Raw genomic sequence first — 144179 nt, 5'->3', positions numbered from 1 at the left:
ACTTAAACCCAAGATTAAAAAAAAAAAGAAAAAAAAAAAAAACCTCCTAAATACATAAATGAACAACCTGACCCACAAAATCCCCATGTTGCCCATAAATGTATAAACTTTTAAGGCCACTCAAGTTTTCTTTCTAAGCCCTGGTCTTTATTTCAGGGTTGCTTTTTTTCCTGCAAAAGAGGAATGTGAAGTTCACTTGGAGAAAATCTCTCTCCTGGGGGTACTCTATAATGAATGACTTGGCTTCTCTCTGCAAGTGCCTGTACTATTTTGAGAAATGGAGATGTATTGGGGTGGTTACCAGCAGTTCCTTTTGTTGCAATTTCTGAAATGAAGCTTCTCATGTTTCAGGGAATAATTGATTTTTTTAAAATAGCTTTCCTGTAGCTGTACAACTAGTTTTATTCTGGCTTTTTTTTTCTTTAGTTCCTTTTTTCCTCCTCTCAGATGCTTAATTATCTTTTGTAATAGTACACAAAATCAAATTACCCAGCTCCTACAGAGGTGGTTTCCTGGTGTCTATCAGCATTCACAAGAGAAAAGAATATTTTCATAATTTTGTCAAAGACACTCCAGTCATCTTGTTTTTCTCCATTATCTTATTATTAAAATTGTGCTTTCAACTGCAATGCAAAATCTTAGTTTTATACAATATAAAATATTTGTTTTATCAGGATTAAAACTTTGTCTGCATTACCTCCCTTTGTGACCAGGTTCTTCCCAGGCCTCAGTGCTGTAATGTAGATTAATTATTAATTAATAAAATAATATTATTTCTATTCCTCTGAAGCACAGAAAGCTTCAGAGTGACTTGATAAAACCTCCAGACATCAAATCCATAATTTTGTGTCTTCGCTTCAGATCTTCAGGCTGATGTTGTTGGATGTTGTTGCACACACCAATGAGCTTTTAGTCTCTAATATACATTTAATAGCAATGCAAAGAATGCATTCACAGCATTCAGCACCTCCCAGAGCTCTTCCCTTTCAATAAAAAATGCAAAAACCCCCAAACAGAACTTTAAAGAAACACAGGCCTTGTTTTTGCAGGTGTTTTGAGCAGGACATAGGAGTGGTTAAAGAAACCTGCCCACCCTCCTCTCTGCTCGTTCTTCTCCTTGTCCAGGGTTTTTATCAGCATCATCTGCTGGGGAATGACCACTGGTTTAAAATGCGACAAATCGTGCAGGGAGCTGTCCCTGGACGTCACCAACGGGATCACAGCATGGTGCTGAGGCTCCCTAAACACCACAAACCCAGAAAGAACCATTCTAGAGGAAACTGGGATTTACACAATAAGCATGGAGTCATTAAGGCTGGAAAAGGGCTCTGAGGCCAGCCTGAACATCTGTCCCAGACTTCAAGGCAAGATGTATTCCATTTACCAGCTGTGTGGCAATTGTTTTCTGTTAAGTGGGAAGTTTTTCCTTATCTCTTCCACAACCAATCCTCTCTCGGGGGAGACATCTGCTGATAATGGGCTATTGATTGTCACTGAGTGACTGATAAGAACTGTAACATGCCATTGTGAGATGCACCGCCCAGAGGGAGGAGCCAAGCATTCCTACCTGGATATAATCTGGGTTATGGGACACCACTCAGCTTTTCCACTGGATTTCCAGGAGGACTGCAGCCATTCCAATTTGGACAGCTACCAACACCCTGACCAAAAAGGGTGTCAGGTTGTATTCTGACTCTCTCAGTGGTTTTTCTTTTCTATTATTGCATGTATTTTGTTTTCTTTTTCACTTTTCCTAATAAATTGTATTTCTGACTTGGAGTCTCTCACTGGTTTTGTTTTCAAACCAGAGCCATGTCCCCAAGTGCCACATCCTCGTGGCTCAGACTCCTTCAGAGGTGGTGACTCCACCAGTACCCTGTCACTTCCTTTCCGTGAAGGCATTTCCCCTGATATCCACTCTGAACCTCCCCTGCTACACATCCAGGTTTTCCTTCCCAGCAGTCCCCACATGTGGATAACAAACACACAGGGAAATCTCCACCACAGCGCTTTCAAACCAAACCCTGGAGAAGAACCTCCCCTGCTGAGCCAAATCTCAAACATGAGGATGCATGTTGACACAGCCATGCCCTAAACTCTCCAAATGAAAGCACAGTTGATGACTTAAATCCCCCTGGACTACCAGAGGCAGATTTTGGGCAATATTCCTGACATCAGTTCTATTGTTTCTCCCTATAATGCACTGACCTAGATCTGTTGGTGTAATTTTTCAGCACCTAATACTGCTGATATTGCTTTTAGACAGTGGTTTCGGGGCCCTTTGGAGATGAGTTCTTCATAGCTGGAGTTTAATCCATTCTTTATTAGCTTCTGTAAAGTGATTACTTCTTCAGGGCTGGATGGCAGCACTTAAAGAAAACAAGCATGCTGCTCCCAAACATCTCTACTCCACTTCCAAGGCGTTTGCTGGAATTCTGACGCTTTAGGCTTGACTGATGGGGACATAAAACAAGAGGAGACACGAACAGAGAAGTCTCACATGGTAAATGTGTTGACATTGTGACATTTTCTCAGCGCAGTCCCAGGATGTGACAGGTGCTCAGGGACTGATGGGCCATGACGGGCGAGCTGGAGGTCACTGCAGCTGCGGCTGAGATGTCATTTTATTGTTTGGTTCCAAATGAAAAATCACTCTCTGAATGCACTTTATGGCACCCGGTGCAAGGAGGGGCTGGGCAAAAGCCACATCCCAGTTTACCTCCCAATACTCCTTCCACAGCACAGAGAAAAGAGGGATATCCGAATCTGTCAGGCTGCAATTAATGGAGAATTTTTTGGGTGTCCACATGAATTCGTTCTGCTAATTCCATGAAAATTACGCTTATTAACATCAGACTAGGATGGTTTCAAGAAATAATTCTTTAAATAGCTACAGGAAACAAGAACTCTCTGTTGTCATGGAGAAGTCGCTGCTCCCAGGGCAAAACCTGGCTGCCAACCTGACCACAGCTCTGTCATTTCACACAGCAGATCCAGAATAATAAAGCAAACAGGGGAAAAAAAAAAAAAGGAAAAATATCTAATTAACTTCAGAGGTGTAGAAAGCAAAAAATGTGAATAAAACAATGAAATAACTCCTGGATATTAAATGTTATAAATATCTGTGTATCAGTCCAAAGCAATGGAAAATCATGGGATTATTTGGGTTGGAAGGGACCTTAAAGATCATCCAGTCATTCAAGGACACCTTCCACTGTCCCAGCTGCTCCAAACCCTGTCCAACCTGGCCTTGGACACTTCCAGGGATCCAGGGACAGCCACAGCTTATCTGGGAATCTGTGCCAGGGCCTCAGAACAGCAGAAAGCTGAGATTTATAAAAACAGTTTTAAAGCTGAACAAACTTTTGAACCCATTTATCAAAGTTCCTGTAGTTCCCGCCCCAAGGTGAGACAATAATAAATAGATAAAAAGTTAATTGCCTTCCCAAGCCTTTTTAAGGAAAAAAAAGCAAAATTACAGAGAATTTTTTAAAAGAAAAGCTGGCACTGGGCAATCACTCTTGCAAAACCTTTCTAATGAATCATTCCAGCCTCCCATTCTTCACAGGAACAGGGAATTTCCACTTCAGAGCCAAGATATTCATTTTGATAAAAGAAAATACCACATGTACAGGAATGCAGGGAGCTAGATCTCTAAATCCTTTTATTTTAGGATAAAAACAGGGGACAAACCTGTTGGGGAGCTGACAACAGATTTGTGGGGATAGGGAAGTGGGCAGGGTGGCTGGAGCTCACCCCACGTGGAAGGCAGAGCTCACCTGAGCTCTGAAAAATTGAAAAGAATTAAAAAATTAAAGAATTAAATAAATTTATTTTAAAATTATTATTTAAAAATTAAAATGCATTTAAAAATTAAAAATTTTATTTTAAAATTAAAATTTAAAAAATAATTTAAAAATTAAAGAAAAAAAAAATTTCCTCTGGGATTTTTTCTTTCAATTTCAAAGATATTGAAATAAAAAATCCCAGAGGAAACTTGCCCAGTTCAGCAAACTCTCTGCTCTTGCCCTCTGTGGCTCCAGTTTTGGTTGGCTCTACCTCTAAAATAATAATTTTAATCCCTCACAGAAGTACTGCCTAATCTGGCAATTACAAAACATAACCCAAACATTTTCCACTTCCAGTTTGACTAGAAATAATTTAATGTTCTGTGAGAAATTCATTTCACTTCCACAGGCCTCAGTTTGGGACAGCATCACATTTATCCCTAAAATGTCATATTCCCTCTCCATATCTTCTACTGAGTATAAGAAAAAACCGCCAAGGAGGAGGAAATCCTAATTGAAAATCCAGAACTGTTGGTAATTTTTTAATGAATTTCCTCTATTTCGTATTTTGGCAGCAAAGACAAATAACGCATAATTCAATTTTAAATTACCCACTTCATTGTGGGGTAATCTGGGGTAGTTTTACCAGCAGGGAAAACACCACATTCTCTAGGACAATGACAACATGAAGGAGGAAGAGAAGGATTTTGCTCCTGTTGAATCCCTCGGGATGGATGGGGAGCTTCCATCTCAATTAAACAGCATTCCCACCTCCTTCTGTCTCAGCAGGGAGTTTCACCGTGGAAAACTCGGGAGTTTTCCCCACAAGACACTGAGGGACAGCAGTGATGGATGGGTTGGATGAGCCCTAGATTTATTTCCTTTTGGAAGGAAGGAGCACTTGTCGCTGCTCCAGCTTTCTCTCCAAAACATTTTGTTTCTCACCAAAGCCCATGGGGTAACTGGAAGCAACATCAATCAAAGCCAGACAATCCTACAACATCCAAACCCTGGTCAAAATTGATGGAGAAGGGCAGCTTTTGTCTTTGCTAATGTGACAAACGCTGCAGTGGTGCAGTGCAAAGCCCTTCACCCACAGAGCTGTGTTGCCCTGATTTTTAAAAGTGTTAAGTTTTCCTTTATAGTTCTTTTGAAAGTTTTGAAGTTCTCATAAAACTTCTTCAGCCTTCTGATCTGTTTACATATTTCTACTGGAGTTCTCACACACCATTCATGTAAATAATGATTGTTTTGCATTCTTCTTTGTGAGAAGAGAGAAATGATGGACTGTTGGTTTGACCAGTGTGGTTGGAGAGGTGATAATTCCATCCTCCAATCCACAGTCACCTCTAGAATTCTATAAATACTAAATGCATGAATAAAACTCTCTCTTTTTTCTCCTTTAAAATTATCAAGCATCTGTGTACTTTCTTCGTGTCCAACAGCAACAGAGCTGTGTCTGCCTTGAGTGCTCAGTCGCTGCCCTGGCTCCTGAACATCCACTTGGGGTTGAAATCTGAGCACTGGAAACCTGAACAGTTCCACACTGCTGCCAGAAGATGAGGTTGGCTCCACAGAGAGCTTCCATGCTGGGAGCAAATCTGGTGGAAATAAAACAAGCTCTAAGCAGAGAAGACTTTGTGCTAACAGCAACTTCTTAATCTAAAACAGAAGTAAAAATCAGTGATATTTACCCAGGATTTGCCATGCTGTGCCTGCACGCTCCTTTCCATCTCTCCCAGCTGGATGTGGCTTCCTTGTGCCTCGTGCCAATCCTAACCCCACAAAACCACATATCACAGAGAATCTAAAACAGCATTACAGAAACTGTGACTTCTCTGAGCCCTGTCACAAATTCTGTGCCACCAGAAAAAGGCAAAGTGCTCACAACATGAGGCAATCCATCAAGGATATATTACCTGATTAATAAATGCATGGATGTTCTGTTAATATCTACATTTGACAACGAAGTTAAGCCTAAAGGATAACATTTTATATGTTTTTGGTTCACAGGGCTGAAGCCCTTCCCATGCCACATCATAAACCCCAAAGTGCAATATTTATTTTATAATGTATCAACCCCTTAACAAAAGCTAAAACCCATTGCCAGCAAATATCCATGCACAGCAAATCCAACGCCTTGTCTGGGAAAAGGCTGAGCCAGAAAATGGGGATCAGAGAGTGCTCTAAATGAGACAACACACTGATGAAAAGAGATGGTGTTTCCCCTGAAGTATTCCTATTCAATTTAAAATGGATTAGAGAGCACTCTGGGTGTAAGTGCTGCACTTTGGGTGGCAATGATATTTCAGCTTTGTATACAAAATATTCCATTCCATCTCCTCGTGTTTATAAAGGCTCCAGCACAGCCTCTGCTATCCACACTGTTATTAAAGCTGCTTCTCGTAATACATTAAAGAGTGGAAATGCTCTTTTAGGATAATCCTCCGTGTGCTCTTTGCCCCGTCAGGATGCACACAGAAGCAGAGACAGAGCTCCAGGAAACACAAAGGATATGGCTGCAATGGGTATCTACCAAAAATTAGTGCAAGAATTGCACTCAACAATTTATTTGGCACCTCAACGAAGCCAAACTGCTCCTGCACAGATTCCTGATAATTTGTGAGGCTGTAATTTTGTTTTCCTTCACATAATCATGTGTATCCATATATCCAGACATTTCTTACAAGTATCTTTGATTGAACATGGAGAAAAGAGATATCCCAATGGGCATCCCAATGGAGATCCCAATTTCCTCAGTCCCCAACACAGCAGGCTCTGTCCCAGAGGAAATCTTGTCAACCCTCCCAAAGAGAGCACTACTGGCTTTGCCACCCGATGCATGTGATCCTTAATTCGTGGAATCCTGGAATGGTTTGGGTTGGAAAGAACCTTAAAGCTCATCCCATTCCACCCTGCCATGGGCAGGGACACCTTCCACTGTCCCGGGACCCTGTCCAACCTGGCCTTGGACACTTCCAGGGATGGAGCAGCCACAGCTTCCCTGGGAATTCTATTCCAGGGCCTCACCAACCTCACAGGGAACTATTCCTTCCCAAATTCATTATCTTTTTCCTCACCCTATTAATTAGAAAATGTAGAAACTGAGCTTAAACCAAGTTTTGGTCCATCACCCATGAGTCTTGATTTATGTTTACTGACTATTAGAAAGCACCATCTCTTCAGCAGGTCTCCATCAACTAAAATCAAATTCCTAATATTTTATTGCAGGCTAACTGTCTAAAAAAGGAATCAAAATTTAAAAAAGCAAGTCAGGAAGATATATGTAAAACTAAATGATATGCTAAAAATAAGACAGTGAGGTTTAGTTTTATTTTAAATTATCAAACTGGGATTGAGAAGATGGAGTGCACATATTTTAATGGTTTTTGACTGACAGTTTCCAGGTGGGGAAGCTCCAAGCACCTTAAGAAATAATTCAATGATTCAGTCACTGACTGCTGCAGTCAAGACATCCCTTTAGTGGAGAAAATTTTATGTTAAGTTCTAAAAAAATCACCGAGCAAAAGGAAACGCATCATTCTTCCAGGAGATTTCTTTCAAGCATCCTTCATATTTTCTACCCTGGGGCAAACTCATTTTTCTCCTGAGATGCTGCAGTGCTCAAGTCCGAAGAACTTCCCAGGAATGCTCAGATGTTGGGAATTTTTGTGGTTTGGTTGGAAAAGGCTTGGTGCATGGTGGTAATTGGGCCTCTATAGAGTGTTTTGGTGGGTGTTTGTGGGGATTTTTATTTTATAAAATGAAAAATCAAACACCAGAAGTGCTGCCTTTGATTGCTCCTTTCCCCCTTTTTAATTTTTATAACTGAAATTAAGAACACTTTTAGCTCCTCCATTGAACAGTTTAAACATGGTCACTCATCCATTTCCCTTTTGCGTTTTCACAGAATCTGCTGGGTTGGAAAGGACCTTGTAAAGTATTTTATTATATCTAGAGAATTAACAGTGACTGAAACAATTTTTTCCAAGGAAAGAGGGAACAGGGATGTCATAAATACTAAAATACAGGTACGAAAGATTTTTAAAAGTAGATTTGTTGATAAAAAAATCACTCCTTCCAAGCACAAATAGCACCCTTAGCATGAAAACCACAACCACCAGCATTAAATAATGTCCCTACTCAATATATTTTACATCCCTTGTCTCTTCCACACAACAATCTAAAGTCCTGACAGCTCCAATCTTTAATTTAATTTGTTCCCGACCTTTCTGATAACGCTGCCTGTTATCTCCTGTATTCCTTCCATGACTATAATGACAACATTGTCCTGAAAAAACTGTGTTTGGCCCTCTTGGAGGTGTGAATATTGAATTGTGACACAACTCCTAGGGGATTTCCTAGCAATGATGAGGCCACATTTTCTAGTTGCATATTTCTGCATTCAGCTCCAAAATGGGATTTTCATTGAAAAAAACAAAGCATCTAACAGGTGTATCCCTGCAATCCCAAATCCTTCCTCTGGTGGCACAATGAGCATGGCCATTCTCACCCCAATCCCAGCCCTTCCCCTCAGAGGTAATGATGCCTCAGGTTTTAGCTTTTCTATTTTCCACATTCTGTGCTGCTTTAGTGTGCAGTCCTGAGCTTCACCTTATGGGATGGTGAGCTCTCCTCACAGAGCAGGGAGACAAAACAATTCCTTCTCCAGCTGGGCACCAAGGACAAATGATCCAAACCTCAGGCCCAGGAGCACAAACAACGTGGGCTGGAGAGAGGAAAACAAGCAGGATGGGACTGCATGGGCTAAAGCTGGAATGGGACAATGAACTCCAATGTGCCAATGGAGCAGAGCTGATCCCAGTGAGAGCCCCCGGGAGCGCTCGTGCATTTTGGGACCATTTGGGTTCATCTTGGGTGCAGCCCTGGCTGGGCTCTGGTGCTGCCCAAGGTGGATCCTTGGGCTCTGCCCAGCCTCTGCTCTAGCTCAGCCTGCACAAGGCATCAGGAACACAACTCAGACTTCCCACAGGTCTGAGAGTTTTCAACGATATTTCATTTTCATGCTCAAGTCCTCACTAATCTTCTAATCCCATCTCCTGTAATTCCATTTCCCAGTCTCTAAAATTTGCTGTTGTCTCAAACTCCAGCATTTGCAATCGCTCCAAACTTCAGCTTCACTTCCATGTCATTTTTAAGCTCACAATTTTATCTTTGGAAGGATGCCAAACTTCAGCCAGTACATGCATTTCTTACCACTCCTCAGTGGTAAGAAACTTCCCCAACTTTTCCCAACCACACTTTTTAAATTTGACTTTTTTTTTTAAATCACTTTTCATTTCAAACACAGCATGGAAAGAGAACTGAGGGGACATAAATGACCCTGTCCACATCTGAAGGGGTGAACCACTTTACATAACAAAAAAGATTTTTAAATGCAAACACTCCTCTCTCTTAATGACATATTTGGGGCTGATTCTATTAGAATGGTAGAACTTTAAGAGCAGAGACAGCAGAGGTAGACCAGGAAAAAAAAAATCTTTCAACCCTGTGTCATATTTTAACATCTATATGCTTATATTAAATATAATAATTCTTATAAGACAAGTCATGGCTCAGCCCTCATCCAAAGGGATGCTGCCCTTCCTATTTGCATCAGTCTTGTTCAGAGAACAAAAGGTTTGGTTCCAGAAAACCCTCGCTGGCTGCTCCTCTCTTCAATAATGGTCTTTTGCCTGGTCAGCTTTAATTAAAGTCTTCTATGGATACAAAAGAAGGGTCAGGATTGACTTAAGAAAGCAGAAATATTCACCTGAAAGGGACTTGAGAATGAAAATGCATTAAAAAGTTGGGTACGAAACATGAAACGGGCTTTGTCACTCCTTTCATTCCTTCTCAAAGTATTTTATCGAAGTTGATTTTTCACAGCCTTCTTCAGAAGAGGATTTCACTGAAGGGTCTGACCACAGACGTTTCTAATGGAAAACTAAACTATTTTCACTTTCTTGATTTCTGCAGCTGGGCTTTATAACTTTTTTATAAAGACATTTCAGGAATAAAAAAAAAAAAAAAAAAAAACCCAAAAAAAAAAAAACAACATAACACAAGTAAAAGTTTTCAGAAGTATTTTCTACTGAACTTGTTCAAATAATAAATAAATAAATGACATAGAGATCTGGATTTTTTTTCAACTTTTTCTGATCCCCCATAACATATTTAGGGTTTTTTGACTGATTTTTTACTATGAACAGTGGGATGAAATGGTTCAGCTTTTATTTTCTCTTTAAACCATCTTCTCCCCATACCAGATCTATGTTTGCTCCACCAAGACATCCAGAGATCTCCAGGATATTGGTTGGCATTAATGGGATCTCCATGAAAGAAACTTTCTTGAGGATAAGGATGCAGAGCAACGAATCCATGGATTTAGGAAAAAAATTTAAACAAATTGGAAAGGATTACCACAATGGACCAGCTGATGAAAAGCCCAGCACAGCTCTGATAAGTAAAAACGTGCCTGATTTACATTTATATTGTGCTTTTTCTTTGCAATTGTTTTTGTATTCCTCCTCATCCATTCCAGGGCTGTGTTTTATTACTCTCTATAAGGAAATAATAAAATATGGTTACTACTTTATATTAAAAAAATAAAAGAAAGAAATACATAGGGTCTGGCAAGAAAATCTGTTTGCATAAAGTGGTGAGGAAATAAATAAATCTTAGAACTAAATCTCAGGTAGCTTCAAAATCTTGCCAAGTCCTCGCCCAGACTGGGATTGTCGGAAAACAGCAATGAATTCCAACAGAGTGGGACAAAAGTGGGGTTTAGATTTAAGGAAATATCCTGGTTCCTTGGGATGGAGATGTGCTGGATCCTACAATCCAAGGGACCCACTGGAGGCACTGCCCAGGCAGGAATAACTTAATGCAATTTAATTTAATATTAATATATAAAAATACAAAGTATTTTAATATATTAATATTAAAATATTTAATATTGTATGTAAAGTATGTAAAAGTATATTGTATATATGCATATATATGTATAGTATATATACACACATATATTGTATATTTATACTATATAAAATATATTATATATACACATATATATACTGTAGAATTATATAATATATATGCAATATATTGTGTATATACAGCATATAATGTATATATTTATTAATATTTATATATTTATATATAACAAAGACATTTCTCAATTTTGGAACTATGAAATATTCCCAAAATCTCTCCTTCTCCCTGTTATCCCTCAGCACCTGGCAGCTCCTGCCTGTCTGGGACACCCTGGATGCCCAGGTGCCTGCAATGGGATATTTTATTTATTTTATTCCTGCTGGAATTAAACATGAATGGGATTAAATCTGCCATCATTAAATCTTAGGAAAAGCTCTCTCACAGGACACCAACTCAGGTCCCCCAGTTTTATGGATAATTTTAAATCCAGCCCCCTTTAAAACCTCCCCTTACCACAGCAACATCTGTATTAACACCACAACTATTCCTGAGCAAAGGATGACTGGAAGGAAACCTTCCATGTTTAAATTTAATATTTCACGGCTTGTTTTCAAGGTGGAAGGCATCATGTACAAGATGGAGCAAAAATCAGCTTTTCAGGCTTGATTTCTTCTGTCACACTTAAGGGCTTTGCTGGTGTTAAGTATCACAAGGGCTTAAAAAAAAAAAGGCCAAGCTCCTGCTGCCAACACCACATTAAGTGTTCAACCAAGCTGGAATTTACTGCTTTGGAACATATGGCTATAAAAACAGGAGTGTGAAAAGGGCTTCTAATGTTTAGGAAAAGCAGTTTTATGTCATAACTGAGGAAATATATACAGGCCAAAATTCCTGGAGGAAAAAAAAATCCCAAATATTTACAGGAGCTCTGTGACTTAGGTAGTTACAGATGCAAAATATCTTTTGTTTCTTAAAGAAAACTAAAATTAAGCCTTCAAACCTGTGGTAAGGCTACTGATTTCTGTTATTTTATCACTAAAAGAACTGAGAAAATGGTACACAAAGGAGTTGGGGCCAAAGCAAAGTCACCCATCCTTTATGACATATTTACAAATATTTTTATAAATATATAAGAAAAAGTGAGATATTTTAGCAGAACTAAGTAGTGCCAAGGCTCAGCCAGACCTTCTGTGGGACAAATCAGATATTTCAGGGGAGTTCATACTTATTGACTCCAGTTTATTTCAGAATGTTGCCCTGGCAAGTTTTGCCTGCATTTTATTCTTTCCATGCCAAAACTTGTCACGTGTTTAAAACCCATCCCTGTTTGGAGAGGATGCTCCTCTTCCCTCTAAAGCAGTAGAGGTGGCAGCCAGGCCCAAGGTGTCATCAGGTCACATCGCCTATGTGGGTGATGACACTGAACTCTGCAGGAAATGAGCTCAAAGAGCAAAAATACCCAGGCGGAATGAAAGGTGAAATAATCTGTCTGAAACCCAACTGGTTTCATTTCCCAGCACTGAGTGGAGGAATGGGAGGAGCTCTCTGGTTCCTTCCCTTGCTCCAGACTGGAGGATTCTGCTTGGCAGAGCTGAAAATCACTGAGTGAATTCCTGGATCTGGAAATCATCGTTTGGTTCCCACACACTCAGAATTCCAGTAGAGGAGGGAAAGAATTATTATTTGTAAAATGGATTATTGAGGGGCTGGAACTTATCCAGGGAAGGGAACAGAGCTGGGGAAGGGTTTGGAGCCCCAGGAGAGGCTGAGGGAGCTGGGAAGGGGCTCAGCCTGGAGAAAAAGGGGATCAGGGGGGCCCTTGTGGCTCTGCACAACTCCTGACAGGAGGGGACAGTCGGGGGGGTCGGACTCTGCTCCAGGAAACAGGGACAGGAGGAGAGGGAACGGCCTCAGGCTGGACCAAGTGAGGTTTAGTCTGGATATTAGCAAAAAATTCTAATTAGGGCGGTCAGGCATTGAAAGGTGTTGCCCATGGAGGTTTGGAGTCCCCATCCCTGGAGGGATTTAACAGCCACGTGGATGTGGCACCTGGGGACACGGGGCAGTGGTGGTCTTTGGGAATGGCTGGGGAAAGGTTGGACTCAGTCTCAGAGGGTTTTTCCATCCTAAACAATTCTGTGTTTCTATTGCAAACCATCAGACAGGTAAGAGTCACAACCTGATGTTTGAAGTTACCCTTGTGGCACTTCCTGACTTTCTGGACCTGAAAACAACGTAATTTTTGCAATGTTTATAAAAAAACAGTTCTACTCTGGGTCAGGATTTTTTATTCACAATTTTCTATACCAATCTGACTAAAAAATAAAAGACCAGTGTTCCAGGCAGGGTTGGACAGGACTTGGAGCAGCCTGGGATAGTGGAAGGTGTCCCTGCCATGGCAGAAGCTGGGAGTGGGACGAGCTTTAAGGTCCTGTCCAACCCAAGCCTTCTGTGATTCAAAGCCGGGCCAAAGCTCAGCCTTACTAAGGGAATCTTACAGGAGAGACAGATTTCCTTGGGAAATTCCAGTACAACAGAGCTCAGCTCACAAAATTCCAGGTGAATCCAAGCAAAGCTCGACCTGTCAGGGATTGATTTCAGCATCACATCAGTGGGTTGATATGAGGCTCCCAATTATTAATCTCTGATAACGACAGCTTGGTATTTATGTAGCTGAAGGATTTGAGGGAGGGCTTTGCCAGGGGCTGCACGGACAGGCTGGGAAATGCAAATGGATCTTGGAATTGCAGTTGGAGCCCCTCACACTCTGCATTGTTCACAAATTAGCTGCAGTGCAACAACTTTTAATGACCTCTTCACTTGCGTGGGAATAATTTCTGCAGCAGCCCTTTTTAGTTGCTGTAATTAAAGTAATTTAAAAGTTTTAACTAGAAAGTGCACTCAAGGCACAGGAACTGATAAAGGGAAATTTGGCTTCAAGAGCTCTTTTTTCCCCACCCCGTGCAGAGCTCCCACTGTGTCAGAAAATTACAGAATGTCCATCTTTCTGTTTGGCTCCACAACAAAGGATTTCCACCTACTCGCTGCATGCTTTTCTTATTTTTATTTTTGAATCCAGATGCTTTAATGGGGGAAGAAATGAAATCTGTTGCTATGACCGTGTGCCAGTATTAAATGGGAACAGAGGACTGGAAGAAAGTTGGGAGCACAAGGAAGCCAAGAAACCATAGAGGGCCCTTCCCCTGCTTCAAAACCTGCAGCATTTGTGGGTTCCAGTGGTATTTTTCCCTTTTGAGCCTTATGCATGTCTAATTGCTTTTTAATGCCGTGTTTGTTAACAGCCCATTCCTGCTGTTAATTTGGATATTGATTGTTTTCCATATAAAGATTACTCCAAGATTCCACAGACAAGCTTTACTCTAATATTTGTTTGATTGGGCCACGGAAAACATGAAAAGGAAAACATGAAAAGATACTGAAGCAAAGCGAAAGACAAGAGTCAGGAATGATTCTCAAAGTCTAATTCTTTACACACAATATGGGAATTGGATATTCCTGGATCCTGGCATTGGTACAGAAAAGATACAGCCTGAATATCCTGACAGAACTGCCCCAAAGAGCTAAATTTTGTTTTTGTGATGCTCCCTGTGGTCACTGACCACCCTCCAAATGATGTTGATCAATTCCAACCACAAACCACTCTGAAATACTTTAAAGACACAAATTTTACTTAATAAACAAGCAAAACACCAATATTCAAAAGGAGTTCTAGCACTAGGTATGACTAATAAAAAATATAAATTCAAACTCTTAATAAAATATTTACCAGCATAAATCACAATGAAATAATAAATTCATGACATTCTACTGCAGCCTACCTAAAATCCACGGACAGTTATCATTCCCAAGGAGAGCAGCAGGTGAGGCTGGGGTGACTTTTTGGCTTTTCAATGTGTATCTATGAATAATCCCTCCGGTTTCAGTATTCTGCAGGTGCAGAGACACCGCCAGTGTCGTTTTTAATAAAACATTCCATTGTAAATCAAGAAACACTCATACACACGCCATAAACAGGGTGGGGGGGAAAGAATAACATTTCCAAAGCCAAAGAGGCCATAAAAACTGGGTTTTACTGCAGGTGGTTGACCCTGGTTCAAGTTTAATTCACTCCAGAACGGAACTTCTTTGGGAAGCAGCATTTCACCCTTTTCTGTCTGGGCCTTGGCAATTCTGCACTTTAAATAACAATTCCACAGCCTCTCCATATAGACAATTAAAGTGCATTCATTAAGAGATTACTGCCCTATTAAAGCCATCAACCACTGGCTGATAAATAATCAGTCTAACTAGTGCACTCGCCTCGTGGTTATAATTAAATCAGTTTGCAGTTGGTGGCAACCATTAAATAAAGTTAATGATGATATTCTTTTATTGGCTTGAGGCAATAATATATAATAAACATCAGGCAAGAGGGTATTTGGCCCTGCAATCAGAATTTGGGTAATTTACTTTTGATTTTAAAAATTTCAGTACTAAGACTTAGCCTAGGTTGGCAGAGATAGAGCAGGCAGAGACTCCTACAATTTTTTGGGTTTAAAGGGAGCTTAAGGATCACCTCATGCCACCCCCTGCCAGGGTCAGGGACACCTTCCACTATCCACTTTTTAAATTTGGAAATATCAGACAATTTATCAACCAACAAAAAATGCTGTGCCAACAAAAATCTGCTGTATTGATCCACAGTCTGTCCTCGAAATCACCTCAACAAAATCATGTAATGGGGAGAGAGGAGAGAGAGCTCCTTGTTTCCATGCTGATTTGAATTTTAAATTTTTGTGCTAAAAATAAATTTAAAAATTCAAGTTAACCTCATGGCTGGGGTTCCATTCCAGCTGGACTACAGCCCCACATCCCATATTAACTTGGTGTTTTACTCCACTTGTTGTCTGCGGGATTTTTGCCACATCCAGTGACACAAATCCTGTGCACCTGCCACATTAACAATTCCATTTTCCCCTTAAACACCTGTTAAATAAAACCTGTCAAAAGAAAGCATCTGCATGCAGAAATATGGATTGGTTTGCCAAAAAACCAGCCGCAAAATCCTGTTTCTTTTGGATTAAATGGTTTTTTCAAGCTGAACAAAAGTATATCTTTTTTTTGAGCGATATTTCTGTGTTGGGTTATTCTGCCTTTTGATTTTCAATAATATTGATTGAGCCATGGCACAGAAGAAGGTTCTGAAAGCTCTTCATTGCTCCCATTCCCATTCCATGGATTAAACTGCCATACCAGACTCAAATATCTTCTGTACTTCAGAGTACAGGTTATGAGATTTCTCATATTTATTGCTGCAATTATCTCGGGCAGTAAACAGAGATGTTGCAGAATTCTGAAACTCAAAACCTAGGGAGTCATGGAATTATTTAGGCTGGAAAAGACCTTTAAGAACAAGAAGTCCCAGCACAAACTGTGTCCCCAAGGACCACATCCAAATATTTTTAAAATTCCTCCAGGGATGGTGACCCCACCACTGCCCTGAATAGTCTGTTCCAAGCCTTCACAACATATTCAGGGAAAAAGTTTTTCCCAGTAAGTCCCCAGTATCAGCAATTTCACCTCTTTCCAAGGCTGTAATCTCTATTTTTAAAGCTGTTCCTCTGTCATCACCTACTGAGATATTTTAGGGGGAAGAACCACACAAGTTTTGGTAAGAGCCATCACATGAATCAACATCCAAGGAAAAGAAAACCCAGACTATCAATATTTACAGTTCTTGAAAGGCCACTGTCAGGTTTTTATTTGGGAATTTGATGCATGTTGGAGGAAATAATAAGCAAGAGAGACCAGCAATAAAGAAAAGGAGAAGTTAAAGTCCTTGGAGAGATTAATTCTCAAAGCAAGACAATGAAGTAGCTGCAACCTGAAATTAAAGTGGTAGCAAATCTCTCTGAGATTAGAAAGGAGCCTGGTGGACAGATAGATTGGGTAATCATTTGATAGGAATCAGTTTAGAACAAGATAAAACAGAAAAGAAGAAAAGGAAGGGGATGTTTCGTGTCTGACAGGAGCAGGTTTGGGGACAAGGAAATACCAGCTGACTTTGGTGTCAATTTGGTGGCAGTTGTTTCACCAGAGTGACACAGGCACAGAAGAGAGATGAAATAAGAACTTGAAAAGGCAGAAAAAGAGGTGAAATTCAAAAGATGCAGGAGAAATCAATGCCCTGCTCCATGAAGAGCCATTTAAAAGGCAAACAGAAAAATTAAACGGTGGAAGAGTTGATGCAGAGAAAGGGGAACAGAAAAATGGGAAGCAAAGGAAGTGTGAAACTTTTTCCCTTGACAAGCCAAACCAAATAAAACTCACCTGCAATTAACAAATAATTAATTGATCTTGTGTGTTCCATCCAGCTCTGGCAGATGTGAAATTCCCTAGGGATGCAGCCACAGTTCATACAAACCACCACCACCTGGCTCATTTAGGATCAGCTGAGAATCTGGGACTGGGAAATTTGCAGGCAGTGCCTTGCTTCAGGTTTGGGGTTGGGTATTTTAGTACCAAGTGCTGACATTTCCAAAAGCAAGGAGATCAGGATAATATTCAGTTTGCATTTACAAACTGGGGGGTGTGTTTTCCCAGTTTCAACCCCACAGCTCCTCCCAGTGAACAGAATATTCCAGGGGCAAATCAGTGTTCCAATTTTATTCCTTTATCAACATACACAGCATCAAGCAGTAATTGATGCACTATCAATTTTGATGCACTTTTTTGCAGTAATTGATGCACTAACCCATAATGACCTGACTTTCTTCCCTTGGAGACAAAATACCAAAGCCACGTCTCCACTTTCACTGCTCTTAATTTCAAAGCAAAACTCTTTTCAATATCACCTAAATATATCCATCATTTCTCTGCAAGCCTCCATAATCCCTTGCCAATAACACCTCCAATTTCATTTAATACATCCTTCCCAGAAACTCCTGATGTTTTAAATCCCCAATCACTTTTCTCATTCAACCATGTCTCCCTTATTCCAATAATTTCATACTTATGCTAAAACATCTGTAAGTCCCATTCAGCAAACTCGTTATATAAGATAGGCAGCTTTTCCCTCTTAGCTCTGCTTTGATTTTCATCCTTTCCACAGGTATTTTCCTCTGAACATTGTTAACCACTGGATAAATTACCTTGGGATTTAGGCAGCGACATCCAAATGTCTCTCCACCCTCATTATTCCAGCTAACAGAAGATGGGGAGTAATTAATCAGTTTAGAACACAGCTGATTTTTCCCCTGAGCTTGTGAAAGGCAGGCCCTTCATAAATATTATTCTGATTTTTCAATTTGGTTCTTTGCCTGGATTTTTTCCCCTGAAAACATGCCATGTCCATGGCTGGAGGAACATCTACAGCATCTCCTTGGTGCTTCCATGCAGGAGCATAGTTGATAAAAATATCACAGGGAACCCCAGGGAAAATCTCTCTGGTGCTGACCTGAAATTGGAGAAAGCTCCCAGGAACCTGAGGGTATTTTCCAGCTCTGCTTTTCCTGTGCATCCACTGCTCCATGTAGGAATCACACTCTGATTCTGGAATTTCTGAGAGGAATTTCCAGCTGCATTCCCTAAAAGCACTGCTGAACACATCTTGTTTTCACAAATCTGTCACCCAATGATGTGAGGTTTTACAGATTTAATAAACATCTTAATTTAAATCTGGCTACTTTGCAACATTAGAACAAATTCAATTAAAAATAAAAGCTTTCAAACATGTTTAAGGACATAATTAGTAAATAAGCTTACCTAGAGCAGGGTTTCAGCTGAAAAACGTGGCGAGATATCTTGGATGTATATTCTTGCTTGATTTGTTTCCACTGGATTTATTTCCCTTTTCTCTATGGCTGTGAAAGGGCTGGAAATGAACCTCAAATACTCAGCCACTGGAAAAAAAAAAAAAAAAAAAAAATGTCTCAAGCTTAACACAGTTATCCACCTAAAAATAGAAAGCCCAGGCTAAGAGGAGCCCTTTTTATGCCTTCCTGGGTCACTCCCTCCTAAACTTTTGGTGATGCTCAAGTCCCTTTTCCCCAGGTGAACCAGCCTAGAGGGATTTTCTTTATTGCAGATTGGTGCCAGCCTCAGAGCCAGGCTCTTACTCACAGGAGCAGTGAGTTATGTTAGAGTAAGCCAAGAGCCCTGCGGGTAACAGAGCAATTTTGGAGAACTCACCTCCTGTTGGGTTCACAGGACCTCTTACCTTCCCAACAGCATATTTAACATCCATGGAGAAGATACAAAAAACTGTGTAATGGGCAAATTCCCCCAGAATCACCAAAACTTTCAGAAATTTCAATTCTGATTTTAATTTCAAGTGTGGAGAAGGTCAAGTCACTAATTTGGAAGTTACAGTGGGATTTGAATAAGGAAACTATGGCAGGTAACCTGCCAGGATTGGGAGTTCACACATAATGGGTTACATATTAAATTGAATTTTAAAATAGAATCAAGGATGATTAAACTGAATTTTAAAATAATATCAAGGATACTGTCATCCAATGTGTCACTGTAGAATCGAGGTTAAAAATAACATTGGTTTAAAGAAATGCAGTAATTCTTTAATACTCCCAGTAATAATTAAGTCATCATAAAAGTTATCAATTTTCTCCTGCTGGATTAAAACTCTCACTGTGCTTTTGAAGATGATGATGTCAGAAGCACCAAAAATTGATGTAAGTGCACACAAGCAAAACACTTTGGGCAGCAGGAATTTGAAACACTCTGATCAAAATTAGGTACCAAAAAACATTCCCATTTCTGAAGAAGGACTCTGCTCCAACGTGGAAAATGTAACACTCCAATCCTGCTTTAAAGCATGGATTGAAAATAGTGTACTAGGATTTCTCTGGCCTTGCTGAATTTTCTCAAATCATTTGGACTCCTAAAAATTTCCTCCTGCTGCTGCGTTGTGACATGGCCACGATGTGGTTGCTCTCCTCTGAGCGTCTCCTGTGGGTTTTGGACTTCTGTCCCACACAAAGAGTAGAGCTTTTGGAGAACATTTTCTGGCCTGGATGATCTTTAACCATAAATAGAGGAGATTCTGTAGACTTTACAGGGGCTCAGTGAACATTCCCCAGTTGCTGCAAATATCGAGTGCGTCACAACTCGATGTGCAAGCTGGTCCTGAATCCTTTTTCCCTGTTAGGAATCCCACAGAGCTGGGATGGCACCACAGGAAAACCAGCTGAAAAGAGGCACAATGATGTCCAATGATTGTTTCAACACCCCGGGAAAGCAGAACCCTTCAAAGGAATGCTGGAGGATTTCAAATGAGTGGTCAAAATGCTGGAAGCGTTTGAAGAGAGAACTGAGCAAACATTGACTCTTCTGTGAGCTAACACCGAAATCCTGCTGGGGTTTGGAGCTGCCTGTTTAGAGCCAGGCAAAAACAATTCCTCTAACACATAAGACACGTGGGCTTTTCCTTAATTTGGGCTTCTCCTTCTCACCTAATTTTTGACACAATAATAAAATACAGATGCCAACAGAGACTGTGCTTTCTGACTTAGAGTAGATGGAAATGGTTCAAAAGTCTTGTTTGCTCGTGGCTTTTGCAGAAAAATGAAGTGCTCACAGCAAAAATAAACCTCAGTAGATTTTGTGACTATTACAGTAGGTTTTTTCTTTGCTGATCCTACAGCTAATCAAAGTGTTCTCATACTACCAGAAACTTCTTATTTTCCATGATGTGATTGAGTGAATTCATTGCTCAATTTTTTATAGACAAATCCCACAGAGATTTTTCCATCCTGAGCACTTGAGTGGATGGAGAGTTCTTGTCTTGGGAGAAGCACGGAGCCCATAAGGTCACCCCTGTCCACTGTAAGGACCATCACCAAATGACCACATTTGAGCTCTACATTTCCCAAAAGACTTCCACAGAACTCCTCAGGACCACAATAGAGCTTTGTGGGATTAAGTTAGGATCAGTTAGGATCGTCCCTCAGGAAGCAGCACTCCATTCCAGTCATGACACAGAGTTCTGTTTTCCAAGGCCACCCCACATCCAGTCCCAACTCATCCCTCTGAGAGCACTGTAGGACACAGTGGGGACAGGCATTTCAGGAAGTAAATATGGAAGCTGAACAAGATGCCAGTGGCTGTTCTGAGTCTCAGTGCTTCATGTTGCACCCTCACAGCTCCTGTTGGCCACATCTGTCAGTTGGTTTATGCAAATCCTATGGAAAATCTGGATGAGGGAGGACAAAACCAAAAGTGCTGACTCAGCAAGCAGACTTGTCGAAGACACCCAGCACCTAAAAACTGAAATTTAATTGTTGGAGTGCTCTTTTTGTGCCCATGATTTTAAACACGTGGGATTTTGTCAGTACGTGCCCCGACTGGGTTCTTGGAAGGCTTCAGAAAATTCAATTTTATTGCCACGTATTTGAAAAAGATTAAACAGTCTTGAACACCCTGCTATAAAACAAAGAGCTCCGGATATTTCCCGAGGCTATTTTGAATGGCTTAGTTAAGAACCATAATGCAGAGATTTTGTTCTTTGCTCAAACATCATCCATCTAGCTGGAAAAAGGAAGGGAACTTGGCATTTCTTGCCTCGTGGTCATTGAAATTGGCTCTCAGGATACCTGTGCCATTGGCTTTACTGTCATGGAGCTGCTGACATGGCAGGAAAACCCCATTATGCAGGATTTAGCAAGGGAACATTGGCAATTGTCAGGGGGAGGTGTATTTTCTGCTCCTAGGGTTATGTAAGGCTTTTTATCTCTCTCTATGTAAATGTACATCCCAAGACACTCTTACCCCATCAGATGTGTTGCTGATAAGATCTGTTTGAAGAGAGGAATGGAGATGATCCAGTTAATGAACTGCTGCCAGGAGGTAAGTGGGTTATTTTTGGTGACCACTCTGGAAAGGAAGTCTTAATCTGCCTCTTACCCACATAGTCAATATATTCAGGAAAACTTTGCCTGGACAGCTCTTGCTTTGCTTGAACTTTCTGTTTGGCAATCATAAAATGATCCTGACTCTTTGTAAAGTGCTTGAGCTCCAGGTAAAACCAAGAGTGAAACCTAAACCAAGAGTGAAACCCAAACCACCAGTGAAACTCAAAGAAAGAGTGAAACCCAAACCACCAGTGAAACTCAAAGAAAGAGTGAAACCCAAACCAAGAGTGAAACCCAAAGAAAGACTGAAACCCAAACCAAGAGTAAAAGCTAAACCGAGTGAAACCTAAACCAAGAGTGAAAGCCAAACCAAGAATGAAGCCCAAAGCAGGAAAGAAACCAAAACCAAGAGTGAAGCCCAAACCAGGAGTGAAAGCCAAATCAAGTCCCTTCCTTTCTCATGGCCTTGTTGAGCACTACAAGGTTCAATTCAATGTTGTCCAGTGATGACAAGGGGGAATGGCTTTGAGCTGGATGGTGGATTTAGATGGGATTTTGGGAAGGAATTCTTCCCTGTAAAAGTGGGGAGGCCCTGGCACAGAGTGCCCAGAGAAGGTCTAGCTGCCCCTGGATCCCTGGAAGTGCCCAAGGCCAGGTTGAACAGGACTTGGAACAACCTGGGGCAGTGGAAGGTATCCTTGCCCATGGCAGGGGCTTGGAATTAGATGACCCAAAACATTCTATAATTCTCTATTGGGGATAATGACATTTCTCCAGTTATTTTAAATTATGATTTTCTTCCTGCTTTACCCTAAACATAAAAGTGCTGTCTGTAGTGTCAGTTCATCCTTTCTGACACTGCCTCTCTCACAGCACCTTTACCCCACAGCAGATGCCAAAGTGGCTGTGGCACTAAAATGATTGATGAACAGTATCACCACTCACTGGGTAATATTTAACATATTTCAGAACATCTGTCCAGTTAATGTGGTTTGCAAGAGAGCTTTCTGTCTTCTCCACAATGCAGTGACTCCCCAATTAATAAAAGGGAACTAATTTTGGAATGCTTGAAATGAACAATTAGAAGCTCCATAAAGGTGTTTCTCTGTATGGCATTAAATATAGCAAAAATTAATTTGCTGGAGTGGTTAAAATGTACGTGGCAGGATTTTTGTGGGAAAAAACATTCACATAATGCAAATAAAAATCTAATCAGAAGAGTGGGAATAAAGCAGAATTTATGGTTGGGGACTGTGCTCACCACACACAAACTGTGTACTTGCAAAAGGGGTCTCAATTAAATACACTATATAAAATTAGACCAGCAGGGGGCTTGCTGTAAGGCACGTAAAGCACGTTTAAATGAATCAAAACTCATTAAATGAATCAAAACTCATTAAAAAGCTGCAAAATTACAGTTAACTAGCAGGGGAAAAATTTAAAAAGAGAGTCTGGACAGAAAGAATAGAAAGCTAAAACAAGAAGATGAAGTGGCCATGACTGGACAGAAAGGAAAAAATAGGCCATGAGAGCAGAAAAATGAGCCCATAGAGGATCAGCAGGATGGAAAATACCTGCAGGAAGGCACTGCTGAGTGTCTCAGTAGTGGGAAGCATGCCTGAATGGGACAGTGATGACATGTCTGGGATTTTTCTCAAGGTGTCACTGCATTATTCTGCTCTCCCTCAGTGTTTTATTGATCTTGCTGGGCACATAACAGTGATGAGAGCAGCCCCACCAACAGCAGTGAGAGCTCATGGCACCGGGCAGGAGCTGTGCCCAGGGACCTCCTGAGCTCCCTTCCACCCTCAGTTATTTCATGGTCCTGCACATCCCAGCAGGATCCTTCCCCAGCTGGTTCATCTCAGCTGAGCTGGGGGAGCACCCTCCAGAGGAGCTCAGCCACCTGGGGGGACACAGGACAGCCTTGGTTAGGGATGTGGCCATGGCTCCCGTGGACGGAGGATGAGTTCTTCAGTTTAAGACCAAAAGCACAAGAGCTTTAGGACAACCACCGGCCATGACATAGCAGTAACTCACCCATCTATTGGTTCAGAGACCCTAAAACTGTCACCACTGGCTTTATCACCACTGACCAAGGTCCCATCACAGAATCACAACATCACTGAGGTTGGAAAAGCCCTCCCAGACCATCAAACCCAGCCTATGACTGACCCCTGCCTTGTCACCAGTCCAGAGCACTGAGTGCCATGTCCAGGCATTCCTTGCACACCTCCAGGGATGGGAACTCCAAAGCTCCTTGGGTTGCCCCTTCCAATGTTTAACAACATTTTCAGTGAAGAAATGCTTCTTGATGGCCAGGAATAATCCCTCTGTTTGTAAAAAAAACATCTTGAATCGAGGCTGTCACCTGCTAATCTACATCTGTTCTGCACCACAAAGAGACTGAGGCTACTTCAGATGTAAAACCACCCTGGCCTCAGGAGCCTGATTTCCCTGCCAGTTCCTTGGTTTCTCAGCAGGCTGAGTTATAGACTTAACACAGATTGCCACACACGGTCCATGGCAGCTCTGTGTTAAATGCACCAAAATAAAAATCAGGGCTGCCTTTGCGAAGGGCTCTCTCGTGCCGCCGTAGGGCTCGCACGTGCACAGCACTCACAGCAGCTCTCAAGGTCACTCCAGCTTCCTGCCTCACTGGCAAAGATGGATTTGAGTTCTGTTCCTGCTCCAAACTCATTTTTCCCTTAGTTAACTCCACGCTTTTATTTAGTTCTATCTTTCTGGTCCAGCAGCCGATTCCAAATTTAATCAAACCTCTCATGTAGATCTCATTTTCTTCTATTTATCTACATTACTGGATTTCTCTCCCTTTTCTTCCCTTTTTCACAAGACCCAGCACCACATCTCGAGATTCTTAGTGCACAATTTGAAATTCCCACCTTCAGGCAAAATGCTTCTCAATGATGTAAAAAAGTATTCCAGAGAGCGTTCCCAAGGCAAACTGTCATGTTTCCTCTGATCGGCGGCGCAGAATCAAACACCTTCAAAGACACCCGATTTTCCTGGAGATTCCAACAGGCAGTGGCAATTCCTGGGTTAAAAGAATCTTCTAGTTCTGCCTCCAAGGCTCTCATCCTGCAGTCTATGGATATCTCCATCAATAATTCCTCAGTGCTGCTTGGGATCTAATGAGAAGAGCTGTGCAGGACAACTCATCTTCCCGATTGGATCGCAGGGAGGGCAGGACTTTGCCATTCATTGTTGGGGATTTCAGGCCTGAGCTGTGAGCAGTTCTCTCTGCCTGCAGTGATTTTTCCCTCCTTGCTGCCTGCATTATTAAATAACCCAGTGCAATCCATGCGTTTTCCCCGGTGGATGGACTTGGAGTCGCGTGGCACTTCAGGAGAGGACATCAATTAAGGGAGATGCACCAGGACTTATTCTGAATTTATGAAACTGAGAGTCTATTCCTCATTACAGCTCTCAGTAAATCATCCTCCTCTTGCCTTTCCTTGGAAACTGCTTCAGCTGCTGCCTGTATTTCCATTCTTTTATGTATATAAAACCTTTTAGAAGGCGCTGTACCAGTAAAAACAAAATAAACCAAAAGGAGTTGTGCCTTAAAAAAACATAAAATATAAAAGATTGCGAGAGACTCTGAGATCTTTGCATGTGGACCACAAGATGCAGTTTCCCCACGCGATTTTCCTAAATAATTTCAAATTTATTTATTTTTCTTTAGGAAGATGATTTGGAAGAATTGGTGACTCTGATGGTTTATTACATAAGAAGATATTTTCACACTTGAGGAAGAAAGACCTCTCTGGCCTAGCAGAGTTTCTAATCACATTTCACAGTTAGCAGAGCTGGTCTGAAACTGGCTCCTTGAGAGGGAAACTGAGGTAATGGGGACATCAGATTCCCTCCTGTTATCACAGTGAATAGAAAGGAACACAGCTGTTCTGCAGGACAAACTGATTTTTAACAGTTTTACACAACCTGGAAGCAGAAACCAGTGTAATTTAAAAAAATCAAAATATCTTTGAATTACAATTGTTGCTTTAATTCCCTTTCACAAAGGGGAAACTTGGGTGGGGATGTGTCCAGGCAGATCTTGCTCACTCCTCTTTACCTGCTGTGCCTTCCTCAGCACTGCCAGGCTGAAAATCTGTAATTCCCCGGGTTTTACTGCTGCGCCAAGTTGGTTTCTTTCCTTCCTGTGTGTTTTCCTGAAGTCAGAGCAGTTTGTACCAGTCCATGCACTCCTCTCCTTTTGGGCTGGAGCAAACACACGTGGAAAAGGGAAAAAGGCAGCTGAGCACTCATTATTCCATGGATGTGCTGGTCCTACAGGAACACCTCTGCACTTGGATGGAAGCTGCCACTCAGAGCTGTGCACAGGTTTAACCTTATTTTACATGCACAACTGCCCTCAGAAACGATTCCCAGAGCATCCCTTTGCACAGGGGTCTTGCTCTCGACTTCTAAACCTTGTTTGTTCTAAAAGATGAGGGAAGCACCTGCTTACCTCAGACTTCCTTCCTCTCCAGCAGCTGGCACACCACTCTCCACCTGGATTTGGAACAGGGCTTTTAATAGCTCTCCATCTTCAGCCTTGCTCGCACTTTGGATGGGGAAAAGCAGGCTGGCTATGAAAGTTCCAGTAGCACCAGCATGAGCCTTTGTAGAAACAGTGCTAAGAGAAAACTGGAAAAGTAAAGCTGGAGAGTACAATCCTATTTGAAAAGTATTTTAGAATCTCTGGGTAAAAAAAAAAAAAAAAAAAAAAAAAAAAAAAAAAAAAAAAAAAAAAAAGAAAAAGAAGGAGGAAAAGAGAAAGAAAATCTTCGCAGATTCTTTCTACTTTATCTGAAAAAAAAGACATACTAGTTTTCATTTCAGTTCTGTGTCTTTTAAGCACATTAAGAAGTAATAATTTGCTCATATCCTAAAGACATTTTGACAGTTCCTTGGCTTCCTCCTCACAGTTATCTCCCACTGTCTGTCCTTTTTTTCTTCTCTGTGCAATGGAGAGTGACCTCTTGGCCAAAGAAGGGTCACCCTCACAAAGGACTCCAGCTTCAGCAGAGACTGTTTCAGCAGGGCTGGTGTTATTTAAAACCTCAGCCCTGGTCAGCAAACGTCTCACCTGTCCTTGCTCTGTGAAGGCTGCACATGGCCAAGGTCTGACAGGCTCAGATTGCCACCAGGTCACAAAACGTTGTCCTTCACATCTCACTGGGCTGGAGGAGCTGTTGGGAAGTTTTCCAAATTCAACTGAGATGCAGCATGAATAATAAAGGGAAAAGGACTTAAAGTAAATGATAATAGAGACATACCCAGAACAGAAAAGGAAAAAATCCCCATCCTGACCAGCACTGAAAATCCTTTCCCCATCCCTCTGCATAAAGACTGGAGCTGTGGATCCAGAAGGATGTTGGGGGAGCATGACACCAAATAAAGGAAAGTTTTCTTATAAATTAACTTTGAGTGTTTCCTGCATCAATTTTGAAGTTTTAGCATTATTAGAACTGGACTAGTAGTTGTGTCTTGAAACATAAAATGGACATAATATCATTGGTAAAGTCAACACTGCCCTCCAGCCACCTCTGCAAATAACAACACAGAGATGAAAAGCACCTTTTGAGTTTAATTATTTACCCCTTGGCAATAAATATCTACTACACCAAATCACCTCCACGGTGGTGTAAGTAAGGGGAAATGTTAATGTGAGACAATGACAGGATGAAAATCATATTGGACACAAACCAAATAAATTATTCAGGCTATCCTACAGAAAATGAGGATGGCAGGTTAGCCACGGGATATCGACCACCCTTGGCAGGTGATATCTTTTATTGGATGTGATAAAGGAGAGGCTACGGGTGAGGAGCGACACGACGAGCGATTCCCTGATCGTCCTGAAAATTGACAGAAAGATTCCTCATGCCTCAATTGCAGAATGGGATACTTAACATTTGGAGTGCCATTTGATGACATTCATGAGATGATAACGACTCTCTGTCAGTAATGACCTAGACTGGGTATGGAGTGCTGACCTAGAGGTAAAAAACTTTCTAAGGTATTACTGTCACCTAAGCCATTGCCACCAAACTTCAGTGCCACTTAAACTCCTTCCATTGATTTCCACACGAGGAGGATCCTGCTCCCCACAGAGTGTTTGCTAAAATCGGCCAGAATTAATCTTGCTGTGTTAAAACTTTGATTTAAAGAGGAGCAGATCTAAGCCAAGATGAGAATATCCATCATTCCCTCCTCCTGTGTGCTGCCCGTTTTCCATAACCTTGCTCCGTGCCCTGTGGGGCAGAGCTGATGGACCCCCCACCCCCTCCCCACGTTGACATATTTTATGATCTGCTCTCCTTGCACCTTTTGTTGCTGACAGGATGGGAAGTAAAATAAAATATGTGGTCTAATTAAATCTCAGTGTTATTATATTAATAAAGAGGGACAATCTCTGGCAAGAGCAAATCAAGAACAATCTCCAGTGATCTATTGGATAGAATGAAAGAGAGATAAAATGAGATGAGGCCTCTTGCTCCAGAAAAACGTCATTTTACCCAGATTTTTGAGACTCAGCAACACTCCTTTGTACAATGAAATTAAAGCTGGCAATTTGGAAGGAAATTACTTTATGGGACACCCTAAACAATCCTAATAATATGAAATCACTTGGATCTACTCCTTTTTGGGATATCATTAATCCTAATTTCAGTTCCAGGGACTGCCTGGACAGTTATGAACTGGTTTGCATTACTGGCCTAACTGGTTTAACTGGAGCTGGGGCTGCTTTGCTGATGGCAGCGTTTGAGAACAACTTCTAAAGCAAAAAGTCTGGAAAGCCCCATGTCCACAGAGCTTTTCCTGCACATTTGCCACAGGACAGAACTGCCAAGCACAGACCACACCCCTTCAACCCAACATAAAAAGCCAATACTAAAATACTCATTACTAAAGCATTGAATAATTAATAATATTTATGTTTCTATATTATACAGATACTTCCCTCTACCACACAAAACATCAATTTCCATGTTCCTTCCATTGAAAACCACTAATGCAATTTTAAGAAATACCCAAAGCACAGCTTTTGGCAGAAGACTCTTTTTTCCTATCTTTTGAAAATGGTTGTGGAATTATTGTCAGAGCCTGTATTTGGTTTTGGATAAGTATTTTGATCAGACTGCTGATTTAATTTACATGCTACACATTATTTGGCCATCTGGCCTCTTCCAGAATAACTTCAGAACAGATTTTTAAATCATTAGGAATATTAAAATCATAAAAGCAATAAAAAATATTTATTATTGTCAAGGACAAGTTTTGAGTCATTCTTATTACCCTTCTTGGGTTTTTTTTGCAACATATTAAAATTAAATGAGGGGATTTTAATTGTTATTAGATGTTTATAATATATAAATTAATTGCTATTTATTATAATATATAATTAAATTGTTAGATGTTATTGAATCTACAATTTTAAGTAAATGTAAGAATTTTGACATAGTAATCTAAGAAAAATTAATTAAAGAAATAACTAAAAAAATGCCACCTTATCATATTTTAGGATTTTAAAAGTCACATAATAATCACATCATGCTTTACATGACCTGCTGTGTTAACCATGAGCTGAAAGTGCAGCTGTGAGGGCATTTTTGGGGGTACTAATGCCCTGTAGATCCCTGGATTGCACAGAACTGCTGCCACAAACTCCTTCAGGGCAGGTGTGACTCCAGACATGCCATTGTGAGAAACATTTCAACAGCAAAATCGCTTGTGAAAGAAGAAAATATCCATATTTTTTTGAAGTGAACCAAAAATTCAAAAAAGGGAGAAGGGAGGGAGATTTTCCTCATTTCTCACACAATTGCTGTGGCAGCAGAATTATTTCTACTTTAATAGACTGTGTAGGTCTTGCTTTATTTATTATAAATATTTAAATATTGTGTTTAAATGAGAAGTGCACCCTAATATTTTACAAATTGTGATTTTTCTGAAAAGACAGTTTATAAAAAATGGATGGGGATGTTTCATTTGCTGAAGAAAATCAATCCATGAGTTCATCTGAATAGTAAAAAATTCATATTTACCCTCTCCTCTTGACAAAAAGTGGCTTTTCCCACTTGCGTTTTAGCAGGAGCAGTTCTGTTCCAAGCACAAAATCCTCCCAGCCACAGCTTGATAAGTGAGGCATTATTTCTGTGAGGATGGTGGGGTTAAATCCATCTGAAAATTCCACTGAGGGAGGGGAAAATCAGGACTCTGGGCACTGCTCAGTGATTGCTCAGTCAGCTGGAGAAGTCGAGCTCATCAAGCCATGACTTTCCATCCTTCACTTATTCCCCCTCTGAGCCATGGCTGGGACACATTTTCCTCTCCTTCCTTATCAGGACTGGGTTTCATATCAGTTTTCTTTGCAGTGTCACAGCAAGCAGGAGGGCTCCTTTCAGTGAGGCCAAAAAAGGAGTTTTCTGAGATGCATTTTGGGTTATTTTTAATGCTTCCAATTCTAGCGGCAATTTACAGGAGGAGGGATGTTTGCTGAGGAGAGACAGATTTTGAAGGAGGCATTGAAAATTCCAGATTGCTGTCAAATCTTTTTTTTTTTTTTTTTAACAAAAAGTAGTTTTTCAGGTGGAAAAATTTAGAAAAGTCTTATTGAATGCAAAGTTGGTTGACGGCCATCACCAATACGCCATCCTTGCATGCAGAGTAATTTTTAGTTAATTTAAGATAATGATGAAAACATTCTTTTGCAAGACAGTGATGAACGCTGCCTCATCATAGATTACCAGCAAAAGTTGTGGCTGGCCCTGGATCCCTAGAAGTGTCCAAGCCCAGGCTGGGCAGGGCTTGGAGCAACCTGGGATAGAGGAAAATGTGGAATGGGATGAGCTTTGAACTCTTCCAACCCAAACCGTCCTGTGATGACTCTATTTTAACAAGAATCACAAGTTAAACAAGTGGGTGGATAAACTAATCCCGATTCACTTTAGAAAGACATTAAATTAGGGAAAAGCTGACTTCTGATTTAATCTGGTTCCTCATTACTAACCCTTCCAGTTCTGTAAAGTCTTTCAATGCCAAGAGCTTCTTTTCAATTAAAACCCAGGCAGTGGTGGGACAACACACTGCCAGGTACACAGAATTCACTATCAGAATTATCTAATTAGTTATTTTGTTACTAATTTAATTCAGGTTTTAATTTTTAACACTAAACCAGAATGTTCAGTACCTCCAGTCTAAAAGTACATAAATAATATGAACCATGCTTTGTATTAGAGTCATTTTTTAAAGATGCCATCGGATTTTTCTCTAGAGCAACTCATTTTTTTCTGTCACTTGTTGGTTGAAACAGGTTTTCTGCATTAAGCAGTGCTAAACAGCTACTAAATAACTATTAGTTATATTAAATTAGACTATTAATTTTATTAAATTAATGGTAGTTTAATCTGAGTCACTCAGTAAAGAAGAAATTCTTATGAGGAGTGAACTGAACAGTGAAGGACAAAGCTGCAGGAATGGCACATCCATAGAAAGAACCATAAAATTCTTTGTCAATTAGAAGCAACATGTCAATTAACAAAACTACTCCAACACATGGCAATGAGTAGTTGGAAATAAAAATATTGCATCACATTTCACCTGGGCACAACTTCCAATACATCCTCAACAAACATGCAAAGTTCTGTGAGTCTCATTCTTTCCATATCATCAGCCCCAAGCCAAGACACGCTTGAAAGGGGGTGATTTTAGAGTCACAGTGCAGAAAGAAATCAAGAAAAACCCTCTGCAATCCACTTTGCTCGGACTCCTCCTGCCCTGGAGGGAACCTGTGTGGCTGAAGAGGTTTATTCCCTAATCCCCTGGCCCTGCTGAGCCACACCAGGGCTGACACTGATGCCCTCCTAGATCCTGGGGAGATCAGCAGCTTAATCCCAGCTCCCAGCTGCCCCCAGGCTGGCTGCTCACAGCCCTGGAGCTGTCAGCCTTGCTCTGGCGAGGAGCAGAACTGGCATTCCTGGCAGCAGAGCTCTACCAATCTCCTTTGTGTCCCTCTGGCATCTCTGGCTGGCTGTCAGTGCTGTCTGGACCCAATCCTGACTGATGACAGACAGCTGGAACCACACAGTCACCAAGGAGGGGTTCTGGAGGATGGATGTTGCCTCAAAAGCTTGTGACAATGTCTGCAGAGACCCAGGTGACAAGCATATTCTCACTTTCCCCCTCTATCACTGCATCATTATTAATTTTCAATCATTAACCTCCTGCCCACCTCCAGACCACTAATTTTAAAGAAGGATTAGAACAGAGATCCCAACTTCTAACACTTTTTTGCTGCTGCAAAGGCTGTAACCACAGCTCCGGGTAATTTTTAGAGAAACCAATTTCAGCTCTCAGCTGGCACAGGCATAACCCTGTTGCACTGGTCAGTGGTTTGCTGCATTCCAGCAGCTCAGCCCCTCTCCCAGACACCAAACTCCAAGATATTACCTGGAAAACAACATGCTTGTAATGTTTTTGAGCACTTTAGAGCAGGGTGGAGTGACCCTGCTGGGATGGGAACTCAAAGCCACGTTGCCAAAGGCAAATGGAGCATGAAACCGTGTGTAAGAGGGGCTGGTAGGAAAGTTCCTGCAGGGGAACAGTGATCCTGAGGAGCCTTTTAACCTTTTTAAAGCTGTGATCCCTTCACAAGGATCTGTCCAGAGCAGTCATTCAGCCTTGGCACACTGCAGGATGTGGAACAGTCGAGTCATGACTCAGATGGGAAAAGCAGCAGGAACTATCAGGGGCATGTTCAGGTGTCATTTTTGGCTTCAGAGGATTCCTTTGGGCTCCTCCACATGGATGATCCCCTCCATGACCTGCAGATCCCCCACAGAACAGAGCCCAAACAGCTTTTTCATGAAGTTAACCCTCCTGGCTGCAGCAACCCGAGGCTCTCACCCCTCCCTCTTTCACCCACAGCTCTCCAGCTAAACACACGTGAAAAAACAACACAAAGCTTAGAAACAACAAAGCAAAGAGACAAAATGCTGTGTTCTGTGCTTTAGAGATACAAACGACATTCCAAAACCTGAAATATTTATTCAAATCTTTAGGAGCAACACCTTGCTCTGGAGTTTTAATTTGACTTATTGCTGGCTATTCCAAACTAGGGGCATCCAGCATGACCACGGCAATTTCAGCTTCCATTTCCTGGGGAAGAATTTCAGCCCTGGAGTTGGATAAACAACCTCATCTTCCTTCATTACAGATTGATCTTGGCCCTCTGTTATTGATGCAGCTGACAAGGCAAAGGCATTACGGAGCTGACACAATGGAGCCTCCACATCTAAATTCACAAGTGTCCTGCCTCGTCAGTTGTCCCATTACAAATCTTCTTTGGCAGGGGATAAGGGGAAAGGACTATGTATAATTTAGCCATGAAATTTTAATTATGGGCTGAAATCAGCTGGGGTTAGAAATCAGGTTTGGTCATGGAGCTGCGTGTGAGAGAGAGGCTGAACGCAGAAGGTGCTTGACATTGAAGATGCATTGGTTTAGCTCGTTAATAAATCAGGTAATTATTGGATTTTAAAATAAGCACTGCTTTGTGGGGACAAGCTTCGTTTAAAGAACATCTGAGATAGGTCAACGAGGTTTCACCTTTTCCACACCCATAAAAATTACAGGCATTTGCTTTATGGTTAATCAAAAATAAATCAGCTGGAAATCATTCCACACCTCAGTTTTACATTGTCAATTGTGCAAAGGTCATACAAATCCTGCTGAAATCAAGGAAAATATTTACTCCACTTGCCCACTCTCCACTGGGCACATACAACTCCACACAAGGAGCCTCCCTTGCAGTGCAGGTGCCTGAATAGAACCCCTTCCCTTAGTCCTTCAGGACTTTAATCTCAACTGTACATTCTCAAGACCTGCACATGAATTTCAATATGAATTTCAAACTACTTGAAGACAGACCCCTCAAACCAGCAGGCAGCTCTGTGTAACTGTGTTAGACATAAATAGGTTCTTTTAAGCAGAGGATATAGGAGCATTTTGTGTTATAGATCCTGAGCAATTTGAAGGCAGGATTAAAGCAATAATACAGGCCACAGATCGTTAATGCAAATGCCCAAGTTTGCAATTCTGGACAGAGCCCCGGGCTCACACATCAGTATTCACGAAAAGGACTTCACAAACAGAGCAGCATGCTAATAAATTAAAAAAAAAAAAAATCACTCTGCAGAACCACAGCTGCTCAGTATAGATCATCTTTCCATTTGAATTTGTATCATCATCTTTCCAAGTCAAATTGACTAATACCAGGGTGCCTTATCCAAGGGCCATGTGGTCCAATCAAAGATCAATTTAAAGTGTGTTGGAAGAGATTGATTCATTTAATTCATGGACATCAGAAGCTTTAAGCTCTTCTCACCTTGCCAAGGCATGACTGCAGCCTCATCCCAGTCACAAAGACACACAGACAATACCCAGAGGATGCAGATTAACTAAAATGAGCTTTTATTAACTCACCTGGAAAGAGAAGCCAGCGAAAAATCACCCAGAGCTCATCCTTCCTTCAAGTATCTCACTGTGCCAGCCAGGCTGAAACCTCCCCGAGCCACTGGGGCCTTCCAACCTTCTCCAACCTTTCTTTGGAGCCTTCCAAACTTTCTTCCAACCTCTGCTGATAAATTCACCTGCAGTTCTGGTTTCTCAGCACTTGGTGGGAGCTCACACCCAGCACAAAGCACCAAAAAGAGTTTTGGTTGTTCATGTCCCAAGGAATTGGATCCACCAAGGCCCAAACCAGACCCTCTGATCAGGAGAACAAACTAAGGCACAAAATATACCACAAGAGCTTCCAACCAGTTGTATGCAAATTGAATCATCTCCAGATGATTAAATCAGGTGAATTTTCTGGCCCTGATGGCCTGCCAGCATCCTGGATTGTCATGAATCCCTCAGGAAAGGTTATGGATCTCCATCCTACAAAGGCAAGGAGCTCTTGCATTTGGGCAGGCCAGTTTCTCTCTTGTTTATGGACTGCAAAAAAAGATAGAAAAGTGTGTCTGAAAATACATTTGTTGGTGATTTATAGTACATCAGAAATACTCTCAGCTGAGACCTGAAAAAAGAGAGGTGCAGCAGCACCATCAGCAAACACCTCTGCCAATGCCAAGTGCTTGGGTCAGGTTAGAGAACCATAAAAACACCTCTGTCCCATGAAACTCATAAAAACCCAGAGGTTTTAACAAATAAATATGTTAAAAGACACAGAGGCACATCCTTCACTTTCATAACCCACAGGTATCTGTGCTCACAGGGCCTGAGGAAGAGTTTCTCTCCTTCTTTCCCCTCTGGTGTCTCTTGTTCAGCTCCTCCACAGAAAGAAAACCCAAACCAACCAAGGACCAAATTCAACATCAGGAGAGAGAGGAATTTCCAGTGAGCTTTGATTGAAAGTTCCAGTGGAGCCAAACCAGAGCACAGATTGCATTTGGGTCCCTGAGCCATCCAGTGGCCTCAGGTACCCCTTATATAATGACTTTCACTCCCCCTTGCTAGATTTTATGCTGAAATTTACATCTTCTGCAAATGGATCTCTTCCTGATTTTATGGGTTTTTTTTTTCAGAGTTTGTATTTTTCTAGTGCTACATGCAGAAATTTTACTCTGATCTCAACCCCAGAGCTCCTCTGGGCCAAGTTGGTCTTTCCCTTTCTGGCTCCTCTCTTTCAGAACAATTAAAACTCTTACAAATGTACTTTCAAAATCTTAAAACAGAATTTAAGATTATTTTTATCCACCTTCATAATGCAAAAATTCCTTCCAGAGGAAAATCTAATAAGATTGGAAAACAAAACATTAGGATTACTCAATACTCACAGAGCAACGCTTTGGCTGAAAAGCGGACTTAAAAAATTAGTTAATGTTTGATAATGAAATCAATAATATAATTATATCTTTCCGGCACTGCATTAAGCTGAAATTTTTCTTATTACTTTGTTTATTTTTCCACTCCAATACCTTTTGCAAATTAGTTATAATTAAGATAAAGCAGTGATGGCAGAAACACCACAGAACGTGGTGATTCCACTAATTTGGGCAGCACAAATCAGATTGTGGAGAAACTCATCTGAACAAGCTGCAAAATCCCCAAACTCTTAAATTATCCTTTTCAGGAGTGTTTGCAGGGCAATGCATTCTCATTTAATGAAATTTAGTATTTCTACACCTTCTATTCAGACACCTGAACACACTGTGCACAGTTCCTATTTTTTTTTTTTTATAGGAAATTCAGACTTCTTCACATATAAATATATTTACAGTGATTGAATAGAACAGCTTAAGTGCCTAAATTCCCCTGAGATTTCACTTCTTGTCATAATAAAGTGAGGACAGACAAATCCAGACTCTGAAGGTGTGCCAGGATATAAAAAAACCAGATTTTCTCAATGTAGGGAGCACAATTCTGGGTTGGTAATGAGTGGGAGATGTAACAGTCCCTACAAAACACCTTTCTTAGCAGTTTTCCCAGCTTATTTTACTCTCTGATTTACCTTTTGGCCAGAATTTCAACCTCACCCCTCCAGTTTCCTGAGCTGGAGGTGGGTTTCCAACAAAAATATCATCTTACCTTGATTGTGTGGGACTAAATGTCCCACTTGGGACTAGAGTGAGGATTTTCATCTTGGATTTATGGCCAAGCCAGGCTTAGGTGGGCTCAGGCTTTTGAACAAACAAAGAGCTTTTTGTAATCTGAAGAGAGAGGGAAAAAATAACCAAGAATTGAGCAGTGACTGCACTGTTTTCAGTGGGGTTTGTGCTGTGAAGCTTTTATTTAGACAACAGATATCAAAAATGCTTCAAAGAAATCCCCAGCAATGGGAGCAGAAATTGGCTTTCTAATGGCTGATTTTCTCCACCCTGAGAAGGTAAAATATCACCCAGCAAAACAAACAAGACAAGCATTTTATGAAACAGAGAAGAGGTTTCCCCTAATGCAGGAATCAGGGATTAAATTTCCTGCCTGGCAATACACAGGAGGTCAGGAAAGATGTTTATAATGGCATTTTCTTGCTTAAAAATCTATGAGAACAACAGATTGGTGTGTCAGGTTCAGGCTCTACTCTGCTCTGTTTCTTTCCAGTTTGACCTCTTAATCCCATCCATCTCAGCACTGAGTTAATATCTTCCTAAATCCACTGGAGTTCTCCTTCAAGTGTGCTGAAATCAGGGAGAATTTTTGCTTTAGGTACAAGTTGGACCTAAGCCTTTCATTAAAAAAAAAAAATCATAGATTTTTTTTTTTAGAATACATATGTTTAAATAATAATGTTTAATAATATTTAAGCAAGTACTTCAGTTTGACTCCCCTAATTCCCAGTGAATAAGATGATTTACCTTGCTATTAATCTTTATTTTGGTCTTGTAATACTGACTGTAAACATAACCAATAATCAAAACCCAATCAATTTCCAAAATGAAGCAAATTAATTAATGCACACAGGACCTAATATCATGAATAAACCTCAACACTAGAGGGATTGGATGCAGAATTTAGTAGGACAAGATGCTCCACTCATCGGGATCTCTCCTTTATTTTGAGGTTTTTTAGCTTCATTCAGTCCCCAAAGCTAAATTTCATTGGTGTTTTTGGAGAAGGGAAAGATTTTGCTGTCTCCATGTCCCAATAAAAGATATTTCTCTTCAAGCAAAAGGTCTCCGAGCTGGTTTGGTTTAACTGAGCCCCACACCTGGACCAGGAGGACACAAACAAACAAAGAATACCCCACTGGAAAGATGAAGCTGCTGCAAGAGAAAATACCAAAAGTGTTTTTGTATCACACTTTGCAGTGGGATAGGAACTGTCAGAAAACATTGCTGACTATCCCAAGTCCTGTATTTGAAACACAAAAGTAAATATCGCCCTACTTACATTTTAAAATATTTATCTCAATTATTATTTGCAGAAAAGAAAAAAGATCAAAAATGAAAGCCCAGCTCAGCAGCACGAGCAGCAGTGGATCTGAAACCTAATCATTAGTGAGTTGTAAGCAGGTGACATTAATTGTGGATCCTCTTTGTGAATTCCTAATCACCTTGTGTGGCAGGCACATTCTTCTCTCTCTCGAGATTTTTTCACAGAGGAGCACAGAGAGAAGAATGTGCCCACCACAACCTTGCAGCATTTTTCCTAATGCTGGGAAGCACTTTAGGATGGGTTAGGCTTTCTAATAATCCACATTATTTATTGATGCTCTATTTATGCTCCTAAATACCTGGAGACGTTTCAAGCCAGACAGAATATTTACAAAGCCTGATCAACTGACACAAGCCCTGGTTCAGGGAAGCTTTCAAGCATTTAATTATCTTTGAGGCTGGAAGAGACCTCCAAGATCACTAAATCCAGCCTTTGACTGAATATCCCCGTTCCCACTAAACCATATCCCAGACAGCTACAATGCCTTTTTTGAACACTTCCAGGAATGATGATTCCAGCACTGCTCCAGACAGCCTCTTCCAGTGCTTAACCACTCCTCCAGGGAAGATATTTTCCCTAAAATCCAACTTGAACCTCCCCAGCCCAACTTGAGGCTATTTGTTTTTGTTTTTTCAAAAGGGACTACAATGCATTAAAAAAAAACAAAAAAAAAAAACAAAAAAAAACAAAAAAAAAACAAAAAAAAAAAAAAAAAAAAAAAAACAAAAAAAAACCAAACAAAAAACCCAAACAAATCCCATATTTTTTATCCAGGTATGTGATATATATTCAGAATTCTGTATTTTAGACTCTGTTAAAAGAAGTAAAAATAGCCACCTTGACAGAATTTAGAAGAATAAAGAGATAAAGAATTAAAGGCAAATGTGAATATTATTCAATTACACTGATAAGATACTGGGCAGTTCTATTATTGCACTTAGAAAATTAGAAGCCCATAAAATGTTTATTTAGCATAAATTCTGTCCTGTAGACTCTGATGGAGGTGAAATTCTATTAGCAGTTAATAGCCTTAAATTAATGCTAGTGAGTGAGGATTTGGGAATTTTTAGTGGTCAACACTCAAAAGGTCTGAAACAACCACAGAGGAATTGTTACATTTTAAGAGGAGGATGAAGGCCCAAATTTAAAGGTTAGGTTCAATTTCCTGCCCAGTGAGAGGTTTCCTTGCAAGGCCCAGAATTTTGGGGTTGGACACCTAATGCCTCATAAAATCAGAAGCTTCCCTGTCCTCTTCATCTCTAGAAATGAAGGATGAACTAAAAGTGGAACCTGTTGACAAGGAAGCTGAACAGAAATATTTTGTATGTTATGAATAACCCAAATTCTCCATCAATGATAATCATTGCTAGAAATGTGACTTCCACCAGCCTGAAACATCCCAAATTTTGACAAAAAGCACAAGATTTGCAAGACAACAGCTGCTGGTTCACAATTTACTGTTTTAGAGCCAGACTCAAATCTTGGTAAATGCATTCCCTGTTTCTCTCTGCTAGGATTCATTAATTTTGGGGGGAAATATCAGGGCTTGTAATATTATTATAAATCACACATTTTACTCTCCCAGTCATGCTCAGCAACAGCACTGAGACAGAAGCAGAACTTGCTAATTATGTGCCACAACAAAGATTATAATGAATGCTCTCATTAACTATTCCTCTATGTTTGATGAACTAATAAATAATTTCTTCCTCAGCCATTATAAAATCATTTAGCACAAAGACCCTTTATGCACTTACAAGCCCCTCCAGGTAAGTTTTTATTCTGTATTTTTAATTATTTCTGGGTCATGATGAACTTTACCCCACTCAGACATGTTTGCTCCTTTTTTCATTGCCAGGGACATTCTGCACCAAGAGCTGGAGCTGCAACTGGATTATTTGGATTTTGCTGGGAGTCCTGGGGCATTGTCACTGCCCAGAGCGAGCCAGCCCTCACTGCTCATCCGCTTTTCCCCTCAGTGGAGTCCCCTCTCTCCTGCCAGGGTGAGGAGATTCTCCAGAGGTGTCCCAGTGCAGTAGCCAGGCTGAGAGTGGACACCAGGCTCGGGATATGGCTCATGTTCCTTTTGTCTGATGAGGGAGCTGGGAAGGGGGTCAGCCTGGAGAAAAGGGGGATCGGGGGGACCTTGTGGTTCTGCACAGCTCCTGACAGGAGGGGACAGCCGGGGGGATTTGGGATTTTATCCCAGGGAACAGGGACAGGAGGAGAGGGAACAGCCTCAGGCTGGGCCAGGGCAGGCTCAGGTTGGACATCAGGAGGAATTTCCCCATGGAAAGGGTGCCCAGGCCTTGGCTGGGGCTGCCCAGGGAGGTTTGGAGTCCCCATCCCTGGAGGTGTCCAAGGAAGAGCTGGACGTGGAACTCAGTGCTCTGGGATGGTGACAAGGTGGGGATGGGCTACAGGTTGGACTCCATGATCTTGGAGAGCTTTTCCAACCTCAGTGATTTGGGGATTCTCTCTCTGCAGCTCCCTGAAGGGAGGTTGGAGCCAGGTGGGGTTGGTCTTTTCTCCCAGGTGACAAGCAACAGGACAAGAGGAAATGGCTTCAAGTTGCACCAGGGAAGGTTTTTTATAGTTCAAAAATTGTCTTCACTGAAAGGGCTGTCCAGCCCTGGCACAGCTGCCTGGGGCAGTGGTGGAGTCCCCATCCCTGGGTGGATTTAAAGCTGTGTGAATGTGGCACTTGGGGATGTGGGTTAGTGGTGGCCTTGGGGTATGGTTGGACTTGATGATCTTATGGGTCTTTTCCAACTTACACCATCCTGTGGTTCCACCTCCCAGCAGCAGCCCTTTCCCTCAGCTCCCTCCTATTCCAGAGGTCCATGTTGGCAGGAGCCATGGAGAAGAGCCCCCAGATCCCACCCCAGCTGTCCCCTGAGCCATCCCCACCCTGTCACAAAGCCGGGAGCCACTGTCACCCCAAGCCCCAAGAGCCACCGCTGTCGCTCGTGGGGATTTTACCCAGAGTTCAAAGAAAGATGGAGAAATTTCCTTCCTATTCTGCTTCCTTTTCATTTCAGACAGGAGCAAACATGACAAATCCACTGCAGGAGAACAACAGGATCTGTTTCATTCAAATGCCTCTTCTCTCTGCAAGAGCGAAGATAGCACAGCCCAAGCACCGAGGCCGGCGTGAAATCAATTCCAGCCACCGTGTACAAGGGAAATTTGAAATACAAATAGGAATGTTCTCCAGCTATTATAAACATTGGGGTTTTTTTCTGTGAGCAGTATTGGCTTATCTGTATTATTACCACAAAGCTTTTTGGAGTTATGTGTGTAACAGCAGTCACAACAACTTGTTCCTTAAAAAAAAAGAAAACAAACAGTGATGCAGCACCCTGAGAGCAACTTAAACAGCAAAATTACAAATGAATCCACTTTACATGTGTGTTATGGGAGCCATCAGAGACTGAGCATGTCTCAGATCTCAGGGCTGGGTAAGCAAAGCAGAAAATCCATGATGATAGGAGTGATGATTGTATTTATTTGCCCGTGGGTAGCGGGTGAGATTCCCTGTCACGCTCCAGGAAGCAGGAATGCAAAGTGCTGCCTAACCTGTGGATATTTAAACAGGCTGCATCCCCAGAGCTTGCACAGCGCATGAAACACCTTAACAGCAGCTCCTTTGCTGCTCACAGGCATCAGGCACAGCAATCCTGCTTTGGCAAGCACTTCAGTAGAGTTTGAATGCCTCAGACAGGTCATGCCAGTCTAGATCCGTGATCCAGGCCAGAAATCAGCCAAAAAATTATAATGAAGGGAGCTGTGGCTCTGAACACACCCACCCTAGAGAAGCTTATCCAGTATAATGGGATTAAGTACTCACCATTTGTGTTTCTAGGAGTTCCACCCATAGCTTGCAGTGCTTTCTCAGGAGGGTTTTTGGGTTTAATGATGTGATGTTCATTAAATCAGTCACAATCTGAGCGATGCCCCCACCAGAGTCAGTACAGAGCCAAAAAAATGCTGTCATTTAGCCTGAGAGGAAGAGGGAAAATGGGGAGATTAAAGCAGATTCATCATTTTAGCCATAATAAATCTTAGAAAAAGCTGAGTTGGAAGGGATCCTCAAGGATCATCGAGTCCAACTCCTGGCCCTGACAGACAAAACCAAAGAAAATGTTATATGGCAAATGGCTACATCCCCATTCCTAAATCAGAGGGGGACACAGCCATGGACTGCAAATGGAACAGGGATAAAATACAGAAACACAACTTTGACCAGCTCTCAATCAACCCAAATACGGTATATTTGCATAAGGATAAAAATGTATTTCTATTTTGTACCAGGACTTTGTTCAATAAAAGTTACATTTTCACTATGGGCTTGATACAAATCCTGATAAAGTCACTGAAAAAGAGTCCCTTGGCCTGCCTGGACTTTGGATGAGCTGGTCAGTGATCATGATGATGATGATAATGATAATGATAATGATAATGATAATCATCATTGGACTGATGATAGTCACTCCATTGACCTGACTGGATTTTGTGATTATTTGACCAACAACCACAGAAACTCTTTCCCTGGCAAGCAAACCTGGCAAGCAACCAGTTTTCACACCAGTTTTCCTGCCATTTTTTTAAGTACCAATTCCCTTTGGGAGTTTGAACCCCAGAATTCAAGACCCTTGAGTAACTGCAGCTCCCAAGTGGACAGCAGTCCCCACATGGAATTGCTGGGCCTGGACTTTGTTCCTTTCCTTCCAGTGATTTAATGGTGCCCACTCTCTCCTTGGGCTCTTGACCCTTAAAGATATTTTTTATCACAGATCCTTTCCATTTGTGGAGTTTTCAAAGGTCACAAATCCCACTGCCCAGCTTTTCATGGTGCAGAATCCAGATTTAAACCTCTAACCGTGAAACAAATGTTAAATCTGAAAAGGGTGTGAAATATCCCGAACCAACTCATAAATACAGACACCACACTATCAGAGGGTGGGGAAGCAGCCATGAGGGAAAGGTGCTGGAGAACAGACCTAGTGATGTTATTTTAACAATGTCCCAAAGAAAAACACATTTGTTATAGCCAAGAACAAGAAACTTTACCAGATGTAGGTGAATTCACCGATATTTAAAAACAACCTCCCAAATTAATTAAAATCTCAACCTAGAGCTTACAGACTGTACTCCTCCTTAATTATACACACAAAAATACCAAGGGAGGCTGATAAAAGCAAAATATTCCTCACCTTTTCACTCCAGCTCCCCCAGCCACAGGGCAAGCCCTGACTCCTCTCGGAAGCTGAATTTGAGTCCTGACCATCCCAAACAACCCCACTTCCAAGGACACTTTGCAGCCTCGTCCAGCTTTTGCCTCACATCCTGTGCTGATTTACTGGAATAAACTGGAATTTATACACTTGAATATCAGGGGCTTTCACAGGCAAACTTCAAGATCCTTTAGTGGCCATCTCAGGGTCTGGAGGCTTCTTTAAGCTGGTTTAGTGTCCTCAGCCTGGCTGAATAGTTCTCCTCCTCACCGAGCAGAGCCGGGGACTGAAAGTGAAAAGAGATGTACTTGTGAAGATTAAAATCTCCCTTACAAATTGAGTGTATTAAGCATCTGTGCTACTTGGCCGCCTGGTGCATCAATTCCAACATAAAATAGTGTTAACTGCTCTACAAGCTTTTTATCTCTCCCAGCTCCCTGTGCCCTGGGTGAATCACGTGGGCAAGAACTGGAACTGGCCTTTCAGACAGGGAGTTAAGCAGCTCTTAAATCAGACAAGCACGATGCCCAGGCAAGGCAATTTACCTTTTTTACGCCATTTTAAGCAACAAAATCACTTTTGCTCTTCGAGGAGCGCCTCTGGAGCTGGACATTATGGATCTGATCATCATTCCTGTCCCAGCACTGCAGTGCTGTGGGTATTTATTTACTCTGTTGTCACATTTGCGCCACTTTGGCTCATTCCCACCTCCTGAGGCTGAGCTGTGATCCCTCAGAAACTATGACATTTAGTACAGGTGAAAGGGAGGGACTGGCAGAGCAAGGACTCTGCTCCAGGACAATTCTGATTGGGCTGAAATAGATGAGAGGTTGGATTTTCCCACTTTATTAGCAACCACTGCTCTTCTCTTTCAGTTACAGCACCACAAATTTGCCCATTTTTTGGAAGTTCAAACACAGCTCAAACCTAATAAATTATCTCAGAGTGATGCACATATTGAATATATTGCAGTCATATATTCTTTTTTCAACACATTCTACAAAAGAATTAAAAATTAAAATGCTGCTATTCCATTTTCTACAGCCTGAGTCACTTCAGAGGTGCCTCTGAATAACAAAATTGTGTTCAGAAAGTTAAAAGGTCCAGCCTGATTGGTAATGAACTAAAAGTAAAGATAAATAAAATTAATTTTAAAAGAAAACCACTTTTTCTTTAAAAAGAAACAACTTTTTCAATAGAAAAAGCAGTTTTTCTTCCCACTTACCTACTTTAAATTTGTTCTTAAAAATGATAACAATTTAGATAAACCAAATATTCTGATAAATGTGTGCACTCATTGTTTTGGAGCAAACTTGCTGCTGCAAAAGGAACATTTCCAGCTGCTCCCAGGTGGATTCAATGGCTGGATTTGGGAAACCACCAGGAGGAGGACAGGACTGCCCAAAGGTGACAACAGCATGTGGGCACTTGAGTTACCAAGCCTCCAACCTTTCTCATGGCAGGAGAGAGAGGAAAACCAGGAAAAGTGTAGTTTTCCAAGGGAATTTTGTGAAGCAATAAGCTTGACTTTGTTTTAATATCACATTGTTCTTTCTTCACAAGACCAGATTTTTAAATGCCTTTAATGATACAAATAAATGTTGGTGAGAACCACTGAGGTCCCACTGAAGCCAATCACAGCAGTGGAGCCTCTTTAAAAGGAAAATCTCTTTTTCTTCTTTAGAATGAAAATGCCCTGAATGAGTAGAACCCAGCAAGGATGTTACCAGGGAAATTACAGCAGCACCTTGGCTCTGAATTATTAATAAACAATATGCAGTGGAATTATTCACCCAAACAAGCCACATGTACATTAAGAAATATTCCCCACAACAAGGTTTAGCTAGAAGGCACTGTGATTAAATGGAGTTTAATTAACAGGTACAATTACCTAATCAAAAGGAAGTGCTTCCATTATTAGCCAGTGCCTGCTGTAGAAAAACTCTCTTGCGAACACCTACTGTATGTTAAGGAGCCAAATCCTTTATTGAAGCGCTGATAATTACTGAATTTACCTTCACAGGTTGATTATGGTAGCTACAAATTTCAATTTGAAATGCTTTCATTCCACTGAAAAGTAAGAGTCAGATTCAATATGTGACATTGCAATAGAGGCGTTGTGATTAAAGTGTTCTACAACAGAGCATGGGAGAAGCCCAGGTCCCTAAAAGTGGTTCAGGTAAATAAAATATATGAACTTACATGATTTGAATAACAAAATCACAGGATGGTTTGGTTGGAAGGGATCTTAAAAAGTCATCCAATTCCACCTGCTGCCGTGGCAGTGACACCTTCCACCATCCCAGGCTGCTCCAAGCCCCAGTGTCCAGCCTGGCCTTGGGCACTGCCAGGGATGCAGGGGCAGCCACAGCTGCTCTGGGAATTCTGTCCCAGCTCCTCACCACCCTCACAGGGAGGAATTTCTTCCCAAATATCCCATCTAAACATGCTCCCTTTCAATTTAAATCCATTTCCTCTTGTCCAGTCACTCCAGGCCCTTGTGTTGTGCCATGATCACAACAAACTGGGAAAGAGAAGATGGATGAATCACGAAACTTCAATAATGTTTAATAATAAACCAAATACTTTTCACAGAAGAATTATTAACTGCAACACATTTCTGTAGATCAATATACTGCTGCCACTCACTGAAGAATTTAATTTTGTATTAGAACCTTCATGTCTTCTGCAAATGAAAGCATCAACACAACCCTCCAGTATTTCAGTGCTGCACCACAACAAACTCCTCTGGACCAAATTCTAGGATCACAGTCAAGGAGATTAAATTTTTCCAGACCATGGGAATGGCTCCTGCTGGTTTGCCCTTTTTTAATCAAAGCTGCTGCTTTCCAGGGCAAGGCTGTGAGAGTGCAGCTGACCCTGGAGACAGAATTCTCCCTGCCCTGGGCACAGAGCTGATATTTTGCTGTTTCTGTTGGAGGGAGGAGGAGGGCTCCACATCCTCCCCGTGTGAACCTGACTAAAACCAAGGAATGCAGCTTCTGTTATAAAGAATATCACCTCAGGAAAGACTTGTTCTACCTCAACATTAATACAAGAAAATGAACAAGTTCAGTGGGGGTTTCTCACCAAAAACAACTCTCCATAAACCCCTAGGAGGTCGGTACTACCCAAAAGGCTGGCTCCAACATTCCCTGCCTGAGGATCTGCCCTCATGGCCAAATTACCTCCAAAACAAGTTTAAAATCTGGGGTTGCCTCAGTTCTGCACCACAGTTAAGATCTGATTTATCTCATTCTAAGTCTCCCCAAATATTTGGTGACTCTCATTTATTTTACTGTTTCCTGTTTCTTGCAATATTCTGCTTCCAATTTCTTTTGTCCTCTGCCTCACCATTAGGTCTCTTCAGCGATTTATAGCCCTAAAGTTCACTATATATTATATGGAAATGGCCTTTCATTTGAGAGGGTACTCCCTGTTCCATTTACACCTCTGCTTCCAGCTGCCTTGGGATCCAGAATTTTCCTCTTTTTATTCCTTGGGCAGCTCCTGTTTGTCTCTATCACTCTTAAGAAAATAATAAGCTGTTTTATAACCTTGCTTCAGCAAAGTTTTATTTATTACAGCACACTGAACTACAGGTATCCACAATTCCACAGGGAAAAGTTTACCTGGTATGACAGGACCGTGTCTCCCTTTATTCTGATGCAAGAAAAATTCAGAGTAAATAAAATAAACTTATTTTAGGCTGCACAACAGGAGATTAAAAGGAAAGAGGTACAGTGTGAACCATTTATAAATCAAACTGGCAAACAGGTGGAAGCCATGATCACATTAATGCAATCAGACTTGGAGAACTTCCAAATTAAGGTTTTATTCGTAGTAATGCTTTTAATTCCTGCAGCATCAATGGCAGGGAATGATCCCTCTGTTCCTACAGGAGATGGGCATGTGTTTTCCCCAGGATGTGGTTGCAGGTGTAAATACAACACAGCAAAGCAGCTGAATAACTTCATTTTTAGCATCACTAAAAGCATATTTGATAATACATCTGGGTACCCACTCAAACATTTTTCAGTCCAACCTCTGATCAGTGGGATTTTCAATTTCAAAAATGCAATCAAATGAAAAAAAAGGACCCGAGAAACTGACTTCATACGAGGAGACAGAAACACATCTTCCAGTTCCTTTTACCATGGAATATAGGAGCTCCGTACACTTTCTTTTTTTTTTACTATCCCTCCTCCCTAAATTCCAGATCTGTGGGATTAAACATATGCCAGCCTTTGCTTGGAGTTTACATCACTAGGAAAGATTTTCCAAGGCTGTGGAGAAAATGGAGATTAGTCCTGCCTTGCTCTGCTTTTGTTCCAGACACATTTGGAGTGCACAGGGGAGGAGGAAGCGCTCTAAGGCAGCGCCAGGAAGGCTTAGCCCCATTTCACACCACTTAATCACAGATTACAAATAGCAGGGGACAAGAAATCAACTCTTTTCCCATTCCTAAACATTCTAGAGTTTGTTTCTAAGCGTGTTTCTCTCTGAGGAGGAAATAGCTAATTTAACATGCTTATTAAGACAAAGGGATGAGCTCTATCCCGTTTTTAATTGGGTTATATCAAACCTAGATGGAAGGGATGTGTTTGTGGAGTTTTTACTGCAGAGCAATTAATTAAATTTACCATTTCCATCCTGCTTCTGTTATTAAATCCACTACAATTTAATACCTAAATTAATTAATACTTAAACAATCGTGCAACAAAAAGTAAAAAGTCCATGAAGTTTAAGGGTAAATAGCAGGGATGTGGACTAATCATGGAATTCTTGTAGCATTAGCTGTTGTTCCATTGCAAGAGTTCACAAACACAAGATATGGACCAAAAAAGTGCTGCACATTCCAATGCAGAGCTCCCAGGGGCAGGAAAAGGGGAATTTAAATCTTCTCAGACACTCATAAAATAATGGAATTATGAGGATTGGAAGCTCATCCAGCTGCCATGGGCAGGGACACCTCCCACTGTCCCAGGCTGCTCCAAGCCCTTCCAACCTGGCCTTGGAGACTTCCAGGGATCCAGGGGTAGCCACAGCTTTCCTGGGAAACATCTCCAACCACCTGTCAGGAAGGTGTAAAACTTCTCAGCACCTGTCCTAAAACTACTTTCCACCTTCTGCTAATGCTGCACATCCAGATGCAGAAAAATGAGGAATATGTCACGGAAAAGAAATCCTGATTTTTTTCATACCGATGGAATTAGGTTTGAACACAGGCAAGGTAAATGTAGCTCTTTGAATTCTGAAGCTCCTGGCACTCAGTAAAATGCAGAATGCTGAAGAGAAGGAATTGGAACAATTCCTTATAGAGAGAGAGAGGTTCAGAGCTGAGTCACAGGTCAAGGTAAAATTGCTGCCTCACAAAAGCTCCATTCACCAGGAGCAGAGCGTGAGAAATTGCTGCTGTGAGATGAATGCATTCCTCTCACCAGATGATTAATAAAAAGATAATGACTCCTTCAGAAATGCAATGGTTTGATATTATTATTTTTGCCTATGTCACACTGGAGCTTGTGGGCAAAGAAAAAAATCCTTACCAAGGCAGAACACTAAATTCTTCCCCTGAATAAAAGTTCAAATACCATTAACTTACCCATTGTACAGATGAAAAAGGCCCAATTGAGACTAAGAATAAATGCCTGGAATTCCCTCTCCTGCTCTTCATTTTGGAGACATGAAAACCCATCACACTCGAGGCAGAGTAATGAGTTGCTGTCGCCTTTTTGTGCAGTTTAAATGCTCAAAGCACGTTATGGATTTTATGGTGCCATAATACAAAATTTGCAAATATGTAGAACACTATCAGCATTGGGAAGAGATTTTAAATTCTAAGATTTAAGCTTAGTTCACAAGTCCTAGGAACAAGTTCAACAACTTGTGAATGGCAATAGATAAATTTTATAGCAGAATAAATATAGATTTTGATAATTAATAACTTCCTAATTTGTTTTAGAGAAGATTAATGTTAAATAATCCATAATTTTGCTTTTTTTGGAGGGATGTACACCTGTATGGACTAGCCTGCTTGATTTATTTTTTGCCTATAATGGATTTATTTGCATTACCTATAAATAAAATAACACAGCCACATCTGTAGGAGATATATTGTCACCAAGTTACAATGTGACAGTGGCACTTCCAAAAGTGTCCCCACCTCCTGCAAGCTTTACTGGCATGCCACAGCGAAAGGTTAAAAATACCAATAAATAATGATTCCAGAATCATCATAGCAGTGAAAACACATCATTTTGACATGACAAAACCATAATTGATGGCAAAATTACTCTGCTGAGCCGGAGGTGAGCACCCTTTGGTTCAGGTTGTTTTTTCTGTTCCCAAAGGTTCCTCTGCTGTCCCCTCTTGCAGATTTGTCTCATTCTTTTGGGCAGAGCCAGGCTGAGACCTTGGATTAAAGCCAAGCTGCCCAATTTCATGGCACTGCCCCTGGCACCTGATGCCTCAGGATCTGAGCTTTTCTATTTCCATCTCTCTGTAACCCTGCAGTTCTTCAGTGTGTAACTCTGAACTCCACACCCAGTGTCAGCTGCTGCTTCCCCATTTGGGGCAGACACAACAATTCCTCTCCAGGGCTGGCAGTCAGGGACACCTCACTGCCTCAGGCCAGAGAGATGGAAACAAAAGTGAGCTGGGGGAGCAAACTGGGGGTCAATGACTTCATCACCTGAAGCTGGAATTGGAGGATTGACCCCCAAAAGGCAAATAGACCAAACTCAAAAGTGTGAAACCCGTGACCCGTGGTCTATTTTGGGTGGGCTTTTTCTGCCTGAAATGTACCTGAGGGCCCTTCAACAAATATAACCTTAACTCTGTCTGGCCTCTGGTTTTAGGTAGCCCCCAAAGCCATCCCACCCCGCTGCCCTGTGCCTGTTTTGCAGGCAGGGACACACTTGGAGGTTGGATTCCCTGGGACTGGATCTCTGGCAGCCACTGCGATGCCAGCACTCCCGACGTTTGCGTTTCCCTTCCCGTCGTTTGCTACAATCCCAGCCAAGAGCTGACAAAATAAAAATCCATCAGAGTGACTTCTCCAGCTGCCAGTTTCACCAGCAGTGCTCCAGCTTGTGCTTTGATGTCTTTTCCATCTTATCTCTCATATATCTATATATATATATATATATAGATATAGATATATAGATATATATAGAGATATAGATATATAGATATAGATATACACATTTGTTTTTTCCCCAGGATCTGTCAAAACTCCCTTTACAGCCAGAGGTATTTTTCCTATAAACTCCAAGCTAAATTTTAAAAAGCCTTAAAGTAGCAATTAGACTGAACCTAAATCAATTGGTAGTTTATCACTTGCATATAAAGTGGCCTCTCCATAATTTTTTTGTGCAAAGACATTGCTCTGTCTAGAACTTTGCTGTGGCTCTGAAAATCTGCACAACAATCTACAAGTGTGGGCTTTTAAAATTTTCTGTCTTATCAAAAGAAGATGAAAGTGCTTAGTAACACAATTAGCACTCAACTTGTTTCAAGCTGTTAATGCTCAGCTTATTTTTCAGTTCTTTTTTATTCTCACCTCACCTGCAGCTACGTAAATAAAATACAGACAATTTCCACAACACAGACACTGAAATGTGAGCTCTGCTTTCAGCAGGATTGGAGATAATTAAAAACAACTCAGCTCTCAGCACTTTCAAGTTCAGGATCAGTTTGGGAAGGGATGCTCTTCCAGCTCGAGGTTTGCTGCTGATTTTAAAACACTGAACCATCAAACTCCAATTTAACTCCAACAACAAAATAATGAGTGTTGGGGGGAGGGACAGGGAGCTCTGAGATGGAACTCAAAGCAGCAGTGCCTTTGGAGATGGGATAAAATGGAATTGAGTCCCTGGCTGTGCCATGGTTCACAAAACAAAATCATGGGCAGCCTTTTTGTTGGAATAAAAAAGAGAAGAAAGAGCCTTTTTCCCTCCCAATTAAATTATTGCCAGAAAAATATTTCCTTGCTGACAAAGTGTGTCCTTCTAAAGAAAGGAAAAGCTCTGTGCCAATAACAAATGAGAATCTATATGGAATTTCTGATACATAACAAATTCTCTTAACCTGGAGGAAGAAGGATTTCTAATAGACAATCAGCATATTCATAAATGAACTGGGGTACTTTTAAAATAACCCTAAATGTCAACAAATCTCAGAGCAGGAATGCTGTGTGTTAAAATAAAAGTCTGTTTTGGTTTGGGGAGCTGATATAAACTGGGGGTGTTTTTTTCTTGATATTAATTGGAGGTTTTTTTCTTCCTTTTAATTATGGGGTGGACTTTGGACATGCAGAGATTGAACATTTGCCCAAACCTTATAGCTCCACAGTAATCCTCGAGGAAGTTTATATTGCCCTGTATTAGAAGGCTTTAAATGAATGCCTTCATTACAGGACTGGTTAATAGGATGGCCATCAACAACAACAAAATCAGCACCACGAGGGCACAAGCCATTAATATGAAAAACAAGAATCAATCCATCCGTGTGATACATTCGTCCTGTGCCCACCAAAATGGAAATCTGGCACTGAATTAAAGATGAGGTCGGGAGAGTCAGAGAGTCCTGACAGATTCTGGAGCATTAACTCTTGCTATAAATGCAGCTGTCATGCCTGACAGCCATTTAACCAGGCAGAAATTCCCAAATAAATTGATGCCCGTGCTGGGAGCTGCTCCCCCTCTCCCACATCTGAGGGCTGACCTTTGCAGAGCACCACAAATTACCAGGAATATTCAACACTCAGTTTTATGATGCTGTTACTGACACACCATCCCCAATAAAGATTTATGTCCTACACACCAGAAGCTGAATAAAGTTTACCTGGAAAAAGCTGAAGTGCCTCGAGGAGTGCAGCTCTGGAGCAATCAATAACATCCCACCTCCTGCTGTTCCATTCATTAAAAGTATAATATAGATGATAATTATAAAAGAGGAATTTCTTTTGTACTCCTGTACTCATTTTAATTAGAGGCCATAACCCTTTTCCTGCTGTATTCACACCTTGTGTTTTTCTGTCACCAATATTAATTATTTCATTATAAAAAGAGCAGCCCAAGCTTTGAAGGCAATGAGCTAGAGATCCAAAGGTGGACTGTGCGACAGAATGCACAAATCATCAAAAGCTGAATAAACTCAATTGTAAAAACTGTGGCATCCAGCGTGCAGCACTTGTTAGACCTGAAAGGGTATTTTAAAACTGCTTCATGCTTGAAAAAATGCTGCCTAATTAATCAGGAGCACATCAAGCTAAGGCAGTGGGTAAAGTCAGAGTAATTGTGGTTGCTGTTAGGAAAGCAGTGCATTGTTTTCTGGAGTTTACTCAGTCATTAGGGATCAGCCCTTTGTTCCCCACATGAAAAAGGTGACATAGGACAAGAGAAATGAAGGAAGCAAAACATGGAAGCAGAATGGATGTGGGTTTACCTTTGTGAGCTGGAATGGGAATGAGCCCTGAGGCTGGAGAATCAGAGAGGGGAGAAATGAGGAGCTTCTATGGACTCCAGGCAGGGGCAGACACAAGAACCAACAATCCTGGCCCTAAATCATCATTTTCATCCATACATTTCCCTTCAGGGGCATCCCATCACCTTCAGGTGATGCCTCAGGTTTCAGCTTTTCTATTTTTCAGATTCTGTGCTGCTTTAGTGTGTAGCTCTGAGCTTCATATTATGGGATGGTGAGCTCTCCTCACAGAGCAGGGAGCCAAAACAATTCCTTCTCCAGCTGGGCACCAAGGACAAATGATCCAAACCTCAGGCCCAGGAGCACAAACAACGTGGGCTGGAGAGAGAAAAACAAGCAGGATGGGACTGCATGGGCTAAAGCTGGAATGGGACAATGAACTCCAGTGTGCCAATGGAGCAGAGCTGATCACAGCGAGAGCCCCCGGGAGCGCTCGTGCATTTTGGGACCATTTGGGTTCATCTTGGGTGCAGCCCTGGCTGGGCTCTGGTGCTGCCCAAGGTGGATCCATGGAGGAGATCCTTTTAATGAATCCCTGCTTTATTCTGTGACTCTGCCCAGCCTCTACTCTAGGACAGCCTGCACAAGGCATCAGATGCTCACAGAGAACCCCATAAGGATTTTCTTTCCCCAGCACTTCTGCCTCTACACTGAAACACTTGTACCAATACCCTGCTTTGTAATTTCTTGATTAATATTATTTCTGTGGTGCATTATCCTTAAAGAGATCATTTGGAGGAAGGAAATTTTCCAGTTAGGATTGGGATTTTTTTTCCCTATTGTTTATATGTTCAACTGAACAGCCAACAAAGCAAAGTTACTTAGGATACATCCAACACTACTCAGTAAAAATATGTAGGAACAAATCCTTTAACTTTGACTACACAAATCCTACACTTCATCCTTAATTATCTGACTGGCAGATGACCCAAACATGAAACTTCGCAGCATTTGTGCACAGAAAGTTAATTGAAAAGTCATTTTTCTGTCTTTATCTCTTATTTATAAGCAACTTCCAGTTTTGAGAACCACAGTGTGGGCAGTGTTCCACAGATCAGCCCCCCACCTGATTTAGTGCAATCAAAAGTGCAAACAAACAAGCAGAATCCTGGTTTTGCAGATTTAAGTCTTTGAGTAATGCCCGTGGCTTGCTGAAAATCCTTTTTTATTGAAAATTAAATATGTCAGCTCAGCCATCACTTTAATTTGTTTTAAAAGATTTATTAGGGTTTGATGATTTTCCTCTTGCTTGATTTTCATGTGTTTTCCTGATGAAATTAAAATCATTGGAGCTTCCACTAGAGAAGAACTTCATCAATGTGTCAGGAGGAGCACGATTTTAATAAAACGCTTTGGGAAAGTTTCCTGAGGAAACATTTTTTAAACATTTGAGGAGGCACAGAGAACTCATGGGGCTGGAGAAAGGCAAAGCACAAGCCACAGAACTGAGCTTTATATTCTGTATTTACTGGAGAGCTGCTCTGAGTTCTGCTTCTCTTCAGCAGCACAGTCACAACTCTGCCCTGCTCCTTGTGCACATCCAGGCACCGGTGTAAAATCTCAATATTAACAACTTCTCCTGACAGCGTTCAGGACGGTGTTTTAACACTCACTGTCAGCCTGAAATATTCAGGCACCTGTAGTAAACCTGCAATTCATCATTCATGGCAGGAGGGGAATTCAGGGCAGCCTCCAGCTGTGTCTTTCTCAGGAGACTTTTCCAGCTGTGGGACCTGGATGCCACCCAGCTGGGGATGGGGGGCCTTGGGCTCCCTGTGCCAGTGGTTGGGTGTAAGATTTTCCATTCCAGCTTTTTAGGAGTAATTTTAGCATGTCCCTTATCTTTTAAGGTGTCCTTCATCTTTCAGCTGCACCCACCATCATCATTTCACCCCTGAGACCCAGCACAGGTCTCTCATGGAACTCTCAACATTCAGCACCATGGAGAGTTAACAGAGTACCCGGGAAAATCCCAGGGAATGTGAATTAAATATTGGGAAGGAATTCTTCCCTGGGAGGGTGGGCAGGCCCTGCCCCCAGAGCAGCTGTGGCTGCCCTTGGATCCCTGGAAGTGCCAAGGCCAGGTTGGGATGGGGCTTGGAGTAATCCGGGATAGTGGAAAATGTCCCTGCCATGGTAAGAGGTGGAACAAGAGCTTTGAGGTCCCTTCCAACCTTCAAGATCATCACCTCCAACCATGCTTCAAAATAAAATTTTCAACAACCTAAATGGAGAACAGCTAAAAATATCTAGAAAATAAAGGTATTTTAATAATTCCAGAAATCAAAGCTTGAGATCTTCTTTCATGAAGCTTGACATAAAATACACCCTATATAAATATATAAATAACCATATAAATACATCCTACATAAATAACCTTATAAATACATCCTATATAAATATAGAAATAACCCTATAAATACACCCTATATAAATATGTATATGTTTGAAATTGTTCTACTTCCCTTTGGTGCTCAGCTGCAATAAAATATAACTCCATGTGCTCTCCAGGTATCACAGGAAATAAAATCTGTACCTGCAGAGAAATTCCACTTTGAGTTAGAAAATTGTCTGCCCCTCACAAATTACACTCTGCCGGCGGAAACGTTTAAAAAATAAATTTGAAATATCCTTCCAGTCAGTTAAAATTACTCAAAGTGAACATTTGGGAAAAGCTGTGGGACAGATACATGAAAACACTACAAGGGAGCCCCATCCAACATGGAAATGAGACAGCATTACCAAAATGCAAATTCTGTCAGGTCTGCATTGCCAAGCTTTCCTCAGAAGATCCAGCCTAAATTAATATTCAGGAACAGGGAAAAAGGAACTGAGTGCTAAGAAATATGAAGTGATGGATACAGGGGAGGAGAGTCTGAACTATCCAGGTCCCTTCTGAGTCTCAGTATGAGTCGTAGCAAAGCAGGAAAACTATGGGAATCCTTTCCAGCAGCTGAGAGCAGACCTCTTTTTTGCTGGAAGAGCAGCTGAAACTTTAGGATATTTAAGTAGGATGAAAAATAATACGAAAATATTAGAATACATTAAATAAATCCCTGATTCCCTCCTGAAACCTCGTTCTCAGGAGCATCACATTGGACTGGTGGCTTTTGGAAAGATGCAATAAGAACCATTATTGACATGGAAAACTTTCTAAAGCAGCACTCTTTGCCTTGGGCACAAGGGAAATAAGAAATGAATAAAAAGCCCAGACTTACAACAGCAAAGGGATGGTGGAATCCTGTTCTGCTGTCTCCTGATGTAAAAATTCAGGAACAGCATGAGGCTACAAAGCAAGCAGGAGGATTTCTTCCATACAAGATTGAATTAGACACTTGGAATCCTCAAATCACCAAGGCTGAGGACTTTGCCAGCTGTTAAAAACACCTATATTCCTTTACAGACCACGAGGGAAGGCAAAGTTACAGTATTAATGTAAAAACATTAAAAAAAAAGATATTAAAATTAATTTCAACCTGTTAGAACCAGATATTTTTGAGAGCACAAATTACCTCATCTTGCTGAGTACTTGGAATGGTTTGAAAAGAATTTGGTGCTTTCTTCATGTCAAGGCAGAGAGGGGACACGGTCTGGAACCAAGCACTGCATGGGCTGAAGCTCACATCAATGCTACCTGCCAGCTCCTCATTTCAACAGTTTCTCAGCTGGCTTTAGTGGTTTGGAATCTTCTGGTTGTTGTTCAGATTCCAGGTTTGGTGCTGCTCCTTTCTGAAGCAGCCTGTGGGCACCAGAAATCGATTTCCGCTCATCTGAGGCCACCCCGGGGTGAGTAGTGGTGAGGATAAACAATGCTGGGGGCAACAGGAGCTGTAGGAGAAAAAATTCAGTCCAAGATTCACATGGACCAACACTGGGAACCCAACCCTCTGAATTTAAACCCCCCAGATTTAAACCAGGGGATCTGGAAAGGGAGAAAGAGCCGGTCCAAAAGGCCCAAGGAGCAGAATGACCAGAGGGACCCAGAGAAGCCACCAGAGAGGGCTGAGGTGGAGAAGGGAAGAACAACAGTCACTAGGACAATGGAGTTTTAAAAAAGCTTTTAACCCCTGTGGACACTACAGGTTTTGGCCCATTTCTCTTTCCAAAAGGGATTTCACTAATCTTAAATCCATCCCAAATATTCATGAAAAAAATCAGTTATTAAGCTGGCTCTGAGCTCTGCCTAAATCCTACGAGCAACACTGGCATGTCTGCATTGCTGGAGCCACCAGCATGGTCCTGGCACATTCTTTAGGTCTTTCCTTTCTCCCTTTCCAGTTCAATTCCCATTCCAGTCCTGTTTATCCCCATTCTCTTCCTGTTCCCTGTGCCACGGCCATTCCCTGCCTCCACACAGGAGCTCAGGTGCTGAGGTCTCCCTCCAGAGGAAAAAAGATGCTCATTTATCCATTCTGCCAGTTTTTAAAAGTCTGAAAGTATTTGACATTTATAAAAAACATTCTTAGCTGCAAATAAGATAAGGAAAAACACAAATTTGGTGTAAAGGCTGATCACTTTGTGATAAGGAGATGGAAAAGACTACAAAATTATTTTCTCTGTTATTGGATCAATGGGCAATTGATTAATTTGGAGGCAAGGACTGAGATTTCTCTTATCTCTTATTGATGTGGTAGCTGCAATATTTCAAATGAACAGTCTAGACTTCCAATTCACATGAAAAAAGTGGATTTTTTTTAACTATCTCATGCATGATACTGTGTATTTTTACCTCCATTTCTGGCTGGATATGAAAATTGGCAACTTGTCCTGGTTTGAGCTTCTCTGGTGGACGAAAGGATGAATTTTCTTCTCCAGCACAGCCAAATCCAAATGTGCAGGCTGGGATTTTGCCAGATGACAATGAACTCCCAGCTTGTGTTTAACAGAGCTCCCAGATTGATTATTAAATGATTTCTGAAAGGCAAAGGGATGCTGTTGGGACTGGCCTAAATAGGGAAGTGTCAGTGTTGATAAATTCTTCAGCAAATGTGTAACAGGTGAAGGCTCACATTTCAGCAATGATGTGCATTCCCAGCCACGATAAATAATTGGGAACTGCTTTTTTGTTTTTGTGCCCTGCTCAGAGCAATTGCTGGAACACCAGTTAAGGTGTGAACATATTTTATATTAATTTAGCTCACTCTCCCACTCCCCTGCATCCTGCCAAAGTTGTGGTTTCTCCATTCCCTTCATCTTCAGCCCTAAAGATGCAACAGCAGCTCTGACATCAATCAAAGTTTCTGGACTCCCATCTAAGCCAGCCAAAATCCAATAAGCTAAGTCCAGTCAGGATCAGGGAGATGGAGACATCCTTGAATTTTGAGGTGGAATAACTTATGGAAATCTTGGTGTTATTTCATGCATTCTGCATTTTTCTAAGTCCCTTGTCCTGTCCACTGGCTCAGCACATTGTAATGGCAATAACCCAGCATATAAAAGGGTGTCATTAAAAAAAAGGGTAGAAAGAAAACATTTTTAATGCTTTTCTTTTCCTGTTAAGGAATAGTTTTCCATTAAGTGCTTTTCTCTTTTTCTGGACACAAAGGGAGATACTCATACCTGCCTCTAAACACAGAAAGACCATTTACAAGAGCTTGCAATGCCAGGACAAGAGGGATTGGCTTCAAACTGCCAGAGGGCAGGGATGGGTGGGATTTGGGAAGGAATTCCTCACTGTGAGGATGGGGAGAGCTGGCACAGAGTGGCTGTGGCTGCCCCTGGATCCTGGAAGTGCCCAAGGCAAGGCTGGACCAGACTTGAAGCAGCCTGGTATGGTGGAAGGTGTCCCTGCCATGGCAGGGGGATGAACAAGGTGATCCTCAATGTCCCTTCCCAACCATTCCATGATTCTGTGATTGCCATTTGTGGAATCCCTGGGACAGCAGCAGTTTATTCCTGATGCTCTCAACCTGCTTAATTCTCTCTCATTTAACAGTGTATTCCCAGAGCTTTTTAAGAAAAAATACAATTTTTAAGAAAAAATACTATTTCTATGAACATAAATCCTGCACCAGTGTTCCAAAGGGGGGGATTTAATGTTAATCTTTATTAATACGATCTCCCCATTATCCTAAATTAAGTCATATCCCAGTTAATCTAAACGAGGGTTAAATTAAAGCAGCTTGGGCAGGCTCAGTCGCTGCTGCAGCATCACCTGGCAGGTCTCTATCCCATCTTTCCAATCTCTCCAGAGGAAATTTCCATTTAAACCCATGATTAACCCTCTGGGCAGCCTCATTCTTGATCACAAGGACAGTGACACTAAGCGGACTAAAGATTATTCTAGAGTAGCTTGTTCCTCTCCTGTCAAAAAGCCACTCCTGGAGCACTCTGACCACTCAAAAATATTACTCAAATACTATTCAAAATAGTATTTGAGTATATTACTAATAGTACTAATAGTATTTGAGTATATTATTATACTACTCAAATACTAATAGTATACTCAAACACTAATAGTATACTCTAATAGTATTTGAGTATTACTCAAATACTACTCAAAAATAATACTCAAATATTATTAATATTTTTCTAATCATCATTGGAATAATATTAATAATATTAATAACTTCCACAAGAACTCCTGAGCCTCCCCCCAGAGCTCTGGCCCTCTTTTAAGTTGCCAAGTGCTCGTTAGCATTTTGTGCAATTACACACCTACTTATGAGCTCCGTAAAATTCACTCAGTGCCTTTCTGCTTTGAACACTTTTGATGTAGTGGCTGCAACAGGAATCCGAGAACTGGGATTTGTAATCTCGTTTTGGAGCTGGAATCCCAGAGCCAGAATGAAAAATATCCTCTGTTACACCTCACCTCTACTGCTCTCCATAAATATATTTATTGTGAGATTTTTAAGAGATCCTCCATCTCTCTGAAGCAGAATTTCCATGATGTTTTTCCTGGATATAAATGTTTTTTCTGCCAATCTTTCTTAGACATGTCAATACTCATTCATAATTCTTACCTTTATGATGTTGCTTTTACATGAACATTAATTTGATTATATCACTCTAATAAACAGCATTATTAGCTGCACAGTTCCTCATGCCAGTCTGATAAATTAAGCTCTAGCTCATTAGTACAATAATTTCTAAAAATCAATATTTGGATTGTTTGCAGACAAGGATCTCTGAATTGACTTAGCTCCCTCAATAAATAATTTTTCAACAAATATTTCTAATAAACTATGCTCCCAACTCTCCTGAAGTACAACATCCATGCTGTCATTTAAATATATGCAAAACATTAACCCAAATATCCAGGCATACAAATCTCAGCCCCTTCAGAAATGAGCTGGACGCTTCTGCTGTCTCCTGTAAGGCTTGGCAGGAGAGCTCACAAAACATCCCTCTGAGTGTTAGCACTGGAACTCAAAATATTTGGGATTTATTCGACTTTCACTGCGAAGGGTGAGTCCAAAAAAGTCATGGGTGACAAAGAACAGCCCCTGAATCAGCTCTGTGCTTGATGTAATCCAAAATTCCATCTAACCAAGCTCTTGGAAAGTTTAGTCTCCCAGAAGAAGTTCACTTCTGAGCTACTTCTGTTGAAATTAGCAGGAATCTGCACCAAAATCCTACAGATCCTACAGGCAGGCTGCCTTTTTCACCCCCTTCCACATGTGAAGTGAAGCACAGAATTCACAGAACATAAGTGAGGGGATAGAGCCCCCTCAGAGTTATGCATATGTGAAGATGGAAGAGCAAATGCAATTTGCTCTTTCCTGTTTGAAAGTTTCCATTTCCCGTTTGAAACATTACCAAAACTTGAGGCAGAAATCCTGCAAGAACTCCTCCAATAGAAAACACCATGGGTCTGGATGTCCTGACCTTTCTGAGGGGACTGAACCAGGGTGAGTCACCAGGAGGCACCAGGATTGCCCAGCCTGGGCTGGAGAAGCTTTGGGGTGACCCAGCTGTGGCCTTGAGCACCTGAAGGGAGCCACAGGAAAGATGGAGAGAGACAATTTCCAGGGGATGGAGGGACAGGACACAGGGAATGGCTTCAAACACACAGAGGACAGGGATGGGTGAGATTTGGGAAGGAAATTCCTGGTTGGGAGGGTGGGGAGGCTCTGGGAAAGAATTCCCAGAGCACCTGTGGCTGCTCCTGGATCCCTGGAAGTGTCCAAGGCCAGGCTGGACACTGGGGCTTGGATCACCCTGGGATGTTGGAAGGTGTCCCTGCCATGGCAGCGAGTGGCACTGGATGGGATTTAATGTCCCTCTCCAACCCAAACCATCCTGGGATTCAGAGGATGAGAAATCCAAAGTCATTGCAATCTCCAGACCTGAGCAAACACTGTCCTTTCCGTTTGGTGCATCAAACAAATTCCTCACCTTAAAACAGCCTAGAATCAAACTAAAATAGGCCTGAAAAGGAAAAAGGAATTAAAGTCTTATATTTTAAAAGGTTTCCATGAAATCATTAACGATGGTTCAGTCTCCATTTCTTGACATGGCACTTTTTCCCTTGGCCAACAACAGGAGCAGGAAACTCCAATAGAAATAAATGGAAATTGTTATTGTAGATTAACTAAACTGAACATGGACAAATCAAAAAGCATTAGAAATTAAAAAAAAATAATAGTCCCTGTGGTCAGCAGACATGAGGAGCTGAGGAAGAGTTGCTGGGGCACAGTGGTGGGGACTGGGGGAAGGCTTCTCCAGAAAAACCATTTCCACCCCAGCTCTCACTTTGCCTGGGCTCTGGGCATGAGGATTAACGCAGCATGGCAGTGCTCCAGATAAACTTTCTGGGAAAAACAGGAGCTCTTTCCATCAATATTCGATTTTTTTTTCCTCTCATATTTTAGCTTGGACTTGGTTCTGTTAATTTTGCTACACACACTCGCAGCCCTTGATTTGGGCAGCCCGTGCCGCGTGTACAGAAGCCAAAAACTGGGAGAAAATCCTTTGCAATCCTCAAATGACAAAAACCAGTGGTGCAGGGCAGCACTAAACACCAGCAGTTGGGTTTTGGCTCTGGCTTCTCAAACAAGATCCAAAATGCAAACAGGAATTTGGAACAAAACTCTGAAACTCAGACACCTCCCTGAAAATCACCAAGAGACAAAAAAGATGACTTTGACAACCAACAAAGAACTCTCTTCTTTTATTTTTTTTTTTATGATTCCCCCCCAAAATTAAAGCTATTTTTTTCAGCAGGGTGTCAGCTGTAAACATTAAATCCATGGCATGAGGGATGGCTTGTTCAGTGCTGAGATTGCTCAAGAACAGCTCAAAATGACCCTCCCGGTGGTGGCAAAGTCGGTGTCAGCTTGAATTACAAGTTACATAAATCCGAGTTACAGAAGTTATAACCCTTAAGAGCTGCTCCAACTCGTGCACTGAATTATCTGGCCAAGTTTCTCTTTCTGTTTGCAAATCAGACTGGTTCATTTGATGCTTTCTTTGCCCACTCTGCCATTTTCCCACTTTTCCCCTCTCTGTTTCCAGGAAGAAGCACTGACCAAAACCCAGCCCATCCTGCTTTTCCTCCCAGATCTAATGGGAATTCTCTATGAATATTCCTTGTCAGGACAAAACAGGATTAGGTTGAAAGAAAATATCTAGAATAACACTGGGTGGGTTAATTGGGTCAAATAACTAATCTAACCCTCCTTATGCAACCATTTCTTCCAAAATCCAGCCCCATTTTCTGGGGGGGAAAAAACCCTCATTAAACTAGTCCTTAAATCTGTGTTCAATGTGTATTTAACTACAAGAGGGCAGGAGTTTCAGCAGAGCATCTCCACATAAGTTGGGCTAAATACCTCTAATATTGGCATTTTACTCAGTAATTAACATAATTTACACTATGGAGCTTATTTTCTTTCCAAAAAAAAAACAATCCCTCTGCTCTGATATGTTCCCAAGGAAAAAAAAGTAAAAAGTCAATATCTATTTCCAAAGACTTGTATAGAGTAAAATCATTTCGTTGCTGGATGGATTTAGCTGCCTTGCTGTGAGGTCAAACCTAGGTGGCAGATAATGTCCTGATGGCTTTACAGTTCCTTTCTTTAAGCATTATTGTCCACTGCCCTTATTTCACCATGAAAAGAGAATTTAATTTAAGTACTCCCAACCCCAGGCTCTAGGCACGCAGGTTTGCTTCAAAGAGAAAAATTTTGTGTACAGTTTATAAGGATAACGTGCAAAATAGGAAAATATAGAAAGATAATGTGTTTTAAAATCTAGACACAGAGAAGTAATAATAATAATAATAATAATAATAATAAGTGCAATCTGCTGAAAATTCCCCCCCCCATGCCACGGGTTTGTAACTCAGTCACAGTGCTCAGGTTTCTCCTCTGCAAAGCAAAGCATCACATCCCTCCCACGCCCTCTCCCCAAGCCTTAATCACTTCTGTCACCTTCCTTGGTGCCTCCCGTGCCCTTCCCGGGGTGCAGGGATGGAGACAGCCCAGGCTGCTCCAGCTGTGGGCACAGCCAGGGTTTGGAGAGTGGCAAATGATGTTCTGTGCCTTGTTCTTGCTGACTTTTCCTGATTTAGTTCCATGGAAAGGTCAACTTTCGTGTAAGACACCAGAATTTCACAGCAGGTTCCTGTTTTCTGCATTACTCTGGCACATGTTTTCACCTCAATACATCAGAGCAGGTAAGGAGTGAGAAATAACCTGCTCATCCCTGCAGGGTGATAGAGCTCCTTTCTTTGGGGGCTGCAGTGACATTCAGCTCCCAAAGCATCCAAATTCCCAACCAGGAAACAAAACAAGACACGGCTTTGTTTTGTTTAATAATATTTTTTATAATTATAATAATAATATTTTTCATTCAATTCATTTTGGAGCCCCTCAGTTACAGCCAGTTTAAAAGAGGGGCTCCAAATTAACACATCCCCTTTTGCTCTGGCACATGGCTGCATTTGCTTGTAGGAAAATTATTATTATTTTCCAGCAGTTGATCACTTTGTCACCTCTAATAAACAACTACAATTGGAAGTTCAACAGGCTGACAAGGAGGAGCTGTATCTGCATCAGGGAGATAACACACCTTGACTCCAGCAGAGCAAGGGGCAGTGCCCAGCACGCCATGGCACATTTGTGAGGGGGAAATAGAGCATGCAACTAATCCTCCAGAGTGCTGGTATTTTATTTGAGGAGACTTGCTCCATGCTCTCTTTCACCCATCCAAAAACAGTTATTTTAATTCAAGACATTTGTGCCTGACCCTTTCTTCCTTCCCTATTAAGATTTAGTGCTTTTAATTTGGAAAAAAATAAGTTTCTGCTTTTCTTGTGCCTTATTAGGATGGCTGAAATGCAAGGTTTCTCGTGTACAATTTGCAACTATCAATGAGGTTTTGGGGTTAAATTTAAACAATACAGAGCATCCTCAGATTCCTCTGAAAGCAGTCAGAGCGTTCACAAGAGCCCAGAAAAAATCTGTCGTCTTGTTGCTAACAAACTGTATTTTATTGTTTAGAGGCAACGAAAGGAGGGCTCAGCAGTTTGAGTCACCACTGATGTAATATTAACATCCTGTCCATTCTGGGCCTGAGGCAAAATCCACTAAAATCAGGAACAAAAATTCCATCAGCTCCAACAGGTTTTCTATTAGACTCAACCTCAGCAATTCTCAGGGTGAGATCTGGGCTATGGATAATGGGAAAAGTCTCATTGGCTTCAACGGAAGTAGAATTGCTCCTACTGCAGTTAATGGGCAAAAAAAAATGTTCTGTTTTCCTGCTTATTGTGTGAGGAGAAATTCTGGGATTGACACCTCTGATCCATTATTTACCTTCTGTGATGTTTTATATCAAGGACACCGGAAAACAAGAAAACCAGGAGAATTCCTGAGTGCATCTTAAAAGCATCAATTGCATTTTCAAAATGATCAATCCTATTCTCTAATCTGGTCTCTATTCTCTGTGTTTTTGAGGATATGAAAACAGCGTTACCTTTGAACTGGCTTAGATTTGGGGTGGGTTTTTTCCCTGCTTTTCTTTTAGCAATGCCATTAAACAGTGGCCTGCACCCAGGAGATCAGCTAATGTACAGCTAATGTACAGCTAATGATGTACAGCTCCTGACACAAAGGCTTTATTTGATCTTCAGCTCGATCTGTTGAACAAGATCAGAGTTCTTGCTTTATTAGGACTTTTTTGGGATGTGTTGCGAGAAGCCAGATGTTGAAAAATCCAACCTGAGAATTAACTCCAGTCACTGTCAGAGATAAAATATGTTATTATGCCTGTACTGCATGTGTCTGTGACTGATTTAAATTATGCCTTCCACAGACTGCTTAAACCAAATTTAAATCTCTATTTATAGTGTGTAATCAGCTGTCTGGCACAATCCTCCCTATGGAGACATTCCCATCTTTTCTGGTGCCTCTACGGCTATTCCAGGAATATCACCACCATCCAAAACACACTCCACGAGTAAAGCTACAGCCAAAGGAAATTCACTTTCTCTTCAGTACACACTGCAGAAGTATTTAGGCAAAATGCTCTTCAGAGGCCATTTCCCCTGTAGTCTGAAAAACCTCGTGTGGCATCTGACACTTGAGAAAGCAAACAGAGACAGGCAGGATAAAGCCAAAACTTCCCAAACCGAGTCCTTTTAGCTAAGAGATGGGCTAGGGAAAGGGAAAATTGCTTCAAATTCACAGGGGGCAGGTTGGGATCAGTTATTGGGAAGGAATTTTTCCCTGGGAGGGTGGGGAGAGTCTGGGATGGGATTCCCAGAGCAGCTGTGGCTGCCCCTGGATCCCTGGAAGTGCCCAAGGCCAGGTTGGAAACGGGGGCTTGGAGCAGCTGGAACAGTGTGAGGTGTCCCTGCCATGGCAGGGGGTGAATGGGATGATCTTGAACATCCCTTCCAACCCAAACTATGCCATAATTCCATGACCAAATGAATTTGGTCTGTGTGATCAAATGAGATTTTTATTTCAGCCTGCACCAGCACTTTGTAGCTGTTCCTACCCACCCCATCCCTTTTTACCACACAAAAACAGCCATGGAAAGACCTAGAAACTCCCTAAAAGCTTCAGAACCTGCTGCTTCTGGCTTGCTCTCACCTCCAGCAGCAGAAGCTCCTCTGCCTTCCCAGCCCTGGAATTTGCCAGGTTTATGGCTCCAGCTTGTCCAAGAACAGGACATTTCCAATAATGAGAGCAGCCTGAATGACACTGATTTGCTGCCTCAGATTTCACCACCCAAATCCAAAAAAGAAAAAAAAAAAAAAAAAAGGTGAGGAACATCTTTGGAGACACTTCTCCCAATAACCCCATGTGCAGGACTTGGGCTTGCTCAAACACCAAACTAAAACACGCTGAACTAAAAATTTAGCTCATACTAAAGATTCATAATATCACCACCAAGGACATTTTTCTACCTCGTCATAACTACAAAATCACTTTCTGTTCTTCTACTGCGCTTCACAACATTTTAAATGGCAAACTACAGCCTTTAGGAAGTTAAAAAGCAAACCCCAACTTCCTTTCTAATTTGAATCCTGTTGTCACAGAGCAGGAGCAGATGTGCAAATGTTTGTTTACTCGGTTCTTGATAGTAGGCATTTGCCAGCAGATGCATGAAATTAATTTCTGCCCTAGTATTAAAAACCATTTCCTCCATTTAAATGTCTCCTTGATAAAGAAACAGGATCATGAAGTGGTTCAGTTGATGAAGCAGCACAAATAGAAACAATAGTTCCTATTTTAGGAGTGCTATTTCTATTTGCTTAGATTGCACAGGGTGTCTTTGCAGGAAAACAAATAATTATTTTTCAAGTCTTCCATCCAAACATTTTCCTTTGGAACGTGCTTCCAAGAGCAGCATAGAAAAAGATGCATTTTTAACTCCAAGAAAAGGAATTTTGATGTCAGGTGGGTTTCACACAGTCAAAGGAAAAGGTAGGAATTTATGTCCTTGTTTTTCCTTCATTTTTCACTTTTGGGGACCACAGGGAAGTTGCAAAAGAACATTTTATTCCTAGAGTATTTTTATTTTGGGCTCAAGGACGTGTCCACAGGAAGCCTTTGAAGCTGACAGAGAGAAAGTGAGAGGAGCTTGTCCTGGAACCAATCCTCTTCTTGGGCTCCTGGTTGCTCTTTTGGAATTTCCATGTCTGCAATGGGATTTCAGAGAAATCCTGATGCTCACATGCCTATACTCCATGGATTGCCAAATTCCTGATCCTACAGCTTCTGCGTTTCACAATAAAGCTCAATCAATAAATAAGTAAAGTGCTACCATGGTGTTACCTCCTATAGATCCATTATTTTTAAGCAGAGCTGCCTCAGATGCTGGGAAATAAAAAAGTGGATTTAATTTTGCCACATAACCAACTCATCCAGTCTCTGGACTGTCCCTGGGCACGGGCAGAAGTGTCGCCTGTGGGCTGGTGGCCTTGTTGCAGCCAGTAATTCCCATGGAAGCTGTTCCCAGAGCAGGAGGGGAGCACCAGGCTGGACAATTATTTCATGGCTAAAACATGGACTAGGATCAGCATCAAAAATTCTCCTGGAATTTCTAAAATAAGAGATCAAATTTGGTTAATTTCACTGTTTTGAGCCTGTATTAACTGTACTATTATAATAAATAAATAAATAAAATGTTTTGTTTTCTGCAACCATCCTTCAACCCTCAGTAAAGTGTTATTTCATAAGTGGCTCAAGAAAGTAGGAACTGCGGAACTGGAGCAAACAGGATAATTGGAAAATGATGGTCTGAACTGCACTTTAAATTGGTACTTTGAATTTTTGCAAAGCCTCCACACCTCTGTTTGGGAATGTACCTCCCATTCCAGCTGCCTTTCACTCCACACAGAAGTTGGAGCTAATTTATTTGCTTAATTTCAAGTGGCAGAGGAAGAGTAGCCCATCAGTCAAAGGAATGTTCCCATCTGGGAGAGTGTCACCTGTAAATCCATTGATTATCCCTGAACTGGAACCCAGGCAATGACGCTGACGTACGGCTGTGTCACCGAGGCACTGAAACCACTGAGCAGGAACACTGTAAAATGGGAGAGGTTTGATACAGGCTGAGCCTTCTTTTCACAGTCTCCGGGCTTCACCATGCCCAAAGCAACCAAAAAAATCCAAAAAAACAAGCAAAAAACCCAAAAAACAACAACCAAACCAAACCACACCAAACGAAACCACCCTAAACCAAACCACCACAAACCAAACCACACTAATCAAACCACACCAAATAAAACCACACCAAATCAAACCACACCACCACAAACACAAGAAAAGAAAAATTAAAGTAGAACTTGTTGTGCAGCCGTTCCAAGCCATGATGACAAAATTATTCCAGTTGGAAAAGACTTCCAAAATCATCAAAATCATCCTCCACTAACCCATGTTCCTAAACACCACATCCACAGATTTTGTGAACACTTCCAGGAATGGTGACTTCAACCCTCCCTGAGCAGCCTGTTCCAATTCTTGACAGCCCTTTTGGTGAAGGAATTTTTCCCAATATCCAATCTAAACCTCCTCTGGAGCAACTTGAGGCTGTTTCCTCTTGTTACCTGGGAGAAGAGACCGACTCCCACTGGGCCACAACTTCTTTTCAGGGAGTTTTATGGAGCAAATAACTTTGTGAGATTCCACCTCAGTTCCACAAATACAACCAGACCCCCACCACACAGAGCTCCTCTCAGGAAAAGACCCCATAGCAATTAATTAATTACTGAATTAATTTAAACTCCACAACACGCCACTCCACATTTGAAGACACTTTTTACCTGGGTCCCATTTGTGGTGTCAAAGGCTCTGCTCTTGGATCTCTGCTCCTGGATCACTGGATGCCATCCTATGGCGATACCGTGGAGTCATAAATAAATATTCCCCTAAAAATATCCCCGCTGCTCCATGCTGATCCTATCACTCTTCCAGACAAATGACCTGGGAGGCTGGCAGCTCAGAAATCCAGAATATTTTGGCATGTCCTGCCCTGTGATGGGTGGAATCAAGAGTCAAAGCTGCTCCTTTGCAATGACAGCTGCAGGAAAGGCTGACACAAGGTCTGCTGTAAACAAATTAGAAATTACTTCACTTGCCTATATTTTATCTCAGGTGAATCTCTGCAGTGCTTAGCAGTGCCTTATATTAAAATCCTGCTTTAAAATCCAGTGTTAATTAAGCAATTAAGGATGGCAAGGCTGATTTTATAGCATCATTTACTCCTAGATGATTGTGCTGTGGCTGAACTCCACCAGCCATGTTTTATGGCCTTGTGAAAAGCTGTCTTCCTTTTCTCATTGCTTTTACAACAGACTATAATGAATTCTTCTTTATGTATTTTAAATTATTTGCTTGATAACAAAGTGGTCTTATTATTTGCCACATTAGCATAAGGTGCTGTCAGCTGGAGTTCAGCAGTAGTTAGAGACATATTTGCACTGGTAGCAAATTAAAGCACTCCAGACCCAAAAAAACAACAACCTAGAAAAGTGCAGCAGCAACATTGATCACAAATTTAGAAACAGAGAGGATTTTGGAATGCAGAAAATTCAGCCTGGGGAAGGAGATATGGATTGGTGGGTATTGCTTCTGAGATCTATAGGGTACAGAGGCACTGGGTCAGGCAGGTGAGTCAAAATGATGGCTTTTGGGCAGAAAATATCATTTGAAAAATGCTCCAGGCACAGGGTGGGATTGTTGGGGTGTCCTGGGCAGGTCCAGCAGCTGGACTGGATGATCCCTGTGCTCCCTTCCCTTCCTTGATTCTGTGAATTTTGGGCATTTGGGGACCAGATCTGTGTGATATTTCTTATTATGAGCATTTTGTACTGAAGAACCAAAGAGAAACACTCATTAATAGAATAAAATAAGCTCCAAAGCATATGAAGACTCAGTTCCCAGTTAAATCCCAATCCCAGCTAAACTGTGCAAGGACATTCCTCAAAATTAGCAATAGGGGCAAAGGGGGAAGAAAATAAAATATTGCTTTTACTAAAAACGTGATCCACTTTGCTGGTGTGCCTGTACATGGGCAGAATAAATACATTAAACATGAATAATTTATCAGGATGTGTTTGGAGTAATGTGCATGCCTGGGAATATTGGTAATATTTTTAAATTCCTGTAATGCATTTCAAGCACAACAGGACAAACACAACCATTACCCACCATGAAAACATCTAAACTCACCTTCCTCTTCTAAAAATAGACAGAGAAAGCAGGAGTGACAACAGGTTAGTTCTGACTGTGAGCAAGAGGTGGCAGTGGCACAGGGAGGGCAGGAATTACAGACTCTCCTGGGACAGGGCATGGGCTGAAGGATGAGAAAGGTGGAGTTGTACAAACAATCACCTGCACAAACTGAGCCAAGCTTGTAGCAGGGACTGTTTAATCTTCCTTTTTTAGCTCCATCCTTAACTAGAACATGTGCTGGGGGTGATGTCCCCGTGGTCCACACAGCCAAAGACTCCTGGGATCATTCAAGTTGGAAAATATCTCCAGGATCATCAGTTCCAATCTTTGACTGGATACTTCCCTGCTACTAAATCACACCACAAACCAACACATGCACTCACTCTTTGAACAATTCAAGGGATTCCACTGTGGGAATAAATTAATAAAATATAAAAATAAATAAAAAACCCCTTCTTTATCCAACACATCCCACTCACTCTTTGAACAATTCCAGGGATTCTACTGTGGGAATAAATTAATAAAATATAAAAATAAATAAAAAGCCCCTTCTTTATCCACATAACTCCTTCTTATCCAGTTTTGTAGACCTCGTGGGTGACTCCAGTTGGTCAGTAATTTTCTTGCCAATTACTTTATTAGTTATTAACAAGTTGTTATTCTGTAGTCATTGGTCACTCAAACCCCAGGGTGTACGAGCTGAAAAGTTGTTTGTGAGGGATAGTTTTCATTTTTCTAACGGTGTAAAAACAGTTTATACAGGAGCTGGTTGTTTTTTACCCAGGAATAGATCATTATGTTAACAAACTGCTCAAACCAGGATTGCTTTCACATGGGAACTTGCAGAGGGCTAGCTTGACTTAGAAGAAATGACAGGCCAGCCAGAGCAGGCCTGATTTTATAAGGCTGTTCTTTATAATTTTTCTACCTTACTGCAGCATTCCACCATCACCACATGGATGTCCCCAGCCTCGCATTAACTGGAAATTGTGCCCATGTCCAGTGCCAGGCAGGATTATTTCAGGCTCTGACTGTGGCCTCTCAGTGCCACCTCAGCAGAAGAAATATTAACAGGAACATCACTCCTAATGCCTTGAACAAACCTCCAGCCTCGTGTGCCACGGGCAGAGCGATCACAAGGGAGCAGCAAATGGATTTGCTGGATATTAACACAGATAGAGACAGAGGAATAAATGGCTGGGAAGGGTCGGGACACTGCAGAGCCTGCGAAGACAATCAGAAGATTTGTGGTGAGCGTTAATTAGTCACAAGCTAGAGATGAGCATTCCCATCAATCTCAGGAGGCCCAGGGAGCCTTTTCCTTCAAGTGCTGTTTCCTGCCCTTCACAGAAATCCTTTCCCATGGGCAGCAGGACTGGAGATGCCCTTTCAGCCTGACACATCTGTGTTCTTTACTGCTCCTCATTTTGCTTTATTAGGGTGAGCCTGTGCCCATCCAAGAGGGGATTCTCTCGTGGATTCCCATTCCGCCCACTGCAGCCATCAGCACCTCAGGACAGGGATTCCTTCTTCCACCACATTCATTTGAACTGTGATTTTAGGGGATCTAGCTTTCAGGAAGAGCTTGGATCTGCTGGAGGGAGGCCAGAGGAGGCCATGGAGCTGTTCCAGGGCTCGAGCCAGGCTGAGAGAGCTGGGGGTGCTCACATGGAGAGGAGAAGGTTCCAGGGAGAGCTCAGAGCCCTTCCAGGGCCTGAAGGGGCTCCAGGAGAGCTGCAGAGGGACTGGGGACAAGGGATGGGGGGACAGGACATAGGGAATGGCTTCCACTGCCAGAGGGCAGGGATGGATGGGAGATTTGAAGGAATTGTTCCCTGGGAGGGTGGGGAGCCACCAGCACCAGTTTCTGACTTAAAGTGGACCTGTAAGACAAGTTTTTGGTATAGTCATGCCATCAGCTGATGAGGTTAAAATATGAGAGCCCTGCCACCACCTCACCATCACATGGAATCCCTGAGCAGCAGCTTGTGGAAATAATATTCTACATTTGTTCTAAAACCAAGGGGAAAGCACCTTTCAGTTGTCCCCATAGCCAAGGCGTGGAGTGCCCTGGGGAAGATGTTGTGTGCACTGAGGGCATCCCAGCCGTGGGTTTATCTTTGAGCTGAATTGCTGGAACAGGGGGAGGTCAGAATCCCTGACACTCTTTCAGGACTTACTGCAGCTGCAGCTCACCCCTCTGGAGCTGATGGTGCTGAGGAGACACCACAGGCGCCAACTTTCAGAAATGCTTACCCTGTTTTGCCAATCCCCTTGGTCACATCCACTGGCAACTCCTCCAACACAATGTTTTTTGAACAAAATCCAATTCCATCTCATAAATAGCCCTCATCCTCTTGTTTTAGGCACATCACTTCATTAGACTCTAAATGTCATCGTTCAAAGGTCGCAAGGAAAATCCCAATCCCATTTCTAAGGGTGTTATAAGCAGCATATTGTTAAAAAAAAAAAATTAGAACTGGGATCTGGACAGATTTCAGCCTGAAGTTCACAGAGGGAAAAGTCTTCTCCCATTTACAAGATCAAGTACAAAGAGGTGTTCCCATTTTAAAAGAGCAAGATCCATACATTCTTTATATAGCACAAATCAATGCCTCATGACTAGATAATGGTCCAATAACTTTGTCTCCTGAAGGACTGCTGAGGATCAAATGGACACAATTAAGTGGAAAATATAAGTAGTTACAGGAAGAGTTGAAAATGGATTCAATCATAAACCACCCCTAATGGCTGGTGCAATACTCCGTGCAAACCCACCGAGGTCACAGCAGTTTCCTTCTTGGAAATCTCCTGCAGGTGCTTGGGGAAAGCAGTAATTTAAATTTATAGGAAGATAAAACATCCCACAGTCACTGCAACTCTCAAAAGACAGAAAAATCAAACAAAGCCACTGCATCTCGGAGCAGGAACTCTCAACACCAACCCAAATCCTCAGCTCAGAGGGGTTTCCTGCAAAAATACCCAGAAAAACCTTTCCCAAAACCACCCTTCACCTGTCTTGGCTGTCACCTCTGTATCCTTGCAGAAACCAACTTGGAGGAATGATATAAAAGTCTGGTTATTAAAATATTAATATTAATAATAACAGCAGAAGAATGAATGGTGGAAAGGCCTGTTTCTTAAAATAATATTATTATTATTATCATTATCATCATCATCATTATCATCATCATCATTATCATTATTATTATTTTTAATAATAGCACAAGAATGAGTGGTGGAAAGGTCTGGTTGTTAAAGAAAAAATATAATTAAAAACTACCAGCTACTTAATAGGGAAGGGATTTTCTAGAAATAAATGAGGCATGAGCATTCTTCATTAGATAAAATATTATTGAACATTTTCAAAGATGACTGGCTTTTTTTTCCTTTAGTATTAATGAGGAGGAAAAAATTGATGAATTTCAACAATTCTGCATTTTGCATTTATAAAGTAAATTTTTCAGGTACCAGATTGATTGGACTTCTCTGATCCAATCTGTCTTCATGTAATGCCAAAAAACCCCAGCAAATAAAATTATTACAGGAGCAACTTCACCTCATGGAGCATAAATTCCTCTTAAATATTTTAAGATCAGAGTTTGTTCAATTAGCAAAATATTTGGAGGGGACAAGGGAGATGCATCTGCTGCCACTGAGTTTCCTGTCACAGCACAAAACACACCAGAAAAATGTGGCAAGAAAATGGAATTTTTTGGTCACTTTTTAGTTTTTCAGCTACACTCTGACAAAGCCTTTCCCCAGCTGTCGAACAGATGTGAACCATTCTGGGTCTACCAGGAAATCTCAGGTGTTATTTTTGTTAATCAATATCGTCCTGTGCCATCTTTGCATATGAACCACCTTCTTCCAAGCATTTGTCTTGAACCTTAAGTCTAAGCCAGATTTTCCCCATTCAGCTGACTGGGAAACCTCTCAATGAGGTCAGGTAGGAGAGAAACACAGCCAGGAAAAAAGGAAGAAAAAAAAACAACCCAAAACCCAACTCACCACCATCTGTTTGCAATTGGATTAATAAACAAATCACTGAAGAACCCTTGTAAATAAAAAAACAAAAAGTCTCAATTATTAGGCTGAGGGCATGTTTTTCAGATTAACCTTGCAAATTGAAGCAGTAATAAAACATTGAGATGTATATAAAGCCTCTCTAGTTCCTCAATCAGGAGACATGTTTAAATTGATTTTAGGATATACCTCAGCTCCAGTAAGCATAAACTGAATAATTCTTTCTTTTCCCAGCAACAGGTGTGAAATGTTCCATCAGAAAGCCTGCAAAATGGCTCTGAATTCCATCCCTCAATGTAGCTCTGCCAGGAAAATAACCTCACTCAGGAGGATCTCTCAAGCATCATCTCAAGTTGCCCTGGATCCCACCCAGCTGCACACTCAGAAATAAGTGTCCTTTCAGGCTCTAAATATTTGGGGTGTTTAATGAAATTATTAACAAACAGAACTGAAAGGAGAAACCACTCCATTCACGCCAGAGGGATTTATATATATATATATATTTTTAACACAATAGACTGAATGAAAGGACTAAATAAAAACTGGAAATTGAACCTCAGCAAATCTTGCAGCACACCTAAAAATTACTTCTTTCCAATATAAAGGCACTGTGAGCCTGGAGTTGCTAAGGCTCATGATTGGTTTCTTATATATTTTCTTATATATTTCTGGTTTCCAGAAGCACTTTTACCTCAGCAATCACAGAACCATTTGCTCTTCCCATAAAGCAGTTGCCTACCTGAGCTCACCCGCTGGTTCAATTTTGCAGCTCGGAATCAGAGATAACATTTTCCACTCCAGCCATGTGGAGATGTTGCCTTAACTCCGAGAACAGCCTGAAAGGTTGCAGAACAGATGTAAACAGAATTAAAAAACGTGCTGAACAAACACCTGGAGGTGTTTGAGCCTGCTTTTTTACTGGCTGCAGGTATCCCAGACTTCCAGCCTGAACTCCTCATTGCACTGCAGTGAAATCCTTTTACGGGACTGCTTTTGGGAAATCTAATCATTATTTCATAAGTAAATTACTGATTCTGGCTTCGAGTTTCCCGACTTTCTCTGCCCATCTATTTATCAATATGAACCATCACATATTTCAACAGGAGTTTGGTTGATGTGCATTCATCCATTCCTTTCTCTTTTGTGGAATAAACTCGTTTTCTTAGGGACAATTACTGGAAGGGAAAATCAATGTCTTACATTCAATTCTTGGGCTTCGAGTGCCTGAAATATCAGAACACTCCTCCAGTTATTTCTGTTTTCTAATCCAGCAAGTAGAATGTGAGATCTTAATTTTTTTATAACTCATGTACATTAGAAAAGAGATCAAATCTGCTCCTCTGTGAATTTGTGGCACTCTGGCTCAAAAGGAAATTTGATGCGTTTGGGTGCTTTGCAGCCTAAACAATTTCATAGCTCATATAACCAAAATCATAATTACTGTTTTCTACAGAATTCACACCACACATTCCCCTCTAAAAAAAAAAAAAAAAAGGTCAAATAATCATTTCCTTATCCTAATTATTTATCTCTTTGTTTCTTCCTTAGTTTTATATACACAGCCCAACATTTGGATGCATGGTTCTAACCATCCCACAATGACAAACTTATTTTAAACCTGTCTCAAATTTCCAAATTATTTTTATTTGAAGTATTTGATCTAAGATCTACACAAAAGATATTGGAAGCACCATTCTGTAAGCTAGATTTATATATCGTAAAATAAATTCAAAGATATTTTAAAAAGTCACAACTGGAAGCAATTATCTCACCAATGGATCTAAGAGGCTCTGGAGGAGCACACAGATTTTTTTTTTTTTCTTAGCAGGAATTTAGGTGTGGTTAAAAATCTGGAACAGATTTCTGAAGATTTTTTTTTAATGTTCCCAGAATAAGCTTGTGACAATCCCTTTTTCTATATCAGATCTCTCTTTGCTCTCTTTGATGCCAGCCCCATAGTCTGTTTCACTGTGGGTTATCTCCAGATACTGGGCCAGCTCCTTAACTGCCACTTATTCATAACAGAATTCAAGTAGGAATTAATAATTATTACAAAATGCAGGGTTCCCAGACGCGGGAATTGTACAAGTCACTCTGGATTTGGGAAGACGAGGACAAGCCCTGCAATCCAGGTGAAGCTCCCAGCTGTCAGGGAAGAATAATGATAAAAAAGTACCTGCCAAGTACTTCCCAGGAATCAAGTGGCAAAACTAAGCTTAAAAATGGGATTGGCCAAAAGATTTTCCTCCCACTCCTAAGAGAAATCAGGGAGAGGGAGGGCTCACAGGACATTATTTTCCTGCAAAGGTTTATTTCCACAAGAGGAGAGTGACATTTCATTGAAAAGGAGACTTCAGGGTTCCATTTTTATAAAAAAAAAGATTAAAATTTTCATTTCCATGGAGAGTAAAGTCCAGAGCATTGCCAACAACTCTACAGATCCACACACAGATATTTGATATTTTGCTAGTGCTCAATATACTGGTTTCATGAATTTTTTTTGTTTCACCTCTCTTAAAATGACCTGAGGTCTTGCATTTTACACCAGTGGCAAAAAACTTTTTCTCCCCCTGTGGGTAAAACACATTGGGTTAAAACTGACTTTGAATGAGGTGAACAAATACAAATTTTCTTTTAATTTACTGTGTGTTCATTACATTTCTTGTCTACTTAGCCATAAAGCCCTATTGGGATGAAAATTATTTATAAATTCCTTGGATATTGTTTTGTCTTTTAGGCAAAGGCTTCCCCTTTTCTTTCAAGCCTCACCTGTGTAATTTTTTGGTTGAAAAAAATTCCAGTTTGGAAACCACAGTATCTAATTCTGCCAAGATATTGCTGAGTTATACAAGAAGTGAATAAAGCTTAGCAAGATTTAAGGAAATCCTGGCTAAGCTGTTCAAACTGAAACCCAACTTTTCCAGTCAGCAATGAATTTAGGACTATCTGTAGGAGATAATTATAAAACTACAAAGTTCTGCCTGGGTCACCCCTGTGGCATTTGGGGGCATACCAGGGGTTAAATATGTTTTCTTTAAAATCAACAGTACTTTTGTGACTGAAGAGAGGACACTGAGATTTTTATCTACATTTTATCTACAATTATTACATCGTGGTCTTGTCCATTCCTGAAACCGAATGAATGGTAAAGGGGGGGAGAGCAGTGACAGGAAGCGTGATCTTGGCTTTATCAAACTCCAGAATTCCTTTCCTTTGCAATTTTATTTGTGTGTTCTCAACCTGTAGGTTATGGCTGAAAGGTAATGGAGTAAATTAGGGCTAAAAGGAAAATGTGGGATCATGGAAATGTAATAACTGGAAAGCACACACCACAGTACCAAGAGAGATGGCAAAGGCTTAGGAAATGCCATAATCAGGATCTTTTGGCACTAACTTTATAAAACCCACAGCAAGCACAAGAACTTGTGCCATCCTGATAAAACCAGAAGTACCCAGTCTGTAATTCCCCTGATGCCTCAGGTTTAGCTTTTCTATTTCTCAGACTCTGTGCTGCTTTAGTGTGTAGCTCTGAGCTTCATATTATGGGATGGTGAGCTCTCCTCACAGAGCAGGGAGACAAAACAATTCCTTCTCCAGCTGGGCACCAAGGACAAATGCTCCAAACCTCAGGCCCAGGAGCACAAACAACGTGGGCTGGAGAGAGAAAAACAAGCAGGATGGGACTGCATGGGCTAAAGCTGGAATGGGACAATGAACTCCAATGTGCCAATGGAGCAGAGCTGATCACAGTGAGAGCCCCCGGGAGCGCTCGTGCATTTTGGGACCATTTGGGTTCATCTTGGGTGCAGCCCTGGCTGGGCTCTGGTGCTGCCCAAGGTGGATCCATGGAGGAGATCCTTTTAATGAATCCCTGCTTTATTCTGGAACTCTGCCCAGCCTCTGCTCTAGGGCAGCCTACACAAGGCATCACCCTGTGATCTCCCTCGGAAGCCACCAGCCAGTGCTACTCAAAGGTCTCCTTACATCCCATCCAAGTGTTTTGCTGCAGAGCAGGAAGCTGTGCTAATAAGTCACGAAGGTTCTGTAATTCATTATGTTGTCATTATCATTTGTAATCTTTTTGCTAATTAGGTGTCAGTGGGTTTCCTTGGAGAACATATGATTGAGTCTGAAATTGCTGCATATTCTCAGCAGCATATGCCTGCAACTGGAGTGCTGCTAGGTCGTGTTTCTCAAGTGTATATTTAATATATGGAGGGGTTTGGGGTTGGTTTTTTTTGTGCAAGAGAGTCTGCCAGGAAGGCTCTGCTCATTACTGAGTGTGGGCTCAATGTCTGACAGGTCTGGGGTTATAAATAGCCAGCTGGATCCCTCCTTACATCAACTGGAGCATGGAGATGGATCCAGCTGCTGGTCAGACCCGGGCAGGAGGGAGCTCAGAGCAAGGCTGGGCTAGGAAAACCATTCTTTAGTCTCATGTTTTAACTAAACTGACCTCTGCTGCAATTTAATCAATCCATGAATAAATCAGTTTTGTTGCTGTCTGTAAAAACCATGGAATATGCTGAGGGCAAAGGACAACTCCCAGGGATCATCCCATCTCCTGTCCCTGCACAGACCCAGCAGTTTCACCCTGGGCATCCTGGGAGTGGTGTCCTAACTCTCCTGGAGCTCTGGGACATTGCCTGGGGAGCCTGGGCAGTGCCCACCACCCTCTGGCGGAAGAACCTTTCCTGATATCCAAACCTCCCTGATAATCAGGCAGAGGAGCCAGCAGACATTTCCATCATGGCACAGCCCAGGTGGGTTCTGTACTGCCTTCCATGAGTGTATTTTTATTTCCTTTTGCTGGGGATCTTTGCATCTCCTCTCCTGTACAAACACTGTCACCTCTCAACAAAATCAGGGATTAACACCCTCTCCATGTTTTCCACAGCTGCTGCATGAAAAAATGAAAAGTGAAATGAAAATTAAATTAATTCTCACTTAAATTAAAGTGTCCCACTGGCCAGCAGCCACCAGCAGCTCCAGTGGCCCCACTGGAGCACACAAATTTATTTTTAGCAGAAATTTAAGTGAAAATTGAAGAAAACCCCCCGTGATATCAATTGTTTTCACACTAAGGGCAATGGTTCGTCTGTCATCCTTAAAACAGTGACAAAAACCCAGTTAAAAGCACTCAGTGAGTATTCCCAGTTGAGGATTTAGAGGGAAAATTGTCCTTTCCCAAAGCCCAGAAACAGCTGACACCAAGCAAATCTCCTCAATGGAAGTGAGCAGTGAATGATCCCTTCTCTCCCTGCTCTTCTTCCAGGGGAGCCATGAGCTGGCAGAACTGAAATGGGGTGTGAAAAAATATATTTTTTTCTCATATTTCAGCAAGAATTGTTGAAATCATTAATGCTCTAATTACCTGCATATTTATATTTATATTTATTTCTATTTCTATTTATTTCTATTTATATATATACATTATATATATTTATATTTCTATTTATATCCATATTTATATTTATATCCATATTTATATCTATATTTATATTATCAGTTCCTGGCATGACACTGTCTCATTCTCCCACTTACACTCAGACCCTTTATCTCATCCATCTCCAAAGCAGAGTTTCTAAAAGTTTCCACATCCTTTCTGGCTTATCTTTCCATTCAGACAGTCGTGATAAAGTTTTTAAAAATAACTTGAAACGTCTTCTAAAATTCAAATGAAACCAAGAGATACATCTCATTACCCAGGATTGCTATTGACAAAAATAACCCTCTATCACAGGGCTCCTATCTCCCATCTCAGAGCCTGATCCTCAGCCACCAAAGCAAAAAAAAGGAGTTGCATAAAAAGGAAATATCAGACTCCTACTCGTGAAATGAGAGTTCTCAACAGTTATGATAACGGTCTCTAAAGAGATCCATTGTAGACAGAAATTCAAAAGACTCTAAATCTCTGAATTTTAAATATATTTAACCTCTCACAATTTTAAATGTATTTGACTTAGTGGTGTCTTTTTGCCATGGAAGTTGCTAAATTAAAAATGCTGCCCTTAAAATCACAAACCATAAAAGTTGCCTGGGCTTGGATGTTGAAAATCAACAAATTGCTACAGGATTTTGAAAGTTGATTTGGTTTTTTTGTTGCGCCAAAAAGCAGAAGCTTAAAGAGACCTTTGCAAAAAAATCCACCCCCCCCCAAAAAAAATCCCTCCAATCCTTATGTTTATGAAAGTTGGACCTTGATATTTTGCTACTGCAAATCTTTAGCAACAAAGAAAAAGAGAGCAGCAAAAAGTTATGTTGGAGAATTTTAAGCTTTTTTTTATGGTCACAGGGGCCAGGAGTAGATATTTGTAATAAAGGAGCGTGTTTGAAGAAATATGGATTAAATGCAATTTTTGGCGCAAAAGTGAAGTTCTCAGCTTCATTACCAGCACTCAGGGCTCAGAAATATTTATTAACAGAAGTCTGAGCTCCCTTTTTTCCCCCTCCAAAATGCTGTCTGTCCATCTGTTTTCTTTCTACCATCAGGGAAGCTGCTTTTGATGATGTGAGCTATAATTTGATAATTCATAGAGATTTTGCAATACTCCTGATACCCTTTAATTCCTGTAAGAGACATTTGACAAATTGTGCCATACCCAGTGTGAGTTCCTTGGCAGGAAAATGTCATAAAAACTAAAAATACTATTACAACATCCACAGGTGATCCATCTAATTAGTCATTTGATGAAACTTCTTTTAGGTTTACACAATTTTTTATAGTTCAGCATTTAAACAACATAAGGATCACCATTTTATATATAATCAGGGGTGAACAAGCAAAGCATACACATGATACCACAGAATGGTTTGGGTTGGAAGGGACCTTCAAGTTCAACTTTTCCAAATCCCTGCCATAGCAGAGTGTCTTGGGCTGGAAATGCAGGCGGGTCCTGGGGATGTGTGTTCTGTCCCCATCTGTCAGAGCTGGGGCAGTTCTCTGCTGTTCATGGGGCACTTTTCTTTATCTCTCCCACAGCCAATTCTCCCTCCAGGAGATCTCTCCTGTAAATGGGCTATTAATTATTAATTATCTTCTGTTCATGGCCAGTGAGTGTCCCTGCATGGCTGAGAAAATTCCATCATCCTATGGGGAGATGCTCTGCCCAGGGGAGGAGCCAAGCATTCCTACCTGGATACAATCTGACTCCTGGAGCACCACAGCAGCCTTTGCCCACTGCATTCCCAGAGGAGCAGCTTTCTTCCCCACTGCATTCCCAGAGGAGCAGCTTTCTTCCCCACTGCATTCCCAGAGGAGCAGCTTTCTTCCCCACTGCATTCCCAGAGGAAGCCCAGGCCCATCCACACCAGCCCTGGAGCTTCAGAGGAAAACTGCAGCCTTGTGCAGGATCCCTGCTCCAGCAGAAGCACAGCTGGCACTGCAGGAGGGCTGAGCCAACATGGGATGGGACTGCTGCCATCACCCTGACCCACAGGCTGCCAGGGCCTGCTCTGACTGGCAGTGATGTTTTGTACTACTGCATTTGTATTTTAATTTTATTTTTTCCCTAATAAAGAACTGTTATTCCTATTCCCATATCTTTGCCTGAGAACTCCTTAATTTCAAAATTATAATAATTCAGAGGGAGGGAAGGGGTTTACATTTTCCATTTCAAGAGAGGCTCCTGCCTTTAATATCAGACACCTGGCTTTTCAAACCAAGACACAGGGACACATTCCACTATCCCAGGTTGCTCCAAGCCCCTGGAAGGGGCAGCAATAATCACATTTCCAAGAGTTTTCCCTGTAGACACACAACACCAAGCTGCCTTCCTTCCCTACAGAGTGCCTGAAATCAGGATTTAGCCCTCCCAGGCTCTGGGACTTTTCCCAGTGGGGCACATGGGAAAAGCCTCTGGAACACGTGAGGCTGCTCTGCTCTGTAACAGAGAGATCTTGGGGACGTTCTATCAAGAAAACAATAGAGCCGATAAAACACACTAAAAGGGTAAACACATTTTGTTCTTTGTGCTCGCTGCCGGTGTTGGCACATTGGAGCATTTTTGTCAGCAATGAAGCACCAGCAGACAGGGATAGGAGGTTGTGTGAGTTCACCGTGCTGCCACAGAGCTCTCAGCTGTGGAAAGATGAAAATTCCCTCTGTGTAAGGAAAAAAAAAAAAAAAACCAACCCCAAACACGTTCTAGAAGCTGTGTTAAGCACTGCCCATCATCAGCCACAGAGATGAGCAACAACTCTTTCCCAAGGTATATTTAAGAGCTGCCTCTTGGAAGGAAATTTACTTTTGACAGCCAGCCAAAGGATTCCCACTTAACCTCTGCATCCCAGCATGGATGGAATTACAGGGGCTCATCCAGAGGCCACCACTTCATCCAGAGGGGAGGGATGAGGGGCAGAAGGGATCAGCAGTGCTGGAAGCAAGACAGTGACATGTCAGGTGAGTGACAAGCATTAGCAGCAGGTAATATTTCCCTTTTACCCTCTCACATGGGATAAATCAAAAAGATGTTCAGGCATTTGCTGAATTCTACCTGGCACTGCTGCCCCAAAAGTGGCCTGAGGTCCTTCCCAGCTTCAACACACTCCAGCATTAGGGTCTTCCTAATCTCTACAGTGAGAGAAAAACCCTTTTCTTAACTGAAAGTAATTTTTACCCAAGCCAGGAAAAATAACCAAAGCCAAGATGACTTTTTAAATTCAGCATTTGCTGAAGCCATTCTTGATTCAGGGAGCACGTTGGTTTAATCCAAATTGCTGCTGATATAAGCCCAGGTCTAATGAGATAAACCACACTGCATTGCTGTGCCCCGAGGAATCCCATCAAACCTGGGGAATGGCACCATTTTTTTCCCCCGTGAATACATTATAAAAATTATTTAATAACACATACAACAAACAGAGGAATATTCATGGCTATTTAACAAAACATTTTAACCCAATTTTTTTGCACTCTCTGGTGCAGGAACTCCCTGGAGTTTCATGGAATTGCAGAAATTTTCAAAGAATTCTTTTACAACAGAGAGAGAACAGACCTTTTATCTTACCACTCAACTTCTCAGTTAATACTCACAAATCCCAAAAGAATACACAGAGTGCCACGTGCTAATAACAAAGAGAAAAACTCTGGCAGATACATCCATGAGTAACTTCCTACTCATCCCAAATATTGCTCTCTGTTGCACTGGAAAATCATTTGGAAATCACTGCATTTCCTCTTTTTATTATGGATTTCATTGTCCTAATATTTAGAGATTTTCATACCTGAAATAATAACAATAAAAGGCTGCAGAGACACAACAGCAAAATTCAACTTCAGCTAAAAATAAACTTAGTAAGGGATAAAAACAGGCCAGGACGGAGATCCCAGCATTCCTTCCAAGTCCTCAGCTTGAACTGGTCAATAGAGTTTTCCATTATCACAAATCAAGTTAAAAGGGATTTTAACAAGAGAAAGTTTGTGCTCCTTTTCATTTCCTTCGGATGGAAAGGGTTATGAATGATTTTGAAAGGCTGATTTTTCTTACTCTGTGTCTTAAAATGAGGGATTTAAATGTCCTTTTTTTTTTCTCTCTCCTAAAATATAACAACCAAGAGCAAATTCTGTCTAATTGGGACAGAACTGCTTTTCACTTGTGACTGTCTTGTGACATTTCTGAGAAGTTAATTTGAACCCAGAAAGCCAATTTACATTGATAAATCCCTGGTATTATCCTGCTCTACTAGGTTTGTTTTTTTCTCTTTTTTTTTTTTTTTAGAAAAGTGTTTAAAAATTTGTCAAAAAGCCCATTAGTAGAAGTGTGTCTAACCTTAACTCACTCAGCTTTAAAAATTTGTCAGACAGAGACAAATGGAGAGGGAAAATAGAGATTTTTGGTTAGATCCAGGCCCTTAAAATCATGGAATCACAGAATGGCTTGGAAGAGACTTTAAAGCTCATCCAGTTCCTGTCCCAGGGACACCTTCCACCATCCCAGGCTGCTCCAAGCCCCAGTGTCCAGCCTGGCCTTGGACACTTCCAGGCATCCAGGGACAGCCACAGCTTCTCTGGGCACCTGGGCCAGGGCCTGCCCACCCTCCCAGGGAGGAATTCCTTCCCAAACTTCCAACCATCCCTGCCCTCTGACATTGGGAAGCCATTCCCTGTGTGCTGTCACACTCTGATAGCCCATATTTCCCATATTCCTACACACAACAGTGACATATCTCACATGAACAAAACCTAGGGTGGAAACTGCTGATTGAATACAAACCACTCCTCGGATGTACAATAAATTCCATTCCCGTGAAGGAATCTCATGAGGATAAAGCGGGTTTGAGAGGTGCCCCAAATTTTACACAAAAAGTACAAACTTTTGCTCCTTCTTTTATCTGCCCCTAATTCTGAACATGGAGATGTTCCACTTTTCCATGGAATATAAAAGCCAAGAATCCCTCTATGCACAGCATTAGTGGGATGCATGAAAAAAAGGAAGCATTAACATAATTAAAATACGCATCCATCCCATTTGTGTTTATTAAGGCAAAATGCAGTTATCAGAGGCAGGCTGTGCTGGAAGCTGCCTTTGCACAGAGATGAGCCCAGCATTGCAAAGAGCCCGGCCCCAAACCAGATTTATGTGCCCATTTGTAAAAGTTTTGGTTAGATCATTTCCAGTCGTCACATTCCGAGGCGCTTTAAGGCGGTTTAATTAAATTCCACAGGCTTACAAACAATTGCCATCGGTCTGGAATCTGCCCAGCAGCCAAGTGTTTGGTGTGTTGTTGGGAACCATGAAGTGTAATTTAACGAGAAGTTAAGATTGAGGGGGGATAACTTATCTCAGAGAAAGGAAACTGTTGAGCACGCTGGTGAAGTAATTGATACTGAGATGAAGGGAATTAATTTTGTCACCGTTTGGGGAGATTTACAGTTTGCTTGCCCAAACCAAGCAGAAGTGGCTTAATTGTTGTACATTTGGATAGTTGGTCAATGTCCAGTCCAAAAGGATGAAAGCTGGATCATAGAAATCATGGAATCACAGAATGGTTTGGGTTGGAAGGACCTCAAGCCCATCCAGTAGTACCTCTGCCATGGCAAAGACACCTCCCACTGCCTGCCAGGGATCCAGGGGCAGCCACAGCTGCTCTGGGCACCCTGTGCCAGGGCCTCCACACCCTCCCAAGGAACAATTTCTTCCCAAATCCCATCTAAATCTCTCCTCTTTTATTTGAAAACCATTCCCCCTTTTCCCATCACACTCTGCCCAGGTCAAAAGTCACTTTCCCTTTGTCCCAAGCAGTGACATTCACTGGAGGAATAAAAGCTTTTCTGTGCTTATTTCCAGGCATGAAGAGGTTTCCCCCCTGCCTCCCAGCCCTCTGCCCTCACATCACCCTTCCAGGTTTTCAGGAGGATAACAAGGTCAGTTCTTGCAGGGCACAACATCTGCCCCGCAGCTCTCCTCAGAATAACAGGATTAAACCACCCTGAACTCTTACCGCTCCAGCCTGACTCCTTTCCCCTCTAAACTCTTAATTTTAAGCATAATTCTTTGAGTAATAAAGCTTCCTGGTTTGAGGTGATATTGATTCGAAGCTGCTTTGCAGATCATGTTCAAACATCTTAAAGCCTGGATTGCGTCCTGAACTTGGATGTTGAGAAGTACAATGGAAGTTTAAAGAAGTGTTCCAAAAGGAGTTGGATGTTAATCCCGAAGTTGGGAAACCAGAGAGAAGCCCCAGAAGGAGCAAATTACTATGGAAGCAAAGGGTATAAACGTTGGATCGACCTTTTCTTCTCAGAAGTCACAGCAGAGAGAGGGGGTGATGAGATAAGGAATTCTGTTACAGGCTTGAGAGACAGAGGAGAGAGCAGCAGAGGAGAAGATAAGGGTAAAGACTGAAGCAAAGGTGAAAAATGTAAAGAAAATGTGTTTAAACCACACAGGAAATCATAAAATAGAACTTGGATTTAATCACCTCAGCATTACAAACTAAATCCGTGGAGTTTTTAAAAGAAAAATAGTTTAGAAAGAAGCATTCATCAGACTTCTCAGTCTTTCTGAATGACTGCATGAATTCCCAAAAACCAGACCTTGTCATTCCCTAAAGTCTCCCATCCTTGGAGCCAGTCCTCCAGGACAGTAATTTCCACCCATTTTTACAGATCCTGGGCTTATTGGTCAGTGTTTTGAATTTCCAGCGATACAATTCCAAATGAGCTCTCCTGAGAGGTTCTCTGCAGGTGCTTTCTGGATTTTCAGGGATTTCTGGGTGCTCTGAGGGTGCCATTTCTCTTGTGGCACACACCGAATCTGCTGGGCAGGCAAATTTGGGGTCTTGGTTCATATGCCCATAAAGATTTCCTGAATTTTATTATTTAAAGTTTTATACTAAACTGCCCTTCAAAACAGACACACATTTTAAACAGGTCAACATCCTTATCCACTGAAGAAATTCCAGTTGCCTATTTCCATTAATTTGATTATGAGGATTGTAAATTAATAAACACTGATTGCTATTAAGACTTCCATGACAAAGCACTAATAATTTATTGATATTAGTTACAGATCTTAGAGGAAATAATGAGAGATTTTGCTGCATCCACCAAAGTAAATGGAAAAAAATAAATACAGATGTAAAAGTAATACTGAGACAGCTCTTTAAGCTACAACTCAACTTGAGAGAGTTTGATGGCATCAGTTCAGACCAGAAATGTCACGAAGGCAATCAGGCACAGCAAAGGGAGAGCCAGGACAGGGTCAGTGCGTAGAGACAGAAAAATAGATTTGGGAGTTGTCAGCAAAAATGTGACACTAAAACCTGTGAGCATCAACAATAGTGCCCTAAAGAAGGAATAAATACAGGAGAGATGAGCAAGCAAAGTGATATCTCTATGGCTATGAGCAATTTGGGACACTCTGGAAACAAAAGGACAGATATCAGATTGTCAGGATAAGAACCTGAGGAAGGCCAACATATTACAGACTTAATAAAAAAAAAAATAAAAATCAGAAAATGCATCAATCTCAGTGCCCACAGCAGTGAATGGACTAGGAAGAACCCACAAGGTGCAATTCACAGCCATGGCAATATTGAAGAGGGAGCAGCCTGTAACCTACAGACAATATTTGGAAAGACGTGTCGTATATTTGAACAAAATAAAATTAATCTACAAATATAACACACACTTCGAGATTTTTTTGTCTTTTCATGGCTGTGGAGGAACAGGTCTGTGAGAGAGGCTCTTGTGCAGTTTTGGACACGAAGGAAACTGAAATGAGGTTTTATTATTCACTGAGAGAGACATTGGAGAGCCATGGGACTCTGGGCTTGCTGTGACATTGCCCCGACTGCACTCAAGAGATGTGGTTTAGTCTGGACTAAACCTCCTGCACCCACTGGGTTTTACGAGGAAAACCATTTTTTCCACAGGAAAATGGACTGGAGCAGGACTGGGGAGCCTGGGCTGGGCTGCCTGCCCCCAAAATTCTGCAGGTGACTGGAGCTGGAAATGAATAATCAGATTTTTCACTAAGGAAGGAATTAGGTTTTAGTAGTGAGCCTGAGGATTTCTTCCTTATCAAAAGTAATTAAAATGGTATCTATTAAGAAAACGAGTTTATAGCAAACTGGAGATGTTTTAAAGCTGTAAAACTGAAGGAGAAAAAAAAAACAAATGGAAGATGAATGTTTTGAATTAAAAATTGGTAAATTTTGAAGTGGTCTGCACTTCCAAAATCAATAATTACCAAAAGAGTGAGGTTATGATAAACTCAGAGTGTCTCTTTTATTTATTGAGGGGCTGAAATAGAAGCCAGAGCCTTTGGAGCAGCAACCTGTTGCTTTCCTGCTCCTGGGAGTGGGTGCACCAGGCTCTGGAGAGGGAACACCAGCTGGAGTTTTGTGCTGAGTGTGGACCCAGCAGCCAGGGATGGCAAAGAACTGAAATCCTGAGTTTGGGTTATATTATAACCGAGTTTAATTGGTTTCTTCTATTTTTAATTTATTTTTCACTCTTTTATCTGCCTCCTCAACTCCTCCAGTGTTAAACTGGAGATGATTTAAGCTGTGGATTTACTCAAGCTCAAGCTCTCCTGTCCTCTCCCCTATAACCAGTTGTGTCTTCCCCTCTACAAAATGAATCTTCTGAAGACTCTCATGGGGAAGAAATTTTAGACCAGCTGGAGTATTTTGAAAATATTTTACTCATAAAAGGCTGTTAATGACCAAAAGAGTTAATAAATGGTTGTCACAGTAGAAGAGTCTATCAAGAGTTTCCACAGGGTCAGAAAACCAAATTATGGTGGGAGTCTGAAGCTCAGCATGCTGATTTTGTAAATATCATTTTAACACCCTTGAATGTAAAAGATATCAAATTATCAAAGGATCAATACTGATCAAAGAATGGACATTGATCAAATAACCCAATAAACAATTTATTGGTCAGTAAATATTAAAAAAATGCCCAAGAATTTCCCAGTAGATTCAACAAGGCATGGTGGAAATGGACAATTAACAAGTGGCAGTGGGAAAGTAAAAGGCAAGTCATGGAAAAGGAAACATGAAAAAAAAAACAAAAAAGAAAATCCTGTTCACAAAGAAAAGAGTGATGGGAATTCCTCATTATGAGGGATCTGTTAGAGGACCTAAGCTGAGACACAAACACCTAAAGGCCAGTTCTGTTCTCCTGCACTGCTCAGCTGCTGCAGCACCAGAAAATCCCAAATCTTTCCATTCATTTATTCCTACAGCACCCTTTGAAAGGGGGTAATGGAATTTCTTTGGAAGGAAGAGGGAGCTGAGCAGTGCTGTGCTCAGGCCAAGCTCCCCAGAGGAGTTTGTGTCTTACTTTCCTTGATGTGGCCCAGATGCTCAGCTGGAAATTAAACACAAAATCTCTACAAAAATAGGGAACTGGAACCAAATGCAAGGGTTCTCTTGCCCTAACTGAGCAAACCATCTCAAAACAAGACATCTTCCCTACAGGGCAGCAGAGATGGGGACAGCAGGGCGGTAAAGGAGCCCTGTCCCTTAAATTCCTCTCCTTGCTAATATTTTATAATGACAGAGCATTAAAGCTGGCAAAGAGATAAAAAGGAACTTCCCAACACACAGCAGAGGCAGTACTGGAAGCAACAAGACACAGAAGTGACTCAGGGGAGGTACAGTAATCAAGATAAACCCAAAATGCAATCCCAGAACCCCACAGCGAACACATCCAGAGGCCACTGCTGAATCCAGCTTGCCGGTAAGAATTAAACAAAAGAGGGAAAAGCCTCTCTCCAGCAATAACAGCGAAGCCAGAGAAAAGCTGCTGGGCTGTCTTTAATCCCACAGAGTGATTTTTCACACTTCTGGCAGGCAGTTTTTCTCCTGGAAGCAGTAATTCCCACCCCATCCAGCTCTGGTGCTGGGGGACAATCCCAACCATAAATCTATGGAATGGACACACAGAGCCACAAATAAATTGGTGTCCTGGGCTGTCCTGCTCATCTCCATCTCCTGAGATTTAGATCCATCACCAGCTGTATGTCCTTATGTCTCATTTGTTACTGCATTAAACAACTCTCCTGTTATTTCCCATCCCTCTCCTCCTGTCCTTTGCTCCAACTGGAAATGATAGTCCTGGAATCCTTTCACTCTTCTGGGAAGGATTCTGCTTTAATGTGGTTCATACTCGGCTCCCCACTTCCCTCTGCCAACACAAACTTGCTGCTTAAAAAGTAGAAAGCATCAAAAATAATTCAAATTAAAAAGCATAAATGTATCCCGAGGAGCTGGAGGAGCAGTGCTGACCACAGCCGGCCCAGCCACCGCCAGCAGGGTGAAATAAAGAGCAGGGAGGGACTTTTGACAAGGGGGAACAGCTTCCCACAGCCAGAGGGCAGGGTTAGATGGGATGTTGGGAAGGAATTCCTGGCTGTGAGGGTGGGAAGGGGCTGGAATGGAATTCCCAGAGCAGCTGGGGCTGCCCCTGGATCCCTGGCAGTGCCCAAGGTTGTGCCAGGCTGGACAGGGCTTGGAAAAACCTGGGATAGTGGAAGGGGTCCCTGCCCATGGCAGGGGTGGCACTGGATGGGATTTAAGGTCCCTTCCAATCCAAACCATTCTGGGACTTTATGATTGTTGTATTAAAGGAACATTTATAAGAAGAGGGAGTTCTGTTTCCTCCACAAACGCACCCTTGCAGGGAGGCTTTCTTTGCATGGCAATGGAAAGAAGTGAAGAATCCTATCCTGAATATCCAGCAGGTTTACCAGCAGTGGTAAAGGGAATAAAATCCATTTCATACTAAATGGACACATGGAACAAAAATGTTTATCCCAAGTCATTTTTCCTGCAGACAAGGGTTATCACACCCTGACCAGAGCTGCTCCAACAACAAACCTCAAACACTCCAATCCTACCCCAAATTTCCTTCCATTCACTTTCTTGGAAGTGGATTCACAACTTGGATTCATTTAACTGACTGAAAATCCATAGATTATTATGGAATTACAAAGCAGAACAAATTCTTACTCTGATCCTGGGAGGAACACGAAATGTTGTACAAAGGTTTCCCATAAAAACAACATATATTTTAGTCTTTTAGGATAGTTAAGAGGTTACACAAAGTTAACAAAGTCTCCTCAATTTTCCAGCTGAATTCCGACCTGTTCTGGAGTGATTTGAAGCACAGCAATGATTTCTAGCAGATATTGTTAGCTTTGAAAATCTGCATAAACTGTCAGAAGGCCAGAGAAGGATAAAAGCTGACAGTAAGAGGCTCAAGGAAATGAAGGTAGATACATCAAACAATGTGTTTAACACCAATGAGGCAGAGGTGTCACCTCTTCTCTGCCGTGGAAGCTCATTCTACACAGGAAAACACCAATTTTTGAGACTCAAGGGCAGCAAATTTTGTTCAGATGGAAAGGAGGAAAAGAAGGCACTAAAGCAGTTGGGAGAAATTTTAGTGAATTCTGTGACATGCAGAGCACTCCCAACTCCACTATCCTCATCTTAGGAATCCCAGGATTTCCGTCCATGGAATAAACAAACCTACAGTGAAAACCCCAAAAGTTCTTCCTTAAATTTAGCAGGTCATAAATCACACCCATTCCCAGGCCACAGCTCTCTGTTTAGGCTTTGTTAACACAGGGGCTGAAAGTCAAATATCTCCTGGTCACAAGTCCGCAAGGATTCCCAAAAAAACTTCTCTAGCTCTTAATCTATTCCAAACCTGAGCTATTTCCATAAAATCCAGAATTGCCCATGAAATCTTTAAGTCTACAGCTGAAGGCTGAGGTCCAAAGCCACGGTGGGACCATCTCAGACTGGTCCAGCAGCTCAGGAGATTTCACCCCTCACTCTGCCCTGCCTTTTGTTCTGTATCATTTTCTCCAATAAAACCAATCAATTTTACTGAGAAATCCATCACAGCTGTGATGCTACCATGAGGAGTTCTGGGGATGTTACTCGTTTCCTACAATTTCTGTAATATTTGAGGCCTTTAGATAAGAAACTGCTTAAAGAATCATGAAGGTTTGGAAAAAACCTCTGATATCATGAAGTCCAACCTTTGACCATCATACCTATCATGAGTGTCACATCTACTCAGGTTTTTTGACACTTATTTAGACAACAAAAGAAGTTATCTTCAGGCAGAGCTGCCTTCAGCATTTTTCCCATTACTCTGGAGAGTACTGTAGAGTCCACTATAAAGTTCATGTCACAAATCCTCTGTATTATTCTCTTCCATCAGCAAGTCCTTCACAACAACACACATTGTTAAGAAAGGAGAGGAGGAAGAACGTCCTGGCACAAAATCTTCCCAAGGTCAGGTTAAAGAGTCACACCTAAACAGAAGATGGGATGCAGAGAAAACTCAGAGTCCTACTTCCCTCTGACAAGCCAAAACCAAACAAACAGGAATATCCAGATGAAGAATAATTTCTGTTGGCAAAACACTCCTATTTATTCCATTGTAAATGCATAAGGAGGGATTTATTTGCTAGATTTGAATTTGATTTCAGAGCATTCAAAGCAAAGCACGCTGAATAATTTAAACCTTAATGTATTTCCCTGAATGGAACATGCTCTCAGGAGAGAGGAGCAAAGAATCAGTTTACATTGCACAAATGGACAGTGGTAAAGAAAGATTTCCCTAAACACTACACGTCAATACAATTTACCATCTCTGGCTTTATAGGAACTACTATAAATCTGCTTTTCATATTTTGGCTAATGTAAAACTCTTGTAGCTGAGCCATAATGGTACTCAATTCCTATGCCTGAATAATTTGAATGGTGGGAAGGAAACAAGGAGCATCCAACATATGGATGAGGAAAGGGAAGACGAGTTCAAACAACAAATCAAAACTGGGAGAGAATCTTAAAGTAGTTCTCAGATACTTTGAGATTCTGAATTTAGTCCTGAAGTTCTTCAAATCTAATCAATTGCATCAGCATGTAAACTAAAGTACTGTAATTACTGAGAAGGGTGATGGCTAACAAGCAATTCTCTCCTTGGGTTCTCACTGCGTGCAAACTGAAGCCAAAATTTCACAGACAAAGGCCTGTTAGTCTGAAATGGCAGAAATGTTGGCTTCTAGAGTCTTTATGTAAAACTAGAGGTGCATCAGGGCAGGAGATGAATTTTACATGTCAGGACAGTAAATAAAATTCAGCCAGAGGAAAAGAAAATCCTTTGCCCTGATTAGCAAGTCTGAAGTTTGGCAAGGCTGACATGACGGGAGAGGGAGTCAAAAGCATCAGTGAGTCTCTGTTGGAAATCTGAGGGCTCTCAGGTCTGATTTCCCAAATGCCAGAACTCAGGAGTGGGGCACAGCCAGCATTTCTAATGTGCAGCACAATCTCTCTCACCTGGAGGAGCACAGTTCGATTTAGGAATGAAAGCACTCAGACATTCCATTATTCCAAATAATATAATTGGTGTGAGATGCAAATTAGTTCATTTGTGGCTTCCATTGAAAGCGCAGCCAAGTGTTTGTACAAGGAGCCAAGGGACAGCAGCAGCACAGCTGTCACAAAAAAAACCTTCCTTGGTTCAGGACACCACTGGGGGCCGACCAAATTGGGGGCAAGTGGTCAAAGATGCAAAAGAGAGCAAAAACTGACAAGGCCTAGATCAAATCTCCTGAAGTTCCCTGCAGGGAATCTGCTTGGAAAGGGTTGCTGGAAATGTCATCTGCCTTTTATTAGAATAAAATGAGTCTTTTTGAGGAGCTCTGGGAAAGGGCAGAGAGGTGGGGGATGCTCGGCATGAGCTGCCAGCCGGACACGCCTGGGATCCCTGGCACCAGAAGGGAACCCAGGGAGGGCAGGAATGGGCTTTGCATCCAGGGAATGTCCCACAGGGGATCCTGCTCTGCCCTGAACCAGCCACCCAAAGGTGATGGACACAGAGCCAAAAAGGCAGCACCAAATTCCATCCCGTGGGAGGGCAAAGGGGAGATTTAAATTTGCGAAGCCAGAAAATCCTCCCGGGAGGAAAGAGCTTGGAATGGCTCAGCTGTGAAGGTGTTTAGGGGTGCTGCTCCTCATCAGCTGTAAATTTAGGATGCTCCTTTGTAGCAGTTATGTCCCTATAGTGCACAGGTAAATCCTACAAATACCTCACTCATTGCACAAATATCCTTAAAGCACACAAACCCCAATTTATTACAGGATGACTTTATTCCAGGAGAAATTCCATCTTGCATTTATTGATGAAAACCACAAAGAGAAAGAAGACAGAGAAGACCAGCAGTGACTAAAAGGAAAAGCAGATTTTTTTATCACCCAACAAGTTCTTATGTTTTATCCCATGCACTCACCACTGAAAATTCAGAATATCCCAAGGTTAACAGGAGGCACTTAAAGCCCTTCTCCCTCCTGTCACAAAAACTCAGCTTTTCTTCCAGATAAATCAAAAGGACATAAACCCACAGGGGAGGTTCCCTCTCTCATCTTTTTTCTTTCATTTATTTTTAATTCTGCCTTTCAAGTAGCTTTTGGTATTGTTTCTTGAAACATCCATTATCCTTCAGGTCTAAAAGTGATAAGAAAACTTTTCAACATCCTGATTTATCATTCGTGGTTGAAGTTCCTCCAAAGGGAAAGAGTGGAAAATCAAAGAGGTCTTTTAAATAAATTAAATGCAGGTATGTATTTTGAAATAATGTTAAAGAACGCATTCCTTGGGGGAAAGCTGGAGTTAAGTGTATTATTTTCTTTTTAAAATTATTTTAAATTTTAAAATTTTCTTTTAAAATTATTTTTAAAAAATTCTTAGAGATCTCTCATTGTTTCTCTGTAAAAAAATTATAGAAATTTTACTTTGCTTTCAAAGCAGACAAATTAAAAGCACATTGGTCTTTCCATCCAAATTAGATATTTTACTTATATCACCTCTTTTTGGCCAAAATTGCTCTTGCAAATCAAGGACAGATATGGTAATTCTGGTTAAGCTCCACCAATTATAATTAAAACTTTGATGAGGTTGGAATCAGTGGTGGCTGCATGCACATATTTTCAATTTTAGTAATTAGATATTCAGAAAAAGTTCTGACAGACTTTTAAATTAGAAGCAGGCCTTAGAAACCAAATTTCATGAACAGGACAAATAAATTCCATATGAAAATTTCGAATTAAAGTGCTGCAATCCAAACCTCTACGTACAAAGCCATTCTATGATTTTATGCAGCAGTTAATCTGCATCCAACCTCATTTCTTCTAGAAGGTTCCCATACAAAGAAACAAAGTCCTTCACACCCAAGACTCACCACAAACAACCCAAACTCTGACACAAACAATGCATATTCTCAGACTTCTTAATATCTAATTTTAAGAAGCTCTGCTTAAAATTCAAATTTTCACAAAATTCTTCATCTTATTTAGACTGCCCACTTATGCACGAAGAGGTAATTCTTATATATTTGCAGGTACACAACTTCATTATTCCATTTAAAAATGAAATTACAATTACTTTCTACCCAATGCCTGCCAGTCCACTTTCTGCTTAGAAAATATTCTTCAGGTTTGCTGTGTTTTGTTTCATTTTTCGACTTCCCAGAGCAGATTATTTCCTAAACACGGGATGATCTGAGATCTGATTGGCATCATTTGCCTGTGGTCTCTCTGTGGACATCAGTCCATCTCTCTGCTCCCTGCTGGGCTGCTCTGTTTAACACCTCTTCATTCCTTCCTCCTGCTGCACCACTCCAACATTGACTTGAAATGAGGAAAAAGAGAAGGAAAATAAAGATTTCCAGCTGCTGAGGAAAGTCATGTGTGCGAGTGTCAAAGCTGAGACACAGCCAGGTGGGGGTCAGTCTTTCCTCCCAGGGAATGGGAGATAAAACGAGAGGAAAGAGGAAAAGTTGTGCCAGGAGAGGTTTGGGTTGGATATTAAGGAAAATTTCTGCACTGAAAGGAGTGTCAGGCACTGGAAGGGCTGCCCAGCGCAGGAGTGGAATTACCATTCCTGGGAGGGTTCAAAAATGTGTGGGCGTGGGGTTAGTGCAGGAGCTGGAACTGTTGGGGTCATGGCTGGGCTCGATCTGAGAGGAATTTTCCAGCCTAAACAATGCATGGTTCTGTTTGCTGACTCTTGCCCATCTCAATCTGTCCCCTCATCATTTTCACTTTTCATTTCCCAGCTTTGCAAAATGACCTTTTCATACACTTTCTCAGAGGCCACAGCTATCAAATTGTCAAGGCAGTCCAAGAGCTGAAAAATCAGACCAACACATTACCTCACAGAGCTGCAGTTGCAAATTCCTCCTGTGCCTGCAAAGCCCAAAACCTCCTTTCTACTCTGTTTATATTTGGTGAGCAGCATCTGAGCAGTTTCATCTCCATTTGTATCCCCTTCAGGCAAATAAATATGTGCATATACATGTATTTGTCTGTATATATGCATTTATTCACACAGATCCATATTTTAATAGTATTATTTTCTGGTTTGCATCACAACCACAATGCTAAGCTGCTTTTCAGTTGCTTTTCCACAGTTTCCTGGGGTCACAACACACTAAACATGGCCTGGAGAAAAGCTATTTTTCTCTCACCAGGGCACCATCTCCTGCTCTGTCCTTTCAACCTTTTCACTTCTCCAGATAACTACTAAAACTTCCAGCTTTATTACAGCTCCTGATGTTCTCTGAGCCTGTCTGTCTTCAAGGCTAAAGCAGATGTAGATTTTTTATTTTGGACTTTTAGATATCACTTTTATCTGAAGGTGCTTAAAGTATACTGCCCCAAAGTGAGTGCAGAGCATACCCTGGGCCCTTCAGGGTTTTCCATGAAAGCTCAAGGTAGTTTTACCTCAAAATAGAAATAAGTGCAGGATTTCACTTTACTTTTGTACTGATAAGAAAAAGAAAACTACCCTCAAAGTAGGAGAAATAAATATGAAACATTTCAGCTGTTGGAACAAGGGACAGCCAGCGCAGCTGAACAAACTGAGCATTGCTATCAAGTGCTATTAACTCGTTTATTTTAATCATAAAATCCCAGAATGGTTTGGGTTGGAAGGACCTTTAAGATCATCTATTCCTACCTCCTTCCACTGTTCCAGGCTGCTCCCAGCCCCATCCAACCTGGCCTTGGGCACTTCCAGAGATCCAGGAGCAGCCACAGCTCCTTTGGACACCCTGTGCCACCCTCACAGGGAAGAATTTCATCCATATCTCCAACTTAAAATTCTCCTCTTTTGTTTAAATCCATTCCCCCTTTTTCCATGACAAGTTTCTGATGAACAGGCAGTCCCTCTAAGCCCCTTCAGACACTGGAAGGCTGCTCTGCAGTCTCCACACAACCTCCTCTTCTCCAGGCAGATAAAACCCACAAATTAATAAGTGAAAGTGGTCAGCAGAAGTAACTCCACAAACTCCCACCTGAAAGAAGCTCCACAAAAAACTGTGAGTGCTGAATTGCCGTGAACTGTGCTGCAAAACAGCTTTAAGCACCCATTTACAAACAAATCTTTTAGTCACTCACTTTGAGCTGTTCTAGGAGTGATAATAGAGTGACAGAGGACAAGGGTTTGGAGCTGGGGAGGTGATAGGGAAAGAAATGGAAGAGCAGATCCTGTGTTATTACCCAAACTAAATGAGATCAGCAATGATAAATCCTGCCTTGGAGGAGAGAGGTGCCAGGACAGAGTGAAGTGGGGAATGAGGGAAATGTGATTGGGGTCACCTCCACTTAACCTTTGCCAGGGAGGAAAGCACAAGTAAAACAGAAAGCTGTTAAAAAGCAGCAGCAAATGGAAAGTGATTCCACTTGATAAAGTTGCCTAAAGGTCAATGCTCAGAGCCAAAATAAATCAGATGGGGGAAACAGGTTTTCCAGTGAGCTCAGGCACATCCAGATTGTGACAGAAGGGACTGCACTGACATGGGATGTTCATGCTGTCATCCCTCCAGAGCAGCAGCTCTGATATTTCCTCATCCTTTGGGCTTGGCAGGAGGAGAATGGGAATGGCTGCTGGCATTGCTGGGGCTTGGAAGGGCTTTGCACCAGCACTGCACCACTGAGGTCCTCACACCAATAATCACTACTAGACAATGCCATAACATTTCAAAAGAAATAAAAAATACACACTTGTCATCCTGTTCTTTTGAGAGTTTTAAAGTTCTTCTAAAAGTTCCTATGCCTTCTGATATTTACATATTTCAACTGAGTTTTCTCACACATGTTCATGAAAATAATGATTGTTTTGAACTCTTCTTTGTGGGAGGAGAGAATTGATGGACTGTTGGTTTGACCAGTGTGGTTGGAGAGGCGGCAGTTTCACCCTCCAACCCACTGTCACTTTTGCTATTGTATATATACTGTAGTCAGAAAATAAAATTGTCTTTTTTGGTTTCTTTTTCTTTCCTTTTACACCTAGCCTGATTCTGTGAGTTATTTCGTGCCACAGTGTGACACACACTCATCCTAATTTCCTTCCAGAGCATAAGATTCCTGCCAAGAATGGGGTGGTTTTGGTATCAATCTAGGACACACAAACAGTTTTCCCTGTCTTTAAAGAAAGGTGGATGAGTCAGAAAGTAAAGTCTCACCCAGCCTAACTATTCCTGACATTACTAAATATAAGTACACGGATATTTTTTTTAAATTAGTCCTCATTCCAGGAGAGGAGGAATTCCCCTAGAAAGGACATTCATGTCCTCAGAAAAATAATCACTGTCAGTTTGACTAGTAGAATTATTGGAAGATTTAGTTTTTTAGAAGATGGCTATGGTAGCATTAAAAAAAACTAAAGAAAATTATAAGCATGGGCTTTAATCTGTTTCCATGGAGAAATTACTATTACAGCCAATAATATAAAAAATCCAAATTAAATCCAGATTTCAATATGCCATTTAAAAAACCCATGCAACCATCTCTGAATCCATCAGCTCTTCTCCCAAATCCCTGTGCAATCCTGTCAACCAGAGACACTGCACTGCACTGGGATGGTGAGAAGTCAGTTTCAGGCAGATTCCTGGTTTTGTTTAACTGGATTGTGCCAGATTGTTTAGAAAAATTTGATAGCAATTCATTAAATGGGAGCAGCTTCATTTTGAGAGTGGGTTTTATAGCACAATATTGCATTGGACTGCAAAGACAGATTAGCTTGAAATTTGTTCTGTAATTAATTCCCTGGAGAGAAATCCATTTGCATGCAAAAAGAAGGGGACTTAATTAATGGCCAAATATATTTAAATTGATATATCAGCTACTCACAGACAATTGGAGCTTCATTCCTTATTGAAAGCCAGCACAGCACTGAAGAGCTTTTGTACAATGGGAAAGGAAGAAAAGTGAGTGAAGACTGATCCTTTTGTTGGGATTCCAGTAATTCCCTGGATATGGAATAATTTAGATTGATACTGATTATAATGGAAATTGGATTGGATTGGGCTTGGAGCAACGTGGTCTAGTGGAAAGTTCCCTGCCCATGGCAGGGGGTTGGATCAATGTGATCTTTAAGGTCCCTTCCAATCCAAACCCTTCCATGATTCCATGATCTTCAGTGATTACTCGGTCACAAAAGGAAGGCATAAGTTAAAAATTAATTCATGTTAAAGACACAAAAGGTATATTCAGGCAGGTGGAGTTGAACTGTTCTTTACTGGAACTCCTAAACACAAGGAATCAGCCATCCAACCAGGGAATCTTCTCATCTCCCACTGCATTCTGTACAAACTCAAATTTGGGGGTTTAGGGATGTCCTGAGAAAGCCACAGATGGGAATGTCCTATGGGAGACTCCACTAAAAGCTGGTATTCACAAAATGCGCAGGAATTGTAAAAGTTTTGGGAATGACAAATGTGGGATTTGGGGACATCAAAAAAAATATGGAGTTGCTTTTATGAAAAACATTCCAAACACACAGAGACTTCCCTGCGAGCTAAAATTCCTGACAGAGGCCAAGTGCACACAGCAGCTTCCAACCCATGGAAAAATTGGTGTGGAGAAAGGTTTTTCTGGCACAATCTGTGCTCGTGGCTGAGAAAACCCAGCATTTCATTCTCCTGGGTCAGCCTGCATCCTTTGGGAAACCTTATTTTCATTGAAATAAATGAAAAGCATCACCTTGAAACCCACAAGATTTCTGTGGCCATAATAAATCTCTCACATCTGCTAAAATTCCTCTGGATAACAGGAACTAGGGTATGTTCCACCACTTCAGTCTAAATAGGCCCTAATATTTAAATATCTCCAAGCCCTGCACCATCATGTTTTTTCTGGATATCTATAAATTAATATCACCAGGCCAGGTAGCAGAAAAGATAACGCTGCCTCACACTTCCCCAGAAATTATCAGTGTGGGGAGTTGCAAATGCATTTTTTTAATAAACATTTTTATTGCCTCCACAAGTGCAATAAAATATCAACAATGGATGCCCAGGAGACCAAACATCTGGGTTTGTTCCCTTTTTTAAAGAGTCAGTGACTAAAAAAGTACATTTGAGTCATAAACACGTAGAATTTCTATTTGGGGATGTAGAAACATGCACATTTTCAAGAATGAAGAACGAAGGAGCTTCAATTCTTTGAAAAACTCTAAATAAATCAAATTATCAGGTTGTTTTAGAGAGAACAACCACACAAATTCTGGCACTTGCATTAGTGGGCTTATATAAAGTATATATTTATATATATTTATAGTTCCTTGGACAATCAAAAATATTGATTTAGTTGTAATACTCGGGAAGAAAATTGAGGAAATAAAACTGACAGTGAATCTTGATAAAAAATTTCTCTAGAGGAGTTTTTCATTGCTTTCATTCAGCAATGAAAACTGCTTAATTTGAAAACACAAGGTAAATATTCAGGCTAATTTTGTACAGTGTCATCCCTCAATCAATTTCCCATATAAATCCTATAAAATTTAAATTATTATCACCACACCACTATCTTCTGAGTGGTCTTGATGACGATATCGATGTTTATCACTGAACACCAGCAGATAAAATAAGTGATATTTTGAAATTAAAGCAGAAAATTACTTGACATGGCCTCAGTATTTCTACAATTGTTGAGAACCAGACTTCAAACTACAACAAGCACATAACAAATCAAATTAGGGAACAAATTCACTCAAAGCACTGGAGCAGAAAACAAATAAATTTGAAAATCACATTCCCTATGGCAGCTTCCCCTGTTCCTGATATTGTTGTATTCCTACAAAAGCCTGAAAGCGTTCTCATGTCCAGGGGATGTTTCCTTCCCTGGAAGACACAACTTTGTCTTTGCCACCGAGCAGGATGACATGAAAGATGCTGCAGATCGTGTCAGGGAGGAGCTGCAGTGGTGTGAGAGGGGAGATTTTCAAATAAGTTCAAAAAAAAAAGGAGCTGTAAGAGTTGGAAATTTTGCCACATGATATCTCCCTGCTCTGATTTTTTTTTTTTTAATTTTTTCTGGGAATATTGCAGCCTGGTGGAATAAAAAAGGTATGAAACTTAAAAAGCATAGAATTATTTGTAAAGAATTTGAATAGAAGCTGATAAGACCTTTGAAACAAAAGCTTCTTCCCTTATTGTTACCCAAATTTGGAATGGAGAACTGGGGAGGTTTGTTCACTTCTGTGTTTCCATGAGGATTCTTATTGAAATGTAGTGATAAACAACCTCAGAGCAGCTGGAAGGACAGCCCAAACTCCAATATTCATAAATATAGCACAGACCCCACAGACTGACAGGAATGACCTTAGTGGGGTGATTTTTTTAGGCCTGGAGCACCTTTGGTCTGGGGACAGGCTGGGTGAGAGAGCTGGGGTTGTCCAGCCTGGAAAAGGGAAGAATCCAAGGATCTCTTAGTGCGGCCTCCAGGACCTGAACAGGGCTCGTAAAAAAGAGAGAGAAAATTTTCCATGAGGAGATAGTGACAGGAAAGAGGAACATTTTTTAAACTAAAGGAGGATTTAGGTTGGATATTAGGAAAGAATTGTTCTCTGTCAGGGTGGGGAGGGGCTGGGATGGGATTCCCAGAGCAGCTGGGGCCATCCTGGATCCCTGGAAGTGTCCAAGGCCAGGCTGGACAGGGTTTGGAACAGCTTGGGACAGTGGAACCACAGCAAGGGGTTGGAACAACTACAACTTCCAGAGTTAAATATTTCCCAGAGCTTCCCTAAGTCTCCTTTTCCTCACGACAAGGCTGGAGGCGTTCATCCAGTCACTTGGAATGTCTCTCTTCAATAATTAACACAAATACTTAACTTTCCAAGATGTTTGCGTGCCATTCCTCGTCACATGAATTGTAGAGGGAGGTGCTTGCAGGGGTGTGTTGCAAGACTGCTGCTGAGTAACTTCCAGCAGCCATGAGTAAGAGATTGGAGCTTCCATATTTCAATAGAAATGGGCAGGGTGTCCATCCCTGTGAAGGGAGGGTGCACAGAGCCTGCTCCTGAAGTCAATGTTCACTTTGGACTTGAAGCCAGTTGGGCTGAGACAACAGAGCCCAGGCTCTGTCTGGACAGACTCATCCACAGGGAGCACCGAGAAATATTCAGCTTGGAAAAGATCTCCCAGATTGAGTCCAAGCTGTGATCAACCCCCACCAGAGCACTGTCCAGTCAGTCCTGGGACACCTCCAGGGAGGGGGACTCCAAACCTCCCTGGATACTCTGTTCCATGCTTAACAACCCTTTCCATGCAGAAATTCCTGCTGATTCCACCCTGAGCCTGCCCTGGCCCAGCCTGAGGCTGTTCCCTCTCCTCCTGACCCTGTTCCCTGGAGCACAGCCTGACCCCCCGGCTGTCCCCTCCTGTCAGGAGTTGTGCAGAGCCACAAGGTCCCCCCGATCCCCCTTTTCTCCAGGCTGAGCCCCTTTGCAGCTCCCTCAGCCTCTCCTGGTGCTCCAGCCCCTTCTCCAGCTCCATTCTCTTCCCTGGACACTCTCTAACACATAATAACCACCTAAATTATAAAGCTCTTCTTTTTTTTTGTGCGTTAATCTAAGCTGAAGGCCTTGTTGACCTAGAGTCAGAAGTAAACCCTGCCATGGTCTGCTACTGAATAAATCGACTTAAAACTAGATTCACGTAGAAATTTGTATCATATATATTTCCTTTAACAGCAGCTATAAGATTAGTATTTGCTGGCAGGTCAGTGGGCTGATTTTAATCTGTTCACATCAATGCACGTTTCACCTCCCTTCCCATTCTCCAAGGAGCCATTCCCTGGTTTACATTCCAGTAAACCCTTGCATTACACAAGGCCTGTAAAATTCAGTGCTGTGGGCTCTGGGGGAGGCACTCAGCTCCTGTCCCTGCAGCCCCAGAGCCCCTGGATCCCCCCCGGGTGTGCCTGGCTCTGTAATTCCACATCCTCTCTGCTTCAGGGTGGGTTTTATTTGCTTGGTACCTCTGGTGTTTACGAGCTGGCATTTGGCCACTCCTTGCACTTCCAGCTTGAGCTAAATGAGAAAAGTTTTCCAGCACTTTCTGCAGTTCCAGCTCGATCTAAATGGCAAATGTTTCCCTTCCACAGAGATTGCTGTGGGGTTTGACCTCCTCAGAAAATCTGAGTTTCCAGTCTCATATGGAAAATGGTACCAGGATTCAGGCTTCTGTAAAATCTAGAGACTCAACATATCCATAGTCTGCACCAGGGGCACGTCACAGCACAGCAGGGACATTTGGAAAGGAAAAGGGAATTTTCAGGAATGTTTGCATTGACATATCCAGATAATTTCTCCAGCAGTGAACACACAGTGAGCACAGGTGTGTAGGAACAGTGTAAGAAGAAAATGCATGCACTGAGCACATCTGAGGACACTGGGGAGATGGAGGTGCATACTCCAGGATGCTGTGCTTGCATCCATGGATACAGCACTCTCCAAAGGTCCTCCTGATGCCTAAAGTATTAGCTTTTCTATTTTCCACATTCTGTGCTGCTTTAGTGTGCAGTTCTGAGCTTCATATTATGGGATGGTGAGCTCTCCTCACAGAGCAGGGAGACAAAACAATTCCTTCTTCAGCTGGGCACCAAGGACAAATGATCCAAACCTCAGGCCCAGGAGCACAAACAACGTGGGCTGGAGAGAGAAAAACAAGCAGGATGGGACTGCATGGGCTAAAGCTGGAATGGGACAATGAACTCCAGTGTGCCAATGGAGCAGAGCTGATCACAGCGAGAGCCCCCGGGAGCGCTCGTGCATTTTGGGACCATTTGGGTTCATCTGGGGTGCAGCCCTGGCTGGGCTCTGGTGCTGCCCAAGGTGGATCCATGGAGGAGATCCTTTTAATGAATCCCTGCTTTATTCTGGAACTCTGCCCAGCCTCTGCTCTAGGGCAGCCTGCACAAGGCATCACTCCCATTCCTTCCCTCAGCTTCCAGACATGACCTCAAACTGGGATCTGCAGTGGGATCACCCACACCTGGCCCCCACTGCTCCTACAGAATCCCATCCCAGTTCTCACATCCCTCTCCCACTTCCCAGAAAAGCTTTTTGTCTCTTCTCGTGAACTTTCTAACCAGCATTTGGTAACCTTTAATTAGCAAAACCCCAGAGCATGGAGCTCAGCAGCAGCTTTTCCTCCAGGCACATCTGCCCTGGAAATTGCAGAGTAAAAGAAGTGCAAAGTTGGAAAGATGCAATTATTCACCAGGGAAGTGTTTGAAGCCAAAAAGATCTGGATGAACGTTGGTTTGATATCACTAAATGACGAGGCAATTTTTAACATGAATTGTGAATCATCCTCACGTGGGCCTCCTGACTTAATTTCTCTTTTGTTTAAGCAGTGCTCATTTCAAGCAAGTGAGTCATGAGGTGAGGTCTGTCTTTGAGGCAGGAGAAGGCAGGAGAATTCCCCCCTGCAGCTCATATCCTCAGGATCAAGGGGAAGGATCCACTTTCCTGGTTAACTGAAGGCTGAACAGAATTTTTTTGTATGCAATTAAGTGGATGATAAATTGCTCCTGATCTGTGAACAGGCAAAAGACAAAGGTCTATTATCATAATTGACAGTGGTAGAAACTAGTTTTGATTTCTAAGTCTAAGCTACCCAATCAAAGCTTGAAATGGAGGGGAAATGCCTCTTATTAATTGATGGACAAGGGAATTATCATTTTTCTGCATGATTTACCTGCATCAGTGCTCTGTGCCTGGCTAGGTCATGCTCCACCTGCTTTACCCTAAAAAAAAAAATCCACTAATTTTTCTCAATGTGTTCCATTTCAGTCTGATACAGCCTAATAGAGGATCCACTGGAATGAAATGCAGCATCAAAATGTGGAATTCTGCATGTTCTCATACAGAAAAGAAAAACACTTCAACCAGTACAAGGCACGGTTTTCCTCTGCAATTTTTAAAACAGAATGTAAAACTATACATCAAGAAAGGAAACACAACTTCCTCTTTCGGCCAAAATAATACAAAACCTAAATATTCCACAGCAGCTGGTGAAAAACTCAAAACAAAACTCTACCTGAAAAAAAAAAAAAAAAAAAAAAAAAGAAAAAAAATCCTCTCCTTAGCACAGAAAGCAGCTCTGAAAAGTCCATTTTCCACGCACAGTCACACATCCACTCCTCAGCCCCTCCAGCTGCCAATTCTCAGGTCTTTGACTTCTTTCTCTGCTCTTAAGAGACAGCAGCCAGATGGCCAGAATTGAATCTCCCTCCCAGCAGGGCGAGGCAATGGCAGTACCTGCTCCCCAGGCAGCCCACCCAGAGCTCCAGGCTGGCAGCAGATGCTGCCTGTCACAGAGCTGGAGGCCCAACTAGTAGAAATCTTGGAGAAAAGCACGGGATAACTGGGAAAAGATGGCATTTTGTTGAAGAAAATTCAAAGGCACCCTGTTTTTCTTGCAGTCTCCTAATAGCACAATGAAATCAAACCCAGGCACATCAATATTTAGCTTATGAGGCAGAGCTAAAGGGGAAATTAAAGATAGGGATTACAGTTTTAGGCCAAATTCCACAGGGAAAAAAAAAAGTGAATAGGGCTGGACAACATTTTTAATTGACACAAGTAACTCACACATACCTGCTCTCCACTCTGGAATGATTCATGGCTTCAGGCTGGGCTTAATTTCCCTCTACTGTGCAGCCTCAAATTGCACCAGAGGAGGTTCAGGTTGGACATCAGGAAGAGTTTATTCCTTGTAAGGATTTTTAAAGACTGTGAGGGGCTGCCCAGGGAGGTTTGGAGAGCCCATCCCTGGAGGTGACACTCAGAGCTCTGGGCTGGGGACAAGGTGGGCATTGAGCACAGCTTGGACTCGATCTTGGAGGGCTTTCCCAACCTAAATGAATCTAGGATTCTGCATCAGCAACCTCTCTGTGTAAAAAATGGCTGTTGCTTTTCCCTTCCTTCATTTCCAAGGGGTTAATTAGGTGGGGCTCCACCTCCTGCTCTCAGCACGACCATGTGAAACCATGGGATGCACACCAGCCAGAAGGAGCTTTCCAGGAGATTTTGTCCAGTGCTGGGGACGCAGCTGCTCCTGCCAGAAGGAAAACAAATGTTTGCTGACCTCTGTGGCTGCTGCTTGGTCTCTCTTCCTCATTTGTCTCCCTCCCTGGAAGGCACCAGCAAGACAAGCACAACCTGCAGAGCTCACGTGGCCAAGAGAGGTGTTTGGATCACAGACAGGAGAGGGGATCAGTCCCCTGGAGCAGGAGTCAGGAAAAACCAGCGGGAAAGGTGGTGTGTGAAGGGAAAACACATCAAGGCCTGGAAATGGAATTTATCCGACACAAAGTGCTGAGTTCAGCCCCACTGACACTGACTGAGACCCAGCCCCTGGAACTTCAGGGCTGTGGGGGGTCATAGCTGCACAAACAGGGCGCTCAAGGCCCCCCAGACCCCTCCCTGGAGAGCTGAGGGCACAGCTGGGTACTTTGGGAATTCAATATGGCACAAAATCTGTCTAAAGAGAGCTGCACTATTGTAAATGCAGGTGAACCCGGTGGGAAGAAATGCTGATGTGTGACTCCAGTTCAGAAGGATGAATGCTTTCTTTATTATAACTATGCTATAACACATTAATATACTATTTAGAGGAGATACTAAAACTACAAACCTACTTGTTCTAACTCCCATATCTAACTCACTCACAACTCCTGACCCTCTGAGTGCAGCCACAGGTGGGTTGGATTGGCCACCAGCTCCAACAATCCTCACCAGAATCCAACCAAGCAATCACCCCAGGTAAACAATTCTCCAGGCACATTCCACATGGGAAAAACAAGGAGCAGAAATAGAAATTGTTTTCTCTTTCTTCTCTCTGTGCACCTCTATGAAAAATCCTGAGAGAGAGAAGAATGTGCCTGTAACACTGCACTGTGTTCAATGTCATCAAATGGACACAAATCCAGAAGAGAAAGCCAATAATTCATCATCATAACATTTAAAATGTTGATTCCTTTTCTTTTACCTCCAATACTTCATTTTTGTAGCATTTCCAATGCTACAAAATCATGGAATCACAGAATGGTTTGGGTTGGAAGGGACCTTAAAGATCATCTCATTCCAACCCCCTGCCATGGGCAGGGACACCTTCCACTGTCCCAAGCCCCATCCAAGCTGGATATTCACACGAAAGATCCAAGAAGGTAGAAACTACCAAAGAAAACATAATAGGATTCAGAAATCCCTAAAGAAAGATTTCCTTCGTAATTTTTCTTATTAAAAAAAAAAATCTTAACCCATACTTGAAATCAGACTCATTATTCTGGGTATAGCATCTGATCCACACTTAATTATGAATCAATTAAGATTCACAAGGCTCACTCCTTCCTTTTGAAGGCTGTTTTCTGGAATTACCAGTATTTTCCATAGAAGGACATGATAAATAGCATAAGTAGAAATTCACCTGGCAAGTTATTCAAATAAAAAGGAAGTCACCAGACCATGGAAATGACAGGATTTGAGAATAATCGTTATAAATTTTACAGTCTCCTCCTTCAGGGGCAGTGCTCCCAGAGCTCATTCCTACCCCCTTCCCCCATGACACTGTCCTATCCAAATCAGAGGTTAATTATCATTTTTAGGGAATTCATCTGCAATTCCTGCAAAGAGGAGTCCCTGAAGAAACCATTTAGGAGCTGGTAGTAGAACAGGAATGTGTTTGCCAAGACATTTCTCCTCCTAAAGGAGGCAGAATCCATCATAATTCTGGAGTCTCCATCAGCTCCATCCATCCCTGCTCCTGCTCATCCCACAGCCCATCCCTGCAAATCCCATTTTCCCCCAAGGTCTTTCATTACAGGTGATTTGCAGGTGGCAAAAGTGGTGGGTGGGGGTAAAAACAAGTTCCCAGCACCAGCAGGGCTGGAAGTTCCCACTCCCCATGGAAATTTATGGCTGCTCCACCCACATGGAAGGAATTCAATGGCACAAATGTCCCTGAATTTGTACCAAAAAAGCCCATATTGGCTTAAATTTGCACTTTTGTACACTTCAGTGGCATCTGTTAAACTGCCAGGCTTCCAGACACCCTCCTGCCCACAGTCCTCACGGTCAGAGGCGTGCTTTAAAGCGAAATATTTCATTTGAAGCTTTAATATCCCTAAGTATTACTCTGCTCCAGATGTTAATGTTTTCTTTGGGAACACCCCCAGAATTTTTGAGCCATTTCATGGGAAAAGGTCTCTCTACATCTGCACACCAGCCAGAGTAATTAGGGACGCAGAGCCACCGCTGCCATATTCAAATGAAAGACTGTAATTAAACAAATGGATTTCAGCCCTCAGGAAACTAAATTACCATGGAGACAGACAACAGGAAAACAAACCTCCAGCAGCCCTTTTTGCAGATGGGCACTGGTGTTTTGGTGCAAAATGCTTTGGAGGCTCTCAGCAATGCTACTTTTATTTGAACAATAACATTATCGTGTCGATTTGTCACCCCCAAGTTTTACTTCTCCATCCATCATTAATCTTTTAACCCTCCCCATCACTTTTCTTCTCTGATACAACCAAAACCTCTGCCCTCTCTCCAGCACCACCTCGACTTCTGCAGCCTTTGGTGCCCAGAGCCACTAAGGACCTTCTGATGTTCTGTTCCACCTCTTGTCCCCACTGCAATCATGGCCACCAACACTGAGATTTTCCTTGAAAAGGCTTGGAAGAGCCACCCTCAGCCTTCTCACCCTTTGGAATTACCCTCTGTGGGTGTTTGGAGTCAGCAACTCCATCATGCCTCGGCACTAAACCATAAAAAACAGGAAAAACCCCTAAATTTGGGATATACAAGACAACATCTGCTAGGCAATGATCTCCAGTAAAATTTGGAGGAGCACTTTGAGGACATTCACCCCTTCTCTTGAGGGAAACCTGCTCCAATCATCTCACTACATTATTACAAAGTTAATTAACTACAAATATCTACCACACATCACATAACTACATAAATATTCCAAACCCAGGGCAAAATACTGACCTGCCAAACCCCTCAACACAGGCACTCTTTAGACTCCAGCCTGTTGTCATGGGCTGATTAACTTTTCAAGGAGGTATTAATGGTCCAGCCTCTTGATTTTTCACTTTTCAGCTCTGTTGCCTCTCAGTCTTGTAAGCCTATTATTGGATTGCTTCAAAACCTATTTACCTCTGAAGCCTCAAAATCCCAGCTGTCAGGCAGGAAAAGACATTTAGCAATTAATTTAATCCTGGCCAAGACATCTGTCGAGGCAAAGGGCAGAATATAGAGATGTTTAATATTCCTATCCTAGCATTATCAGAAATACAAAATACAGGTTGCAACACTGAAGTTATCAGTCTAAAGACAGCATTTAATGAAGGCTGTGCCAGGCACAGCTTCCAAAGGTTCTCCTCCACTCCATTAAAAACAGCGTTTTTTCACCCAAAGTGAAATACCTTGTTTGATACATTGGTGCACAGAAAAGGCCACAGCCTAAACCATCATTTTCCTGTGCTGTTTTTACCAATAACACTCAGACTTGCAGTGCTCTTTGACAAAGAATCAAAATGCTGTGACTTTACAGCATTTCCAGGCTCTGAAATAACTCGCTTTCATCACTTCCCCAATTTTAAGCAATTCCAACAAACCCTAGCACTGGCAGCCATCAGAGCAAGAGGCAAGGCCACCTCTCTGGATTTTTTAGCATTGAAATGGACTTCCGCCTCCATGCTTTGAAATTTCAAGGCTGGAAAATCACAGCAATTCACTTGCAACTATCCTGAAAGCATCATATCCCAGCTCTAAGCTTGGAATTCTTTGATTTCTGTCTTCTGTCCCAGCCCTGAAGCTGGTGAGCTCTGTCAGATCTGTTATTCCTGATCTCATGTTAAACACAAGTACAATTAATCAGCACTTCCTCGGCTCCAGACTGGACTGAAGCAGAGCAGGTGGTCCCTCCATGCTCCTGCCTGTCCTCTTCCAGCTCCAGTGTGCATTTGACCATGCCCTGCACGAAACTCAGCTTGGGAAACAAGTTTGGAGAAAGCCCATTTTATTTCCCAGCCAACACTGCAGGAATAATGCAGTGTTCCAGTGAGGAAGCCCAGCTTCCCTCTGATACACTTGGAGGGGCAAAGCAAAAATGAAATTTCAGGTCTGGCTTAAACCCATATTAAAACTTTGGTCAGCATTTGCTTTAAACATCTTTTTGTGTTGTAAAAACCCTGTTATTACATAACTTATTAAATTACCTTGGGATGTTTTATTTGTGAATATCATCACCCTTTAAGGTGAGAGATTGACTGAAGTGTCCCTGCCTCCATCAGGTGACTTTCCTCTGTGGTGACACTGTGGAGGACAGAAGAGGACTCCACACTCTTCAACTTGAAAAAAAAATGAGGGGTTCCACCCCATAGCTAAGCTTTTAAGCTACAGCAGCTCCTCTCCCATACCTCTTTTTGCCCCAAGCAAATCAGTTAAGGAAAAGATCCAGCCTCAGCAGTTGCCACATTCAGCTTTGCCTTCAATTCACTCATTAAGGAGTGGTTTTCCTGGGAATGGGACCCCGGAGAGCCCCGAGCCCCCAGCAGGATCCAGCCCAGCTCCCTTTGGGGGGTTCCTGGTCCAGCCCAGGGCCACCACCATCCGTCACCTCCTCGCTCCCCTCCCAGCCTGCCAGCCAGTTCCACGTTCTGCCCGTTTGCCGCAGTGACAAATGGAGCTGCCACAGGCTCTCTGGGCCTTCAGAGGGGAGCAGGACCTTTCAGGAAACTGCCTTTTTGAATGCTGAGCTAAATTCAGGTTTTTTGGGGTTTTTTTTCCCTCACTGTGTAATAGACTCTTTAGTTTCCTGCCACAGATGTCACTCCTTGAGTAAGGAACACATGAAGGACAGGAGCTGGTATGACCAGGAGGGTAAAGTTTGATCTGAAAGGATGTTTTCATTTGGATAACAAGCCTCACAACCTAAAATACCTTTATTCATTCAAAAACCACTTTCAAAAGCATCATTACTGAAAATATTATAGAACTGCATTACTAGCCTGGAAAACAGTGGGGTTTATATTCAAACACCTGAAAGCAGCTGCAATTTCTGTCAGTATTTTCCTTTGCCACAATCACTGGAGTTTTTCAGGGAAGTCACCACTGACCCACCCAGTGTCACCTCAGTCTTGCCCAGAGTCAGAAAATGCTTTAGGCTGGATGGAACCTCTGGGAGTTGTCACATCACCCTGTCCAAGCAGGACTGGGAAAGAGCCAGAGGGATGGGGATAGGATCCGAGTTTGGGACACTTGCAGGAAATGAAGGCTGCAGTCACAACTCCTTCTCTTTTTCAAAGAGTTTCCTTTGTGTAGTCCTTCAGAAATGGCTGCAGAATTGTCCCTCATGTTGTAATCCTGCTCAGTGAGTTTTTTTTCTGGAATTTTGGAATATTTCCTATTAGTAATGTATATTTATCTCAGACCCCTGGAGGCCATTACACACACACAGGTATTTTCATGTAGGCACTTCACCCTTCTCAATTTCATCTATTTTATGGTGCTGTATATAGCAAAACCAGAAATCAATTCCATCCTAGGTTCACTTTTTACATTAGAGATATAAGCTGGCCTTACACTGGAATTAGTCTGGATTTTCACTAAAAATAAAACCCTTCCCGTTTCTACACTACCCAGGAAAGAAATATGCTCACCTGCAAATCCACCAGATGCAGAGGAAAGAGAGATAAGGCACAACTCAATCTTAATTTTGATGAAAGATTCAGATTTGCTCTGCATTTCATAAACAGAAGGCCCTGGGAAATCCTAGAAGCACTCCAGATTAGGGAGGAGAGGAGCAGAGGGGAAAGTATAAGCTCAGACTGGGCTCTGAAAATATGAACATCAAAATCAAATACTCTCACAGAAAGTGATGCTTCAAGGATGACAGAGAATCTTCAAAAGCCATCAAATTGCTTCACAAAATTACACCAAGCAAAGTCATTCTTTGTTCAATGTTCATTTTACACACAGAAAATTCTCTCCCTGGCACCAAGAACAACAAATCTCACCTGTCCAACCACAGCAGAGCTCAAAAACTGGAAGGGCATCAAAGCCCTTTTGTTGGGTCAGAATGAACAGGCCCAAGGATCTATAAATCAGTGTTAGGAAGGTTTGCAGTTCTGCATTTCCAGGTGTATTTGCTGTCAGGATAGGTTGGTATCCACAGTGCTCAGCCCAGAGACTTCCTGACCCGGCTGGCAAAGGGAATATTGTTTATTGTAAGAATATGAAGTGCAAAAATATGCAGAAAGGTGTGCAACATTTTCAGCTTCACCCACTATTTCTTCACTTGGACATCCCCCCTGTACGTTTTTCTGGCTGGTTCCACAGGTTCATGTTCCTTTTTTGCTGCAGCAGATGCAGCACTCACAGGCTTCACTATTCCCACACTCCAAACCAGCAGCACTTTCACAGTGACTCCATATGGGAGATCATCTCTTATTTTGAAACCAGTTCTGAAGCCAGTGTTGGAAAAAATCTTTCACAAGCAGATTCTATCGAGGCATTTATTGGTGAAATTAAATAATGATACTCTGTTCATCTCAGTGTTTTGATTAATTTTATACCTGGCTAATTGCATGTTTAGATCATTGATATCAATCATGATTGAAAAGATAAAAAGTATTTTCCTGTCTCTATCAAACCTACAGAAATGAATTGCTACCAATGAAGCATTTCCACCCCAGCTTCCATTATCCATAATAGTGATTAGTTTACCTCTTTCTGTCCTAAAAACAAAGCACGTTTATTTATATCTTTCTGAATTATTTTTACATCTTTAAAGGCAAAAAGGAGAATTTTATTGCTCTGTGCCCTAACAGATGATTCCAGCTCTGCTTTTCTGTCTCAAAAACCTCACACAATTCATCCTGCTCTGTACATGGGCTGGGTGTTTCTCAGGCACTGTTTGGGAAGGTAAACTCCATTTGCTGTCTTATTTCACCCCAAAATTAATTGTAAATACACCACATCAATTCCTGATATCTCCCTGCCTGCATTTGGAAACTCAGGAGAGGCTCCCAGGGTCTCAGAGGGATTCACAACATCATTCCCACGCAGGAATCAACAAAAGACTCTGGATGACCTGAATTATCCTCTCTTGGCTGGAATTTACACTGGTTTGGGGAGTGCTAAAAATCACAGGAATTCACAAGCCAAATTTGTATTCCTGTGATCATGGTGTGCAGCAGTTTTAATGGACTGCCTGATTTTCCCAAAATGAGACCAATTATTTTCACAGGTATCTTTCATCACAATCTACCCAAGCTAATAAATCCCCACTTCCCAACTAAGCCAACCATTCATTTACCACAGCTTCTGAAGGGCTCTCTATCTATTTTTGTTTGAAACTATGATTTCTATTTTCAAGACCCATCATTTGTTTTAGGCGTCTTCCTTTCAGGCAATTATTTCAATTTGATCCTGGATGTAAAATGTTAACATTCAATAAGACCTTTCCTAAATGGGTCATTTATGCTGCTTTATTCATTTTGTACAACTGTAGAGAAGCTGAGGAACGAGTCATTTATATGAAGTGGTAAAATTTATGCTGCTGTTAGCAGGAGGTTATGGAGCAAATAAATCTTAAAAAAAAATTTAAAACCACATTTCTGGAATTCACAGAAAACAAGAGGCTGGATTTAAAAGAAAATTATAGATGCAATCTTGTAATTCTCCAAGAAAGTTTGAGTGAACAGGACTATGGATACAGCATAAAGTTCATTAAAAAGGGTGGGAATTATGCTGCAGTCCCAATTTTCTGGGAAAAATTAACAAAAACTGACCTATCTGCTGGGCTGCGGTAGTTTTTGTGGCTTGTTTCTTTCTGGCTTTCCAATTCTACCAAGAAATCCCCAGGAATAAATGTGACACCACAACATCTCCATTCAGGAGAACGTCCTTCAGCAAGGAATATTCAGCTCCGATTTACCAGCACAGCCACAAAATCCTCCAGCTCCAGTGTGCAGCTGGCAGGAACACAAATATTGCAGTTGTCACGTTTGGAAACATACCCGTGTTTTGAGGGAGTAAATTGGGCATAATTGGCTTTAAAAATAACGTTAGGTGATGCTAACATCAGGCAATTATCCCTTTGAACAGCTGTTAAATAGTGTTAATTGGCTGCTATGGACTCCAGCTTCCCAGGTTTTCCAAACCAACACTTCCATAAACACGCAGCAATTACCCAAAAACTGACACCGGGAAGAACGGAAATGTCAAAAACACTGCTTGGAACGAGGGGCTTGAATTAAGATTTCAGGATGCAGCTGTAAAACTGATTTGGTTTTGCCAGCTGAGCCAATAGTAATAGGGAAGTACTTCCCCATTACACTAAAAAAAACCTTGGAATACCTCAGGATGGCCGGCAGATCCTTGTATCCCAGAAACATGTCATCACTACTGACACATATTTGAGCAAAAAGTCACGAATACAAACAAAAACTGATTTTTTGAACACAGAGGCACCACAGATTGTTTAAGTGTTGAAGTTTCTGGAATAATGGCTAAAAAAATACTAGGGAGAATCAAGACCAGAGGTTGGTGCTTGTAGGTGGTTCCCAGTTCAGCTCATGCCCATGGAATTTACTCCACTTCCTACACCCAAACTTTCACTTCACAGGTATTTAGATATCAATTGCAAGTCCAGAGTGTAGCTGAGTGTTTAAAAATCAAATCGAGCTGCATTAAGACTTTCCAGATCTCCAAAAAGCAACTAGAACTTGAATATTTTTATAAGGACAAAGCAAGAAGAAAAGCAGGGAAAACTCTCAAAGAAAAAGAAAAGGAGCAGAAGGAGCTTGACTGTAAAAACCCATTTTTGTCTGACTCATTTAAGGTAATTTCAGTGCAATCAGCATTTCTGTTGCAATTCAGACACTTCCAGTAAATTAATCCTCCAAAGCCCAAATGAAATAACCTACAGAGAAATAATATCACTCCAATTAATAGCAAGGGGATTTTTAAAATAATTTCTATGTGGACTTTATGACTCATCACTGCAGTCAGGCGTGGAACCCCAATCTTACAGGCCAAACCTCTTTTTAGTGCTACCAAAACCTGCACAGTGACCACAAAAATAAATACTTAAAAATCTGAGGAGACTCTTGAATTTTAACCAGATCTCCCAAGAAATTAAAATGTAAAAGGAAAAAATAATTAAATCTTCTTTCATAAGCTTATTTTTCTTACTTTATTTTTGCCTAAAACCGTTAAATATTAGCCAGAACAGGCTACAGGCCCAGAGGAAGGCTCCTGGCTCTGGGCCTGTGTCTTCAGTTAGCCAAAGTTTTGCTGGGTTGTGATGCCATTGGTGAATTGATTTTTTTGGTAAAGTTTTATTGTTCATGGAGTGACAGGACACAGGGAATGGCTTCCTACTGCCAGAGGGCAGGGATTGATGGGATATTGGGAAGAAATTCCTTCCCGTGAGGGTGGGGAGGCCCTGGCACAGGGTGCCCAGAGAAGCTGTGGCTGCCCCACCCTTGGAAGTGTCCAAGTGTCCAGCTTTCTGATTTATTCTTCCTGAAATCCCCATCAGATGAAGGAATTAAACACGCAGAGATGAGCTTTGCAGTTAAATTTTCTATTTACAAATTATTCCTCCGTGATTTTTGCGGAGCCAGCATCCACTCACAAATATTTGCAGCAGCTCCCCCAAATCTCTGCTCTTATCAGGTCCTTACAGCTACTGATGAGTTTGGGGTTGCTTTTCCAGCAGCCAGAGCTGAATTTTAAGCAGGAATTAGTGGAAAAAGCCACAAACAAAGCCACAGCAATAAAGGCTTGTGTATATTCATTTTTTACCCGTGTGTCTCTGATTTATGACCAACCAACGTGATTTAAGCTAATACCAATTTTGCAATGCAGTGTCAGACAATAAAGCTTTGCCATTTCACTCTGCCCTGATGTATAATCCAGTAACAATCACTGGAGACTCGAAATCACCTTTTCACCCAGAAATTTCAATACAAGCCAGGAGATTGGCCTGTGACTGATGTCCCACACTGCAGGAATTCCTCATGAGGACACTCTTAATAGCTGGGTGAACATATTTTGTTGGAAATAAGCCTTCAGCCCCTGACTAATTCAGTTGTGGTGCCATTTGAGTAAAGCACTTCATTTCTCCCCCCTCCACTGATGGATTACTTCTCACATTCTGCTTTCTCCTCTTGTTTCTAAAAAAGCTTTTCCATCACCACGAAATCTGCATGAACATCTTCACCTCTGCTGGTCATTTCTGCAACCCTTCCTGAAGGTTTCATGGAGATGAATGATTTGTGCAAGGGAAATGTTTTATTCATGTTTGAAAATGACCCAGATGAAGCCTAAAATAATAATTCAGCCCTCTCTGTTTTTAAGGAGAAGGTTATAACTTGGATTTAACTGGAAAGTTTTTAATAATTGCTGGTGACAAATAATTTTCTCGCTGGAACCTATTTATAACTTGCCCATGGATAGGACTGGACTCAAATGCTCTTATTTTAATAGCCATGAAGGTGTAAGAAATGTCATTTTTGAGCTTTCTCTTAAAATCTTCACTCTCCTTGAATCTATATGCACATAAAATCTGTATGCACATAAGGCAGGGAAATGGATTAACAGTTTCTCTACTGTAAAATCACTGATTACTGGTCCTGGGAGGCACCCAAGTATTTGAGTGACATCAGCCAGACTGGCCCAAGGAGCAATCCCCACAATGCCAACCATGGGAAGGACTTAAAGGCATCCACAAGATGCTTTTCTTTCCAGTCATTCCATTATCTTTTCCAGCTTTTTATGTACAACTGCCTTGTACAATGAAAACCCAATATCCTTGGTGCAGAACTAGAAAATAATTACAAAGTATTAACAAGGAATTGCTTTTCCAGCTGTTAGCACCACATTCCAGAGCCAAGCTAAGCAGGAAAACAAAACTTCTTCCCATATTTTTAGTGGAGGAATTTACCTGGAGTTCCCAAAACTATCTTGCCTTTAAAACAAATATTAACATAAATATTACTGGTCTTTTGGGGCCAGTACTTTCTTAGTCCTGAGATTCAGATTCTAAATTTAATATAGGATTATTGGGGGGTTTTTAAACCAAAAAAACCTCTTTTTTATTTAATAATTGTTTTGGTGTAAAAATCTCACATGAGACACGCAAGACTCAGATCACAGATAAGAAGAGCACCCTTCTAAAACCATTTAATAAGAAAACATTTCTAACAAATGCATTGGTAAAATGGGACCAAATATGTCATTCACACTTCATTTCCCTTTGGAAGGAAACAAAAATATTAAGACTTTTTGATTGCTGCTTGCATTATGATGAAAAACTGCATTTTCCTACATTACTGGTGATAGAGGAAAAGAAGGACCCCCACCTGTGGAAAAGCTGCTGAGATCAGATCAAATTTGAATTTGTTACACTTATAGGCACTTCCACACTTAGGGAAGATGCTGAACAGTTTTCATAATGTCCAATTATTGTGCTATCAGTAAAGTCACTCCTGTATATTCACACATAAAGGACTAAGCTGATGCTCCAGCTTCTTCAGAGCAGCATAATTATCCCAAGATTGATTTCATTGTGACATCCAAAAAGCCCCCAGAAGTCCCACTATTTATAGCAGTGCATCCATTACCACCAGACACGGGGCCTATTTTCAGACTCATCTTTTATTGTGACTTCCCTTGGAGAAAACAAACAACAATAATAAAAAAAAAAAGCACCACAGAAATGCAGCAAATAACTCAATCAGAGCAGCCTCACTGTAAATGATCTCTCCAGAAACATTTGCTACTCACTCATAAAAATCTCTCTGCAATCAACAGTTCAGTATTTATCAGAAGTCTGTAAACATTTCCATTCCAGCGTTTTTAGAGGCTCGTGGTTGATGTGCCTCAGTTTGGATAAGCTACATAAAAAGTCAGGCTAAATCCTACTCACTAATGAAGTTTATTATGTGAAAAAAAAGGCTAAGAATGGAAGTAAAAATATAGGTGGGTGAGAAGGAAATTCCAATATAATATCAAAAAAGTGACAATAATTAATGAAGGGGTGACAACTAAATCTTCTAAAACCAGAAATTCATGAGCCATAGTTCAGTTTCTTTGATGCCATTAAACAGTAACTCTTGTTTTAGCTGACATTTAATTTTGTTCAGGCAGTAGCAGCTCAGTTACTCAGGTGTTAACAACAGTTGTAAATATTTAAGATGTGAAGTTTATTCCAAGATATTGAAGCCCTGTTAGTCTAAATTTAGGAAAATTGCCAAATTTACCACACTTTAATAGACTGTGCCAAAGTCAAACAGCTTCATCCTGAAATTGCCACAAATTCATCTTGAGCTGCAAAAATATTTGACCCTGAATTTTCTCTTCTCATGATCAATGGTGGAAATCAGAGCTTCCAGACTCTTCCACTGAAGAGATGTTGGAATTTCAAAGGATTAAAAGAGCCAGCCAAACCCATGGGAGCCATCTCACATCCTTGAGCTCACTTGCCTCCCTTCCACATGAAACCCAGGGAAAATAGCACTTCCCAATTTAACCCCAAAGATCAAGTGGGAAGATGATTGGCAAGCTCTTTCTAGGGCACACAGCTGATATTCCAGGGTGGAAACGTCACCTGGATAAATCTGAACATGTGCTGCTCACCAGGGGAGGAAAAACGTCCCTCAAATGTGCTTTTATAGGAGTTCAAGTGTGAGAGAGTCCTTCCCTCTCAATATCCAACCTAATTTGATGGCAAATTGTCTTCAGAACTCAGTGATTATTGAGTAGTTAACTTTTACTTACTTGGATTTCTTAATGAACTGAAAAATCTTTTAGCACGAAGGTCTTTAGATCCCTGATGAGCCATTACGGATATTCCTGAGCTCATTCCATCACCTTGACCATCTCCACAGAAATACAAACGGGGAAGCTCATCCCCATGGATCATCCTTTGTCACAGAGCCCAGCAAGCCCACGAGCCCTGCCTGGCTCCAAATCTGTTCCTGGGTAGAACTTTGGTTGTCAAAGCTCCCAAGGAGCGCCGGCGCCTCAGGCAGGTTGGATAAACAAACAACGGTGACAGCAATGTCAGAACAATGACAAAATCACTAAATGCCACCCAGGACGTGACTCTGCTCTTGCTGAACAGGCTCAGCCCCAGCACAAGCACAAGCTGAGCTTTCCTCTCCAGCTTTTCAGACCACACCTCTCCGCCAGAGTGATTTTTAAATGTGTTTGTAAATTGTTTCTCAAGGTGTATAATTTATAAAGTTCTGTCAATTGTTTCTCCGGGGATGTTTATAAAGTTTTGTATATGATGCAATCTCTGAATGTACAAAGCCACATTTTTGAATTAAGAAATGTTCAGGGTCCCAGTAAAATGATATAATTTTTAACTTTGCCTGACAAAGGTAAGGCTTGTTCCAGACAAAAGAAAAATTTTCAAGAACACCCCTGAATAATCAATTAATTAGAAATTAGCAATTAAAATTGGTCATCCAAGGCACAAATATTTGCCTTGTCACAATTCCAGCAAGAGGGAAAACCCTCTGGATTTCAGCAAAGTGGTACCATTCCATTGAGATGAACAACAAAATTCCACTTTATCCCTACAAAAAGCTCATTTTAACATGGATTTTATATCAGGGTTTGTCAGCACAGCAACACTGAGATATAAATCCAAATTAACTGGAAATATTAAGTTAAAGGGGATTAGTTAAAATTGCCTTAACAAATATGGAGCCTCTCAGACATTCAGAATTAAAGCTTTATTTCAGTTTTGCTTAATTTGTCTCTAAGGCCAATTTAAGACTTAAATTCTCAATCTCCGGTTGTCTACAACTCAAAACTCAATTCAAATAACCCATTTGAAAAATCCACTTGGATTATTTTTCCCAGCTATGCCCACAAAACAAAGCCTAAGAAGCCCTGATAAATTCCTTGGAAGACTGCTAAATAGGAATCACTGCTCCTCATTTCAGGAGCAATCCCCTCAGTCTCACCATCACTGAAAAAAATCATTATTATAATTAGATTTAGCAATAAAATTCCATAGTAAAATACACCAAATGCCCTCTGACAGCTCTTATGTCTCCTCTATTGCTTCACAGGAATAGCTAATTACCTTTTTAATGTAAAAATCATAGTTTCTGTGAATACAGCACTAATACCAGACTCAACTGCTGTAATTTTTGTTAATTAGATTTCCCTTGACCTAAATGAAGCCACAGCAGAAATCCATCTGTTCCTCTGCTCCAATGCCACAAAATTCCCATTTTAGCCTTTTTACCTTTCTAAATATTTACTGACATCCAAATGCCAGCATGAGCCCCTCCCTCCAGCCCCAGTTTGGTGGCTTTAGGTGGTGACAGCTTTTTATCAGACAGATCTAAACTGATATCAAAAGTAAGGGGGAAGGAGAGATAAGGATGTTCCCTCTCCCTGTGTCCTTGGGGAGTCACCACCTGAGTTGCATTTTGGGCATCCCAATTTGTTAAAATACGGAGTGGATGGAGAAAAACCTGAGGAAAGCAACCAAAACCTGGGTAGAAAACAAGTGGTGGCAGGGGGGGACAAAGGTTGGCAGTGCTGGGTTCAGAGTTGGACTCAGAGGGCTTTTCCAGCCTAAAGAGTTATATAATTCCAGGATTCCTGGCTCTAGAGAACAGACAACTGAATGGAAACACAGGAGTTTCCAAAAAGGCAAAGAGCTGCAAGGATGGAGACAAAATAAAATACAATTTAGAAACCCAAATAAAAGTCTAAAAATAAAATTCAAAAAAAAGGGAAAAACAAAACAAAACAAAAGGAAAGTTACCTAAACCATTTCCTTTGCATCCTGTGGTTGAGAGAAGAATTTTGTATGGCTCAGTTTGGAAAACAAATTCAAATTCCATTTTGCCACACAGAGATCCTGAACTTTACTTCCTTTTACATACCCAAACCTGAATTGCTACTCCAAGCATCTAAATATCCCTTCCCTCCAAAATTCTTCCTTTCCCAACATCCCTGGTGGGATTTCAGAGCCATGTGGGTGTGACACCTGGGGACATGGGGCACTGGTGGGTGCTGGGGAATGGTTCAACTCCAAGATCTTGGAGGGCTTTTCCAACCCGAATGATTCCATGATTCAAGAATCAAGGAGAAGTTTCTGGTAGCCCAGCAAGGCCCCAAGCTGACCCCAAGAACTTTCTCCCAGCCTGGAAGGAAGATCCCACCCTCCAGCAGCTGCTTCCTTTCATTGCTGTGATTTCTCTTCTGCACATCTGGCAAATCCTTCACCCCCTGCCCAGATTTTTCCTTGGTTTTCTCTGCTTTTTTTTTATTTTATTTTTTAGATGTATCCTTTTGCAGTCATTCTTTGAATTTATGGAGAGCACCAAGGGCTCACATCTGTGTTCACAGAAGGCACCCAATGAATTACAGCGGGAACTGCAGTTACTCTATGCAAATTCTCCAATAGATGCAAAATCTCAAATTTTTGACATCTTTTAGTTTTCTGGGAGTGTTCCAGGAAAGGAAATGGGGATCACCGAGCCCATTTTTGGGGGAATATGTATTCCACCCAGTCAAACTATTTCCCCCCAGGTAAAATAATCTGTTTTTTTTCTCCCCATTTAAAACATCTTTGAGCCATACATGTCCAACTGTACAGTGTGTTTGCACATCCCAGTTCTGGCTGCTGGAAAACCAGCTTGTTCCTCCCTCAGAAAAGCCCTCTCCAGTAGTTTTACCCCATTTGATCAACAGAAAATTATTAATAAGTTCAAAACCTCCTGAAAACACACAAATCTTGTCTTTCACCTGAACAGAAGCGTTACAGAAAACGTGTATCAAACTTTCTTTAATATTTCCCAGAATCATGGAATCATTAAGGCTGGAAAAGGCCTCCAAGATTACATCCAACCATTAAACCAGCACTGCTAAATTATGTCCAAAATCACCACATCCACACATTTTTGTGAACACTTCCAGGGATGGTGGCTCCTCTGCTGCCCTGGCAGTCTGTTCCAATGCTTGACAACTATTTTGATAAAGAAATATTCCTTAATATCCAAGGTATCCCTGGTCCAAGAAAGAAAGATGCATTCTCTGGATGGGATTGGGTCTTTTTTACTTCACTGCTATCACAGAATTCCAGAAATATTTTGGTTGGAAAAGCCCTCCAGGACCATCAAGTCCAGCCTGTGACTGATCCCCTCCTTGTCCCCAGCCCAGAGCCCTGAGTGCCACCTCCAGGCCTTCCCTGGACACCTTCAGGGACAGGGACTCCAAACCTCCCTGGGCAGCCCCTGCCAATGTTTAACAACCCTTTCCATGAAGAAATTCCTCCTGAATACCATGCCCTGGTCTAGTGGAAGGTGTTCCTACTCATGGCAGGGTGTTGGAATGAGATGAATTTTGAGGTTCCATTCCAACCCAAATTATTCTACAACAATTCTGTGAATTCCAGGATGAAAGCTCACATAAAAACACTTCATCAAAAAGTTATTTTGACCTATAGAAACAAAATTTGAAGAAACATATAGGAGGCAAAATAATTTCTGAATATTTTTCCACTCAATCCCATTTTTCCAGCTATGAAACCCTTCTTCCACTGAAAGTATTTCAGTCAGAGTTTGTTCTGTCAAAACACCTCCAGAAGAAAATGTCAATCCAATGTTCCCACCACCACACAGGGGGGATTTTGTTGGAGTTTTAGTGAATCCAGGGAGGTTTGCTGCGAAGGAAGCAAATCCACACACCACATCCAGCTGCACTGTGGGGGAATTTCAGGACTGTTTCACCTACAAACACTGGTCTGGTTGACAAGGTGAGGATCAGTCACAGGTTGGACTCAGCTTTGGGGATCTTTTCCAACCTTTGTGTTTCCATGATAGAAATGAAATTTAAAAAAAGACACAGATCAAAGATACAGATCTTCCCCTGGAAAAGATGCAGATGAGCACAAGTTCCTGTGAAATCCATGCTCCTCTTCCATCAACAGGCAGCCTGCTTGACCACAATTCCTTCAGTTCTGAGTGACTGCCAAGATACAATTCCCTGTGACCTCGTAAAACCCGATAAGGTGTAAGACTGACACGTGACATCGTAAATCTTCTGTTTAAAAAGTCCTCATAGCTCAAGGACTTGAGGCTTATTGTATTTCCTTCACCAGCACAAAGCAAAACCCCATCTTCCATCTTAACATTCAAAATCTATTCCCAGCAAGAAAACAACTTATTAGTAAACAACCAACATTTCCCACAGTGAAAACAATTTATTTCCCACCGAGAAAACAACTTGTGAGCAGAAAGCTGACTGGAAAGGCAATCTGAGTTCTGCAGAGCTGCAGCTCATCAATAACACCACTTCCAAAACAGGCATTATAACGACCTCTATTAGAGCGAGCATGGGACGGGGCGTTGCATCAAATGCCTGAAATTGCCGTGACTCCCATCCTGACAGGAAAAACATTTTAAACCTCCTAATGCTCCATGTGTAATCCTGACACACCTGGAAGTCTCACTTTACAAAGTGGGAAGTGAAGCCTGGCATGTTTACATCTCAACTGGGCTCCCCAGGAAATGGAGCCATCTAGGACAAATAACAATTTCCATTTTTTATTCCACCAAGATTGCCTGAATATTACAAAGGCTGCTTTCAGTGCATGATTAAAATTAAGGTGTGGAGCAAAGAGGCGTCCCAAGGTGTGCTATAAAAAGGAGAAATGAAAAGGGGAAAATTAAAGGTATCGTGCTAACCATGAGTTCACCTTTTAATGGGGCAAAAATGAGTTAAATGAATCTTACAAAACAAATAAAAACATGAAAAAAGGATCAAAGCAGGCATGACTTTAAGTTGGATGTCTAGAATACGATGTTAGAAATGCAAAATTGTTTTGAAATTAAAAAAAATACTTCAATTGTCTTTTTGTTGACAGGAGCTTTGCTCACACATCCACACCCTGCATTTCCCAAGCCCCAGCTCCAAGGAGCTCCTGGTTCTCCTCCATCGAGGCAATCCATGAGTGTTTCCATGTTTGTGCATCGTGATCAGGGATGTTTACAGAACCATTCATCATTTCATTCCATCCTGTCCAGACTCACTGAATGTTCCTTGAAGCAAAACAGCTTCAAGAAAGATTTCAAACCAGAGGAATTAAACTTGCAATGCACTGGTACCTTTAAGTAAAATCATTCAAGAGAGCGGTTGTGATTCATCAAACACAGCATGTTTGCAAAACTCCAAGTCTGTTTTCTCCTACTTTTTTTATTTTTTAGGGGGAAGAGAAGGCCTCCTCTTCCACCCTTAATTTACATTTTCTAGGTCTTGTACCATTGACTTTCTGATGCCCAACAACTGCAAAAGCGCTACCAACAAATTTGAATTATTTTCCATGTTTTTTTTACTACCTTTCATAACTATATTAATCAGTGTTCCCTTCATTAGGCATCTCAGTCATAAGCAAACTAAATTAGGACCTCCAAATTTTATCCCAGAAATCCCACCACAGCACAGAAGCCTTGGCATTTCTTAAGCAGGGAAAGGGACAGCATTCATGTCATCTTCTGGATGTGGATCACATACAATGACATGGAATCTGTTATCTGACTCAGAAGCAGTTAATAAAAATAAATGAAATTTTAAAATCAATACTGTCACTTTTTCCAACCCTGAATTCCCAGCTGGCACGGGGATGACCCAGTAACACAAGGCATTGTCTCCATGGTCTGAGCAGAACCTGATCCCACAGTCCCAACATTCCCATCCTGTTTGGCAGGAGAAAGCCAAAAAAAAGTCTCAGCACTAAAGCCAAGCTCCTGGCAGAGCCATGCCAATGGCTGGGAAGCTTTCAGGCAGGGGTGAGGCAGGAGAAGCAGGAGTGAGAAGCTGGTGCTGCTGAGAGCTGTGATTTTTTTCAGGCTGGCAGCTCCTGTTTTCCTCCAACCTGTTCACTTGATGGATGGGGCCTGGCAGCAGTGGCCAGGGGAGCTCTGGAGGTGACAGCAGCCTGCCCTCAGGGCACGTTTGGGTGATGAACCAGAAGGACCCGAGCAGTCTCTGAGCAGAGGGAGGGAGGCCGACTACAGGAAAGGGGAAGAAATCCAAGAAACAAACTGCTTTTACCACAAAGAGTGAATCTACAGCAATTTCCGACTTTACATTGCTTTAAAATTGATCTTGGGTAAGATCAGAAGGAGGCTTTTTACAATTTCACCTTTTTCCCCACTGCATTTTGTGTTGTGAAGGCTGAGCATTGTTCTGTGGAATCTCTTAGTGGGACCTCATGCAGGCACAGCTGCCAACAGTGTGACAAGGAGTTCCTGTGCTCCTGCTTGTGGAGAGGAGAGCAGCTCCCCTGGCACAGGACTTCTTTCAAAGAAAAACCTCCCAGAGCTATCAAGCAAAAATACTTGAAATTTTAAAGCCCTTCAGGCAATGATGATAGCCCTGCTGGTCCTTCAGAGGAGCACAAAGGGCTCCATTATATAAAATTATATTAGTATTTGATAGCTGGCTGTAAGGCAAAGCATTTGTGGCACGAGAGGAGACCCAAGTTCCACTTCAAACAAGAGCAGGAGCAGGTGGCTCCTTGGCTGGGCTGTCTCTGGCTTGCTGGGCCAGAAATGTTTGTTTTTAAAAGCCTGGAGCTCTCCATTTCCACCCATGCTGAGTAACTGTGTGCTGAGGGCTTTTATCCCCACAGCAGGACCATTCCTGGGGCTGCTCCCAGCACTGAGGCTCTCCACTGTTAAGTGGAACACTTGACCCAGGCCAGCTTGGAGCAGCAGCAGCAATGAAGGAGAGCTCTGCACTAAACTGAAAATCACCTTTCCAGCACTATTTTGGCCACAGCTCAACACTTCTTCCATTAGATGGGGCAGATTTCTCTTCCAGGGGTTTGAGGACGGCAGTGTGGTCAGGACAGCAGAGGGATGAAGAGTTATTACAAGGGCACAAGGTAAAGCTCCTCTTTTCCACCGAGAACAAGTAACCACAGCTCTCAGTGCCCCTGGAGAGGTGGTAACACCACCTCCTGGGTAAATCACAGCCTGGCCCATTGTCATGAAAACATTTCCTTACAGATAATTATGGGTTTCAGTACTGAAAGCTGAAGGGGTGAGTTAAAATACATCAGAATTAGAAACCAATTTCCCTACACTATAAACTACACAAAGCAGGGGTGGGAAGAACTTCGCTTTTCCCTTCCCCCGAAAAAGAAAAAAAATCATGTCCCAACCAATCCAACAGAATCATCTAATAAACTTGGCAGCAGCACTTATCCTCCATTTCCATTGTCCCTGTGTTTTCCCTTCTTTCCCAGCACTACTGGAACTTTTTTCCTCTACAGCACACAAGCATCAATCTCTGTCCCAGCCAGAGTTGGAGCTGTCATCTTGGCCATTTGTGCTGCCAGGGAGAGCAGGCTTTGCTCTGTTTCATTAACCCATAACTTAAATTTTAAGGAGATTGCTGCAAGCAGAGTGATACCGGGGTGGGAGCAGCAGGAGGAGGTGCAGCAGCATCCCTGGCAGAGGCTGGCTGCCTGTCGTAGCAGGGTAAAGTAATGAATGGTGAAACACTGGAAGAATTTGTGCTGGAGCCTTATGGAAGATCTGCAAATGTGTGTTTGGACAACTCTTGTGCAATTGCAGCCGTGTTCACACACCCAAAGCACACCCATCATCCAACCCCTGCTCCAAGCACTGCACAGCAACAGCTGGAGGCAACTCAGCCTTGAGGAGATTCCAGTCCTTGAATCAGAGACCCCAGGTGCTCACAGACAGAAGGCAAGTGGAGCAGGTGATGTGGAAAAACTCTGAAATGTGACACAAGCACATCTGAAAAGAAATCCTGAGATTTTGATGGCTGCTGGGTCTGACAAGCACAGGCAGCCGGGCAGGCAATCGCCCTCTCCCCAACTGCTCAAACCCAGCGAGTGTCCCCAAACCTGGGCTAAAAAAGCAGGAGCTAAATGGAGCAGAGAGGATGGCCAGGGCTCAAATTCACTTGTGGAAAAGCAGAGGACAGGTTTGCAGTCAGGGATACACGGGGAGAGATGTTCTGGGTTGTGTATTACAGCACAAATAGGTTACAAACAACTTCGTAATCTCGGCGCGGTTCAGAATAAACCTGAGTTAATTAAAGCTGGCAGGACCTCTGAAAGAAATACAGCACTCACCGTCAACAAGTATTTGCCGCAGTCACACATACAGAAATCTTGTTTATTATTCTGCAAGTCTGCCTGCTGAAGCAGACCATGACAGTTTTGGCCAGTGACACAAAGCAGCATCTGCTCGCTGAGATAGATGCACTGTGCACTGAAACAATTGCCTCGGAATAACACACTCCTGGTTCGTCCTCATGGATCCTTCCCACTAGAGCCCAGTTAACCAGTTCTGTCCATGCATTTGGAGACCAAGCATTTATAAAAAAATTCTACATATTGCTGTGCCTTGAAAAGTTGTTTGGCAGAGTGCATGGATGCTTTGCAGGGGAGAGGAGGGAATATTTTCCCTATTTTCTTGCCATACAACTGCTCAGAGTCAAGACTTAAGCCCCTGTGTTGCATGTTCTGGATTATAAACCTCTCCTAGAAGTGGTTAACTATTATCCTTGAAATTGGTTCTTTTTAGGAATATTTTCCTTAGGAATTTGCACAGTTACCACACCACACATCAACTTACACATATTTGGTAGCTCCCAATTCAGCATCGTTTCTTCTCCAGCTCATTTTAACCACTTTCATTATCATGACACAGACACTGATCTAGGGAATCATGAAATATCTCGAGTTGGGACCCACAAGCTTCAAACTCCAACTCCTGATCCTGCTCAGGACAACTCCAAAACCACACCCCATGCTTGAGAGTATTGCAGAAATGAATCCAGGGACTTCTGTGCACCCAGATTACAGCCAAAAAAAAATCCAAACCCATCATTCGTGAGCCCATTCTATGTGGTGGGACTGAGGAACAGAAGAAAAAACAGGTCCTCCCTCTTCCCTAATTAACTGTTCCTCATCATACACAACACCCACAATTCTCCACCCACACATGAGCATCACTGTGGGACAGAATAAAGGTCTATAAAATGTTTTCATCCTTCACTAGATGGTTGCAGTGAGTTCTTGAAAGCTGTTTTCACACCAGCCTGGACAGATAGAAACTCTTGACCCTGATTTAGCCCATTTATTTTTAGCTGAACACACAAAAAAAAAAAAAAAAAAAAACACCTTAAGAAACAAGGACAACTCAGTTCCCCAACAGCATATTTCAAAGTTTCCCACCTGCTGCACACAGGCCAAGAACTTGACCATGTCCTCCTACCAGGCTCTTCTCTTAGGAAGCCATGATATGAAATATATTTGCTATTTTACTTAATGTTATAACCCTGCCCAGTTTCCTATTCAATAACCGAACAATTCACAGGTGACACTGAACTTTGAAGATTCCTGGGTACTTGGTTTAGTAGCAGTTCAGTTCCCAGAGGTGCCTTTCTCCTCTTGGACAAGGTGAAAAAGGAAGAATATCTGACATTGCCAGGGAGGAAAGTGTTTTGAATATGTGGACAACCACCAAGATGATGTAAAAATACCTTTTATTAACCTAGAGAATAATGAGAAGCAGGGTAAGATTCTGTACTTTGTTCTTAGCCCCTACCCATGCTTTCTGAGAAATGCCATTGATGTGCTTTAATTACTTTTTTTGTGTTAACCATGCCCTGCTGAAAGGACTGGGCTTGTTTATATGATCTCCAGCTCAAATATGAATGTAATTGACATTTCTTCTGATCAAAGGAAGCAAATTATTGCTGTGCTGAATTCAAAAGGAGCTTTCCCGTAACAACAATGCAGCTCCGAAAACTCTCATTAGCATAATGTAATCAGGTCTTTACAGGAATGGGATCAAATGCACCTTTGCACACTCAGATATCCAAGGGATGTTAATTATCCTGCAATGACTCCATTTCCTTTTAGGCCACGCTGGTTTTGAGAAGCTGTGTGGGGCTTTTTTGGACAAACCAGATTGCTCATTTAGGTGTTATCCTCAGCTATTGCAAACAGCTGTTTGCCCTTGGAAGGGGCTTAAGAAATTGGGAATGTTTAAAGCCAGAACTCGTCCTCTAAATATCTTTCCCAGGCTGTGCTGGGGAGAGTAAAAGGTTTCTTGAGTGTGAGCAGTGAAAATAAGAGGAGGATTCTTCCCCAAGGAGAGGTTTATGTTGAGCCCACAGGGAGTGAGGCACAAAGACAGCAAAAGGGTCAGGAACTAAAAGTTCAGTACTTTGCCAGGGTTAAGATTTCAAATTCTGCATCAATCAGATCCCTGATCAGTCTAGGATTGTTCTCATCAGAGATGAAACTTGTCGTTATTGGACACGAAATGAGTACACAGAAGCTTGGTGAGTTCACAAGAGAAAAAGACCCAACTTTATTTCTGACCTCGCAATATATAGAGTTCCAAAAGTGACAGTGGATTGGAGGGTGAAATTGCCACCTCTCCAACCACACTGGTCAAACCAACAGTCCATCAATTCTCTCCTCCCACAAAGAAGAATGTAAAACAATCATTATTTACAGGAACTGTGCATGAGAACTCCAGTAGAAATATGCAAACATTATCAGAAGGCTAAACAAGTTTTATGAGACCTTTAAAACTTTTAAAAGAACCATAAAAGAAAACTTAACACTTTTAAAAGTCAGGGCAACAGAAACCAGTCTCTCTATTGGAAAAAACAGTTTTTTTCAGGCAAGTGAGATTAGAAGTGAAGAAACTTCTAACCACAGTCACAACAACAAATTCATCAGGAATAAAGGATTGAGGCCTGTGCACAGAAGGGCTGCAGCAAAACCTGCAGTGAAACAGTGATAAAATCAAACTTCAACTCACAGAGCCAAGGTTCACAGAATGGATTGGCTGCGTTTCTGAACAACAGGAATCATCATCCTCCCAGCATCTGGCTGGGGAAAGCAGCATTCCCTACACCACCACCAAGCTTTCCTTGGCATTTTCAATGCTCTAGCAGAGGATGGCATGTCCTAAATGTGCCAGAGGAGAGTCTTGATGGGAGTCTGCAATCCCCAGCACACACCCTCGGGCTGGGAAGGTGGGTGGCTACCTGTGATCACTTTGGTGAGGGCTAAATCAAGCTGGTCAGCCTTAACCACTGCATTTTTATAATTTTGAAGCAAGCTCTGGCCCCTGCAGAGCAGGAAAGGGCCGAGGACAGGAAATTGAGCCTCAAACAAGGAGGGATGGACACAGGAGCCTGTGCTGAGGGTCTGGAACCATCCACATGAACAGAGCCAGCAGCAAGAGGACAATGTGATAGGCACTGACACCAGAGAGAAAACAAAGAGAATGTCTTCAGAAATAACAATAAAAGTTTATCTTGATGCAGGAGGAAGAAAAGGGACCAGTGAAGGGATAGAGAATTGATGGGGCTGTCAGTGCCAGAGACAACAGCAAGGATACAGCAGCTTCCAAGAGGACTGGAAGGGATAAGAGATAAAGGATGGGAGATGAAGCCCCAACAGCCTCGATAGCAGATAAGATGCTGGGCATTTGTTTAGAGAGGACAGGATTTCAGAAATGTTGCTGAGGAAGAATTGACAAACTTAGGACACAGAAACAAAACAAAATCTCCAAGCTAACTCCAAGAAGCTGGGCTAAGGAAGGACAGAGTCACTTAAATTAATCAGTATTTCTTCTTGATGGTTATGAAACTACAGAGTCACTGCAAAAATAATTTTTTAAAAAAAAATTCCTCTGAAGTTTAGGGTTTTCAAAGAGAAAAGTAACTTCCTGAGCTCCTTTGAAAATCCAGGGCTGAGCACTGACATCCATTTGTTCTAGTTAAGGTATGCAAATATAGATGTGTTCGTGCCCAAATGCAGAACCTTTCGACGCCTGCTGCCTCCAATTAATAAATTAAACCCATTCCTGCTGGAGCTCAGCCTGTCACAGACAAGGGCTGGCTCAAGAAGCTACACAAGGAAATGAAATTTGAAAGCGTTGGTTCCTAATTCTGGAATAAATTCCGAGATAATGAAATAGCTGCCATGCTGTTCCACTTGAAATTTAATTCCAGAGCAATTCAAATGCAGTGTGCTGATTATTCTTGTCATTTTAGGGGAAAAGAAAAACCCCAAACCGAGGGGGCTTCAACTCCAACAAAACTGAAAACTGCATCTATACCCCTACCAAAAGCAGAGGAAGGGAAATATCTTTAACAATACCAATTCTTGAGTTTCCAGACACGGCAGCCGTGTACATAAATACTCCAAAATAAAACTTGTAATGTTCCAAATCCAACAGACACAAAGGCTGGAGGCACTTGGCTGCTCGAATCCACCGCAGGCACCAGCCCTGCATTAGCAGGAGCATTTTCTGATACAACCATCAAGCATCTGAAGCACCTTTGAAACAGAATTCCTGTCTCCAGCTCCTCAAGCAGAAGCCTCAGGGTGTCTGTTTTTAGAAAACTGCACTTTTAAACTCCTTAAACATTTTAATGTATGGAAAACCACACCGCAAGCGACTCCGAACCGCTTTTACCCCGAGGCTTGTAACAACATTTGACTGTGGGGAGGGGTGGGAGGAGAAGAAAAACCTCCTGTGCTGCAAAACTTTGCTGTGCGTGGCCCCAGAGCAGAGACTGTGGGCTGCAGGAGACCCCAAACCGCAGGGAGCTGTGGAGATCACTATGCCCACCACAATGGCTCCTGCCTCATCCAGGTCCCTGTCCAGCCATGAACATCTCAGCAAGGACCAGCCCTACACCTCCCTGGAAAGTTTACTCCAGTGATTAATATTTCTTTCCTTCTCTTTTATTCCTTTCTCCTCCTGCTTCTAACCACTCAGATTTTTCTGTGATCCAGGCTGTAACTGGTGCCTCTGATTCAAATCCTTACTGAGGAACAAACTTCATTTCCCCCTCTGTTACGTTGTTGGTACTACAAGGATGAACTTCTTGAGCCAGCTCCTTAAATCTTTATTCATGTGTCAAGTTCCCAAACTCTCTGATCATCCTGATATTCCTCCTCTGGCTCTCCCGTAGATTTTCCTCTCTCTTGAACAGTGGAGGAGCAAAGCTGGACACAGCATCCTGGTATGGATAGGACAGGGGGAATGGCTTTGAACTGACAGAGGAGAGGTTTGGGTGGGATTCTGGGAGGGAACTGTTCCCTGGGAGGGTGGCCAGGCCCCAGCACAGGGTGCCCAGAGCAGCTGTGGCTGCCCCTGGATCCCTGGCAGTGCCCAAGGCCAGGCTTGACAGGACTTGGAGCAGCCTGGGACAGTGGGAGGTGTCCCTGCCATGGCAGGGGTGGGGTGGGACGGTGTTGAAGGCTCCCTCTATCCCAAACCATTCTGGGATCCTACATAGATACTTTAGGCCATCCTGCTAAAAGGTTCCCTACCAAGTTACTTTTCTGAAACTAACTGGGAATAGGAGTCCCTGCTCCTTTCCTTGCTTTTACAGTGAAGCTTATCCCATTCCCAATCCTTTCTCATCACTCTGTTCCTTTAAATACATCTTTAACCCTTACAGTAGAAACGACCCTTCAAATCCTGTTCCTGTGCACCTCCCCCAAGCATCTACACCATCCCCAGACCTGCAACTGGCCTAAACCAAAACAAAATTAACAATACCTCACATCTATAATGAAAATAATAAAATAGAATTGAAAAGGGGAAGAAGGAATTTTTTTACTTTCTGGGAGATGCAAATCTTCTATCAAAGGAGTTTTATGGCAAAATTGTATGCATAGCAGTGCTTACAGAACAGATATTTCCATATGTTTTTTCCACTGGAAAGTCCTTCCAGCCTGCTTGAATTCCTCCATCCATCCTGCATTTCCTTGGAGCCAGTGATAAGCAGACCCATCTGTAAGGATCATGTTTTTCCATTTCAGCTGAGAGCTGTCTGAAGGTCGCAGCATAAATTACATTTCCTACAACAAATTTTGATGGGCTGAATCAATACCCATGATCAAGTACCCCAGGCTGGCTCCCAACAAGGACAGATCTCCATTCCTGTCAGGAATTCCTCCTGTTCTTTAAATCATGGCTATCTCCATTATTCCTCTGTCAAAATAACCCTGGGTTTGGGACAATACAACAAGACATATCCTGCAAAGGATGACATTCCTCCCCTAACTCAGTTTAATTAATTCCCCCAGGATTTTGCCACAAATGTAACAGCAAATAAAAAAACTGTAGAAAAATTACCAAATTCAAATCTATTTAAAAAAATCATTGCTCTGCTAGGGAATTATAGACTTAATTTATTTAAATGTACAACTACATTCACAGTCCTGTGATGGAATCCCAACACTACATGAAGGGCTCTGGATATTTAGGGGATTAAAAATATATGGAACAAACTCACACACTTCCACATGCCTCTAGGATGCACCACTTCAAATAATCAGGCTCAAATGTGCTTATTTTTCTAAATGGTTTTGGGTTTTCATAGCTGTGGAAGATGTATTTCAACCTCTCCATCATCCACCTGGAGTGAGGTTTTAGTTGTTCACTTTCCAGGTCATTCCTGGAGGGAATCACTCAACGTCAGGAATTTGAAATCACATTTCTGAAGAGCAGTTCCCATTTACCACTGGCTGTGGGGAAAATGCCCCGTGTACTGGCAGGTGACTGTTACAAATGACTCAAAACCCATCCATCCCCAAAACCCCAGCCATTTATTGAAATGTGGAGAAAAACTCCCCAAAAAACCCAAAAGCATCAAGAGAAAACCTGCAAACCCATACAAATAAACCCAAAAACTAAACCACCCACCCCTATCACCAAGGAATGCTTTCAACAATACCTAAATTAAGTAAATTTAACATTTTTCATTGGAAGTTTGGCCAAGTTGTGTTCAGTCCCACTGCCACTGCTCAAGAAAAAGAAATTCCCTTTTAGGAATGCCCTAAATTTTCCTCTTGTTTCTCCCTAACAACCTCGCCCTTCAAATGAGCACCTGACTTCAAGAATACAGAATATTTCTACAAAAAAACCCCACTTATTAAGTTGTTCAAGCACACATGTATAGCCCTGGATTTGATTGAAGTGTTTTCCTGAGTGTGTGTGCATCATTCCAAAATTGATTCCAAGAGCTCTGAATAATTAACCTGAAGCTGGACATGGAATTAAAGATTATGATTAAAGATCTGGCACTTCATTTATCAACAGGAGCTGGCTCCACAACTGCCTCCACATCCACATTTGCTCTCCAAAGGCTTCCTGGGGATCCCTGTCAGCCAAGGGCTTTAGAATCTATTTAACAGTGTGGAATTTATAGCACCATACCTTTCCTGGGAAGATATGGATTGATCCAGAGAACTCCAAGAAGGGATTTTTTCACAACCACAGCTGTCACATGCTCAAAAAAACTCAACACAACAGCAAGGTAAGGGCAGATATCTTGTACCATAATTCAGAGATTGGCCCAAGATATTTAAAAGCCACAGACATTACTGAAATACAATTCAAGGACAAAATCTCATCCTTAAGTCACTAAAATACGTTGGAATTTTAGGACAAGGTCTTGAGAAGATCTCATCTAACAATGGGACATGGCAAGCTGAAAGTTTAAAGGCATAAAATTATTGCTAATAGAGTGTTTCCCTGATATATCAATAATTTTATTCCAAGTGTAATTATAGTTGGAAAGACCAAATCAGTCCCTTCCATCCATCCAAGCCACCTGGGATTCCATGATCCTATGAGAACACAGAGCTGTTTTTGCAGTTTTTTTGGCATCACATTGATCCCATAGAGGAAAATCAAACAAGAGGAGAGCACTGCACAGGCTCTGGACCACACCACACCAAAAATAAACACAACCCCACCAGAAATCAGAACCCACTCCAAATCTTCTGAGTCCAACCCCACCACTCCAAAACGCTCTCCCAGCCCTTCCCTCCTTCCAGCTGGAAACCAAATCATTCTCCCCTCAAAGACAACCCCGCTCAGAGGGGCTCATTTGGCTGTGTTAATTTCTGCAGCTCCCAGCATGTGGGGGTCGGCTGGCGAGACCCCAGCAGTGTGAAAGTCCTTTTTTCCCCAGCCTGGCAGCCAAAGAAAAGGTCTGGAATGCATGAAGCTGAATTTTCAAGGTTGTTTCTTTTTTCTTCTCTATGATAGTTTCTCTCTGACCTAGAGGTCCAGCTAGTACAGAAGCCGTGGCAGTTTGCCCCCAGCCCCGGGCATCTCCCACATTATATACTCAAAACTACGTGTACCATGTCTACAGTTCCTGTACCAATGCATAAAATCTCTGTTGGACAGTGTGTCCCTACCCTAGCCCAACAGAAAAGTGTCACCATCACACCGAGACATGGAGGACAAGGAGAAGGAAGAAAAGGCTAGGGCACGCCGAGATTCCTCCATCTTGTACCCCTGAATTACATTCTAAAAAACCCCAAAATTCTACTTTTCCATCCTGTGTCAATTCCCCTATTACACTACTCGAACCCTTGCGGCTTGTAATTCCTCATATAAAGTTGTCAGCCTCTCCCACGGGCTAAAATCAAAGCCTCAGGTGTTTTTGACTTTCGTGCCAAGGTGTCCAAGCCCCCTGCCAGGGTCTCGAGTGCCCTGGACTCCGACACCAGCATCCCAGAGGTTTTAGGAAGAGCAGCTCAGGGCTCTGCTGGCAGCAGCTCTTTGTTCAAAACCCCACAATGCCAAACTCGTGTGGATGTGGAGCAGACGCTGCTGTCGCCCCAGGGCTGCACTAACCTTGCACACTTTCCTCACCCAACACATTTCAAAGACAACGGTATGAGGTTTGTGTTTTTACCTCAAGAAATAATCCACGTTTCCTTCCCTTTAGTGAGGAAAGCCCCAGGGCTCCCCTCTCAGGAGTTTAACCAGATCAAAGCAAGGGCTACTGATGCAGCAAGGGCACAGCACTTAAAATTCACAGCCTGCATTAGGAAATCGAAGCAGTTCCTAAAAATCACCCCCAAGTGCAACAGCTGCAGCTCAGGGAGTGAAAAGAGCAGCTTGAAAATTAAAGAATCAGCTGGGAGAGTATTAACTCCAAGAGGAGACAGAACAAAATATTTCAACACTGTTTTGGGTTCATACAGATGAGTTTGGGAGACCCTGTGGCTCTGCAGCCAGGCAGGACTGAGAGAACTTGGATGAGGGGAGAGGAAAAAAGCCAGGAGTGCCCATGTCAGCTCAAGAACTGAAACCATCCAAAAAAATATCTGGTCATCTGAAAAGGAGCTGTTTCCTTCCTGGAGATGTAGGTGCATATTTCAAAGATGAATTGGAGTTAAATAATTTAATTCCCAGCAGTCCCAGTTCACCATACTTGATCACTGACCATTTATTCCCCCCCAGCCAGCACAGGAACCAGAGGACTGGGAAAACATCCATGCAAGGATCAGCTTTCACCACCCTGCACTCCAAACAGTTACTCCAGAGTGAACTAAATTATTACTTACACAATAAAGTGACCTCTCCTAATTACACAAGCTCAGGGAAGCTACCCTGGAAAACCCTCAGGGCTCCTTTTCTGACTCTTGCTGCCACCCAGCTTCACCTTTCCCTCTCTTAATTCTCTTATCTATAACAAAGGGGTGAAAAAATATCATTGCCTTGAGGTGCCTTCATATGAGCTGCTGGATCAGAGCTGGGTATTGTACTGAGGGTTATTAAATAAAACTTAACAGGCCCTAACCCACTTCTCAAGAATTATTTCAGCTCACCTAGGATTTTAAAAGAAGTAATCCCAGATAAATCTCATCTCTCCTCTACTTCTGTAACATGATGTTTTTCACCTGGGTTTTTTTGGATTTTGGGATGGGGTTTTTTTTTGTTTTGTTTTTTATGTGGGTTTTTTGTTAGTTTGTGTTTGGTTTTTTGTTTTCCACTCTGAAAGCTCCGCAGTAAATCCCACCCTTCCCTTCCTGTTTTTCCTGGAGTGGAATGTCAGTTGTCTCTCAGCATTCAGAAACCAGCCTGATCTCCCAGGCTCTGTGTTCCAGAATTTGGAGTGATAAATGATTCTGCCTCACTCCCAGGAATTTCAGCAGTTTGTCTTTGGGGTTTACAGGGATGAGTGACTGAAGGAAAGAATACATTTTTCTTCCCAGCTTTGCATTGTATAAAAAGATTCTAAGATAAAAGTGGCACTGATAGCAGCAATACTTCTCAATAGAAGAGCAGCTCATAGGAATTATGCAGGAGATGATACTGTTTCCAATGAGGGTATAAATTATGTGTTAAACTCCAAGTTAAAATAATCACTTCTTCCTTTTCTTCTTCATTTTTCGATATATTAATCATTTTTCAAGAAAAAACAATAGTCTGAATTGTGGATCTAAAACAATATGATCACTGCCTGATCTACCATCTTCTATTCCACTTAGAGCTATCGATACCAAAAGGAAATATTTTCCAGATGCAGGTATCCCACTTTGTGGAGATCATTTCTCAGCCTTTAATAACCAAGGAACAACAAGTGCTCCAGGGATGAACTCCCTGACTTTGGAATATGCACCCATCCAGTAGAGGCCAGTACAGAAAAAGTTGTATTTCTGTATTCTTTCCACCAGAATCACCTTTTATGCTCTGTCCAAGATCATCCATCACCAAAACCTCACCATTTCTGTATTGATATGCAAATGTCTCATGGGCTAGACATTAAGTTATGGTCAGAGTAAAGTATCCACACTGAAATCCACATGGGGCTTTTCCCAATATTTCACTAAAGTAGGACAGATCAGTATTTTAAAAATCATCAATTCTTATTTTCCAGCAGTGCTGCAGGAGAAAAGCCCAGGCATATTCTATGTATTGTGATGGACACAGGATCCTTCCTGCTGGGATGCACAACTCGTGGAGAAAAGGTTGGGAATACAAAAGAGATGGAATTAAAGTGTCTTTATTCCAGTTTTTATGTGTAATGACAAATAACAGCTCACCCCACCACAGCACCATATTTATGGTGACATGCACTGTTCCCACTGAATATATATTGAGAGGGAAAGTCTGTGTGTCTCCCAACAAATTAAAATCTTAATTAACATCCTTTTTCAGAATTTCCTTCTCCCCACATCCTCCCAGTTAGGGTTATGAACCTGGAATTCAGAAAGTACAGGGCCAATTTGAGCACATCAGAAGCTGAATCCCAAACAAAAATCACCAATTACCCCAGCAGGCAGGCTCCCACTGTCCCACCCATGGCTGGTCATGAGAGCCAGGATTAAACAAACACACCTGACCCCACTCGAGAGGTTTCACAAGCAGGGGAAGCAGCAACTCCATAACCACATTAAATGTTAACATTTCAAAATCAGCTGCAGAAGGTTAAAGCAATAAAGTGATGGATTGCAGCTGGAGCTTTCCAGTGCACCCAATTGAGCAGGAATTTGGAATTGCCAGGGACGTGATGAAGTCTCTCATTTAAGGAATATTCTCCTGGCTCTGCAGGTCAGCAGTCCTGGAGCAGCAGCAGGAGTTGCTCTGCCAACACACATTTGATTATTTCTAATATTAAAAAACCATACTGGTCATGAATAGATCTTGATCCCTGTTTACAATTGAGGATTTGATTAAAAACCAGGATTTCCTTAATGGTCTAAGGATGATCCAATGGGGGAGATCACTGGCAGAGAGAAAATATTCCCATGTATGAAGATGCACAATGACAAGAAAAAAAAAAAAAAAAAAGGTTAAAGTAAGACCAATTGCTATTCTTACACCTTTTCAAAATCCAGCTCAAAAACTGCTCAAAAAGAGCTTCTATGATAGTCAAAGCACGATAAAATTGGAGGGGAAAATTTAAAAATTCCTAATTTTTTCTAGGCTATACAGACCTCAGATGGACAGTCCATGTGCATGGAATGGATCAGGGGATATGTGTGATGGAATGGCTTCCACCTGAAAGAATCTGAATTTAGATTAGATATCAAGAAAAAACTTCCCTGTGAGGGAGGTGAAGCCCTGGCAGAGGCTGGAAGGAGGTCAACCCTAAAGCCTCTCCCAACTCAAACCATTCCATGAGAACATGATTACCCTTTATTTTATCTAATGGTGTGATGCCATTTCAAATCTCCCACAATAAAACCCAGTAGGCAATGTTTGAACATTATTTTAGTATTAATCCCTTTAAAAACACCCCTGAAACCTTACTAATATTAATAGGAGTGTGACAGGGACAGAGAGTTGGATCGCAGCTTTTTCCTGCAGAAACTCTTTGCTTCTCTAAAATACATTGGAATTCGAAGAGATTCATCCAGCACCCTCCTAAAAGGGTAAACTGGCTTTTTCTTGTCACTCTGCCCTCCTACAAAAGCTGTATTCCCTTATTTTCTTGGGAATTTTGAACAACTAACTCTCTGAAAGGAAGTAACACTTCAGAGGAGCATCACATTTATACAAATAGGTTTGATTTCCTCTCCTTTTATCAAAATCTGGATTTTGTTAGCATTCCAGGTGATCTGGGGCTTTGCTTGTTCCTTTGTTAACTCCAGAGCTGGGGTTTTCTTCCAAGGGTGATCAAACTCCCAAAGCCTGTCAGAAGTCCCACGGATGCTGTGGATATATTTTTCAAAGGATTTGTTGATCCAGCTGCCTACAACAGAGAAAAGATGTGATGCCTTTTTGGAGCTCTTAGTGGCATCTGCAGTCGAGGGCATCCCGCTGTTCTTGTGACAAGTGTGCACAAAAACAGCCCAAACTCCAAAGTTGTCTATTGTCCCTTGATCTTCCCGTGATAGTGGAGTTTAGGATTGTCACTGAGCTGCCTTAAGCGTATCCAGCAGCAGGAAGATATAAAATATCAATGAAATTGGGTCTCTATCAAAGATTTATCTGTGTCTGAATCACCTCCGGGGGGATTGCAGGCATTTGGCCAAACTGGGAGTTGTCACACTCCTTGGAATGACACGGCGATTCCTTCACCACCTTTAAGCTGAAGGAATCACAAATATCCTCAGCTCCGAGGAGCACCAGCCACTGGCACAGGGATCAGTACTCCTTTCATCACCCATTAGCTCCTCCTAAAGGCAATTAACCAAGATTTCCTCATTTTCCCACCACAGCACCCAAAAAACGCCAGGGACAGTCAGTGCAGCCATCACTTGCTCTCAGAGGGGTTTGAATCCAAAACACAAAAAAAAGGTGTCAGTGAGAGTACAATAATTCATCAAATAGTGGTGGGGAGAACCCTGTGGAAAACATGGAGGAAGTTGGTGATGGGTCCCCAAGAGAGATCAGATTTAAACAGTGAGGTTTGAATCCCAGTTTGCTGGAATTCCCATTACTCTGTGTTATCCCTGTGGAAACTCCCAGCATAACTGTCTCGTGTTTAGAATTAAAGAGAAGATTGTGCAGGATCTTGGATAGGACAGAAGGGGATGGCTCCAAACAGGGAAAAAATTCCATGACATGAGGGTGCTGAGGCCCTGGCACAGGGTGCCCAGAGCAGCTGTGGCTGCCCCTGGATCCCTGGCAGTGCCCAAGGCCAGGCTGGACAGGATTTGGAGCACCTGGGACAGTGGAAGGTGTCCCTGCCATGGCAGGGCATGGAATTTGATGATTTTTTAGACCTCTTCCAACCCCAAATCCACTGTTCCATGACTGCACTTTCTGTGAATGGGTGTGGGTTGGCCACAAGATTTAATTTGTTTGGATTGGGTTTATTTTTTCCTCATTTTTTTTCCTTTTCTTCCCAGTGGCAACAAACACCAGCTGATCCAGAAGCACTGAGGACAGCACTGATTGCAGAGGAAGCAGCCAGAGCCGCATCCCATGGGACCAGCAAAGTCTGGGCATTCAGGAGAGGGAGTTCAACCTGCAGCACCCTCAGAAGGGGCAGTAAAACCAGCAGATCCTATTTAAGGACCTAAAATCTTGGTGGGATTGTACAAGCAGGAATTCCTCCTTGACATAAGGCAGAGCAGGTTTCTGTTGCTACTGGGGACACGGAGAGCAGGAGCTTGCCTGCTGACATTCCAAACTCTCCAAGAGCTCATTTTGTGTCTGATTCTAAGTGCAATTCTTAGAATTCTGTCATATAAATAATATAAGGTGCCACTTATGCCTCTTTGCTGCAGCTCAAGGAAGGCATTCCTGATAGTGAACACAAAATTTAATTTTGCTGATGTTTGAGAGCTGTTAGGTGTCTGTAACACCCGCATTAAATATAAGTGATATAAAAATAATAATTAAAAAAAAAAAGAAACCAGAGATTCCCTTCATGTTTTAACAGCAAACATTCCCCGGTGGCCATGCCACCCACCCAGCCAGGAGCTGTGCCACACACGTCTGCTCCCAGTTAATTGTCTGCTCCACTTTTGTCCCTTGCACCGGGGCTGCGAGCGGGTGAGCTGCCTGTCGCTGCTCGGTTCCTGAGTGTCTGCACGAATTAACCCAGCCTTGCATGGATGAGCCCAGCCCAGGCACATTCCCACTCCCAGCGTGCCATCTAGTGATGGATGGGAGCTGGGAGATTCCATCTCCTGCTTTGAGCTCTGCTTCCCTCCTCACACGCAGCCCAAAGGCACCACTGGAGCATCCAGGACAAGATTTGGTCGCTGTCTCACATCCTGACCCTATAAATAAAAGCGGCTCCCCGAGGATGTCTCCTCCAGGCAAAGCACCGGGGTTGGTAAAAATGGATGGCAGAGGCAAAAATGCGTGCAGGGAATAAAGCAACAAATCAAAAGTGAACCGTGGCAATGATTTTCTGGGAATTTCATGACAAAAGAGGCGCTGGGGGCCAGCACAGGTTTTGTCCTTTGCCCACAGCCTGTGGTGGCATGCCTGAGGAGGGATGGGAGATGGAGTCAGCAGGAAAACAAGGCTCCCAGAGGATTTAAAAATTATGTGAACAAATGCACAAATGCATTTTAATTCCCTTAGGATTGACAGTTCCCTGGAATCACGCAGAGTAGCCAGCACTTTCCATTTCTTTGCAGAAAACTGCAGCATTCCAGTGGGAACAAATGTGAGGCAACCCATCCCAAACAAACCCTGCCAGCAGCTCAGGTTAGTCTTCAGCCTAAACTCTGTTTTATTCTTGCTTATAAACAAGGATTAGCACTTGCATACAGCTTGGAATAACATCCTGGATGAGTCTGAGGAGGAACTCTAAACCAAACTGAATTTCCAAGCAACATTCCTTAAACCACGTGGACATCAACACCTCCAGCCCTATACAGCAAAAAGAAAATAATTTATTACAGCCATAAAGTTTTAATAATCTTCTAACAACAGCTTTCATTTGTTTTGTTATCAAGAGAAAATAAGAGATTTTTTTTTGTCTTGGAGCCATCTTTACACCTAAAACATTCTGCATGTCTGCCATAGAAACAGCCTGTCCTTATTAATGGTGTCATAGTAACCAACACCCAGGCAGAGGCTTATTAATACCCTCATCTCCAGAGAGAATCACCAAAAATCCCAGAAAAATCCAACCTTCCACACCAGTTAACTCCTAATTAACATTCCTGAAAAAGAGGGAACACAGGGAACAAGTTTTACTTGACTTCAAGCTGTCACAACTCCATTGCAGTGGCTGTATTTTGGAATTCTTTTCCTTAAAAATGTCAGAATTCTCTGTTTACCAGTATTACAGGACCAAGACTGCTCCAGAAATCCTCAGCTTCTGCTTTGCTGCCTGAGGATTTGTTTCTGTCCCTCTTTGTGGCGCCTGGGCACAGAAAACCAAGTCCTTGAATCATGCCAGTGCTGAGCAAACCTCTCCCATGAATGCTCATTTTTACTAAAAGTTGTTTCCCTGATTTTTCCAACAGATTTGAGACGAAGGAATGCAAAGCCCATCTTTTCTCTGTACAATTAGCCCCACTAATTATTGTGCAGGCAGGGAGGTCAAGGCCTGGGGTAGAATTATCCCCAAACAGGTTCACCCAAAGAGAACTGGGTCTCGTGCTCACATATCACAAATATTTACAACCCAACAACCTCCTGCACCACCCAATCCAGTCCCAAAATTCATTAATCCACCAGTCCCAAAACTCATTAATCCAGCAGGTTCTGGCTGAACCCCCAACACTAATTTTCTACTATTTTTAGCAGTATTGTCTGAACCTATTCACCCTGAATTTTACACCAAAGCCAGACATTCAACATTATTTTTTTATATGAAACAATAAATTGAATTTGACAAATTAATTATCAAAGGACACTTCATTAGCCAGTGTGCCTAATAAACAGCTCCTCTGAAAAGATTTGGGCCAAAACACTGTTGAAAACACAAATTCTTCTGGTTTTTAACACCTTAAAGGACACCTAATACATTGCCAAATTTACCCAGAATCTCTGTGACAAAAAAAGGGGACAAATGCTCACTAACACCAACACAAATAAGGAAAAAAAGCCATAAAAAGTATTATTTTAACCATCATGAATATGACAATCATGAACACCTCCTTCCCTACCTTCTCCAGGAGATGTGGCACTTGGGGACATGGTTGACTGGAGGGCTCAGCAATACCAGGAGAATTGTTGCACAGGAATATTTTAGAGGTCTTTTCCAGCCTAAATTATTCTGTGAAAGCAAAAGCCAAACTACTCCTCCTCCCTCTTAAATCTAAGCTTAAACCTAAACCCACCCTAACCCCACCTGGGCCTGGACTCTCCCTCTGGCCCTCACAGCCACACCAGGACTGGGTTATCCCAGCTGATTGACCTCGCCTCTTTTCTGGCAGACTGGCACAATTCCTATTGTGTTTTTGGGAACCTCACCAATGCTACAGTGAAGCCTCAGGTTTGAGCTTTTCTATTTCTCAGATTCTGTGCTGCTTTAGTGTGCAGTTCTGAGCTTCATATTATGGGACAGTGAGCTCTCCTCACAGAGCAGGGAGACAAAACAATTCCTTCTTCAGCTGGGCACCAAGGACAAATGATCCAAACCTCAGGCCCAAGAGCACAAACAACGTGGGCTGGAGAGAGAAAAACAAGCAGGATGGGACTGCATGGGCTAAAGCTGGAATGGGACAATGAACTCCAGTGTGCCAATGGAGCAGAGCTGATCACAGCGAGAGCCCCCGGGAGCGCTCGTGCATTTTGGGACCATTTGGGTTCATCTTGGGTGCAGCCCTGGCTGGGCTCTGGTGCTGCCCAAGGTGGATCCATGGAGGAGATCCTTTTCATGAATCCCTGCTTTATTCTGTGACTCTGCCCAGCCTCTGCTCTAGGGCAGCCTGCACAAGGCATCACCAGGAGCCTCTCCTGCACCAATACCCCCATTCCTCCATCAGAACCTTTTCAGAATCAGGAGATGTAAAATCGGGGTGAATCAGAACCTTTTGTGCCACTGAATCATTCTCACCTCAAAGCTTGGGTTCAGCTGCTGTAGACAGAAATGAGCAATTGTTTGTTGTCCAGCCTCCAGATTCCCTGATCAATCTGCCAGTCCCCAGTGTATCAAACTTTTAGTGTGCTCTAAAAATGAAGAACTGGTTGTGTGTGTGCATTTTAACGGGTGTTTGTCATCCCCTAGAGAACAATTATTTCAGTATTTGTCTGCTGACAGCAAAGCATTTCTTTAAACATGAACCCTCCAGAATTTAAAAGACTGGGTTGGAAGATTTCTGGTTTATATCACACAATACTTTTGCTCAAAAAACTCCACTTTTCAATCCAAAGCCTGACCCAAAGTTCCCCTAAAGTTAGAGGCTGGCAGATATGAGGATGTTGACGTGCAAATTCATTCCTCTAAGACTTGTCTCTAGCATTATTTCGCTATTGCAAAACTAAAAATTAGGTTTCCCAATGGAAAGCTCTGACAGGATCATGACTATCTGTCATTTAAAATGAAAATGTACTATTAGATTTTATTGTAGGATAGATCAAGAACTCTCAAAAGAAAGAACAGATCATCTGTGTTTAATAAATCCCTGGGGAGGAGCTTCCCAGAGCAGTGTGGGTGCCTGCTGCCTCCCT

The 144179-nt window shown here is 41.9% G+C and overlaps 3 long non-coding RNA genes across 4 annotated transcripts; all 3 read right to left on the bottom strand.

Moving 5' to 3' along the window:
• Positions 1-25706: 25706 nt before the first annotated feature.
• On the bottom strand, positions 25707-26835 carry LOC137479551 (uncharacterized). Its single transcript, XR_011002333.1, has 3 exons — positions 26706-26835; positions 26085-26252; positions 25707-25834 (listed from the first exon to the last, which is right to left on the bottom strand). It is a non-coding gene; the product is annotated as an uncharacterized lncRNA (long non-coding RNA).
• A 7593-nt stretch (positions 26836-34428) lies between these two features.
• On the bottom strand, positions 34429-55631 carry LOC137479550 (uncharacterized). Its single transcript, XR_011002332.1, has 6 exons — positions 55503-55631; positions 42775-43081; positions 41409-41560; positions 40541-40669; positions 36212-36333; positions 34429-34618 (listed from the first exon to the last, which is right to left on the bottom strand). It is a non-coding gene; the product is annotated as an uncharacterized lncRNA (long non-coding RNA).
• A 135-nt stretch (positions 55632-55766) lies between these two features.
• On the bottom strand, positions 55767-142781 carry LOC137479549 (uncharacterized). Of its 2 annotated transcripts, XR_011002330.1 has the most exons (6): positions 142673-142781; positions 74182-74278; positions 72124-72236; positions 67172-67266; positions 57014-57198; positions 55767-56112 (listed from the first exon to the last, which is right to left on the bottom strand). It is a non-coding gene; the product is annotated as an uncharacterized lncRNA (long non-coding RNA). The 2 variants fall into 2 exon arrangements; XR_011002331.1 differs by lacking the exons at positions 55767-56112; positions 57014-57198 and adding an exon at positions 65185-66379.
• Positions 142782-144179: the final 1398 nt, after the last annotated feature.

This window comes from Anomalospiza imberbis, chromosome 10, assembly GCF_031753505.1.
Source record: "Anomalospiza imberbis isolate Cuckoo-Finch-1a 21T00152 chromosome 10, ASM3175350v1, whole genome shotgun sequence".
NCBI classification, from domain to species: Eukaryota; Metazoa; Chordata; class Aves; order Passeriformes; family Viduidae; genus Anomalospiza; species Anomalospiza imberbis.
The sequence above is the reverse complement of the archived record's forward strand: the minus strand, read 5'-3'. Positions and strand labels throughout refer to the sequence as shown.